This window comes from Malus domestica, chromosome 10 (genome assembly GCF_042453785.1).
Source record: "Malus domestica chromosome 10, GDT2T_hap1".
NCBI classification, from domain to species: domain Eukaryota; kingdom Viridiplantae; phylum Streptophyta; class Magnoliopsida; order Rosales; family Rosaceae; genus Malus; species Malus domestica.
The window spans coordinates 5597585-5704355 of NC_091670.1; the positions used below are offsets into that span (position 1 = coordinate 5597585).

General features: G+C 38.6%; 6 protein-coding genes and 2 long non-coding RNA genes across 14 annotated transcripts; 5 read left to right on the top strand and 3 right to left on the bottom strand.

Annotated features, from left to right (window-relative positions):
• Positions 1–7028: 7028 nt before the first annotated feature.
• Positions 7029–7493, bottom strand: LOC103429806 (uncharacterized). The gene has a single exon (XM_008367936.2). It carries the CDS (start codon positions 7491–7493, stop codon positions 7029–7031), a length of 465 nt encoding a protein of 154 aa, XP_008366158.2.
• A 25032-nt stretch (positions 7494–32525) lies between these two features.
• LOC139188514 (uncharacterized) lies at positions 32526–32966 on the top strand. The gene has a single exon (XM_070806100.1). It carries the CDS (start codon positions 32526–32528, stop codon positions 32964–32966), a length of 441 nt encoding a protein of 146 aa, XP_070662201.1.
• A 6277-nt stretch (positions 32967–39243) lies between these two features.
• LOC103429795 (somatic embryogenesis receptor kinase 2) lies at positions 39244–55153 on the top strand. 3 transcript variants are annotated; one of them, XM_008367927.4, is made up of 12 exons: positions 39322–39866; positions 40688–40820; positions 40922–40993; positions 42694–42837; positions 43341–43412; positions 43514–43585; positions 43666–43778; positions 44323–44454; positions 44530–44871; positions 45079–45473; positions 54235–54583; positions 54917–55153. In XM_008367927.4, the coding sequence occupies exons 1-11, from the start codon at positions 39776–39778 to the stop codon at positions 54547–54549; spliced, it is 1881 nt and encodes a 626-aa protein (XP_008366149.3). In that variant the 5' UTR covers positions 39322–39775; the 3' UTR covers positions 54550–54583; positions 54917–55153. The 3 variants fall into 3 exon arrangements, with proteins under 3 accessions (XP_008366148.3, XP_008366149.3, XP_008366150.3); XM_008367928.4 differs by lacking the exon at positions 54917–55153 and adding an exon at positions 54749–54803; XM_008367926.4 differs by lacking the exon at positions 54917–55153 and having other exon boundaries at positions 39244–39866; positions 54235–54803.
• A 1950-nt stretch (positions 55154–57103) lies between these two features.
• On the bottom strand, positions 57104–58147 carry LOC103429793 (ATP synthase subunit delta, chloroplastic-like). The gene has a single exon (XM_008367925.4). The coding sequence runs from the start codon at positions 57961–57963 to the stop codon at positions 57205–57207; it is 759 nt and encodes a 252-aa protein (XP_008366147.3). The 5' UTR covers positions 57964–58147; the 3' UTR covers positions 57104–57204.
• Positions 58148–58701: 554 nt separating this feature from the next.
• LOC103447017 (uncharacterized) lies at positions 58702–66403 on the bottom strand. 2 transcript variants are annotated; one of them, XR_011572075.1, is made up of 7 exons: positions 66057–66403; positions 65615–65747; positions 65344–65447; positions 62568–62739; positions 62291–62431; positions 60793–62191; positions 58702–58769 (listed from the first exon to the last, which is right to left on the bottom strand). XR_011572075.1 is itself a non-coding variant. In XM_008386189.4 (6 exons), exons 1-6 carry the CDS (start codon positions 66104–66106, stop codon positions 60998–61000), a joined length of 1794 nt encoding a protein of 597 aa, XP_008384411.2. In that variant the 5' UTR covers positions 66107–66403; the 3' UTR covers positions 60739–60997. The 2 variants fall into 2 exon arrangements, 1 of the variants encoding a protein (XP_008384411.2); XM_008386189.4 differs by lacking the exon at positions 58702–58769 and having other exon boundaries at positions 60739–62191.
• Positions 66404–68318: 1915 nt separating this feature from the next.
• LOC103447016 (protein HIRA-like) lies at positions 68319–77118 on the top strand. 4 transcript variants are annotated; one of them, XM_070806591.1, is made up of 11 exons: positions 68319–68458; positions 69491–69620; positions 71197–71472; positions 71808–72059; positions 72137–72537; positions 72674–73649; positions 74323–74533; positions 74745–74985; positions 75091–75213; positions 76014–76131; positions 76235–77118. In XM_070806591.1, the coding sequence occupies exons 2-11, from the start codon at positions 69513–69515 to the stop codon at positions 76625–76627; spliced, it is 3099 nt and encodes a 1032-aa protein (XP_070662692.1). In that variant the 5' UTR covers positions 68319–68458; positions 69491–69512; the 3' UTR covers positions 76628–77118. The 4 variants fall into 4 exon arrangements, with proteins under 4 accessions (XP_070662692.1, XP_070662695.1, XP_070662693.1 ...); XM_070806594.1 differs by having other exon boundaries at positions 68346–68458; positions 71805–72059; XM_070806592.1 differs by lacking the exon at positions 68319–68458 and adding an exon at positions 68536–69376.
• A 1666-nt stretch (positions 77119–78784) lies between these two features.
• On the top strand, positions 78785–79850 carry LOC139188998 (uncharacterized). The gene is made up of 2 exons (XR_011572457.1): positions 78785–79150; positions 79238–79850. It is a non-coding gene; the product is annotated as an uncharacterized lncRNA (long non-coding RNA).
• Positions 79851–80651: 801 nt separating this feature from the next.
• LOC139188860 (uncharacterized) lies at positions 80652–90703 on the top strand. The gene is made up of 2 exons (XR_011572222.1): positions 80652–81064; positions 90381–90703. It is a non-coding gene; the product is annotated as an uncharacterized lncRNA (long non-coding RNA).
• The last annotated feature ends 16068 nt before the right edge of the window (positions 90704–106771 follow it).

Sequence of the window (106771 nt, forward strand, 5' to 3'; positions counted from 1 at the left end):
CTCTTGCTTTTAACCCTGATGATATGAGATATTCTTGCTCTGGTGTAGCTTGTTTGCAGAGGTATTATCGGGGGGAAAGAAAGCTGAGTATTTCGAGAGGCTTCGTTGGGAGTGCCCTCTCAGATATGAGGAAGGGTTGAGCATTTTTGCAGGTCTGTCTATCCGTTGAGGATGGAGGTCGACATATATAGGAGTCTCCCTAACAACAAGTAGTAATGTTATTCCTTTACCCTGCTTGGTCATAGCACGGTAGTGGGAGCTGCCAGCTTCATGTGTGTCAGAGCACTTTGAAAAAGTGGTCTGTGGTATCTGGAGAGCTGATGTTGCGTGTGAAGATTACATACAAGCTTTATCTAAGGAGATCTGGCTCTCGAAGTTGAGAAAGCGGTGCCTCTTCGGTTTTCGAACAAGCAATCCTGTCGGGGATCTGGCTCTCGAGATTCAGAGAACGGTGCCTCTTCGATTTTTTAGAAAGCAATCCTGCTGGAAGTCTGGCTTTCGAGATTCGGAGAGCGGTGTCTCTTCGATTTTTGAGAAAGTAATCATGTTGGGAGTCTGGCTCTTGAGATTCGGAGGGCGGTGCCTCTTCGATTTTGGAGCAAGCAATCTTGTTGGGAGTGTTTTCTCGAATGTGAGTAAAGGTTGGGCATGTTTGCTAGTCTACCTTGCCACAGAGCACAGAGGTTGACACATAGGGACTTTCCAATTATCCAGCAGTGGTGCTGTTCCTTTACCCTTGTGGGTAATAATATGGTGGCTAGACCTTCAAAATTTATGTGTTTAAACTTTGTTAGTGCTGTTTCTTTGCTATTCTTTTACCCTTCTTGGTCATAGCGATGTAGTGGGAGCTGCAAGCTTCACGTGTCTAAACTTTGTCAGAGATCTTTGGCAAAGTTATCTGTGGTACCCATGAGCTGATGGTGCGTGTAGAAAGTGGATGATTGAACAGTAAGATTCACGTGCTTTCTACTTCACCAGAAATCTTCAACAGAATGCCCGTAGTTTCAGCAAAGCTGAGTGTGCATGTGACAGGTGCTGACAAGGCTGAAAAAAACTGGTGCCTCTTCGATTTCTGAGATCGGCCCTCGTGGTCTATGAGCAGCCCAGCTTTTGAGAAAGCAAGCGCATCTTCGATTTCTGAGATCGGCCTTCTTGGTCTTTGAGCAGCCCAGCTTTTGAGAAAGCAAACGCCTCTTCGATTTCTGAGATCGGCCCTCGTGGTCTCTGAGCAGCCCAACTTTTGAGAAAGCAAACACCTCTTCGATTTCTGGGAAGGCGCCTCTTCGATTTATTAAGCTCCGTCGGGTGCAGATTTTTATAGAGGTTGGCATTAAGTTCCAAAGCACACTTGAATCTCCACCAGTAGAAGCTTCTTTCTTGCACTTCTAAGATCTTGATTTGTCCAACCTCTTCTCTCTTCAACACCTTTGAAAATGTCGGGCCCCTCCGACTGTCGTTTTGATTTGAACCTTGTTGAAGAGGCAGCCACGCCTTCTCCAGACAACATATGGCGCACATCCTTCTTATCCCCTACTGGTCCTCTTACCGTTGGGGATTCCATGATGAAGAATGATATGACCGCTGCAGTGGTGGCCAGGAACCTTCTCACTCCCAAAGATAACAGACTACTTTCCAAACGGTCTGATGAGTTGGCTGTTAAGGATTCTTTGGCTCTGAGTGTTCAGTGTGTAGGTTCTGTGTCTAATATGGCCCAACGCCTATTTGCTCGAACCCGCCAAGTTAAATCATTGGCGGCTGAAGTGATGAGTCTCAAACAGGAGATTAGAGGGCTCAAGCATGAGAATAAACAGTTGCACCGACTCGCACATGACTATGCTACAAACATGAAGAGGAAGCTTGACCAGATAAAGGAATCTGATGGTCAGGTTTTACTTGATCATCAGCGATTTGTGGGTTTGTTCCAAAGGCATTTATTGCCTTCGTCTTCTGGGGCTGTACCGCGTAATGAAGCTCCAAATGATCAACCTTTGATGCCTCCTCCTTCTAGGGTTCTGTCCAGTAATGAGGCTCCAAATGATCCCCCTCCGGTACCTTCTCTTTCTGGGGCTCTACCGACTGCTGAGACTTCTCCTAAGCAACCTTTGTGAAGGCTCCCTCTTGTTTGTTTATTTTGACTCATGTATATGTAGGGGTGGATTTTTTTGCCAAATTGCCGTGCCAACCGAATTACCAACCGTGCCATACCGATTTTGTGCCAAATTTTTTGTGCCAATCGGTAATGGTACGGTATTGTACCGTACCGAAATTTCTTGGTACGGTATTGGTAATGGATATCATTACCACGGTATTACCTTACCGTACCGAACATATAATATAATATATAAATTATAAATTATATAATATATAATTATATAACACATATTTATAATATTCTAATAATTTGATATGATGAAAGAGGCTCAACCTCGGTTCAAGATTCCAAATAGGAAGAAGATTGCGGCCAATGGGTGGGATTTATATGTGTTGGAGAAGTCTAAGTTATTTGAAGCAATGCATAATCAAAAGGTAAGTATCACAACCGATACTTGGACATCGGTACAAAACATTAACTACATGGTAGTTACCGCTCACTTCATGGATAGTGAATGAAAGTTGCACAAGCGGATCATAAACTTCATAAAGATCACGGGTCATAAGGGAGAAGACATTGGGAAAGTTCTAGAAGTGTGTTTGAACCAATGGAGGATAGAGAAGATCTTTAGCATGGGGGAAACTTCTATTTGTTTTGGTTCGTAACTTCTATTTGGATTGTAAGCTTAATTTTCATCATGAATTTTGATGCATCATTTGAATTATTGTGTGTGTGAATTGTAAATGATGAATAATAGATGAATTTAGGCTACAATGTATGAGATAAAGGTACAATAAAAAAGTTTTGCCCTTGAATTGGGTTAAAAAAGCAAAAACAAATTTTGTTCCAAAACAAAGTGGCAATTACCATTGCCATACAATGCCAACCGAACATTTGGCAATACCGAACTTCGGTATACCGAAAGTTTGGTATGGTAATGGTAATAGATTTTACTAAACCGAAAGTTTGGTACGGTAATTGGTACAAGGGTTTTGGTACGATAACCGTACCGAACCCACCCCTATGTATATGTACATATTTGTAACTTATCGGAGATATCAATAAATAAGTTTTGCTTCATTTCAACGTATTGTGTTAAATACACCAAAACCTTCTTCACTGAGTGGGGTCGGCTATATGAATCTTAGAACGCCATTGTGCTCGGTCCTGTGTCATGTCCTCCATTAGATCCAAGTACTCTAAGTCTTTTCTTAGAGTCTCTTCTAAAGTTTTCCTAGGTCTTGCTCTACCCTTTCGGCCCTGAACCTCTGTCCCGTAGTCACATCTTCTAACCGGAGCGTCAGTAAGCCTTCTTTGCACATGTCTAAACCACCGTAACCGATTTTCTCTCAACTTTCCTACAATTTCGGCTACTCCTACTTTACCTCGGATATCCTTATTCCTAATCTTATCCTTTCTCGTGTGCCCACACATCCAACGAAGCATCCTCATCTCCGCTACACCCATTTTGTGTACGTGTTGATACTTCACCGCCCAACATTCTGTGTCATACAGCATCACCGACCTTATTGCCTTCCTATAAAATTTTCCCTTGAGCTTCAGTGGCATACGACGGTCACACAACACGCCGGATGCACTCTTCGACTTCATCCATCCAACTTGTATTCTATGGTTGTGATCTCCATCTAATTCTCCGTTCTTTTGCAAGATAGATCCTAAGTAGCGAAAACGATCGCTCTTTGGTATTTTCAGATCTTCAATCCTCACCCTTAACTCATTTTGGCCTCCATTTGCACTGAACTTGCACTCCATATATTCTGTCTTTGATCGGCTTAGGCGAAGACCTTTAGATTCCAACACTTCTCTCCAAAGGTTAAGCTTCGCATTTACCCCTTCCTGAGTTTCATCTATCAACGTTATATCGTCTGCAAAAAGCATACACTAAGGAATATCATTTTGAATATGTCCTGTTAACTCATCCATTACCAACGCAAAAAGGTAAGGATTTAAAGATAAGCCTTGATGTAATCCTATAGTTATGGGGAAGCTTTCGGTTTGTCCTTCATGAGTTCTTACGGCAGTCTTTGCTCCTTCATACATATCCTTTATAGCTTGGATATATGCTACTCGTGCTCATTTCTTCTCTAAAATCCTCCAAAGAATGTCTCTTGGGACCCTATCATACGCTTTTTCCAAATCTATAAAGACCATGTGTAAATCCTTTTTCCAATCTCTATATCTTTCCATCAATCTTCGTAAGAGATAGATTGCCTCCATGGTTGAGCGCCCTGGCATGAACCCGAATTGGTTGTCCAAAACCCATGTCTCTTGCCTCAATCTATGCTCAATGACTCTCTCCCAGAGCTTCATTGTATGACTCATTAGCTTAATACCCCTATAGTTCATGCAATTTTGTACGTCGCCCTTATTCTTGTAGATAGGCACCAAAGTGCTCTTTCGCCACTCATTTGGCATCTTCTTCGTTTTCAAAATCCTATTGAAAAGGTCAGTGAGCCATGCTATACCTGTCTCTCCCAAGACTTTCCACACTTCGATCGGTATATGGTCTGGGCCCACTGCTTTTCTATGCTTCATCTTCTTCAAAGTTACAACCACTTATTCCTTCTTGATTCGACGATAAAATGAGTAGTTTCTACACTCTTCTGAGTTACTCAACTCCCCTAAAGAAGTACTCATTTCATGTCCTTCATTGAAAAGATTATGAAAATAACCTCTCAATCTGTCTTTGACCGCGTTCTCTGTAGCAAGAACCTTTCCATCCTCATCCTTGATGCACCTCACTTGGTTTAGGTCCCTTGTCTTCTTTTCCCTTGCTCTAGCTAGTTTATAGATATCCAACTTTCCTTCCTTGGTATCTAGTTGCTTATACATATTGTCATAAGCCGCTAACTTAGCTTCTCTCACAGCTTTCTTCGCCTCTTGCTTCGCTCTTCTATACCTTTCACCATTTTCATTGGTCATGTCCTTGTATAAGGCTTTACAACATACCTTCTTAGCCTTCACCTTTATTTGTAGCTCCTCATTCCACCACCAAGATTCCTTTTGGTGTGGAGCAAAGCCCTTGGACTCTCCTAATACCTCTTTTGCTACTTTTCGGATACAACTAGCCTGGAATCCCACCTTTGGCTAGCTTCCCCCTCTCTATCCCACACACACTGGGTGATTACTTTCTTTTTGAAAATGGCTTGTTTTTCTCCTTTTAGATTCCACCATCTAGTCCTTAGGCACTTCCAAGTCGTGTTCTTTTTTCTTACTCTTTTGATATGTACATCTATCACCAACGAGCGATGTTGATTAGCCAAGCTCTCTCCCGGTATAACTTTGCAATCCTTACAAGTTATACGATCCCCTTTCCTCATTAGAAGAAAATCTATTTGTGTTTTTTATGACCCACTCTTGTAGATGATCACATGTTTTTCTCTCTTCTTAAAGAATGTGTTGGCTAAGAAGAGATCATATGCCATTGCAAAATCCAAGATAGCTTCCCCATCCTCGTTTCTCTCCCCAAAACATAAAATATCAAAATGGTCCACAAGATGGTTGAATAAGCCCATAGATATCCCCTTGAATTCTTTGCAAAAATGATGGGGATTCAACATCAACCTTTAGTTGTGATGGTGTAATTATCAACTTTCCTTGGGAACAAGCCTTGCAAGGGTTATCATTTGAGACATTAATGTGTCTGGTCACTAATGAATGTCCATTAGAGTTGGTATTGATCCTACGCATCATGGTGGATCCTGGATGACCCAGACAGTCATGCCAAAACATATAAACTTTTGAATCAATGAACTTCTGGTTCATGATAGTATGTGCCTCAATTGTCTTTATGTATGTATAATACAATCCACTTGATAAACCATGCAACTTCTCCAATATACACTTTTAGGTATTATTGGAGGTAATGCATAGATATTCCACATTTTATGCACTTTTTGTTTCAATGTGGTATCCATTTAGACATATGTCTTTAAACTCAACAAATTTCGAGTGGATCGAGTAGCGTACAACGCATTTTGTATGAACAATATTGTTCCATTTGGCAACATGATCTGGACTTTTCCTGAGCCTTCAATTACATCTGATTGCCCTGATATTGTTGTTACCTTTACTTTTGCAAGATCAAGTTCGAGAAATACTTTCGATCTCGAAGTATTGTATGCGTAGTTGCGCGGTCTGCAAGACAAAAATCTCCACCATTGCTTTTGTTTTAAGAACAACCATAATTTTTATCCATGCTCTCTGAGTAATGGAAATTACAGTTAAAAACAATTTATTCATAATGGAATACTACTTTTATTGAATTGAAAATGCAAGCATTAAATCACAAGTACGAATAACAAGAGTACATCAAACAGAAATGATTTAATCGAACCCAAACACTTCATTCCCTCTTTCAATAATGAAGTTTGAAACATCTAGGTGGGTTGTGTTCAATTGTCCAGATAAATCGAACACTGGATCAGGTATATCCATTTGTTTAGCCTAGTCGAGAAAATTGGTCTCGACACCCTTCTTCTTGAGGGAGGCTTGATACAGATCCACTAGATGTTTTGGGGTACGACAGGTACGTGCCCAGTGCCCAGTGCCAATTGCCACCACACCTATGGCAAACTCCTTCAGGATTTCTAGGAGTGTTCATATAAGATTTGCCTTTTTGGCGATTTGCATTTTTAAAGATCGGGCCTGTATTATGTCTTGGAATCTGGTTGTAAAATTGGACACCATGGTTCTTGCCCTTTCGGCCTCGCTTGTGGCCACGTCCTCGTTTGTAATTATTGCCATGAAAGGATGTGGTATTCCATTCAAGGGAAACAATATTCACTTCTAGGAATGGTGCTAATCCAGAATGCAGGGACTGATGATTCTTCATAAAAAACTCATAGTTTTGCTCAGCTACAAGGAGCACATATATCAACTGGTTGTATTGAGTAAAGCCTCACTCTCTATACTGCTACTGCAGGAGCACGTTGGAGGCATGAAAAATACTGAAAGTCTTTTCCAGCATGTCTTCCTCAGTAATGGTTTCTCCACAGAGCTTCAACTGGGGGGTAATTCTGAACATAGCAGAATTGTACTCAGCCACCATCTTAAAATCATAGATCCTTAGGTGAGCCCACTCATAATGAGCCCTCGGAAGAATCATCATTTTCTGGTGATTGTATCTATTTTTCAATGCCTTCCAGAGGGTTAGTGGATCTTTAACCGTGAGGTACTCACTCTTCAGTCCTTCATCAAGGTGGCGATGGATAAAGATCATGGCTTTCGCCCGATCTTGAGAGGATGCACTGTTATCCTCCTTAATAGTTTCTCCAAGATTTGTTGCCTCCATATAAATCTTAGCATCCATTACCCAAGTAAGGTAATTCTTCCCAGTAATATCCAAGGCAACAAAATCAAGGTTTGCCAAGTTTGCCATTTTCTTTTCTGAAAGAAAAATGAGGTGTGTAAGAACTTGCAATAATATGTATTCTTAAGGAACATATTGTTAGAACTTCTGGTTTTTACAAATTTTTCATTTTGATCTTCAAGCCAAAATGATGAGCACTCGAAACTTTAGGTTCGAGATTTACATGATAAATGAGGAGGGTGATTGTACCGCACCATTCTCATCGAAATAACATAGGATGGGCGATTATTTCGCACCACTCAAGCAGTAAAAAAATTAAATATGCAGAGCAAGGTGGGTGATTATATCACACCACCTAAAATTGCAATAAAAGTAAATAGCAGGCAAATTTAAATATGCAAGGTAAGGAGGGCGATTATACCGCTCCACCTAAAATTCGCAATAAAATTAAATCTGCAATCCAAGATGGGCGATAATACCGCACCATCTTTGATCTTAGCAAAGATAAATAAACATTGGGTTAGAAATTAGGAACTATACCAAATAAGAAATCAAAAATATAAGTAACTGTTAGGTTGAGAACTAAAAGTAGGCATGGTGCGAACAATTCTTCACGAGGGTATACCCAGCAGTTGAGGCAGAGGAAGAAGAAGAACAGTAAAATCCTTAAAGGAAACTTTTTTTTTCTTTCGGCGAAGAGCAATGAGAAAAGTTTTAGGGTTAGAGAGTCGTGCTGATAACGTGTTATAAATAGGCAAAAGTTAGAGAGATAACTTTGCTAGAGACAGGAGCGAGGCTGTAGTAAAATATTATAAAATGATTACAGATAAGAGAGAAATAGGAGGATACTTAAAATATTCGAACTTTCTTTCTTTTCTTGTTGTTCTTGTTATTGTTTAACACTCGTAATGCTCTATTTATAGAGCAACTACCTTGGAAACAAACAAATTACACTATTAATCATATGAAAAGTTTACTGTATGCATGTGGGCATACATACCCATTATTTACAATAGTCTATCACAATTGATATTGTGTAAAATTCTCTCTTACAATACAAAAACTTTTTCTCTATTTGCTTTCTCTCTCTATTCTCAAGTTGAAGTTATGTAGTAAGGTTGCGAAGTAAAGACGTTTATCTAGTAAAATAGTGGTTACAGGGATAAAGTTTTTTAGGCAAGCACACTTTCAGTACTTTTTCTCTATTTGTTTCAATAGGAGGAGTAGGAGCAGCTTCTGGATTTGCCGGTGGATAATCGGAAACTGGAGTATCTGCAACCAGGGTTGTTGTTGTTTTAGCTGGGCGGTCAGCAACTTGTTCTATCTTCTCATGCACCAAAACACTTGAAAAGAGCTCGTATTGCTACTTCAAGGAATGAGCTACAAGGATATTGGGCTTGTAAGCATCAATACAACTACTTTCATATCAATCAATATCATCTCCTCCTGTGTTGACACTATCGTTGATGATTTTTTCATTTTTGTGTTTATGATATTTTCCTTGATTTACTTTAGTTTCTTCTTACCTCTCCTCCCATTAAATAGATCGTTCATGCATGGACCTTGTCTCTTCCTTCACTATAAATTAATCTCATCATTGGACTAAAAACTAAGAAAAACAAAGAATTGAAATTGTTTTTTAATACAACGAAATTGGGGGAGGGACTTTGGGTTATAGCATACAACATTTGTCATAAATAATAAGGTATCAAATTCATCATTTATAAGAGTTCAACCTAATTAAGAGCTTTTATTAACAAGTAAAAATGAATACTAGTACTAAGGTTGTAGTACTAGGGCAAAGAATTGTCATGCATATTTCCTGCCGCACTTGATTTCAAATTCCTATTACCATAAAAAAAATTAATGAAAAGGGTTTGAAAACTTTACATTTTAACAAAAAAATCATCTTATAACTTTATTTAATGTTAAGAAAAAAAAACAAAAGAAAAATCCAATTAAAAGCGTGTGAAAAACAAGTGGGTATTCCAAATCCTAACCCCGACCCATCATTGTCTTGAACCCAGACTAGTAGGGAACTCGATATTGATAGAAAAATAAAACCAGTTGAAGAAGGATCCATTCTTTACTCTTTCCGTTTTATCTATATCATCAAATTGGTTTGCCCAAAAGGATGAAACACATGCCTTGATGCCACCAGTCCCCAGAGCAATCAGATAATCCAAAGAAGAACACTTCATACTGTGCTGGAAAAGCGGAAGGACATACCGAATCCACACATTCTGGAGGCTTCAATGCAGGAATTGATGCAGAGAGAATCAAAGTACCCATCTCATACACCAAATAATAATTAGTAAACGGATCAGCAAATTCATATGCTCTAATCCCAAATATATATACATATACATATATGTGTGCATTTATATTTGGAAGTAATCTGTCTATTTCTTCAAGCAGGGAAGAACCCTTGGCATTGAATTATGAACATACACAACTAAATCTCATGAGGTTGTACTTGCAGAGAACCATTTGCACGATTATTGGCTTATATGTTGCTCCTTACTGTGATAAAACTCATTTTATTTCTACTTTTTGTAATTCATATTATTTGATGTTTTGGAGATTAATTTGTTTGTGGAGAGACATAGTTCAAATTTAATCATTAAAACCCAATTTAACTTCAAAATTTTAGTTTTCCTTCATGACCTTTTCTCTGTGAATGTTGGTAACGTAACAGATAAAAAGGAATAAGTAAGTTGATTTTCATCTTTGCATATCTTTATGGAAACTCCGCCTGTGTAAGTTTATCTTACATTGCCGGTCCCAAGCCCGGATAAAGGAGGAGGGGGAGGGTGTCAGGTAGTCGACAGCCGGCACTCCACAGTTACGTCGAATCCTTATGACAATGAATCCGGAACGAAATCGCGCTAAAGTTAGGACGTCACCCGTAAGTGGCGCGCTGTGTGGCCCGAGCACAATGATAAGTGAGCAAGGGTCGCTGTATCTCCATCGGCACCTGGATGCAGTGTTAAATGAGCAAGGGGGCCATAGAAACTTCTTTTCAAACGACTCCACTCAAAGTTGTTTGGGAGCATATGCTCCTATCAACTTTACACAGGACACACAAAAGAAGTACTTTGATCCTATTAGACGGGGGATGGTGAAGAAGCTAGGACAGAAGGGTAGAGTTCAAGAGAGTAGAATGCGTTTAGGAACGTGGAATATAGGAACCTTAACGGGAAAATCTATGGAAGTAGTGGAAGTTATGGTGAGGAGAAGGATAAATATTATGTGCCTACAAGAAACTAAGTGGGTTGGTCTTAAGGCAAAGGATCTAGAAAACTCAGGGTTTAAGCTTTGGTATTCGGGCACAAATAGAACGAGAAACGGTGTTGGCATCATTGTGGACAAGACCTTGACACAAGATGTTGTAGATGTCAAGAGGGTAGGAGATAGAATCATGGCAATCAAGATTGTAATATGACAAGAACTCATCAATGTGATTAGTGCGTACGCACCTCAAGTAGGGTTGGATACGAGTTCGAAGGAGAAATTTTGGGAAGACCTTGGAAACTTGGTGCAAGGAATTGCTCAGACGGAGAAGTTATTTATAGGAGGAGATTTAAATGGACACGTGGGCAGGGAGACAGGCAACTATGGAGGTTTTCATGGTGGCCATGGTTTTGGGGAGAGAAATGAGGATGGGGAAGCTATCTTGGATTTTGCAATGGCATATGATCTCTTCTTAGCCAACACCTTCTTTAAGAAGAGAGAAGAACATGTGATCACCTACAAGAGTGGGTCGTCAAAAACACAAATAGATTTTCTTCTAATGAGGAAAGGGGATCGTATAACTTGTAAGGATTGCAAAGTTATACCGGGGGAGAGCTTGGCCAATCAACATCGCTTGTTGGTGATGGATGTACATATCAAAAGAGTGAGAAAAAAGAACAAGACTTGGAAGTGCCCAAGGACTAGATGGTGGAATCTAAAAGGAGAAAAACAAGTCATTTTCAAAGAGCAAGTAATCACCAAGTGTGTGTGGGATAGAGAGGGGGAAGCTAGCCAAAGGTGGGATTCCATGGCTAGCTGTATCCGAAAAGTAGCAAAAGAGGTATTAGGAGAGTCCAAGGGCTTTGCTCCACACCAAAAGGAATCTTGATGGTGGAATGAGGATGTACAAACAAAGGTGAAGGCTAAGAAGGAATGTTGTAAAGCCTTATACAAGGATAGGACCGATGAAAATGGTGAAAGGTATAGAAGAGCGAAGCAAGAGGCGAAGAAAGTTGTGAGAGAAGCTAAGTTAGCGGCTTATGACGATATGTATAAGCGACTAGATACCAAAGAAGGAGAGTTTGATATCTATAAACTAGCTAGAGCAAGGGAAAAGAAGACAAGGGACCTAAACCAAGGATGACCAAGAAAAGACAACTTTCACATGCCCCTTTGGTACTTTTGCTTATCGTCGCATGCCTTTTGGTTTATGCAATGCTCCGGCCACGTTTCAAAGGTGTATGGTAAGTATCTTTTCAGATTTTGTGGAAAAGATTATTGAGGTATTTATGGATGATTTCAGTGTGTTTGGTGATTCATTTGATAGTTGTTTGGAAAATCTCACAATAATTTTGAAACGATGTGTAGAAACTAACCTTGTGCTTAATTGGGAAAAATGTCACTTTATGGTTAGACAAGGCATAGTTGTAGGGCATATTGTTTCAGAAAGAGGAATTGAAGTGGATAAATCGAAAATAGATCTTGTACGCTACTTACCCTCTCCTACTTCGGTTCGAGAGGTTCGTTCGTTTCTTGGTCATGCAGGATTTTATAGGCGATTTATCAAGGACTTCTCCAAGATCTCAAACCCTCTTTGCTGTCTCCTCCAGAAAGATGTGGCGTTTGACTTCAACAAGGAGTGTGAGAAGGCATTCAATCACCTCAAAGAAATGCTAACTTCGGCCCCTATCATAGTTCCACCAGATTGGAGCCTTCCTTTTGAGCTTATGTGCGATGCTTCCGATTATGCATTAGGAGCTGTTTTGGGGCAAAGGAAGGAAAAGAGGCCGCATGTTATCTATTATGCCTCTCGGACTTTAAATGATGCATAATTGAATTATTCTACCACTGAAAAACAACTTCTTGTTGTTGTATTTGCTTTAGATAAATTCCGTTCTTATTTGCTTGGTACTAAAGTTATTATTTATACTGACCATGCAGCATTGAAGTATTTGTTCACCAAGAAGGAGGACAAACCACGACTCATTCGTTGGATGCTTCTTCTCCAATAGTTCGATATCGAAATCCGGGACAATAAGGGAAGTGAAAACGTGGTGGCTGACCACTTGAGCCGTATGGTGCATGAGGAGGATGCCGTGCCTATCATAGAGACATTCCCAGATGAGCAACTGATGTCCGTCAAGGTAAGTGAACCGTGGTATGCTGATTTGGTGAATTATTTGGTGTCTAAACATGTTCCTAGTGAATTACTGAAACACCAATGTGATAAATTGAAGAAAGAGGCACGGTTTTATGTGTGGGATTACCCGTATTTATGGAAATATTCCCTGACCAAGTTATACGTAGGTGTGTGCACGATTCTGAGTTTAATGTTATTCTAACCTTTTGTCACACTTATGCTTGTGGGGGACACTTTGGCACTCAAAGAACAGCACTTAAGGTGTTAGAATGTGGTTTCTATTGGCCTACCATCTTTAGGGATGCTAGAACATTTTGCATGTCTTGTGATAGATGCCAAAGAACGGGCAATATTGGTCCTAAACAACAAATGCCGCAAACCCCCATTTTTAGTGTTGAAATCTTTGATGTTTGGGGTATTGATTTTATGGGTCCCTTTCCTTCGTCACATGGGTTTCTTTATATATTGCTTGCTGTGGACTATGTGTCGAAATGGGTGGAAGCAAAAGCCACCCGAACTAATGATTCTCGAGTGGTTGCAGATTTTGTGAAAACTAACATTTTTGCAAGGTTTGGAATGCCACGAGTGCTAATCAGTGATGGAAGTTCCCATTTTTGTAATCGAACCATCGAGGCGTTGCTCAAGAAATACAATGTCACGCATAAGGTGGCCACACCTTATCATCCTCAAACGAGCGGGCAAGCCGAGGTTTCGAATAGGGAAATCAAGCAGATTCTTGAGAAGACCGTGGGGCCTACAAGGAAGGATTGGAGTTTACGCTTAAATGATGCATTGTGGGCGTATCGCACTGCCTACAAAACCCCCATTGGGATGTCACCTTTTCGGCTCATCTATGGGAAGCCATGCCATCTTCCTGTCGAGTTAGAGCATCGTGCACATTGGGCCGTCAAAACGTTCAATATGGACCTTGATGCCGCAGGTTTACATAGGAAGCTTCAATTGTGTGAGCTTGATGAAATCCGAAATGAAGCATATGAGAATGCCCGGATTTACAAGGAGAAAACGAAGGCATTCCATGACAAGATGATTCGTGCCAAGACGTTCTCTATTAGGCAGAAAGTGTTGTTGTTCAATTCTCGCCTTCGGTTGTTTCCGGGTAAGTTGCGTTCCAAATGGGTTGGTCCTTTTATTGTCACTAATGTTTTCCCTCATGGTGCAGTGCAAATCAAAAGTTCAAGGACGCAGCAAGAATTCAAAGTGAATGGGCATCGATTGAAGCCCTATTACGAGACGTTTGAGGAGCATGTCATGGAGGAGGTACCCCTCCATGCCGTGGAACCTAGTCAAGCTTAAACGGACGTACCGTCCGACTGGAAGACGTTAAAGCAAGCGCTTCTTGGGAGGCAACCCATGTGTTGAAACACGAGAAGAAGGAACTTTCACTCCAAACCCAGATTTGCGTCCCTAACCTACCTCTTTATTGCTATTACTTTGCCATTTGTGTTATGTTTGCTAGTTGTGTTAGTTGATTGTTTTTGTGTTAATCTATGTTTGAAACATTGAGGACAATGTTTGGTTTAAGTGTGGGGGGGTAAACAAGCTGTTTTTGCATGAAATTCGTGGGATTTTATCACCTATCACTTCACATGTTGTTTCTCACTGTTTTAAAGTGTTTTTAGTGTGTTTTGATGTGTTTTAGTGTTATATAACAGAAAATCCTAGAAAAATTCGAAAAAGTTTGAAAAATACCAAAAAGAGTCGTTTTTGAGTCATTTTTGTGTTTTAGGGTACCTTCCAACACAATGATGAGGATTTGGTTTTTAATTGCATAACTGTTGAAGTAAGTTACAAACATGGATGAAAGTTTGATATGCTCTTTGGTTTATGCTTAGTTGTAATTATAGTTCATGAATTCACATGTAATCAAAAGAAAAATTAGTTTTTGTAACATGCTTGAAGGAAGAAACTCAAACTAACGCTACAACCCTGAGAGACTTGAGCTTTTAACGTTCTTTGGAGAGTTAATAATCTGTGCATTTGTTGTCTTCTAAAGTCGTTGCATGATCTCATTATTCTTTGCTTGGTTACTACTTAGAAGGCGTTTCATCATTTAGTTCCAAATACTAGAACTCATGCCCGTTTCATTCAAAGCATAAAATTGATTAGCATAACACATAACAAGATGAAGTTGTTAGTGAACCAAGAGCCAAATAGCCGTACCCCATGTTCATTTGTTTTGTAGGTTTAAGCCCCGTTGAGCCTTGTTTAGCCTATGTTCTTTGTTAACCCACGTTATCCTTACCTAGCCTAGAATAGGACCACCATGCCTTTGTTCTTAAAGCATAGTGAACATGACTTAGAATGAATTCCTTTTTATTATTCTTGTGCAGAAAAACAAGTGTGGGGGAAGGGATTTATGTGTGGGAATTTGTGCCAAAAACAAGAATTGGGCACGAGAAAAGAAAAAAAATGTGAAAAGAATGAAAAAGAGGTCAAAATAAGTAAGAAAGAACTCACAAGTGTTGGTTGTTGAAGAAAGGGTCCAAAAAGTTAAATTAGACCCTAAGTATTGTGTATTTCATCCCCTTGTGTGTCTAAGTGATTTTCTGCACGCAAAAGTGAATTCTAAGTGTCAAGTTCATTACTTGTTTGCTATCGCTTTAAAAACTTTTGTTTATCCTTAACCTTTCTTTGTTAGCCAATACCCCTTAGCCCTGTTACAATCCTTAACTTCTATCTTGAGTGTTATGTATTTCAATATGTGGAGTTTGGGATTGGTTTGAGCATATGGTGTCCCTGGTTCTCGCATCTAAGTAGTAGCATTCCATTCATGAGATCATATCTATAAATGCTTAATCATTCCAGAAAAGTGCTTCTTTTGTTATAACATGTGTGAGTGTTCGTTTTCATGTTTACATCAATCTTCTCACTTATACTTAGTATAGGGAGTGTAGTTAGAAAATCTGTGTGAAAATAAGAGTGTATCCAGTAAGGAATTGAGTGGATTCTCTAAGGCATGTTACTACGTCCATAATGTTGTTTTAAACGATTAAATGTGAGCTAGTGAATGGTAACGATGATTAAGTATATGCTCAAGAGTAGGGATGACTAAAATCTGTGGGAATAATGATCTTTGGCATGTTATGTATCGTTGGAAATCCCTGAAGCAAATGTTGGAAGGTTAGGTTATGTTTTGTTTGTTTTGTTTTGCTCGAGGACTAGCAAAAGCTAAGTGTGGGGGAAATTGATAGGAGCATATTTATACGACTTAGTTAGCTTGTTTTCTTGCATTTAATTAGCTAAACTATGTTAATTATAGTGTTTAAAGTTATTTTCGTGCAATTTCAGGTTTTAGTGTCAAAGTATGCAAAAAGAAGCAATTTGGAGCATTCTAGAGCATTTTTGGGCCAAGATTGGATAGTGCAAGCATGGAGGCATAAGGATGGACGAATTTGAAAGGCTTGAATTCAGTTAGGGAGCTGCAAGGGGGCCTAAAAACCTGATTTCTAGAAGGCTACATTAGTGCCACATGTTTTTAGACCTTGTTCTTCTAGAAATCAGCCATATAAGCATTCCTTCTAGAAGGCTTTATCTATTCACACATGGTGCCTAATTTCTGCCTAATTTCTGGTACAAAACCTTATTTCTAGAAGGCTTTATCTATTCACACATGGTGCCTAATTTCGGGTACAAAACCTTTTGGTTTCAACTAAGTTCTAAACCTTTCCTAGCCCTATAAATAAGGCTTTGCAGCAAGGCACTAAGGGGGATCACTCATTCACCCAATTTTCGTCCATTCATCCAGCCACACCACTCTACACATCCTAAAATCCTAGAAACACAATTCCAGCCACTTTTACCACCTTTGCCGTAACCTTCCATCCAAGCAACCATTCAACCACCACAACCACCTTGTGCCGCCACCATTAAAGGAGAGGAGGAGTAGTGCCGTGCAGTCCAAAGGAAGGAAGAAACCTTGCACATGCAATCTGTAACTATTGGAGTGCTTGGAGTTCTTTCTTCTCTTGGTTCTGTTTTCATGTTTAATTTAACTTGCTGTTCAATTTTGTTAAACATGTGGAACTAATTTCTTTTTAGTTAGAGGTGAATTTGAAGCCATGGACATATGTTGGTTATGATTTGATTTACTCCAGTTATGAATTCATGAACTTTAGATGTGGTTTACTTTTCTGTTTTGATTAAGAACTTGTTTATGTATGTGGGTTGAGGGTCGACACTTAATTTGCATGCCTAAACTTGATGCTAGGATATAAGGGAATTTCACCTAATCGTTATGAACTTATATTCATGAGTAGTAAAGATCGCTAGTCACGATTGTGTTTAAGTAAACCCTAGGCTGGATTAACATGCGTATTCCATAGTTATGAATGCCTAGTCGATGTTTATGATTTCCGTTGAACTTAATGATCTTTGTTGAATGTCTCTATCATGCGTATTCCATAGTTAGGGACTTTGATGAGGAATAATTTGGTTGTAATGCGTATCCCATTCAATCCAATGAATCTAGGGAAATCTGAAAGTTAATTTAAGCGGACCTAATTAACTTGGAGCATTGTCATTCATCGTTTGTTGAAGTCATAACTGGGAATCAAATTATATGCATATGTTCATGTGTGGATAAGGAACCCTCTAACTAGTTTCTCATCATTCTATTTCATCACAATCTGTTTTGTTTGAAGTTTGTTTACAAGTCTCTGTTTTAAATTCAATTTCGTCAAAATCAATCCCCCATTTATTTTGAAATGTTAGAATAGTTAGAAATCAAGTTAATTTGTGTTTTTTAGTGTCTTGAGTCAAGTTATAACATATTTTCGTCCAAACTAATGTTTGTGCTCAAAACTGCCCAGAAAGTGATTTTAAGGCAGTTTTGAGTGTTTCTGTGTTGTTTTGAGTCTTTTGGTTTGTTTAAGTGTTTTAAACTCTAGTTTTGCATTCTTTGAGTCTAGTTTAGTGTTCTACATTATGTTTTTACGTTTTTGAGTCAGTTTCACATTGATTAGCATCCTTAGTTAATCCCCGGTCTAGAACGATCCCTACTTGCATCATTACTACAATTGTCATCAATAGGGTTTAATTTGTGTGTCAAGTAATTCTCACATCAAATTTTGGTATAGCATGGCTCACTGACCTTTTCAATAGGATTTTGAAAACGAAGAAGATGCCAAACGAGTGGCGAAAGAGCACCTTGGTGCCTATTTACAAGAATAAGGGCGACGTACAAAATTGCATGAACTATAAGGGTATTAAGCTAATGAGTCATACAATGAAGCTCTGGGAGAGAGTCATTGAGCATAGATTGAGGCAAGAGACACAGGTTTCGGACAACCAATTCGGGTTCATGCCAAGGCGCTCAACCATGGAGGCAATCTATCTCTTACGAAGATTGATGGAAATATATAGATATGAGAAAAAGGATTTACACATGGTCTTTATAGATTTGGAAAAAACGTATGATAGGGTCCCAAGAGACATTCTTTGGAGGATTTTAGAGAAGAAAGGAGTACGAGTAGCATATATCCAAGCTATAAAGGATATGTATGAAGGAGCAAAGACTGCCGTAAGAACTCATGAAGGACAAACCGAAAGCTTCCCCATAACTGTAGGATTACATCAAGGCTCATCCTTAAGTCCTTACCTTTTTGCGTTGGTAATGGATAAGTTAACAGGACATATTCAAGATGATATTCCTTGGTGTATGCTTTTCGCAGACGATATAGTGTTGATAGATGAAACTCAGGAAGGGGTAAATGCGAAGCTTAACCTTTGGAGAGAAGTGTTGGAATCTAAAGGTCTTCGCCTAAGCCGATCAAAGACAGAATATATGGAGTGCAAGTTCAGTACAAATGGAGGCCAAAATGAGTTAGGGGTGAGGATCGGAGATCAGGAAATACCAAAGAGCGACCGTTTTCGCTACCTAGGATCTATCTTGCAAAAGAACGGAGAATTAGATGGAGATCTCAACCATAGAATACAAGCTGGATGGATGAAGTGGAAGAATGCATCCGGCGTGTTGTGTGATCGTCGTATGCCACTGAAGCTTAAGGGAAAATTTTATAGGACGGCAATAAGGCCGGTGATGCTGTATGGTACAGAATGTTGGGCGGTGAAGCATCAACACGTACACAAAATGGGTGTAGCGGAGATGAGGTTGCTTCGTTGGATGTGTGGGCACACGAGAAAGGATAAGATTAGGAATGAGGATATCCGAGGTAAAGTAGGAGTAGCCGAAATTGAAGGAAAACTGAGAGTAAATCGGTTACGGTGGTTTGGACATGTGCAAAGGCCTACTAATGCTCCGGTTAGAAGATGCGACTACGAGACAGAGGTTCAGGGCCGAAGGGGTAGATGAAGACCTAGGAAAACTTTGGAAGAGACTCTAAGAAAAGACTTATAGTACTTGGTTCTAACGGAGGACATGGCACATGATCGAGCACAATGGCGTTCTAAGATTCATATAGCCGACCCAACTCAGTGACTTGGATTTTTCAAGTCTCCAATCGAGAAGTTTTCCCCACTCGGGAAATTAAGGGAACAATACCTCAACCTACATGCTCCACTCACAAAGCTTCAACATACAAGCTTCAACAAAAGAAAAATTCAAAGAACTTAGTGAAGAAGGCTTTGGTGTATTTAACACAATACGTTGAAATGAAACAAAGCTTATTTATTGATATCTCTAAGAAGTTACAAATATGTACATATACACGAGTCAAAATAAACAAACAAGAGGGAGCCTTCACAAAGGTTGCTTAGGAGAAGTCTCAGCAGTCGGCAGAGCCCTAGAAAGAGAAGGCACCGGAGGGGGATCATTCGGAGCCTCAGTACTGGACAGCACCCTAGAAGGAGGAGGCATCGGAGGTTGATCATTTGGAGCTTCATTACGCGGTACAGCCACAGAAGACGAAGGCAATAAATGCCTTTGGAACAAACCCACAAACCTCTGATGATCATGTAAAATCTGACCATCAGATTCCTTCATCTGGTCAAGCTTCCTCTTCATGTTTGTAGCATAGTCATGTGCGAGCCGGTGCAACTGTTTATTCTCATGCTTGAGCCCTCTAATCTCCTGTTTGAGACTCATTACTTCAGCCGCCAATGATTCAACTTGGCGGGTTCAAGCAAATAGGCGTTGAGCCATATTAGACACAGAACCTGCACACTGAACACTGAGAGCCAGAGAATCCTTAACAGCCAACTCATCAGACCGTTTAGAAAGTAGTCTGTTATCTTTGGGAGTGAGAAGGTTCCTGGCCACCACTGCAGCGGTCATATCATTCTTCATCACGGAATCCCCAACGGTAAGAGAACCAGTAAGGGATAAGAAGGATGGGCGCCATATGTTGTCTGGAGAAGGCGTGGCTGCCTCTTCAACAAGGTTCAAGTCAAAACGACGGTCGGAGGGGCCGGACATTTTCAAAGGTGTTGAAGAGAAAAGAGGTCGGACAAATCAAGATCTTAGAAATGCAAGAAGGGAGCTTCTACTGGTGAAGATTCAAGTGTGCTTTGGAACTTAATACCAGCCTCTATAAAAATCTGCACTCGATGGAGCTTCAGAAATTGAAGAGGCGCCTGCTCAGAAATCGAAAAGGCGTTTGCTTTCTCAAAAGCTGGGCTGCTCAGAGACCACGAGGGCCGATCTCAAGAATCGAAGAGACGTTTGCTTTCTCAAAAGCTGGGCTGCTCAAAGACTACGAAGGTCGATCGCAGAAATCGAAGAAGCGCTTGCTTTCTCAAAAGCTGGGCTGCTCAGAGACCACGAGGGCCGATCTCAGAAATCGAAGAGGCACCTGCTTTTTCAGCCTTGTCAGCACCTGTCAAATGTACACTCAACTTTGCGGAAATTACGGGCATTCTGTCGAAGATTTCTGGTGAAGTAGAAAGCACGTGAATGTTACTGTTCAATCATCCACTTTCCACACGCAACATCAGCTCACAGGTACCACAGATAACTTTGCCAAAAATCTCTGACAAAGTTTAGACACGTGAAGCTTGCAGCTCCCATTACATCGCTATGACCAAGAAGGGTAAAAGAATAGCAAAGAACAGCACTAACAAAGTTTAGACACATAAATTTTGAAGGTTTAGCTACCATATTATTACCCACAAGGGTAAAGGAACAGGACCACTGCTGGATAATTGCAAAGTCCCTGTGTGTCAACCTCTGTGCTCCGTGGCAAGGTAGACTAGCAAACAGGCCTAACCTTTACTCACATTCGAGAAAACACTCCCAACAAGATTGCTTGCTTCAAGATCGAAGAGGCACCGTCCTCCGAATCTCGAGAGCCAGACTCCCAACATGATTACTTTCTCAAAAAGCGACGAGACACCGCTCTCCGAATCTCGAGAGCCAGACTCCTAGCAGGATTGCTTTCTCAAAAATCGAAGAGGCATCGTTCTCCGAATCTCGAGAGACAGATCCCCGACAGGATTGCTTGTTCGAAAACCAAAGAGGCATCGCTTTCTCAACTTCGAGAGCCCCTTAGATAAAGCTTGTCTGTAATCAACTTCGAGAGCCAGATCTCCTTGGATAAAGCTTGTCTATAATCTTCACACGTAACATCAGCTTTCCAGATACCACAGACCACTTTTTCAAAGTGCTCTGACAGAGTTAAAACACGTGAAGCTGGCAGCTCCCACTACTGTGCTATGACCAAGCAGGGTAAAAGAATAGTATTACTCCTTGTTAGGGAGACTCCTATATATGTCGACCTCCATCCTCAACGGACAGGCAGACCTGCAAAAATGCTCAACCCTTGCTCATATCTGAGAGAGCACTCCCAACGAAGCCTCTCGAAATACTCGGCTTTCTTTCCCCCCGAGAATACCTCTGCAAACAAGCTACACCAGAGCAAGAATATCTCATATCATCATGGTTAAAAGCAAGAGTATCCCATATCATGCTTTTTCCCTGTCTTTTCCTTTGGCCTTGTTCTTACCTGCAAGACAAAGAGAAAGAGAGCAATCAGTCAGCACTTGGAATCAAGCTTCCAGGCCGGAACTGACTGCCTGGAACCCCATTGCTCTCGAGTACTCATCTTCAACATCTTATGCTTCCCGAGAAGATACCACATCTGCCTGAGGAACAAATAGGGCAAGTGAGAAGGATACAAGGAAGCATGTGGAGACAAGCGCAACAGAACACGTGCCGATACATCCACTACTTTGTCAACAGCAAAAGTATCCCTTATCAGTAGGGTCGAACGTACTCTAGATTTGATGGACTTGTTTTGACCCTCAAATTCTTCAATCGGCCTTATACTCTGGCGGAAACAAGAAAACCCTCCAGCCTAGTTCAAGAATAAGCCTGTGGAAAGTTACTTCTTCAAAAGCAAAAGTATCTCATATCACATTTTCTCCTTTTCTTCTCTTTATCCTTCATGCTACCTGCAAGATAAGGAGAAGGATAACAATCAGCCGAAACTCGAAATCAAACTTCTGATCTGGGACTGATTGCTTGGAGCTCTGATTGCTTACCTTGTCTGTCACCTCTTTCAGCAGATCCCCTAGCTCGGCGACTTGGGGGACTCCTACTACATGGTTTGTATCGCGCTTGACCAAGCCTGAAACTACAAGTAAGCGTCAAGTGAAATTGATACATTACCTTGTGCATCTCCACCAGTTAAAGATACCACCCATGGAGGGAGGAAGAGTACTTCCAAAGAAGATGCCACATCTACCTATGAGACAGATAAGGCAAGTGAAGACGATACCACACTTCGGTACTTAAAAGTTTCGTGATTACGAGATCATTCTTCCACAATATTTCCTAATGTCATTTGTACTAAATCATTCACTTGTACTCACTAAAGGAGAGCTTGAACCTATATACTGTGTAAACCCTTCACAATTAATGAGAACTCCTTTACTCCGTAGACGTAGCCAATCTGGGTGAACCACGTACATCTTGTGTTTGCTTTCTGTCTCTATCCATTTACATACTTATCCACACTAATGACCGGAGCAATCTAGCAAAGATCACAAACTTAATATTTAAGATGATATTCTTTGGTGTATGCTTTTCGCAAACGATATAGTGTTGATAGATGAAACGCAGGAATGGGTAAACGCGAAGCTTAACCTTTGGAGAGAAGTGTTGGAATCTAAAGGTCTTCGCCTAAGCCGATCAAAGACAAAATATATGGAGTGCAAGTTCAGTGCAAACGGAGGCCAAAATGAGTTAGGGGTGAGGATCGGAGATCAGGAAATACCAAAGAGCGACCGTTTTCGCTACCTAGGATCTATCTTGCAAAAGAACGGAGAATTTGATGGAGATCTCACCCATAGAATACAAGCTGGATGGATGAAGTGGAAGAGTGCATCCGGCGTGTTGTGTGACCATCGTAGGCCACTGAAGCTCAAGGGAAAATTTTATAGGACGGCAATAAGGCCGGCAATGCTGTATGGCATAGAATGTTGGGCGGTGAAGCATCAACACGTAGGTGTAGGGGAGATGAGGATGCTTCGTTGGATGTGTGGGCACACGAGAAAGGATAAGATTAGGAATGAGGATATCCGAGGTAAAGTAGGAGTATCCGAAATTGAAGGAAAGAGGAGAGAAAATTGGTTACGATGGTTTGGACATGTGCAAAGAAGGCCTACTGACGCTCCGGTTCGAAGATGTGACCACGAGACAGAGGTTCAGGGCCGAAGGGGTAGAGGAAGACCTAGGAAAACTTTGGAAGAGACCCTAAGAAAAGACTTAGAGTACTTGGATCTAACGGAGGACATGACACAAAACCGAGCGCAATGGCGTTCTAGGATTCATATAGCCGACCCCACTTAGTGGGAAAGGGCTTTGTTGTTGTTGTTGTTGTTGCATATCTTTATGGAACTGAAGAAGAAAATGCAGAAATCAGGTTCTTCAAAATTTAAATTAATGTTGTTTTTTGCTTTAATATGAGATGAAATTCCATAAGCACCCAAAAAATGGAAAGAAAAAACAAAATTTAATGTCGTATTTTGCATGTATATATGTTTAGTTTCAGAAATAGTGTTCTTGTTATGGTTAAGAAATAGTGTATTACCCGTATTCAATAGTATAGTATTTCTATACAATATTCATGAAACTGTGCAATAAAGGGGTGTTTGTTTTCCCTCACTAAAGTTCACTGAACTGGACTGGACTGGACTAAGGGTTAGTCCAGTCCCGTGTTTGGTAGCAGCGTTCCCTAGGTTTAATGAGACTAAGGGGGACTCACCTACACTAAAAGCTTCACTTACCGGTCCTAGGGAGACCCTCCAAAATTGGGCGGACTGCTAAGAACTTTATGCAGCTTTGCCCTTCCCATCTACTTCGTCTTCCTCACTTCGTCCCTCTACTTAGCCGCTACGCGCATCTCGGCTTCTCACCGTTCGAAGAAACCCAAACCAAATCTACTTCTTCCTCACTTCGCCCATCCGGCAAGCATCTCGATTTCTCGCCATTCGGAGAAACCCAAATCAAAGAGACCACTTGAAAATCGGTCGGTGAGTTCCATAAGGAATGAGGGTCATTGTTTGGAAGCTCTAATGCAGAACCTCCGATTCGAATTGCATAACTCCAATTCTTTGAAGCTTTGTAATAACTCCAATCCTTTGAAGCTCTGCACCATCTGTAGAGCCTTTTCAAGAAACAAAAAAGAACAAAAGAGCAAGAAAAAGTTTGAATACCCCCAATGCCTTGAAGCTTTGCACCAGTTGCGGAGCAACTTTTCCAGAAGAAAAAAAAAAGGAACAAAAAAGTAGGAAAAAGGGAAAGCATTCAAGAATTCTAGAAAAAGTAAAAGAAAAAAAATTAATTTTTATTATTATACTTCTTAGTCCGACACTGTATCAAACACTTTACTAAGTCAATCCACCTTAGTCTAGTCTAAGCCAGTCTGACTTAGTCCCTGAAGCTAGTCCAGTCTGAAATAGTCTAGTGCAACAAACACACCCTAAACTGACAGTATTTATGAAACTAGCCAAAAAATTAGACATTATTTATGAAACATGACAAAGAACTAGAGATTATATATGAAAGTGGACCAAGAACTATACATTATTTATGAAACTGGACCAAGAATGAAATACTATTTGACACGCCCTAACCCAGAATGCCCACCTGGACTCCGAATCGAGTTGTGCTAGGTGACACCCGGAGGGTGACAAAGCCATAAAGTGTAGTGATGTGGGAAATGTGAATAAATTTAAACCTAAAAGTGCCTAAATATAAGGGTTCACTAGTGAGCGGGAATGAACCCATTTCACACGTGATGTCAGAGCATTAGTAAAGTATGATAAGAATTATACCGTCGAAGGTAACTACCTATACTAAGAATTGCCAAGAATCATCGTCGACACGAAAGCTCAGCACTAAAACCTGGAGGGGCGAAAAACAAGGGTGAGTGGGCCTAAAAATAAAGTTTTGTAAAAACCTTTCCGAAAACATAATAACCCCTCGCCGTAAAACAAGTATAGTTTCCAAAATATACATACTACGTGTAGTAAGAAAATACTTACCGTAGCCTACAATATCTTAAGAATTCAATATGTCACAAAATTCGTAAATAGGCATATAACTTCTAGTAATCACAATATCTTGTAGAAATAAACATATCCATCAAGTGATCATCGACATATGCTAACACACGAGTTCATGTAGTGGTATTCTGGCATAAACGGGACTAAGTGTAATTATGATTTACGCTATAGTATTATAATCATGTGAAGACTGGCGTTATGCGCGTCATATACGAGTCCTAATTGCCTATAACAATCTAGGACAGGAATGGCACCTACAATAGATCTAGAGTGAGCGTACAGTGTGATGTGAACATACACGTGAAATATTGGCCCTGGCCCGGGTGAGTACTAATACCGGTGCAGCAAACAATGAGCAGATAAAATCAATATATAGTCATGCCACAGTGAATCGATAATTCTAGTCAACATAATATTATTTATAGCCGTAAATTAATTAAGGCATCCAGTGAGATTTATAATTATTTCCTAATTCTCATCATTACATCATTTCCTATAAACGTTAATTTAATTATGGCTATCATATGGCGAATTCTGTTGGAAGTATGCCCACAAAGCCACTCATTTGATGTAATAGCTTTTGGAATACTTAATGTATTAAACTTTATATGTTTAATGAAGGGCAAAGCTTATTGTTAATCATTATTTATTGTATCATGTGTTTAAGCAATAAGTGAATCCAAGGAATGTATTTGATCTAAGAGACAAGTGATCTAAGTGAGTTAGATTATCGAGACCATTCTCTTATGTTCATTCCTAAAACGTTCCTAGCCATAGGATTGCCAATTGGGCATTGACAATCCGTTAAGGTTAGTATGTGTTATGTTGACTCAAGCGCGAGTATGACTAGTCTCAAGTCATTTGGTGTTGGACATTAAGACAAACACATAGGTGCTCGAAAGAGTAATCGAGTACACTGAACAACGATCAAAAGAGAGTTCGAACATACATGTCATGTAAGAACTCTAAAGTTGCAATATGCGAAGTAGTCCTTTGACCTGAGGCATCATAGATGTCTAATGGTTAGGTCCTTGATCTTTGATCATGTCAAACGGCATTCCATCGGAGTGTCCACGGCATTGTTGGGGTCAAGCTATCTAGTCATGTAGGCATATGAATGCACAACAAGGGATCTCTAACCTTCCATGGTGGAAGGAGAATACTTTAAGATATGATTCTAAAGTCTTTGGCCAAAGCATATGAATATGACTTAGGAAGTTTGTTCCAAATCATATTCAAGGGAATCATATAGAGATGTATCACATTGGATAGTAGACATGAAACAAACTATCACTCAAACAATGTGATTAAGAGTATTGTATTAGAGAAGGACCGTATTGCATTGTAGTTGCAACTGGATAGGTTCTCCAACCAATTCTACTTAGCTTGGGTAACCATGACATACTGCTAGATGTCACTCATGGTTTGTGGAAGCCCTAAATGATTAGTAAACACTAATCATTAAGGGAGAATTGAAATGTGGTTTCAATTTCACAATCGATCGTTAAGAGTAACAATCGCCCACTACCTCGCTAATTGGAACCTAATGGATCGTACACCGAGTAAGGATGTATGTGAGGAAATTAAATGAAATGGATAAGCAATTAAATGGTTTAATTGAAGAATGGTCAAGATTAATTAATTAGTTAATTAATTTTACGAAAGGTTCGTATTGGGCTTTTAAGTTGGTTTTGGGCTTCGGGGCTCAAAAGCGTTTTGGTCCACAAGGCCCATTATGTTTAAGTTGTATGACAACTAAAACAAAAATGGGCAATTAGCCCAATAACAAAGGTAAGGCCGGCCATAAGGGTGAGGGTAGCAAACTTGGATTAATTACAAGTTTGCCACTCACTTGAAATGAAGTATAAAATCAACTTTATAGCTTTATTTCTACTTCGGGTTTTCTTAAAGAAATTGGGTGAAACACTTTCTCTCATTTTTCTCTAAAGAGGCCGGCCACTTAGGGGAAGGATATCTAGCAATCTCTTCTTCCCTAAGTCATCCATATTATCTTCACAAAATACATCCTTGGTGTGGAGACTTAGAGACATCAAACTTTTGGTGTTTTGGAGAACAAATCCTCAAATCCTCAAAGAATCAAAGGAGCACTAAAAGGAGGAAAATCACAAGGAATATTCAAGGAGCTTGGAGGTGACTTGAAGGCCCTCCACTTGGGTGAATCCCTTGTGTAAACAAGGATGAGCTTCAAGGGTAAAGAAACTCTAAATCTTTACTTCTCTTTAATGTTGTTAAAGAGTTTATTGGTTCACCATATACTAGGCTTTGAAAGTCATGGGTTTTATGAATTGTTTTTTAATGCATGCCTACTTTAAAGTGTTAATAGCTTGCATGAGTATTCAAATGTTCATACTTGTTCTTAGCTAGGACAAAATTTTTCCTTCAAATTCATTATTAGATGTATATATGGAAACTAAGAAAATATATGTATATATTCAAAGAAAATACCCACTCACAATTTATGTTGTCCAGTCGAACCCGCCTCGTGGGCATCGAAGATCCTTGCGATGCATTTCACCTAGAAACGAAACCATTTACATAAATATGTAACATACTAACGTAAAAACGCGTTTTCATACAAAGTACGGCTAATAACGGAATTATTTTAAAACAGTCGAATTTCTGAAAACGGACGGTGAATTCAGGTTCGGCACGTCGAGAAACCTAAGGACTGACCTCAAGTTCCTCCACGCGCCGCCACAAGGTAGCTGCATTGGCAGCCATGCGCCGTACATGCTGACCATCCTCACACGTCCACGCACGCCCACGTGCCTACGAGTATGACTATACTTGCCTTCTTCGTGAGTACCTACAATTTTGTAGGTTTTTGGTCCGACTTCCAAAGCTCCTAACGAGCTCAAATCTCAGTCATTTTCAGTGATTTAAAAACCAGAGTAAAGCTAGAAATGTGAGGAATATATCTATACCCATTTAAGGTCATGTCATGGTCAGAGTTTGTCAAAAAAAATGGTTTGAACGTGACTTGATGACCACCGTTGGTTCCTTCCAAAATTTGGGGAAATATTCCTTGACTTGTTTTATGCATTAAATCACCCCAAATCATTACTTTAAGGTTAAAAACAATATTAAGGGTTCAAAATAAGAAATGTTTGAGGTTGGGGGTAGTGCCGAGGCTCACCGTGGTGGAGCTACTGCGAGTTCGCCAAAAAATAAGCACTGGTGGTGGTTCCTAGACTCCAGGAAAAAGAAGATGAAGGAGGAATGAGAAGATCCATAGATGGTGGTGTCACTGTCCAGGTTGCTGCTGTGCAGTGAGCAGAGTTTAGAATTTCTAGGATTTGGGATGGGAAGGAGAAGGACAGGAGAGTGGGAAGTGAGGGAGCTTGGCAACTCGGTATTTGCATAGATGAGAAAAGATAGAGAGTTTGAAAGAGAGAGAGAGAGAGAGAGAAAGAGAGAGAGAGGGAGAGAGATAGTGCAACGGGAGCGAGAGAAACAGGATGGGATGACAAAAAAGAAGAGGGATATATGAGAGGGAAACACGGGAGAAAGGTGAAAGAATGGGGCGTGAGCCCCACATGGCACACAACACAAACCACAAAAAGATGAAACAGGAATAAAAATTATCTCCCATAAATGAGAAATTACTAAAACGTCCTTCACGTTCGAAGTTTTGTAAAATTTTTGTCATAACACCAAATTCGATTCCACTTGCGCCTATGCGTTCGTATCATCGCGTACTATGTAAATACGCTAAAAGAATGAGTCATACATCTCTCTAAACAATGGTCAAAGGAAGTCAAAATCCTTACCTTTAGGAGCATTTTCGTCAATTCACACTTTTAAAATTTATAAAATCGTAGAATTAGGGATGAGTTGTCACACTATTTATGAAATTGTATCAATTACTATACACTAACAAGACCCAATAACTAGGCATTATTTATGAAAGTGAACCAAGAACTAGACACTATTTATGAATATGGACCAAGAACTAGGCACTATTTATGAATCTGGACCAATAAATAGTGTAGTACTGTTCAGTTTTATAAATAGTGTAGTACTATGCAGTTTCATCAATAGTGTAGTACTGTTCAATTTCATAAATAGTATAGCATCATTTAGTTTCATAAATAGTGTAGTACCGGTCAGTTTCATAAATAGTTTTCAATTTCCTAAATAGTGTAGTATCATTAAGTTTAAAAAACAATGTAGTATTGTTCAATAAACAGTGTTCGCGCGCCAGGTTTTTTTTTTTATATTAAAATTGTGTCATTTTCATTAAAATTTAAGTTTTTTTGTCCTCTTTATTAAAATCTAAGGGTTTTTCATTAAAATTTAAGTTTTTTTCATTAAATAAAAAGTTATAGTGTTGTTTTTTGTTAAAATAAACTTAGCCCAAACCCTTTTCATGAAAGCTCAAAAAAAAAAAATACTTCTACTCCAAGCACACGCAACGAAGCAGTAGACAATCAAGTGAAATCCATCCACGAAATAATTTGATATGTGGACAACATCGTTGTAATGAGGGTCTTAAAGTAACTCAAAATCTTGCCTTTTAAAATACAATAAAACATATACTTTTAATTAACAAAAAAATAAAACAAAATTTTTATCAACAAAAATATAAAATATAAAATTTGCCTATTTAAAATCAATTACAAATTTATAAGTCAGTTGAAAGAACATTCGTGTATGCACTCAAAAATTCTATGTTGTGTGTTTGGTCTTTATGTAGAAACGGCCTTCAAGAGTTAGTTAGTGCATATTGTTCATTTTTATCTAAATCAAATCAAAAGTATATATTACCATTTGAAACTCAAATCGGGCTAAATATAACGGCATATATATACTTATAAAGCATGTGTTAGGAGGCCATAACAACTATATATGTCAACCTACTCTCAAAGAAGAAATACGAATGCTGGATGAATAGTGCTCAACTCATTGACCCAAGATTCTATACAATGTCTCCACCTATAATCACCATAACTCTATTAATTAATATGTTCGACATATTATATGGGATAAGTTGCTGCCAATAATATAATAAGTGCATGCAAAGATGGAGTGTTGGTGTCAAAATTTAGACGGAGTCTAGATTGCGTGTAACATGTATTTGTTTCGAGTGTTGTTTTTAGTTTTGGTGCCACATAATGGCTCGAGAGAAAGAGAGAATAGACGTACCACCGTTGGAAGTTGCCAACAATCGATATTTGTGTTTGAGGGTGTGTGTGTGTGTAAAAATTGCGCTTAAATCTAGCTTTATATTAAATGATTGTTTGGCTATCATTTGTCAGAGAAAATGTTCAAAGAAAAGATCTGATTATTCAATATATTTCTACTTCAGAGAAAATTGTAGATGCACTCACCAAGGGTTTTGTAATCTGTGTATGTGCATCATTGACCAATTTTAATCGAGTTACCTCAGTTGAGATAACGAAGGCAATTGATTCTCATGTGTAGATTAACTAGTCTCTAGATATCTATTGTGAGTTGTTAAGTTTAATTAAGAATTAGTTAGGATTAATTAGATTACTTTGTAATTAAGTATGCTTAGCTCAAGTATATAAACAGATCTATCATAATTGATATTGTGTAAAATTCTCTCTTTGTTGAAAACGTTGGCATTGTTATGAATGCCCACAGACACACACATTTTCAATGCCCATACAGATTGAAATTGACTTTGGGGATGCAGGAGATCATATTTTCCAAAAAGGTGCTGTAAATTTTCAATGTATAATTAATGCATCAGTATTGGAGTTGCTCTATAAATAGAGCACTCCGTATGCTTTCAAAACTACAGATAGAAAGAAAGAAAGATCAATAACACCATCTATTCCTCCGTCGTTTATTTGTTATCCTCATGTGCTATAGTTTCAGTGTGATATTTTACACCTGCTTCACTCCTGTCACTAAAAAGGTTATCCCTCTAAATTTTACATAGTTATAACATGTTATTAGCACGACTCTCTAAATATAACTATTCCTCATTTCTCTTCACCGAAAGAAATCATTTCTCTTCGCTGAAAGAAAAAATGTTTCCTTTAAGGTTTTTATTGTTCATCTTCTTCCTCTGCCTCAACTGCACGATATACCCTCGCGACGAACTATTTGGTCCATGCCTGCTTTTAGTTCTCAACTTAACAATTACATACATCTTTGATTTCTTGTTTGGTGTAGATCTTGATTACTAATCCAGTAATTATTTATGTTAATTTTACTGCAATCCAAGATGGTGTGGTACAATCGCCCGTCTTGAATTGCAAATTTAATCTTACTGCGATCCAAGATGGTGCGGTATCATCGCCTATCTTGGATTGCAAATCTAATTTTACTGCAATTTTAGGTGGAGCGGTATTATCGCCCATCCTACCCTGCATATTTAAATTTGCGTGCTGTTTAATTTCATTGCAATTTAAGGTGGTGCGGTATAATCGCCCACTTTGCTCTGGGTATTTAAATTTTTCTTGATAATTAAGTGGTACGGAATAATCGCCCATTCTATGTTATATTATTTCAATAAGAATGGTACGGTACAATCGCCCTCCTCATTCACCCTGAAAATCTCGAGCAAGAAGTTTCGAGTGCTTATCATTTTGGCTTGAAGATCAAAATAAAAAATTCGTAAGAACCATAAGTTCTAACACTATATTCCTTCAGGAATACATATTATTGCACGGTCTTACATATCTCATTTTTCTTTCAGAAAAGAAAATGGCAAACTTGGCAAAGCTTGATTATGCTGTCCTGGACATTACCGGGAAGAATTACCTTACCTAGGTACTGGATACCAAGATCCATCTGGAAGCAGGGAATCTTGGAGATACCATTAGCAAAGAGAATGGGCTCATCCTCTCAAGATCGGGTGAAGGCCATGATCTTTATTCATCTTCATCTTGATGAGGGACTAAAGAGCGAGTACTTAACGGTTGAAGATCCGTTAGCTCTCTAGAAGGCCTTGAGAAACAGATACAATCACCAAACAACGGTGATTCTTCCAAGGGCTCGCTATGAGTGGACTCACCTAAGGATCCAGGATTTCAAGTTAGTGGCAGAGTACAATTCAGCGTTGTTCAGAATTACATATAAGATGAAGCTCTGTGGGGATACTATTAATGATGAAGATTTGCTGAAAGACTTTCAGCACATTTCATGCCTCAAACGTGCTCATGCAGCAGTAGTATAGAGCGCGAGGCTTCATTGAATACAACCAGCTGATATATGTGCTCCTGGTAGCTAAACAGAACAATGAGCTCCTGATGAAAAATCATAATTCTCGACCTACTGGATCTGCACCATTCCCAGAAGTGAATGCTTATTCCCTCGAAGTGAACGCCACATCATCTGGTGGCCATAATCATAAACGAGGACGTGGCCACAAGGGAGGTCAGTGGAACAGGAAAGGCAAGAACCATGGTGGTCAGTTTCACAACCAGGTTCCAAGGCATAATTTAGGCCCAAGCTTTAAAAATGTCAATCGCCACAAAAGCAAAGCTCACATAAACAATGCTCCCAGGAACTTTGAAGGAGCCTGCCATAGGTGTGGTGGCAATGGGCATTGGGTGCGTACTTGTCGTACCCCAAAACATCTGGTGGATCTATATCAAGCCTCCTTCAAGGAGCAGGGTGTCGAGACCAATTTTCTTGACCAGGCTAAACCAATGGATATACTTGATCCAGTGTGCAACTTATCAGGGTAGTTGAACACAACTCACCTAGATGTTTCAGACTTCATTGTGGAAATGAAGAATGAAGTGTATCGGTCTGACTGAATCATTTATGTTTGATGTACTTTTATTATGCTGAACTTGTAGTTTAAAACTAGTATTTCAAATTCAATAAAAGTGGCATGTAAATTTCCTGTTATAACTTGCTTTTAACTTTGATTTCCTTACCCAGAGAGCATGGATAAAAACTATGGCCATTCTCAAAACATGAGAAATGGTGAAGATATTTGTCTTGCAAACTGCGTAACTACGCATACAATCCTTCTAGATCGAAAGTATTTCTTAAGATTGATGCTTCCAAAAGTAAGGGTAACAACAATATCAGGACCTTTAGATGTAATTGAAGGCTCAGGGAAAGCCTAGATTATGATACCAAATGGAACAATATTGTCCATACAGAATGTGTTGTACGCTACTCGATCTACTCAAAATTTGTTAAGTTTCAAAGACATACGTTTAAATGGATACCACATTGAAACAAAAAGTGCAGAAAATGTGGAGTATCTGTGCATTACCTCCAATGATACCCAAAAGCATATATTAGAGAAGTTGCATGGTTTGTCAAGTGGATTGTATTATACATACATAAAGACATTTGAATGACATACTGTCATGAACCAGAAGTTCATTGATTCAAAAGTTTACATGCTTTGGCATGACCTTTTAGGTCACCCAGGATCTACCATGATGCGTAGGATCATTACCAACTCTAATGGAGATCCATTATTGAGCAGACATATTGTTATCTTAAATGATAACCCTTGCAAGGCTTGTTCTCAAGTGAAGTTGGTAATCAGACCATCACAACTAAAGGTTGATGTTAAATCCCCATCATTTCTGCAAAGAATTCAAGGGGATATTTGTGGACCTATTCAACCATCTTGTGGACCATTTCGATATTTTATGGTTTTGGTTGATGCATTTACCAAATGGTCACATGCTTGTCTCTTGTCTACTCGAAATGTAGCTTTTGCGAGACTTCTTGCTCAAATAATTAAGTTATGAGCACAGTTCCCAGATTACCCCATTAAGTCAATCCGGCTTGATAATGCTGGTGAATTTATGTCTCAAACTTTTGATGATTATTGCATGACATTAGGCATTGATGTTGAACACCCTGTTCCCCATGTCCATACTCAAAATGGTCTAGCAGAAGCATTGATTAAGCAGTTTCAGTTAATAGCTCGCACTCTGCTCATGAAAACAAAATTACCAGTTTCTGCATGGGGACATGCCATCTTACATGCTGCAATATTGGTTCGATTGAGACCTATAGCCAACCACCAATACTCCTCAGTACAGCTAGTATTTGGGCATCAGCCAAACATTTCACATTTACGAGTTTTTGGTTGTGCTGTTTATGTGCTTATTGCACCTCCACAACACACTAAAATGGGACCTCAACGTATACTGGGTATTTATGTGGGGTTTGATTCACCATCTATCATTAGATATTTGGAACCCTTGATAGGTGATATGTTTACAGCTTGTTTTGCGAATTGTCACTTTGATGAGACAATCTTCCCATCGTTAGGGGGAGAAAAGACCGTTCCAGAAGAACGAAAAAAGCTGACATAGGTTGTTCCCACATTGTCTCATTTTGATCCATGTACCACTCAATGTGAAAATGAAGTGAAAAGGATTGTTCATCTTCAAAGCATTGCCAATCAAATGCCAGATGCATTTAATGATGCTATGAAGGTGACAAAATCACATATACCAGCTGCAAATGCACCTGCAAGGATTGATGTCCCTGTTGGACAAAATAAAGTGGCAGCGAATGATTCATCTAGTGCACGCCTGAAGTGTGGTAGACCTCCAGGTTCAAAAGATTCAGCCCCTCGAAAGAGAAAGACAAAGGCACAACTGAATCCAAATGAAATCATTCAGGAAGAGAAAATGAATGACAAATCCACAATTCATGATTATGGACTTCCAGAAAAAGAAAATGTCCTTGATGAGACACATGTCCCTGAAGAGACAGTAGTACATGAGAGCAAAGAAATCTTCATAAATTATGCATGTACTAATGAATTGTGAGATCAGAATGAAATAATCATCGACGATATGTTCGCATTCGTAGTAGCCACTGAAATCATATTAAGTGATGATATTCAGCCCCACTCTGTTGATAAATGTAAACAGAGACAAGATTGGCCTAAGTGGAAAGATGCAATCCAGGTAGAATTAAATTCCTTGGAAAGGCGAAATGTTTTTGGACCAGTAGTCCAAACCCCGCTTAGTGTAAACCTTGTGGGTTACAAATGGGTATTCACAAGGAAACGCAATGAGAAAAACGAGATTGCAAGATATAAAGCACAACTCGTTGCTCAAGGTTTGTCGGAAAGACCTGGAATTGATTATGAGGAGACATACTCTCCTGTAATGGACGCAATTACGTTCCGTTACGCAATAAGTTTAGTGGTTTCAGAAAAACTTGACATGCGACTTATGGATGTCATCACCGCGTATCTATATGGAAAATTAGATACTGACATATATATGAAAGTCCCAGAATGACTTAAGTCGCCTAAAACAACTAACAAATCACGAGGTATGCTCTCGATCAAATTAAGGCGATCATTGTATAAGCTGAAACAATCTGGACGAATGTGGTATAATCGTCTTAGTGAGTATTTGATCAAAGAAAAGTATATCAACAATGTCATTTGCCCTTGTGTGTTCATTAAGAAATCTAACTCTAGATTTGTTATAGTGACAATATACGTTGATGATATGAACCTAGTTGGAACCCCTGAAGAGCTCAATAAAACTGCTGAATATTTGAAAGGTGAATTTGAAATGAAAGACCTTGGAAAAACGAAATTTTGTCTCGGCCTGCAAATCGAGCATTGTGTTAGTGGAATTTTGGTCCACCAATCAGCTTACATTGAAAAAATCCTGAAACGATTTGGTATGGACAAGGCTTATCCACTCAGCACGCCAATGGTCGTTCGTTCTCTAGACGTTAAGAAAGATCCATTTCGTCCAAAAGAATGATGAACTGGTCCTTGGTCCAGAAGTACCATATCTGAGTACAATAGGTGCTTTATTGTATTTAGCCCAATGTATTAGACCAGATCTAGCTTTTTCAGTCAACTTGTTAGCAAGGTATAGCTCTGCTCCAACAATTCGTCATTGAAATGGTGTCAAAGATGTATTGTGATACCTTCGTGGGACAATAGACATGGGTCTCTTCTACTTAAAGAACTTCACAAATGACCAGGTCTTTATTGGATATGCAGATGCTGGTTTTTTCTCTGATCGACATAAAGCCCACTCACAAACTGGATATGTGTTCAAGAATGGAGATACATCAATCTCATGGTGCTCAACAAAGAAAACATTAGTTGCTACATCTTCAAATCATTCATAAATACTTGCTTTATATGAAGCAAGTCGTGAATGTTCTTGGTTAAGATCAATGATCCATCATATTCAGAACTCATGTGGTCTAACTTTGAAAACAAATGATCCAACTGTCATTCATGAAAATAATGCAGCCTGTATTGCCCAAATGAATGAAGGATTCATCAAGGGCAATAAAACTAAACACATATCTCTAAAGTTTTTCAGTGCACATGAGCTTCAGAAGATTAAAGTTATTGAAGTAAGACAAATCTGTTCTAATGAAAATTTGGTAGATTTGTTCACCAAATCTCTACCAAAATACACGTTTCAGAAGTTAGTGCAAAGTATCGGATTACGTCGACTTTCCAAACAACTAAATTTTGAGAATGCGAAATCAGGGGGAGATATGTATCAGGGGGAGCATCCATGATACATGCATGTTGTACTCTTTTTCCTTCGATTAGGATTTTTCCCACTGGGTTTTTTCTATCAAGGTTTTAACGAGGCAACATAAGCATACTTAACACTATATCAACAATCTAGGTAAAGTTGTACTATTTTTCCTTCGCTATGGTTTTTTTCCCACTAGGTTTTTCCAAGCAAGGTTTTAACGAGGCAACTGATGTTGGTATGTGGGCATCCAAGGGAGAGTGTTGAAAATGTTGGCATTGCTATGAATGCCCCCCCCTACACACACATTTTCAATGCCCATATAGATTGAAGTTGACTTTAGGGATGCAAGAGATCATATTTTCCAAAAGGGTGCTGTAAATTTTCAATGTATAATTAATGCATCAATATTGGAGTTGCTCTATAAATAGAGCACTCCGTATGCTTTAAAAAATACAGACAGAAAGAAAGAAAGATCAATAACATCATTTATTCTTTCGTCTTTTATTTGTTATCCTCTTATGCTATAGTTTCAGTGTGACATTTTACACCTGCTTTGCTACATTCACTAAAAAGGTTATCCCTCTAACTTTTACATATTTATAACACTCTTACAATACAAATTTTTTTTGTCTCTATTTGCTTTCTCTCTCTCTATTCTCAAGTTGTGTAGTAAGGTTGCGAAGTAAAGATGTTTATCTAGTAAAATAGTGGTTACAAGGATAAAGTTTTTGAGGCAGGCACACTTTCAGTACCATTCTTTTGAGAACCTAGATCTCGATTAGAGGTTGATCAATTAAAAAAGAAACAAGATTCTCTAGTTGGTGAGCACGAAGACAAACACCCGACTCATCTCGTTGCGAGGAGCTTTTTAGCAAGCTCTTCACTACCTTGGTAGGGAAATTAGAACAATGTCCGCTTTGATTTCAAGACTTACTTTTAATTTGAAACCCTTTTAAATTTGAATAAGGCCCGGACCAAGTGCTTCCTTATAAAACAAATTGGCTGGGACCTTCTTCTTCTTCATGAATAGTTCTTTGATCATTTGATTGGATATAGTTGATCAAATTAGAATCGGAGGTCTGAACTCGAGTTTGTGAGAGACTCAATTATCATTCCACGTCTACAAGAAGAGAATAAGTAATAAATTTAACTTAGCTCTCTTGATTTCATTAGGAACCGTTTGATAATTATTTTATTTTCAATTTTTTGCTTTTATTTTTCACTCTTTAAAAACTGAAAAAGTGAAAACGAAATGATCTCATACGTAACTTAAGATAAACGCAAACATTACATGCTAGTTGTTTTATATTTTTACAATTTCTGTGTTCATACTACTTTGACATGCACTCTTCAAAGCCAATTCAACTTTAATCATTGTATGTTTCCTTCTCTTTCTTTTTTTGCCTAATATTTGTTAAATGAAGACTTTGTTGCCACAAAAAAAAAAAAGGAAAACACTGTTACGGATAATAATTCCAATGTGCATAACAATCCAAAATCCAGAAGAAAATATATATAAAATTCAGTAGTGTCCTAATCAAATAAAATTATGCGTTGTAAAACGACTACTTGGCTCCACTATATAATCCAAGATTGGGACACCCCTTCCTTTCCCTTCCGTATTCCGTAATGCCTCTCACGAAAAAGGAATGCTGGATTTTATTTATTATTATTTTTTGAATAAGAGATATTATCGACACTAAATGAGAAGGGAAGAATTTAGTCTCACAATGAGCTAATAATAATGTAGTACAAATTCACCTTTGGCGAGAGTCGGACCTAAGATATCTCACTTGTCAGTGAAAAAGAATATCACTAAACCATAGTACTAATGTCATATCTAATGAAGAGGGCTAAGAGTCCAAAAAACCAACAAATGGCCTGATTTTTCATAAAACTCATCTCCAACCAATGATTCTGCTATATTATGTGGATCTCATCATGCCATTATTTGGCCAAATAGCCATCAAATTGGCCAAATGTAGCCCTCCCTCTTGGTTTTTTTTGTTAGGACTCAGTTCTTCAGTTGCAATAATTAATTCAAATTCAATAATTATATTTGAAAAAAAATCCAACGGTACTTTAACTAAATTACCAATAAGTTTAAAGTATAAACTTAAAAATAATAAATTATTGAGAAGAGCTATGTTTGACTCATTCGGTTGGAGATGATATATGAGTATAGGCCGATGTTGTTCATTAAAAAATCAGTTTTTGCAAAATTATAATTCTAGATAGAGTTATGTTTAGTCATTTAGGATGAAGATGGCTAAGTAGCCGAAATATTGGATTTTTAAATTTTATAAAAGTAGAATGGACAATTTTATTAAACTATTAATTAAAATAATAAAAAGTGGAGTGAAGAGGTTGGACCGAATTTGAGGTGGCCAATGGTGTGGGCCCCCACATACTCAAGCCAAGGATTTGACTGAAAAACGGGGATACCCTGCCCACGGTCACGTCCCTTTTCACGTTATGAGCGCGAAGGCGTTTTGAGTCTGCGTCCGGGCAGCGGTCTGCACCGTTCGGGCAGCTCTCTCTCTCTCTGTCCCAGCTCTTTGCACTCTCACTCCACTCTCTCTCTCTCTCTCTCTCTCCCCTCTCTCTGTGTGCGCGCACGCTCACTCAAAAAAGGCGAAATTAGAAAAAGCATTAGAAAAAAACAGAGAGGGAGAACTATTAAGAAATAAGAATCCCACGCAACTGCTCAGGGGAGGGGGGAGAGAGAGAGAGAGAGAGCAAAAGGGGAAGCTAGGCGAAAATGGTAGCAGAGAAAGCGAATGAAATGGTTGAAAATTTGTGATTTTTTAACTGGTGGGTTGCTTTTGGTGGTGAGATCTTAGGGTTTTGAAATTGGTAGTGTGGGTGAATTTTGTGATTTGGGGAAGTGGGTAATGGTGGGTTTGTTGTTAGGGTGAGATTTGTGAGGTGGGATTTTGGTAATCTGAGTGAGTTGGGAGGGGATTTCTGGGATGGTGTGTTTGGGGGTGATACACCATTTGGATCTGAGACTTGTAAAAAGCAAGTGAGAGAGAGAGATGGAGAGAAAGGTTGGGAATTCAGTTTGTCTATGGTTCATCTTGTTGGCTCATCCACTATGGATGACAATGGTGCTTGCTAATATGGAAGGTCTGTACTTGTTTGCTTTCTTCAGCTGGCTTTACTTCAGCTGATTTTCCTTTTTCTCATTCTTTTTCCTATAGAATTTGTTATCTTTTTTAGTACAGAAAATTTAACTAAAATACTTTATTTTCTTGATATTATGACTTTTTGGAAATGGGTTACTGTTAGTGGAGTTTAGTATGCTCATTTAAACTTAGTTGCATACCTTGTACTGGGACTTGAAAGCCATTTATGAATCTTGAATATTTGAGTGTTTTCTTAAGCTTTTGATATGCTTAGAGAACTATTAAATGTAATGAAGTGGAAGCTGAACTTCAATGTGACAAAGCCTTGAAGAATCGTACTATTTTACGGCTTTTATCGGTGTTTCGGTTGTTACACTTGATTTTAAGTGCCATTATTTGATTTGCTAGTTATGGCCTTATGATGTGTGATTTCTGTGTAAACCTCTATATATTTTGTAAGTGTTATATGTCAATAAGACTTTGAGGGTAGTAGTTGCCTTCCGTAGTTCTGTACCCACAGAACTTTATGATTGAAAACCTAAATTCAATCATTTGTTTCTGCTTGTGATCAATTGTGGGGATCACGTTTTGCTTTGTATGTCAAGTCCCACAAATTCCACAAACTTGTATCTTTATGGAGTATATTTACTGCTCTAAGTTCTCACGCAATCTTTTTTTTTTTTCTGCATAAAGGTTTTATATTTTTTTCTTGATATTCTAGAATGGTGTGCTCTTTACTTTGTGGTCTGATATGTTATGCCGTTCTAGTGTATTTATGGCTTATGGTGAGCAACTAATTACTTTTCTTATTTTCGCAAACAGGTGATGCCTTGCATACTCTAAGGACCAACTTGGAGGACCCCAACAATGTCCTGCAAAGTTGGGATCCTACTCTTGTGAACCCTTGTACGTGGTTTCATGTTACATGCAACAATGAAAATAGCGTCATAAGAGTGTAAGCTTTCTCGCTCCTGACATCTTTAAAGAACATGCTCTTGCATCAATCCATTTGGGAAGAATAATCTTCATGATGCTTTGTTTTATGTGTAATCTCAGTGATCTTGGAAATGCAGCCTTGTCTGGTCAACTTGTTCCACAGCTTGGCCTTCTCAAGAATTTACAATATTTGTAAGTTACTTGGGAGTTTAATTATGCACTGTTGCTTTCATACTTTTTCTAGGTATTGTTTGTCCTAGTGGAGTTATTTGTTGTCCTGGTGGAGTTATACTCATTCCGTTTGCTTTGATACATTGTCATTTGATTTTTATGCATATGAAAGAACGTAGTTATTAGCTTAGCACATGGTGTAGCCTAGGCCATGTCAATCAGGTTGTTAGGGGCACAATATTCTCTCCATTTCGAAGATCTTTCATTTAGTTACTTCACTGGCAATACTAATACATGGAATTGGGGACATAGTTGTCAAATTGGTTGGAAAACATGATGTGCAAATAAATTGAATTCCTGGAATAAATACACTTAGGTCATATAAACGTAAATCAAGCACTATGATGGTGAAGAACTTAGCCTGCACTTTGAATCTTTTCTAGTTTAGTTAGATATACTGGTATCTACTTAATGGAAGGACGAAAAGTTATGAGAATTTTAGAAATCTTAATGGCAAGTAGTAGGCCCTTAAACCTTGACTACGAAGGTTGGTGGTGAGTTGGGGCTTACTTTAAAGAAAAAGGTGGCACTGTGTTGTGATAGGTCTTCATTTAGATTTTTTTTTTATAAAAGAAAAGGTAAACAACATAAGGATTCCTAATTTATTGCAAATTATTCTCCTCAATTTTGAAAGTATCTTTAAAAATAACATTTAGACTTGTTGTTATACATTTTATGCCGCGGTGAAACATGATGCTTGATAGGTAGACAAACTTATGGAGGACATCTTGTTGATAGTGTAAATCAAGATGATTGCATAATGCATGGGGTAATGTAAATTGCTAACCATTTCAGAGAAAGTTGACATGTGTGGGGGAAGTAAGTGCAAGATTTTTTATCTGCCAACCGTATCTTGCCCAGTTAGCAGGATAACGTATGTAGTTGCATTCATCATTTGCAGAATCACACTTATAATCCTAATGAGCACTCGTGTTGTCTATTTTAAATGAGGTTTTTCTATGACTACTAGAACTTGTGTCTTTTATACCTGGATGAAAACTAAACCAAACCAGATAGTGACATGAACTACTAAATATATGGAAAACAAAACTAAACCAGATAGTGTCTTTGAAAGTTCTTTGTCGATACAGTTCTGGTAGCTCTCCATTTCTGAACAATGTGATGTGGCTGCATGTAGAGATCTTTCCCTCATTGGCAGTCAAGTTTATTCAGTTCACAGTATTTAAGTGTCACATGAGTATTTGTGGTAATATTCTCAAATTTTTCATCTCACATTCGTTCAGTGTTTGTGTAATTGTTAACAGGTTTTTTAGTTGCTTGTCATCCAGATCATAAATATTGTCTACCAGTAGCTGTGTTCTTTGATATTAAACTAGTTTCAGTGATAGCTAACTTGTTACAGCAGATCAAATTTGCTTTGAGATGTTCTTTGCAGTTGAGCCATGGGGGAAAGCCATATAGTAATAACATCTTTTGTATTGCCCAGACCCTGAGAATGTTGGTTTTTTTGGCAGATTGGAAATTGCTAATCAATACTATCTAGCATTGTTTTTTTTTTTTTTTTTTTTTTTTGACATAAACGCTTTGAGATCACAATCTAGATTTTTCATATCATTTGTTTGCCTGAACCATCTGATAGTATTGCACAGTTTTTCCTGAACTATCTATTAAACTTATATGTTTTTTTCCCTTTATGATAGGGAGCTCTACAGTAATAACATGAGTGGACCAATTCCTAGTGAACTGGGGAACCTAACCAGCTTGGTGAGCTTGGATCTTTATTTGAATAGTTTTTCAGGTCTAATCCCAGGCACCTTGGGCAGGCTGTCAAAACTGCGATTCCTGTGCGTATACTTATCTTTTACCTTATTTCTTTAATGCCCATGTTGTAAACATAAGTACCATGTCATGCGTGGGATTTTTGGTTAGTCATCTGAAGCCTTAGGACCTAACAAAGATAGTGAAAAAAAAACTGTGAACTGCAGTATTCTGTACATTTTTTTGGGTATAAAAGTAAAATTAGGATTTAGGGTTCCGTGAGCATAGAAACCCCCTGGGATGTTGATGGCATAAACGAGCCTAACTTCAATGTTAATGGTATAAACGAGCATAGAAAACATATATCAAATCGGGTGGTGGTATAAAATCACCATAATTATATTATACAAACAAGTGTACCACATTTCAGTTGAAAGATTAAGCGTATATAAACATTGTGCTTGTGCTGTTTTGTTAGACTAGCATAAAGTATTTATTTGTTGTCTATTAATGTTTCAAATGAGGAATATTCTTTGATTGACTGTAAATCTTACCATGTATTTTCTTCAAATCCTTTGTGCATGGATAGCCGGCTTAACAACAACAGCTTGGTGGGTCCGATTCCCATGTCTTTGACTAATATCTCTTCACTTCAAGTACTGTGAGTGCCAATCTGATCCCAGTCTCTCTCAGACATCACATCTCATGTTTAGTATTGTTCATTGCAAGATTCTATGCTCTGATATTGCTTTCAAAATGCAGGGATCTATCAAATAATCGTCTCTCAGGAGTAGTTCCAGACAATGGCTCCTTTTCTTTATTCACTCCCATAAGGTTTATTGTTAATATACAAACTTGGTTTTCTGACTCTGTTTTTTATGATTTCTGAATGACTTGTCCTCTCCCATTTGCAGTTTTGCTAACAACATGGATCTGTGTGGCCCAGTAACTGGTCGCCCCTGCCCAGGATCTCCTCCATTTTCACCTCCCCCACCTTTTGTCCCACCACCCCCAATTTCAACACCAGGTAATTGATCTTCCTGTTGTTAACTATTAAATTTCAGGGCTTTAGGTGATATGTGTAGCTTGTTTTCTTCCTGAAGCTACATAGCATGTCTTTGCCTAAAGGCACAACCTGGTCCTGGACTAGAATGTTTTAAGTTTTAACATCTATATGTAACCTGGTCATTATTGTTAATTTCACTTGCAAGGAGTTATCAGTTATGTTTATAGCAGTCGCAGTTTTATACATTACTTGAAAAGTATTTTTCATTTTCTTTTTGTTGTACAGTTTTTTTTTCTCTTGATATTTTCCCCTGGTTAAAAACGCAATTGCTGACCTGTGGGAGGCTTTATTGCATTCATCTCTGCAAAGGCAGGCATTGCATCTTTAGTTGGTAGATTTCTACATTTTACTTCTGGTCTTGTCATTTCAGGCTTCCAGAGTTTGGATCAACTGCACTATCTTTCTAAATTATAATTTTTTTAGTGAAGTATTCGCATGTAACCTTTTTATTGGGCTATGAAACTGTGTGTAGCTGGTATCTAATCTTTATTTCATCACATATCAGGAGGTAATAGTGCCACTGGGGCTATTGCTGGTGGAGTTGCCGCTGGTGCTGCTTTACTGTTTGCTGCTCCTGCAATTGCATTTGCATGGTGGCGCCGGAGGAAGCCGCAAGAATTTTTCTTTGATGTACCTGGTTAGTAATTTAACTGAAATATGAATCGCTTTCAGTTCAATAGTTTGTTTAAAAGCTTACCATCATCTCTTGCAGCGGAGGAGGATCCTGAAGTACATCTTGGGCAGCTCAAGAGGTTTTCTTTGCGAGAATTACAAGTTGCAACGGATAGTTTTAGTAACAAAAACATTCTGGGGAGAGGTGGATTTGGTAAGGTCTACAAGGGGCGCCTTGCAGATGGTTCGCTAGTCGCTGTGAAAAGACTGAAAGAAGAGCGCACCCCTGGTGGGGAGTTGCAGTTTCAAACTGAAGTAGAGATGATCAGCATGGCTGTGCATCGAAATCTTCTTCGGTTACGTGGGTTCTGTATGACACCAACTGAACGGTTACTTGTTTATCCTTACATGGCTAATGGGAGTGTTGCCTCATGTTTAAGAGGTATAGCTTCATTGCATTTTAGAACACTTTTATGATGATACTCTACTTTGGAAGTTTTCTTCGTCTCACTCAATGTGCTGTTTATTCAATTATAACTATAAAAAAAAACCCTAACACTGGTTTCCACTTTCTTATTAGTTACTTAATGCTCATTGTCTAATTATATGTTCTTTTTATATTCTTCCCTTTATTTATACATTATTCTAGAACGGCCGCCAAACCAACCACCTCTTGATTGGCCAACTCGGAAGCGAATTGCACTGGGATCTGCAAGGGGTCTTTCTTATTTGCATGATCACTGTGACCCGAAGATTATTCACCGTGATGTGAAAGCTGCAAACATTTTGCTGGATGAGGAGTTTGAGGCTGTTGTTGGAGACTTTGGTTTGGCTAAACTTATGGACTACAAAGACACCCACGTCACTACTGCTGTACGTGGCACAATTGGACATATAGCTCCAGAGTACCTGTCTACCGGGAAGTCATCTGAGAAAACTGATGTTTTCGGTTACGGTATCATGCTTCTGGAGCTTATTACTGGTCAGAGGGCTTTTGATCTTGCTCGCCTTGCAAATGATGATGATGTCATGTTGCTTGATTGGGTATGTATCTGTTCCATTGTTACTCATTTTTGTGAATTCAATTTGCTTCTGCCATTTTTGCTGTGATCCCAGCCGCGGTTGAACATTTTCTTGGGCTGTAACTGTGAACTTGCGTTGTAGCTTTTTATCCCTCGTGTAAAACCTGTAGAAACCAACAAGCTGTTTTCTTGATAATGATATCCAATCTTAGAATGGAGGTAAGTGCTATTGAGAGAGTATCAGCCTAGGTAGGGTAGGAATGCGTAATGAACTTTGCTTACGTATACTAATAAAATATGGATATTGAGACACCATAAATGTAAATTAACAAGGTGATAAGTGAGCAAGGGTCGCTGTATCTCCATCGGCACCCGGATGCAGTGTTAAATGAGCAAGGGGGCCATAGAAACTTCTTTTCGAACGACTCCACTCAAAGTTGTTTGGGAGCATATGCTCCTATCAACTTTACCCGGGACACACAAAAGAAGTACTTTGATCCTATTAGACGGGGGAGGGTGAAGAAGCTAGGACAGAAGGGTAGAGTTCAAGAGAGCAAAATGCGTTTAGGAACGTGGAATATAGGAACCTTAACGGGAAAATCTATGGAAGTAGTGGAAGTTATGGTGAGGAGAAGGATAAATATTATGTGCCTACAAGAAACTAAGTGGGTTGGTAGTAAGGCAAAGGATCTAGAAAACTCAGGGTTTAAACTTTGGTATTCGGGCACAAATAGAACGAGAAACGGTGTTGGCATCATCGTGGACAAGACCTTGGTACAAGATGTTGTAGATGTCAAGAGGGTAGGAGATAGAATCATGGCAATCAAGATTGTAATAGGACAAGAACTTATCAATGTGATTAGTGCGTACGCACCTCAAGTAGGGTTGGATACGAGTTCGAAGGAGAAATTTTGGGAAGATCTTGGAGACTTGGTGCAAGGAATTGCTCAGACGGAGAAGTTATTTATAGGAGGAGATTTAAATGGACACGTGGGCAGGGAGACAGGCAACTATGGAGGTTTTCATGGTGGCCATGGTTTTGGGGAGAGAAACGAGGATGGGGAAGCTATCTTGGATTTTGCAATGGCATATGATCTCTTCTTAGCCAACACCTTCTTTAAGAAGAGAGAAGAACATGTGATCACCTACAAGAGTGGGTCGTCAAAAACACAAATAGATTTTCTTCTAATGAGGAAAGGGGATCGTATAACTTGTAAGGATTGCAAAGTTATACCAGGAGAGAGCGTGGCTAATCAACATCGCTTGTTGGTGATGGATGTACATATCAAAAGAGTAAGACAAAAGAACAAGACTTGGAAGTGCCCAAGGACTAGATGGTGGAATCTAAAAGAAGAAAAACAAGTCATTTTCAAAGAGAAGGTAATCACCCAATGTGTGTGGGATAGAGAGGGGGAAGCTAGCCAAATGTGGGATTCCATGGCTAGTTGTATCCGAAAAGTAGCAAAAGAGGTATTAGGAGAGTCCAAGGGCTTTGCCCCACACCAAAAGGAATCTTGGTGGTGGAATGAGGAGGTACAAACAAAGGTGAAGGCTAAGAAGGAATGTTGTAAAGCCTTATACAAGGAGAGGACCGATGAAAATGGTGAAAGGTATAGAAAAGCGAAGCAAGAGGCGAAGAAAGCTGTCAGAGAAGCTAAGTTAGCGGCTTACGACGATATGTATAAACGACTAGATACCAAAGAAGGAGAGTTGGATATCTATAAACTATCTAGAGCAAGGGAAAAGAAGACAAGGGACCTAAACCAAGTGAGGTGCATCAAGGATGAGGATGGAAAGGTTCTTGCTACAGAGAACGCGGTTAAAGACAGATGGAGAGGTTATTTTCATAATCTTTTCAATGAAGGACATGAAATGAGTGCTTCTTTAGGGGAGTTGAGTAACTCAGAAGAGTGTAGAAACTACTCTTTTTATCGTCGAATCCGGAAGGAAGAAGTGGTTGTAGCTTTGAAGAAGATGAAGCATAAAAAAGCAATAGGCCCAGACGATATACCAATCGAAGTGTGGAAACTTTTGGGAGAGACAGGTATAACATGGCTCACTGACCTTTTCAATAGGATTTTGAAAACGAAGAAGATGCCAAATGAGTGGCGAACGAGCACTTTGGTGCCTATCTACAAGAATAAGGGCGACGTACAAAATTGCATGAACTATAGGGGTATTAAGCTAATGAGTCATACAATGAAGCTCTGGGAGAGAGTCATTGAGCATAGATTGAGGCAAGAGACACGGGTTTCGGACAACCAATTCGGGTTCATGCCAGGGCGCTCAACCATGGAGGCAATCTATCTCTTACGAAGATTGATGGAAAGATATAGAGATGGGAAAAAGGATTTACACATGGTCTTTATAGATTTGGAAAAAGCGTATGATAGGGTCCCAAGAGACATTCTTTGGAGGATTTTAGAGAAGAAAGGAGTACGAGTAGCATATATCCAAGCTATAAAGGATATGTATGAAGGAGCAAAGACTGCCGTAAGAACTCATGAAGGACAAACCGAAAGCTTTCCCATAACTGTAGGATTACATCAAGGCTCATCCTTAAGTCCTTACCTTTTTGCGTTGGTAATGGATGAGTTAACAAGACATATTCAAGATGATATTCCTTGGTGTATGCTTTTCGCAGACGATATAGTGTTGATAGATGAAACTCAGGAAGGGGTAAATGCAAAGCTTAACCTTTGGAGAGAAGTGTTGGAATCTAAAGGTCTTCGCTTAAGCCGATCAAAGACAGAATATATGGAGTGCAAGTTCAGTGCAAATGGAGGCCAAAACGAGTTAGGGGTGAGAATCGGAGATCAAGAAATACCAAAGAGCGACCGTTTTCGTTACCTAGGATCTATCTTGCAAAAGAACGGAGAATTAGATGGAGATCTCAACCATAGAATACAAGCTGGATGGATGAAGTGGAAGAGTGCATCCGGCGTGTTATGTGACCGCCGTATGCCACTGAAGCTTAAGGGAAAATTTTATAGGACGGCAATAAGGCCGGCGATGCTGTATGGCACAGAATGTTGGGCGGTGAAACATCAACACGTACACAAAATGGGTGTAGCGGAGATGAGGATGCTTCGTTGGATGTGTGGGCACACAAGAAAGGATAAGATTAGGAATGAGGATATCCGGGGTAAAGTAGGAGTAGCCGAAATTGAAGGAAAGATGAGAGAAAATCGGTTACGGTGGTTTGGACATGTGCAAAGAAGGCCTACTGACGCTCCGATTAGAAGATGCGACGATGGGACAGAGGTTCAGGGCCGAAGGGGTAGAGGAAGACCTAGGAAAACTTTGGAAGAGACTCTAAGAAAAGACTTAGAGTACTTGGATCTAACGAAGGACATGACACAGGATCGAGCACAATGGCGTTCTAAGATTCATATAGCCGATCCCACTCAGTGACTTGGATTTTCCAAGTCTCCAACCGAGAAGTTTTCCTCACTCGGAAAATTAAGGGAACACTACCCCAACCTACATGCTCCACTCAGAAAGCTTCAACATACAAGCTTCAACAAAAGAAAATTCAAAGAACTTAGCGAAGAAGGCTTTGGTGTATTTAACACAATACGTTGAAATGAAGGAAAGCTTATTTATTGATATCCCCGATAAGCTACAAATATGTACATATACATGAGTCAAAATAAACACACAAGAGGGAGCCTTCACAAAGGTTGCTTAGGAGAAGTCTCAGCAGTCGGTAGAGCCCCAGAAAGAGAAGGCACCGGAGGGGGATCATTTGGAGCCTCAGTACTGGACAGAACCCTAGAAGGAGGAGGCATCAGAGGTTGATCATTTGGAGCTTCATTACGCGGTACAGCCCCAGAAGACGAAGGCAATAAATGCCTTTGGAACAAACCTACAAATCTCTGATGATCAAGTAAAACCTGACCATCAGTTTCCTTCATCTGGTCAAGCTTCCTCTTCATGTTTGTAGCATAGTCATGTGCGAGCCGGTGCAACTGTTTATTCTCATGCTTGAGCCCTCTAATCTCCTGTTTGAGACTCATCACTTCAGCCGCCAATGATTCAACTTGGCGGGTTCGAGCAAATAGGCGTTGGGCCATATTAGACACAGAACCTGCACACTGAACACTGAGAGCCAGCGAATCCTTAACAGCTAACTCATCAGACCGTTTGGAAAGTAGTCTGTTATCTTTGGGAGTGAGAAGGTTCCTGGCCACCACCGCAGCGGTCATATCATTCTTCATCACGGAATCCCCAACGGTAAGAGGACCAGTAGGGGAGACGAAGGATGGGCGCCATATGTTGTCTGGAGAAGGCGGGGCTGCCTCTTCAACAAGGTTCAAGTCAAAACGACGGTCGGAGGGGCCAGACATTTTCAAAGGTGTTGAAGAGAGAAGAGGTCGGACAAATCAAGATCTTAGAAGTGCAAGAATGAAGCTTCTACTGGTGGAGATTCAAGTGTGCTTTGGAACTTAATGTCAGCCCTTATAAAAATCTGCACTCGACGGAGCTTCAGAAATCGAAGAGGCGCCTGCTCAGAAATCGAAGAGGCGTTTGCTTTCTCAAAAGCTGGGCTGCTTAGAGATCACGAGGGTTGATCTCAGAAATCTAAGAGGCGTTTGCTTTCTCAAAAGTTGGGCTGCTCAAAGACCACGAAGGCTGGTCTCAGAAATTGAAGAGGCGCTCGCTTTCTCAAAAGCTGGGCTCCCCAGAGACCACGAGGGCCGATCTCAGAAATCGAAGAGGCACCTACTTTTCCAGCCTTGTCAGCACCTGTCACGCGCACACTCAGCTTTGCGGAAATTATGGGCATTCTGTCGAAGACTTCTGGGGAAGTAGAAAACACATGAATCTTACTGTTCAATCACCCACTTCCCACACGCAACAATAGCTCATGGGTACCACAGAAAACTTTGCCAAAGTTCTCTGCCAAAGTCGAGCACGTGAAGCTTGCAGCTCCCACTACATCGCTCTGACCAAGAAGGGTAAAAGAATAGCAAAGAAACAGCACTAACAAAGTTTAGACCCATAAATTTTGAAGGTCTAGCTACCATATTATTACCCACAAGGGTAAAGGAACAGTACCACTGCTGGATAATTGGACAGTCCCTGTGTGTCAACCTCTGTGCTTCGTGGCAAGGTAGACTAGCAAACATGCCCAACCTTTACTCACATTCGAGAAAACACTCCCAATAAGATTGCTTGCTCCAAAATCGAAGAGGCACCGTCCTCCGAATCTCGAGAGCCAGACTCCCAACATGACTACTTTCTTAAAAATCGAAGAGAGGGTAAAGGAACAGTACCATTGCTGGATAATTGGAAAGTCCCTGTGTGTCAACCTCTGTGCTTCGTGGCAAGGTAGACTAGCAAACATGCCCAACCTTTACTCACATTCGAGAAAACACTCCCAACAAGATTGCTTGCTCCAAAATCGAAGAGGCACCGCCCTCCGAATCTCGAGAGCCAGACTCCCAACATGATTACTTTCTAAAAAATCGAAGAGACACTGCTCCCCGAATCTTCGAGAGCCAGACCCCCAGCGTGACTGCTTTCTCAAAAATCGATGAGGCATCGTTCTTCGAATCAATCGAAGAGGCGCTCGCTTTCTCAAAAGCTGGGCTGCTCAGAGACCACGAGGGCCGATCTCAGAAATCGAAGAGGCACCTACTTTTCTAGCCTTGTCAGCACCTGTCACACGCACACTCAGCTTTGCAGAAATTATGGGCATTCTGTCGAAGACTTCTAGTGAAGTAGAAAGCACATGAATCTTACTGTTCAATCACCCACTTCCCACACGCAACAATAGCTCATGGGTACCACAGATAACTTTGCCAAAGTTCTCTGCCAAAGTTGAGCACGTGAAGCTTGCAGCTCCCACTACATCGCTCTGACCAAGAAAGGTAAAAGAATAGCAAAGAAACAACACTAACAAAGTTTAGACACATAAATTTTGAAGGTCTAGCTACCATATTATTACCCACAAGGGTAAAGGAACAGTACCACTGCTGGATAATTGGAAACTCCCTGTGTGTCAACCTCTGTGCTTCGTGGCAAGGTAGACTAGCAAACATGCCCAACCTTTACTCACATTCGAGAAAACACTCTCAACAAGATTGCTTGCTCCAAAATCGAAGAGGCACCGTCCTCCGAATCTCGAGAGCCAGACTCCCAACATGACTACTTTCTCAAAATCGAAGAGAGGGTAAAGGAACAGTACCATTGCTGGATAATTGGAAAGTCCCTGTGTATCAACCTTTGTGCTTCGTGGCAAGGTAGACTAGCAAACATGCCCAACCTTTACTCACATTCGAGACAACACTCCCAACAAGATTACTTGCTCCAAAATCGAAGAGGCACCGCCCTCCGAATCTCGAGAGCCAGACTCCCAACATGATTACTTCCTCAAAAATCGAAGAGACACTGCTCTCCGAATCTCGAGAGCCAGACCCCCAGCATGATTGCTTTCTCAAAAATCGAAGAGGCATCGTTCTCCGAATCTCGAGAGCCAGATACCACAGACCACTTTTTCAAAGTGCTCTGACAGAGTTAAAACATGTGAAACTGACAGCTCCCACTACCGTGCTATGACCAAGCAGGGTAAAGGAATAGCATTACTACTTGTTAGGGAGACTCCTATATATGTCAACCTCCATCCCCAACGGACAGGCAGACCTGCAAAAATGCTCAACCCTTCATCATATCTGAGAGGGCACTCCCAACGAAGCCTTTCGAAATATTCAGCTTTCTTTCCCCCCGATAATACCTCTGCAAACAAGCTATACTAGAGCAAGAATATCTCATATCATCAGGGTTAAAAGCAAGAGTATCCCATATCATGCTTTTTCCCTGTCTTTTCCTTTGGCCTTGTTTTTACCTGCAAGACAAGGAGAAAGAGAGCAATCAGTCAGCACTTGGAATCAAGCTTCCAGCCAAGAACTGACTGCCTGGAACCCCTTACCTGATTACTTACCTGGCATTGCTCTCGAGTACTCATCTTCAACATCTTATGTTTCCAGGGAAGATTCTGCATCTGCTTGAGGAACAGATAGGGCAAGTGCGAAGGATACAAGAAAGCATGTGGAGACAAGCGTAACAGCACACGTGCCGATACATCCATTACTCTGTCAAAAGCAAAAGTATCCCATATCAGCAGGGTGGAACGTACTCTAGATTTGATGGACTTGTTTTGACCCTCAAATTCTTCAGTCGGCCTTATACTCTGGAGGAAACCAGAAAACCCTCCAGCTCAGTTCAAGAATAAGCCTGTGGAAAGTTACTTCTTCAAAAGCAAAAGTATCTCATATCATCTCTTCTCATTTTTCTTCTCTTTATCCTTCATGCTGCTGCAAGATGGGGAGAAGGTGAACAATCAGTCGGAGCTCTGATTGCTTACCTTGTCTGTCACCTCTTTCAGCAGACCCCCTAGCTCGGCGACTTGGGGGACTCCTACTACATGGTTTGTATCGCGCTTGACCAAGCCTGAAACTACAAGTAAGCTTCAAGTGAAATTGATACATTACCTTGTGCATCTCCACCAGTTAAAGATACCACCCCTGGATGGAGGAAGAGTACTTCCAGAGAAGATGCCACATCTACCTATGAGACAGATAAGGCAAGTCAAGACGACTCCACACTCCGATACTTAGAAGTTTCGTGATTACGAGATCATTCTCCCACAATATTTCTTAATGTCATTTGTACTAAATCATTCACTTGTACTCACTAAAGGAGAGCTTGAACCTATGTACTTGTGTAAACCCTTCACAATTAATAAGAACTCTTCTATTCCGTGGACGTAGCCAATATGGGTGAACCACGTACATCTTGTGTTTGCTTTCCTATCTCTATCCATTTATATACTTATCCACACTAATGACCGGAGCAATCTAGCGAAGATCACAAAAAGCGACCGTTTTCGCTACCTAGGATCTATCTTGCAAGAGAACGGAGAATTAGATGGAGATCTCAACCATAGAATACGAGCTGGATGGATGAAGTGTTAGAATGCATCCGGCGTGTTGTGTGACCGTTGTAGGCCACTGAAGCTCAAGGGAAAATTTTATAGGACGGCAATAAGGCCAGCGATGTTGTATGGCACAGAATGTTGGGCGGTGAAGCATCAACACGTACACAAAATGGGTGTAGCGGAGATGAGGATGCTTCGTGGGATGTGTGGGCACACGAGAAAGGATAAGATTGGGAATGAGGATATCCGAGGTAAAGTAGGAGTAGCCGAAATTGTAGGAAAGATGAGAGAAAATCGGCTCCGGTGATTTGGACATGTGCAAAGAAGGCCGAATGACGCTCCGGTTCGAAGATGTGACTACGGGACAGAGGTTCAGGGCCGAAGGGGTAGAGGAAGACCTAGGAAAACTTTGGAAGAGACTCTAAGAAAAGACTTAGAGTACTTGGATCTAACGGAGGACATGACACAAAACCGAGCGCAATGGCGTTCTAGGATTCATATAGCCGACCCCACTTAGTGGGAAAAGGCTTTGTTGTTGTTGTTGTTGTTGTCTCAAGAAACTCTCGAGAGTTGCAGTCTGCCGAGTTTTCTGTATATTCGTTCCCTAAATTCAATACCCAGTGTCATATTTGGTATATGTTGAGTCAGATAACAAAAGATTTGTATTTGCTCTCTGGTGTCATATTTTTACCCATTCATGTGCATGCCTTGCACAACTCGTCTCCTCTTTTGATTAAAAAGAGGAATTATCAACAATCTCGTGTGTGGGGTTTCTCTGCAATCCTAACAGAGTAAAATACGAAATTTCTACAACATCTAACCGAGCTGAGTGTTTTTCCAGGTGAAAGGACTACTGAAGGAGAAAAAGCTAGAAATGCTGGTTGATCCTGATCTCCAGAGTAATTATGTAGAAGCTGAGGTAGAGCAGCTAATTCAAGTTGCACTGCTCTGCACACAAGGCTCCCCAATGGACCGGCCTAAGATGTCAGAAGTTGTAAGGATGCTTGAAGGTGATGGCTTGGCCGAAAGATGGGATGAGTGGCAAAAGGTCGAAGTGCTTCGCCAAGAAGTGGAGTTAGCTCCTCACCCGAATTCTGACTGGATTGTTGACTCAACAGAAAATTTGCATGCAGTTGAGTTATCCGGTCCAAGGTAACCTTGGCGTGGTAGACGCGGAAAAAAGATGGGAGGTGAGGAACTATTTTCTACTTAATTTTTTAACCTACAATTTTCGTTTCCTTTCTGAACGACGATATCCTGATTAATGTATCTTATAAGTCCATTCTGCATTTTATTCATTACACTTGTGCATATGAGTTGCTTTAGTATGATGCAATTTGTATCATCTGCTGCAGTGTGACAAAGCCCTCCATTTTTTATATAAGAAAGCTGTGGCAGTCTTAATCTTTATGCTCCCCATGCTCATTTGCGGTCCAGTCGTTTTTGTAACTTATCCGTTTATACGCGGGCAGTCTCATCTCGGAATGAGTTAATTTACTGGTTTGCTCGTTCATGTCATGTAGGCCATATTCTGAAGAACAACTTACATGAAATAACTTACATGGAACGGGTTTAGCCGTCCTGTGGCATCTTTATCCAATAATGTATCGTCATGTGGAGAGAAATTTGCACGGGGTAATGCATTATTGGACGAGGGGTGTCACGTGACAGTGAACGTGGGGCGGCAAAGAATTGTACTTCAACTTTTAAGCTTTTGCGGGAAGTGGTGGTATAAATACATCACAAGAGTTTCTGCGTTATTAGTACAGAACCGGCTTTGGGACTCTGTAGTGGCCGACTGGCCATAGCGTATGGGCTGACCATCCATTAACGGTGACCCACAAATTTTTATGAATGTTTTTTTTATAGAGATGGACCTGGTACATGAATTTTCGCCCTAATTTACAATTAGTTTATGAATTAAAAATTCATTAATCGAGGTTTAGGAGTATAATAGAAGTGCACTAGTGAAGAGGTGGCACGTGTAAGAAAATAATACGTGTTATTTGAAAAAGTGAAAAGATGCAAATGCAACTCCCCTTTGAACGTTGAAACAAATGAAAATTAGAAATTGATTCAATTAAAAAACCGCAAAATGTAATATAAAAAAATATAAAGACCTCAGAGTACACTTAAAATCGCCTCAACAAGTCAAGACTAAAACTAATTTTGGGGGATGACCACAAGAAATCTTTATTTCTCCTAGTTGGAATCCATGAAAAGCATAAACAACGGTGAAATTCTATCTTTTGTTTTTTTTCAAGTGTTCTAATTGTATAATAATATTAGACGTTTCATCCCATAATTCGGACACACTGAACAAATCTCTCCCCAATCTAAGGGTATTTTGTAAGGAAAGAGATCATCTCCGGATCTCTTCCACCAAGGCCACCGGATCAAGTTAGGGCCTATGAAATTTTATCAAACGGCTAAAAATTATTATAACTTTTAATGATCAAAACAGGTGGACCGTTAAATGAAATTTCAAAATTCCGGATCACCTTATCGATAGCTTTGATGGAAGAGATCCAAGGAGGATCTCTTTCCATTTTGTAAATGAGGGGTGGGCTCAAATCAGCCCCCAGGCACATGAATAATTACTTTGGTGGAGACCAGGACTTGATGGTACGGTGAAAAGATGATGGAGAACATCGCAGAACACGGCTTTCCGTGCACCCGAAAATTAATGCACATAATTTGTTGCCCCGTCGGCATCCAAGGGCTGAAGACTTCCAATCTATCTTCGAAAGGTTATTGTCTTAAATTTGTACGCCGTGGTATTTAATTAGCCCTCTATGATTGGAGACCGAAAACATTAATCCGCGACTCTTCTGAAAAAAACAATTATGTTTTTTAGGATATAATTAGATACTTATTAGTGAATACATTTTAATTTTGTTGAATTATAAATTAACACATATTTTATTGTTCTAAAAAACAATGAACATATCATTAATTTTTTTGGGCATTAAAAGAAGGAAACACGTAGCATTTTATTTAGACCCAATCAGAAAGTGGACCAAATCAAAAAGTAAATACATGGAATACTCTCTAATGAGTACCAAGTAATATCCTATTTTTTTATGGCTAAAATTAGAGAACTTTAATGAAAAACTCTCGGTACTGTTCACTTTAACGAAAAACTATATTTTTACACTAAAAATCAATCTTGGTACTATTCACTTTACACTTTATTCTTTAATTATCGTTAAAACTCAAAGTTTTCAAACCATTTTCATTAATTTGCCTCTAAAATTATGCCCAAAGCTTTTATCAACCCTTGGAAATGGCCTAACATAAAATGCCCCTCACATGTTAGGGGGTTTTATTTACTTAGGAGATGATTTTCACACATATACATATACTTTTACGCTTTTCGCATATTCTATTTATTATTTTTAATAATGAGCCTCAAATTGAATAAATCAGATGAAAGTAACGGTCTATATTAAAGGTTAAAGAGGATACTTTTACTTAACTAAATCACTAATCCGTAATAAATGGTGTGTTTTTATTCACCACTTTCAAATATAATACTGCTCATCACTCTACTTATTACCACTTAATGAGTTTAACGTTTAAAAATTATATGTGAATATAACGCAAATAAGTAAAATGGCGAGCAAAATTATTCCCCGTAATAAATAGTCAATTACTCACTTGTTTCAAAAATGACGTGGCAGCAAAAAGGCCTTCAAAATTGCCTCAAATTCACGTAAAAACTCCCCATACATACATATATATACTCAAACGTACGGTTTTACACATTACAGTGGTTAAACCATAATCAAAATCAAGAGCAAATTTGGAGTTATAAATTGAGCTTAATGTCACCCAAATCAAGCTCCGCCGCAATCTCCTCCAGCTGCTTCTTCACGCTCAAGTCAATAAGCTTCGACCCCGACTGCCCGTACCTCACCGTGAACCCCGCCACCAGGCTCGGATCAATCTCCGTCTTGATCCTCACGTTCTGCGCCCCCGTCAGCTTCTGCACCTGCTTCGCTATCTGCGCCAAGTGCTGCGACTCCAGCTTCACCACCGAGCTCACGATCGCCAGCTCCGTGTCCGTTATCTTGTTGTACACCACCTCGAACTCCTTCACGATGTCCTTTATCAGGTCGATCCGCTTCGCGTCCACCAGGATGTTGAGGAAGTTGATCGTGTGCGGCTGCAGCGCCGACGACTTGGCGATGTCGTCCAGCACCTGCCGCTTCTTCTCCAGGCCGATTGTGGGGTTGATGAAGAAGTCGAACACCGACGGCTCGCCGAAGAACTTCTCGATCTTTTCCACGTCGCCGCTGGTGGCTTCGAGGGTGTTGTTCGAGTTCGCCACGTCGGCTAGCGCGGAGGCGTAGCTGGCGGCGGCAGAGGCGTTCATGCGGGCGCCGAGGGATCCGGAGCCGTTGCGGCGGGCGGTGAGGGCTGAGGAGGAGAGTTTGAGGTGGAGGGGGGAGAAGGTGGAGGAGAAGGAGAAGGAGAGAGTGGTGGTCCGCGGGGTGAGGGCGGAGGAGAGTGGTGGGGATGGGGTTTTGGATTGGAGAGAGATTATGGTGTGTTGGAGGGCGGCCATTGGTGGAGATTGGGTGGCTCTCTCTCTCTCTCTCTCTCTTTTTCTGATGATTTGTTAGAGAGAGATTGTGGAAGTGGAAAGAAGTGGGTTGGAGTCGGACCTTTTGGAGATGATATGAGGGATGGATGGACGGTTGGGATGGTGGAGAAGGAGAGGGATTGACGGTTGATATTTGAATGAGCTTTTATCATGAATTTGGAGTTCATAGCCACTTATATCTTTACGGGATAAATGATTTGACGCGTGGCTGACCTTTATAGGCCAGCCAATATTTTCTATATTTTGTAGGAGAAACTCTTCCTCATTAACAAGTTAAATTTAAGAGTAAATTATAGCAATAGTCCTTCAACTTTAATCAAATTGGAGCAATGATCCCTCAACTAAAAATTCATTATCATTGGTTCCTCAACTTATCAAAATGTGTAGCTATAGTCATTTTCATCAATTTCGTTAAAATAAGTTATGTTGGAATAACCATTTATATAATTAGCGTCCCTCAACTCATCAAAGTGTGTAATTATGATCATTTTCGTCAACTACGTCAAAATTTTTGTCAAAACGAGTTATGTTGGAATGACCATTGCTACAATTCGGTTAAAGTTAAGGAACCATTTCTCTAGTTAAATTAAAGTTGATGGACCAATGGTAATGGATTTTTAGTTGATGGACCAATGGTAATGGATTTTTAGTTGATGGACCATAGCTGCACGTTTTGATGAGTTGAGTGACCAATGGTAATGGATTTTTAGTTGAGGGACCATTGCTTCAATTGAGTTAAAGTTAATGGATCATAGCTATAATTTACTCTAAATTTAATTGCTAGTTGTCCAATAAAAAAAAATTTAATTTCTAGTTGTTCGGAAGTGTTTTTAAAATAATCAAATCCACATTTAGATTACTTAAAATGTTAAAAGTGTTTTAATACAAAAAGTTAGAAGTGTTTTTAAACAGTTTTACAGAAAAAGCACTTACCATGTGTTTCTTTCATGAGTCATTTCTAGTGTTTATCAAAGCATCACTTGAATTTTTATTAAAATATTGATGTGCTTTTACTAGAAGCTAAAGTGCTTTTGGGCATAAGTGTTTGTTAGAGAAGTATTTTTAAGGCTAAATAGCCAAAATGGTCCTTGAGATTTGCATAACTCATCACTTTGGTCCCTAACATTTCAAATCAATAAAAGTGATCCCTGATATTGTCCACCATCCATCATTTTGGTCATTCCGTTAAAAACTCCATTAAGTGTCCTGGAAGTTTGGGCAATTTTCAAAGCTTCGTAACTCAATTGTTTCTTAACCAAATTCGACCCATAATATATCAAAATGAAGATAGGAAAGTGTAAAATACGATTATACCTATTTGGAAGCCCAATGGTTTTTGGAGATTGTTAGAAAATAGCCTCAAAGTTGACTGGTTCGAGGGAAAACTTGACAACTCATTAAAAACTGAGTAAACTTTAAACGTTAATAACTTCTTCAATACTCAACGAAATCAAGTGATTAAAAAAAAATCATACTTCTCGACGAGAAAAAGAGAATGGTACCTTTTGTGATGGCTAACTCGCCGTGGTTTGGCAGGAAAACGGCTCAAAAGTGGCTGTCTTGGTCTCGAGTTAGCCACTTTCGAGCCTTTTTTCAACCAACCCAAGACGATTTAGCTGTCTAAAAATATACCATTCTCTTCGTCTCGTTGATACGTATGATTTTCATTTTTGAATCACTTGATTTCGTTGAGTATTGAAGAAGTTATGAACGTTTAAAGTTTACCCAGTTTCCGGCGAGTTTTCAAGTTTTCCCTCGGACCAGTCAAATTTGAGGCTATTTTTTTGCCATATCCGGCAACCATTAGGCTTCCAAATAGGTATAATCTTATTCTACACTTTTCTATCTTCATTTTGATATATTATGGGTTGAATTTGGTTAAGAAACGATTAAGTTACGAAGCTTTGAAAATTGCCCAAACTTCCGGCCAAGAGCTTCAGGACACTTAACGGAGTTTTTAACGGAATGACCAAAATGATGGATGGTGGACAATCTCAGGGACCACTTTTATTGATTTGAAATGTTATGGACCAAAGTGATGAGTTATGCAAATCTCAATGACCATTTTGGCTATTTAGCCAATGTACCATGCGTTGTGTGATATTCTAATTAGCCATTTTGTCAATGTACCATGCATTGTGATATTCTAATTTCTATCTAATCTTTTTTTTATCCACTTGATAACTATATTCTTTTTTAGGAAAAAGAGAAATGAAGAAGGGTGGTAGGAATGAAGGGAAGCAACAAAGAAGAATGAATGAAAACAAAATCACGAAGTGAAAAGAACTTCAATATAATTTTTAGGTTTTTGGTCTTTTGGGTTTCTTTTGTGTGCATTTCCACTTTGTCATGTCTCTCATTCTCGAATGTACTTCTTTCTTTCTACAACAAGAATAAAAGGTGAAAATAAAAGACGAAATAATTATCAAACGAGACCTTAATAAAAACTTTTGCATTCGTTTTCCTGCTACTCATCATGTTTTTTTTAAATAGTTTAAATCTTAATAGGTATATGTGCAAAGATAAATCTAACAAAATTAGTAAATTTAAAAGCCGCTCGTGTATGCAAATATGAGTTGGGAGTAGTTGACGAACCCAATACATATCGTCTTAAGTTCATAATCACAATTATATTTTGGTAAATTGTTTGCCACTGTTTTGCACTCAAGTTCAAATTTTCCCCGTCAAAGTATAGAGTAAATAACATTTCATGAACTATATATATGTGTGTAATCATTTCGAGCAGCAAACCAAGTGGTACATTGCTATCCCAATTGTCACCAAGACTACATACCATGAATTCTTGACCATGAACACCTCCACAGAATCAAAAACTCAAAACTCACCCAATAAACTTACACAAACAATACTCTACAAATAACTCTGAAAACACCCTATAACAAAAGTTCGAGTGATAGTACAAACCATATCCCCTGACCAGCAAGATCTGACAAAGAAAGATTGAGTCGACGAATCAAACAGAAACTACTCAACCTCAGCGTCCTTGGGAAGGGAACGGATTATCTGTAGCAGACTGAGCATGAGATCCGACATTTGAATTTTGTGATGTAAATAAGTTTGGGTACGAGAAGTATGGGTCATCATCCATTGAAGACAATCTCTGAGGCTGATGACGAACAGGCTCGTGTTCATAAGCATGATCTTTGGGAAGCGGGGAATCAAAACTGGCATTAAGAGGTTCCATAATGATGGACGAAGCATTTGATATCTCGGATCCCTGGCCATATAAATAGATTTGATGGGGTACCGGAGAATTCATAACACCATCAGAACCACCACTGGGGATATGATGATCGAAGTCTGGTTTTTCTCTAGCATCCGACTGATTAGGAACGTCTTCATGAAATGGGTTTTCACTTTCAGACCTATTTTCAGAGGCTTCTTCGCTGTTTTTCTTGGTAATCTCGTTGATTTTAACCTGTGCAAGACTAGCTGCTGAGGGAGCAGCTGTCGCTGCACGTTCTGCAGAGTCCGCAGCAGCTTGAGTAGCCGACTGATCAGGAATGTCTACATGAAAAGGGTTTTCACTTTCAGACCAATTTTTAGGGACTACTTCGCTGTTTTTCTTGGTAATCTCGTTGATTCTGACCTGTGCAAGACTAGCTGCTGAGCGAGCAGCTGTCGCTGCACGTTCTGCAGAGTCCGCAGCAGCCTGAGCAGCAGCTAACACATCCTGCAAATCGACATTAACCTCGCTTCTTGTTCTTGATAGAGAGGGTGGTGGATTGCTTTGTCTTGTAGGAAATGACACAGAAGAAAGTGAAGGGGCAGAAATAAATGGCAAAAACTGCTTATCTTCCACACCGCCAACCGAGAGATGAGACTGTTCCTGATTGTTAGCTACTGATCTTTCTTCCATCACTTCTCCGGAGTCAAAGGATGACTCTTCAGATTGATTTTCAATGGACCCACATTTTTTTGACAAGTCTTGATCAATTTCAGGGTGTGGATGGGTTGGTAAAGGAGGAGGCATCATTGGTGCTGAGGCTGGATTTGTACTTGGTCCTAGTGATTGCTTAGGAACTTCAGGAAAGTCTAATGAGTCCAAACTGTCATCAGAATCAGACGGTTCTTTCTGGGCTTGATCCGGGGCATATTGCAATGTTTCATCATGTTTTTCTTGGGGAAGGGGCAATTTAGACCCACTTACAAACTGTGTTGGACCACTCTGACAATGAGAGGACAGATTTAAGCAGACATAGGTAAAAAGGAAATAGGGTAAAAGAACAAACGAAAAATGAAACCAAGCAGGGGCATATATGCTTACCAACAAATCTTCGTGCGGTTTGTAAATTTCAGCTTCAGATGCAGCAGGATCCCAATCCAGGCCATGCTCTTCAGCAATTTCTTTAAGAAGCTTCAGTTTTTTCTCAGGTGAGGGAGGACGAACAGATAGCAGTTCTATCAACTGCATCAAAATTGAGTGTCACAAACAGATCATAGGAGCCTAAATATCATGAACAACACCCTTGCAGTTTTAGTTGACTAAGATGAATATCATGGGAGAAAAAGGGAGTACACAACAAAAAGAAAGTTCATAAAACCTGGCGATTGACACCACAATCCGGTATAAGCTCTGTTGCAGCTGCTACAAATTCTTTCCCATATTTGGCAGCAAATAGCATTTGAACTTGCAGCAACTCCGGCAGATCAGCACACCTTGGCGCAGCAAAACACACACTGGATATTGCTTCTTTCAAGTCTATAGGGCATTCCCTGTATCAAACAAAAAGTTATAACCAATTTTTTTAAGATTAGGTGAATTTTAAAATGTAAATAATTACAAAACTTGCTAACTTTTTGTGTCAAGACTTCAACAAACTTTAATGCCAAAAAAGTAAATCAAGTATCAGAGACAACACTTTGAGAATGAGATAGTGGAAAGATGAGAAAATCAACCATATGAACCTAGTTAAGGTACACATACTAACCAAGATAACAAGCTAAGTGATGCTAGAAGTGCATGTGTCGCAGGCTACCTTGTAAAGTAACATGGTGGGTTATATGGAAGTGCCATGTGAGTTAATGGAATTCCCTGGGATACATGAGGGTTGGGGTTATCTAATGCATGGTATGCCATCTAAATCACCACAACAGTTCGCAAGTCTTAGTACGGTTAGAAATTTCATAATGGGTTCATTAGATCCTCCATCAAGGAACAAGGACAGAGTAAATGTGAAACTCAAACAAACTTCCCATAACTGATACTATTGTACTCCCTATTCCAAAAACACAACAATAAACCACCGGATATAAAGCAGACAGTGCTCCCCGCTAGCATTTGGTGGGTTTAGTGACTGAATTGCAATCCCTGAATGACAAACTCTGTTTGGTTTGTAGAATATATCGGTAAAAGATGGTATTAAATATTTTATTTGTAACAATTTGGGAAGAAAAGTACGAGCCTAAACAAATGTCCAGCGCTTAGCTAAAGTGCTCGTATTCCACAAGAAGAAAACCCAATCACTAGTTCTCAAATTTTCTTTTTCCTCTCTCTTCTCTCCCATGCTATTTCTAGAAGCCAACTTAAGTATATATATGAAACTAGAAAGCCAGAACAAGGTTAAAGAGAGAAGGGCCGTTAGCAGCATGTTTTCTATGGAACTGCAAATTCATGCATATCTATTTTACGGGATAACAAACAAGTCAATTAAACGATTAAAATTAAAAAAATTGTTTGACTTTGGACCTTTAACTAACATGTAATATGATTGATTAGACTTGCAAAAGAAAATATGATCATTGCACTTTCAAATTATTTCAAAAAGCTTTTGTGATCTAACCTAAAATGCAGGCAGCCAAATTTCTGCATACCATGAGAAAAAACACAGGCTAGTATACAAGCTTAGTCAGACACTAACCACAGCAACATCTGATTAAGTAATAAAATGATGTATTCCTGACTTAACAAATGCTATGAGAAACCATATCATCATATCCAAAGTCCCACGTCCTCGTATGTAAGAATTTATGTAGCTATGCAATTGAAGTCTCTTCTTCTCATCTATAATTTTCTCTTAACAATTTTATCTCTGCACCATGTACATTTCAAAATGATGTGTGTGTTTGTGATTGTGTGCTTTTGTCTTAGTCTAAAGAGGTTGGTTCTGTTAACAGTTAACACCCACTTGGAATGTAGGGGCTGTTTACCCTCTTCGCTATAACATGTGGTTTATAAGGCTCTTCTCCAAGATTTAAGTTTGTCTGGTGTTTCCGTGAAGAAAAACTAGTCACATCAATCTAATGCAAAGTTACAACTAACAAGTCACAGAGCTTTATTTGGTCTTGTAAGGAAACTTGAAAAGAGAAAAGAAAAGAAGTTATTCAGAAAATATAGTTAGGTTTCAAAATCAAAGATACATGGGCATTCTTTTCTAATTTAGATTATCCTAAGGTAATAGCATATAAGAATAAAACTCCAATAAAACTCTTTGATAAAATATGGGTGGGGAAACAGGTATGGTAGGGGGAGCAAAGGGATTTTTGCTGAAGTTAAAATCTTTCACACTTATAGCCAAGGTCCTGAGCCAAATCCCTCAAATATTTAAAAAAAAAAAATCCTTTGATTTGATTTGATTAATTGATTAAGTGTCATTTTATTCTTTATTCTAGCAACAATGGTTTTTTTTTTTAATGCCAACCCTGTCCCCGCAAGGAAAAAGAACAATGAGTACAATATGGACCGAGGATTATTAACAATAAATTCCAATCTTTTTCTTTTTTAAATCATACTGGTGCATAATTTCCGTAATGCATGCCTGTTACTAAATCCATGAGACGCACATTAGATCAACCCAGATTTTTCACTAACACATAACTGAATTGCTTGCCAGTTTATAAGGGATTACAACATATCAACTGCTTTTTAAGAATGAGATTCTACAAAGAAAGTGAAAGCATGCATCGATCAAAAACTAAATCTTCCCTCTTTATACAATCCACAACGGTCATTCTTTCACCATACTAAAAGATATGTATAGATATTTTCCAAATTTGCAAACATTGACTTAAATTTGATTTGGTGAAACCAAGTTAATCAATCTATTGGTGCATAATTAGCCATTCAACAAGATAGCAGGCATAAGAGCATGCTTTATAATCCCTCCCAAAAATCATCTGAGTTTTTTTCATTAAGAATATATACAGTACTGAAAATGTTCCCTGCGTAGAGAGAATATGAGATATGACATCATTTCAGCTTACGGTTCTGCCCACAAGAATATAAGCTCACACAAATGTTAAACCAGAAGGTTGGGTTGTAATAAAATTTCTTAAAAAAATCAGAAATAGAAATTGCATGCTAAGTTACTGGAGAATAACCTTTGTGATTCAATAATTGGAAGGCGGACAGCAATAAGCTCGCAAAATAGCTCAAGGATCTCATGAGCTGCCATCATATTCTCTTCTCTAATTATATGCTCCACCTGAAATATAAATATCAACAACCCCATTACAAAATGACCATTATAAAAACCCTCACCAAACTTTTTCTTCATACTCTACTTTCTAATAGGAGTACCCAACTCATATATAATTCATAAATAGCAACATCTCTTGGTATCGAAAATATATGGAAAAAAAGATGTATTACCCGAATTCTAGCAGTAGCCTCTTGGCCAGTCTCAAGAAGCTTGGCAATGTCGCGGCGCATCTGTTTAATCTGAATTTCTCTCCTGTTCCTCAACAATTTTATCCGCGGAGTTGTCAATTTCAGCAGGGTTTTGCTGCACATACAAATACACACTTACATAAAATCACCCAAAACCGAAAAAATCAAAAACTCAAAAGTTGCATTGCACATCCACAGAACGCAAATAATTCCAAACCCACGTCCCCGAAATTCTCAGTGGATCATATTACAACGGGTTTTCTAAAAAAATAAAATTTTTGTAAAATCTCACACTTCCAGACAAACAGAGGTACCAAATCGATCCAAGTTTTCGATCGCAATAAAAATTTAGACGAAACTAAAACGAAAAAAAGGACGCAAAAACTGAGAGAGAGAGAGAGAGAGAGAGATGAGTGATGGGTACCATTTGACCGCTTTGAAGCCCTTGTTGAAGAAGGAATCGAGCATCGACATGGCCGATGAAAATCCAAATCCTTAATTCCCAAATCAAAGGTTCAATCTTTTCTCTGCGTCTTCGATTTTGTTGATGTCGCAGAAGCGGAGGGAATTGGGGGAAGATAGAACAATGATTAGTAGCTGAGGAGAGGACTAACCGCTACGTAAAAGTGACACACAGGGTGTTTGGCTACGGACCGTACGCGTGGTTTACAAGTTTGCTTAATGGACAATGACTCCCTTCCTGCGCGTACGGCCTTTTTTGCGCGGGTGGTCTCTGCTGTGCCGTTGTTTCTTAATTGTGGGGCCAAACACCGCCTTCTTTCTTTCTTTCTTTCTTTTTTAATTTATTATTATGAGAATGAGAACGGCTGAGAAATTAAACATTATGAATCAATCTAAAGTAAAAAATAGAGGGACTTATACAAATAAATGTCTTACATTTAAATGATTTTTGGGGTTGGGTAGCACTTGCGATTAGTGGAACTATGTATGTCACGCGTAGCACACCATAATGTAAAAAGGACATTTCGTACACACAAGGCGCGTGTAGAAAGGCTAGTTATTATTAAAAGGAGAACAGTGTAACCAGCCCTTTGAGATGAAGAAGTTTTCTCCACTTTTAAGAGCAAACTAAAGGAGTCACTTAGTACTACGGTCTAATAACATTTATCTTTACTTGTAAGTGAGAGATTTTAGGTTCGATTCTTGTAAAAAACGAATTTGAACCACATTATTATTAGCACATTATGAAGCTAAGTCCACCATTTCTCCATCTTCCTTTAGTGTAAATAATATCGTTTGTCCAAAAAAAAAAAAAGAGCAAACCAAAGTAAATGAGGCACTCCAAAATGAAATATCTTAATAAACATTCTCCTAGTTAGATAACAAATTAGAAGCACCAGAAATTAAGTTTCAAAAATGGCGGATCATAAAAGCTTTATTCCAACAATGTAACCTCTTTGAGCCAAGGTCCCCTTCTGATTTAGGGAGACAACCAAGCCACCTTACCTGAAGAACGCTCTAAACAAGTACTAGACCCTTCTTCAACATCCCTAAAAGGCATTCTTTGGGGATGATTAGATGTGAGCACCAATAAACTTGAAGGCTAGAAAGCACAATTTCGGTGAGTTGCAACCTCCCAACTAAGGTATTAAATATCAATGATATCAGAAATATCGGTAGTTCAAAAACACAGAAATTTCGATAGGAATATCGGGATATTATCGATATCGATAAAAATTGAATAAAAACCACGGAAATTGTAAGAAAAACTCAATTATCTATTATTTTATCACAAAAATTAGAAGGAAATGCATTGCATGATATATATAATTGATTTAAGTTGATTATATAGCGAGCTGACAAACATTGTGAGTGTAGAAAATATGTAGTAATTAATGAAAGAAGTTTAAACACACCATAATCATTTATATATAATGAATTAGTACAATATTTTACACTTTATACATTGCATGGTAAGATACATGAGTGACTTAGCAAGGTTTAAAATATCGATAATATCGGAAATATCGGTAGTCCAAAAAAATATCTGTAGTCTAAAAACACGGAAATTTCGATGGAAATATCGGGATATTATGAATATTTTAGACCATGCTCCCAACACATGAGAGAACAATATTCTTGAAGAAAGATAAGGTTCCACTATAAAATCAATTGACAATTACGAGGAGTAACCCAATACTCTTAACAATTCTCATAGCTTTTAACCCTTGCTTTAGTCTTGTCATTTAAATAAGAATAATGAAAGAGCTTGAGTTTGAAAGTGATGATCGACCGATCACAGAGCTCAAAGAAATAGATCGACAAGGATCCTAATATAAAATTAAACAAGAATAGTATTATTTAAACACTTATTTACCTTCCATGTACATTTATTAATTTTTAGGAAAACTAATGAAAAGGGCTTGAAAACTTTGAGTTTTAATGATAAGGACAAAATAAAGGGTAAATTGAATAGTACCAGGATTGACTTTTTAGTGTAAAAATATGGTTTTTCGTTAAAGTGAACAGTACCATGTGCTTTTCGTTAAAATTCCCTTAATTTTTTACCATTGATTTTTTCCAATTCATTCTATTTAAAGTAAAAAAAATGACAGAAATCCAAAACTTTGGTTTCCACTAGTTCAGCTCATTGTAATAGGACGTTTAAAAGGTTTTAAAATACCAGAAATACCCTTAATGGTTTTTGAAATTCACCTCGTCTTACCCCCCCGTGTTTCTGTGATGAACATCTGCTCCCTCGTCTGCAAAGCCTTCACTAAAACGTCCACTCTCACAACGATCTCTCAATCTCTCTTCAATCTCTCTCAACGCGCTCAAAGAAAGGGCCACTTCTTCGACACAAAGGTAAGCAAGCAATCTCTCCAAAACGTTCGATTCGAGGGTTTCAATGGTGCTCCTCATTTCGTTTGTTTTGATGCCAGACTCAAATTCCCACGCTAGGGTTTCCAAACGGGTTCGAAATTTGCTTTTTTTAGGGTTCTTGCGGATTCTGGGTACCATGCTTCGTGGGTATTTTATGCTTATTGGCCTGTGATCAACCTTTGATGGCGTTCTTCGTTTCCTCGGTTTTGAATTTAGATTCAATGCTCCAACACTGGGATTTTATTTCTTTCTGGAATTTGAAATCTGATGATTTCCTTGTTATTAATTAAGCTTCTTTGTGGTTTCCTCAAGTTTTTTTTTTTTTCCAATTAAATTCGTGTTAAGCTTCTTGTTGCGTTTAGAATCGTCTGCATTAGGCGAAATTAGTAGAAGGGGATCTACTAAGGTTAATTACTTTGACAAACCTACTCCAATTGTATATTAATTTTTGAATCTTGCATGATGGTTTTTTTTTTTTTTTTGTACTCTGTTATATGCTTGTGATCAGAAAGCATATAAGTAAATAACTACGATGTTAACCATTTTTTCTTATGCAAATAAAAAGTAATTGACCCGAAAAATCATTCTTATGATGCAAAAACTTCATCGTGGCTTGCAATTTTCGTAGAGTAGTGATCCCTTGGTTTTCTCTCCTGACTCCTCTAGCCCAAACAATAGGTTTTGGTTTATTATACTTCATTATCGTCGAGTTTTCCTGCTCCAAACCACTAAATCTTGCATAACCTTCTGGCTTGGTGCCATGGCAAGGCAACAAGTTAAATCCTTCCTTGAGCGAGATCTTGTTTCTTTGTCTCAGCTGGCCCTTTGTGAGGCACTTTATTCTGGCCTATGTTGTTTTAAAAACCATGAATTTGCATACCTGTTTTGAATGATTTCAAGGTAGGAGGTGCTTTTTTTTTTCCTTTTACTGGCTTATATTTTTGGTTCGTTAACTCAAATGTGGCTTTTGTTGCTCCAATAGTTTGGGCTCATCAGGTGGTATTGTTTTGTTAGGTTCTGGAAATAAGTAGCAGAGATGATTTCAGAGAAGCCCAGTTGGATTAGACATGAGGGAATGCAAATTTTCTCCATTGACGTTCAACCTGGTGGACTTAGGCTTGCCACTGGTGGGGGTGATCACAAGGTACAATTCCTCTCCTCCTTCTACTCTGTTTTCTTGTTTAGGAAATGTAGAAAATTAAAAAAAAATCATTGTTTATTGTTTCTCCAACCTGTACTCCTTTAGGAACTTTACAAATTTTCTTGTTAAATGATATTTCATTTACATTATTGTTGTGTTTTAGTTGGGAAAGTACTAAACAGATAGTACATTCGAGTTTCCAGAGACTCTTGACCTCAGAATGCATTTGATGGGAGTAGTTTGTTCAAATTTTCAATAACAGTGTCTTCCTTGCTGGTGGAAAATTTGGTGGAAATAAGTTGTAACTTATGTCTAATGATGTGTTTGGTTTGTGTTTTTAGAAGGGATTTGAGTTCTTATTAGGAATTTTGTTTTGTGTTAATGAAAAATAGAAATCGAAATAGGGTGGATTCCAAATTCCTCAGAATCAATGATAGATAAATCTATTTTTTTATGTTAGAGTACGTTTGATGAAAACAAATTAAACTTTGTAGTCAAATATAAATCCACCATTTTAAATCTACGTAGAAAAATGCTGAATAGCTTTTAAATCCAGACACTAAGGATATTATATTTTTGGTTTAGAGCATAACTTGTTTGTAAGGTTGCATGTATTTCCGGTGTGTGATAGTGAAAGTTTAAGCAGATATTTATTGAATATATTTTATTTTTCATTTTAGTGTTTTCATTTATGTTTCTTGTAAGAGGTCGCACTTGGTGCGATGGCAAGTGCCTTCGCCCATGAGCGGTAGGTCTCGGGTTCGAGACTTGGGAGCAGCCTCTCCATAAATGGGGGTAAGGCTAGCCGACATTCACCTCTCCCAGACCCTGCGTAAAGCGGGAGCCTTGTGCACTGGGTACGACCTTTTTTATTTATGTTTCTTGTCTACTAGAATGGAACCCTTATTGTGTTTTTTATATTTTATCATTTTTTAACTATGGTTTACGTATTTCAAAAATGGTTATTGAAGTACTTCTTGTGCTATCTGTACATGACTAGTTTTTATTAATTCGCAATTGACATTTAAATGCAATAGATGAAAAACATTGATAGTTAGAGGTAGCATCTCACATATGGCATAACTCATCTCCTCAAAGTCTGAATCTGGTGTGGCAAGGGTCCACCATAGTTTGAAAGTAATGTCTCCACTTTAGGTGTACTCCCTGCTACTTGCATTCTTTAAGACCATGAAGCCATTTTCTACGTGCGTTCTGGACCTGAAGTAAATCATGTCATTGTATTTGTGCTATCATATTCTAGTACTAGAATTCATTGCAAACACATTTGGATGAAAAATCAGAAAAACAATTAAGTGCAAATGATCACTACTGGCGTCACTAATAGTGGGAGCATTCTGTGCATACATTCAAATTTTCCCATAAAACTATGTTTTATAATTCATTATTGCACATGGTGTTTGAACAGCCACATAATCTCATTGACGGTATATCTTGTGTTAGACACATCTGGTCAGTCACATTTATATTTATTTATATTCAGACTTGTTGCATCAACTTACATGATATCATTTGTTATACCATGGAAGCGATTTATTCCTCCCCACTTTACCACGTACAGGTGCGGGTATGGAATATGAAATCCCTTGGCAGGGATTTGGATAATGAAGAATCAGCCCAGAGGCTACTTGCAACTCTCCGTGATCACTTTGGTTCTGTGAATTGTGTTAGGTGGGCTAAACATGGTCGGTTTCTTGCATCAGGATCTGATGACCAAGTGATTCTAATTCATGAGAGAAAGCCTGGTTCAGGAACCACTGAGTTTGGCAGTGGAGAGCCACCTGACCTTGAAAATTGGAAAGTTTCAATGACTTTGAGAGGGCATACTGCAGATGTGGTAATGACGTTGCTTTCACTATTTGGGAGTCACCACCTAAATAAATTCTTTCATCTTATAATTTATTGAAATGGAGTATGTTTTGCTTCATGAATATGATCCATCTTTTGTTTTCAAAATTCAAGTCATCTTGCTTTTGGTGGATTATCTTGAGCTACAGTGAATTGGGTCTTTGAAGTTAGATCTATGATTACAGCTGCCCTTCCCAAAGAAAAAAACATGGATAGTTTAGTTGTGTTTTATTTCAATTTTCCCAAATGAATGCTATGAAATTTTTTTATAGTTCCTGATGGGTGTTGTCTTTCTGAGGTGTTGTTTTTCCATGCTTAAAGTAGGTGGATCTTAATTGGTCTCCAGATGACTTGATGTTGGCCAGTGGAAGTTTAGATAACACTATACACATCTGGAACATGAGCAATGGTATTTGCACTGCTGTTCTGAGGGGTCACTCTAGCCTGGTTAAAGGAGTTACTTGGGATCCAATTGGCTCCTTCATAGCAAGTCAATCAGATGATAAGACTGTAATTATTTGGCGAACAAGTGACTGGAGCCTTGCTCACAGGACAGACGGCCATTGGCAAAAATCAGTATGTTAATCGTGTCAATGAAGTTTATCATTATACAAGTTCCAACATCTTTTTCTGACATGCCTGTGTTTCTTCAGCTTGGATCCACCTTTTTCAGGCGGCTGGGATGGTCCCCTTGTGGCCACTTCATTACTACCACTCACGGATTCCAGAAACCAAGGCATTCTGCACCTGTTCTAGAGAGAGGGGAATGGTCTGCTACATTTGACTTCTTAGGACATAATGCCCCTGTGATCGTAGTGAAGTTTAACCATTCAATGTATAGGAGGAATATTTCCAATGCTCAGGAAAAAGCTGCACCCATCGGGTGGACTAATGGGGCTTCAAAGACAGGAGGAAAAGAGAAAGAACCACAACCTTATAATGTCATTGCTATTGGGAGTCAGGACAAGACTATAACAGTATGGACTACTGCAAGTCCCCGACCTCTCTTTGTAGCAAAGCATTTCTTTACTCAAAGTGTTGTGGATTTATCCTGGTATGGTTTCCATTTTACGATAAATATCTACCATTTAGTATTTTTCATATTCTATATCATTTTTAATTTAGCTTTTTATTCATTTTATGTGGTTATTCTTTTATGTAATGTGTTTATGTTTTTCTCATTGAAATAGGAGCCCTGATGGCTATTCACTTTTTGCATGTTCTTTGGATGGTTCGGTGGCAACTTTCCATTTTGATGTTAAAGAACTTGGCAACCGTTTAAGTGATGCTGAACTGGATGAATTGAAGAGAAACCGTTATGGAGATGTTAGAGGTCGCCAAGCAAATTTAGCAGAAAGCCCAGCTCAGTTATTGTTTGAAGCAGCATCTGCTAAGCAAGCCTCAAGCAAAAAAATGGTTCTGGAAGTTCAGCAAAACGAGACAGTTGGAAAACCTTCTACTGAAGCAACGGTTGCAACAATAACTTCTGCAGACAGCTTAAATAAGGTTTCAATAGCTGCCAGAATTTCAAGTCCTGTGAAGCAGAGGGAATATAGACGCCCTGATGGTAGAAAGAGGATTATTCCAGAAGCAGTTGGGGTGCCTCTGCAGCAGGAAAATATATCTGCTGGGGTTCAAACCCAGGCACTTGACTTCCCTTCTGAATGTTCTGATAAAAACAATGATGAGAATGGGTTAATTGCTGCTGATAGTGGCATCAAAGAAAGTTCTGTTAGGGGAGTAATTGGCAGAAGCACTGAAATAAAGGAAGGACATGGGGTTACTGCTAGAGCTATGATTACCAAGAGCCTTGTTATTGAGAAGGTTCCTGCTTCCACAGGTGGAGATGAAAGCATAGCTGTGGAACAGTCAGGTAATTTGAAGGCGTCTAGTTCAGCAGGTTCTTCATGTTCCACTCTTTCAATTAGGGTGTTTGATAGGAAAGAAGGGGAAGACAATGTACCAATATGCTTGGAAGCTCGACCTAGGGAACACGCTGCAAACGACATCGTTGGCTTGGGAAATACATTTATCATGAAAGAAACAGAAATTACTTGCGCAAGAGGGTTACAGACTCTTTGGTCAGATAGGATATCTGGGAAAGTCACTGTTTTAGCTGGAAATGCAAACTTCTGGGCTGTTGGGTGTGAAGATGGATGCATACAGGTGAGAATCGATATTGCTTTTGCACTTGTATACATTCAAGTTTTCTCCTTTTCTTTGTTTTTTATCCCAAGTGTTATTAATAGATTTATTTCACATTAAGTTCAAAACTCTGCATAATATATTTCAATTTGTTTCCTTGGCGGTTGCACTCCTCAGATCCGATCTAAAGTTTAGCATAATTGTCACAAAAATGTTTCTTTCGACATCGACTTAGTCACACATTATGACAAACATCTTCTTGGTACTAGAATTCTGAAGCCAACTTGTTCTTTCTAATCAACTTTTCTATTGAATTACCCTTGAAGCAATAGCATTCTATTTCCTTTGCAGCATTTTATTTTTAAGTGATTGTACTTGAGAAAGATGCTAATGTACCGTAGGCTCAGATCTTAGCATTCTTTTTATTAAGGTACTTGTGAAAATCCATTAAAAAAAGGGAGGTAGGTTTTGCACAATTGGTTGGCTTAAGCTCTTGGTTGGACATACGGTTCATTCAAGGGGGAGGAATACCCAAAGTCCTAATTCTCAAAAGCAAGTTCAATCTCCCTAACTATTCTGACAAGCATTATGCCATTTATGTTCATTATAGATTTAGACACAAATATTACCACCAAGCTTGGTATAAGTGGTTGAATTTGTTTAACTCATGGAAAATTTTGGTTGCCTTGAGTAGGTTTACACAACTTGCGGGAGACGTGCTATGCCAACTATGATGGTAGGATCTGCAGCAATATTTATAGATTGTGACGAGCGCTGGAAATTATTTTTGGTCACAAGAAAAGGATCCTTTTATGTATGGGATCTATTCAAGCAGAATTGTCTCCTCCATGACTCATTGGCATCTCTGGTCGCTTCAAACCCAAACCCATCTGCAAAAGATGCAGGTACCACATTGCACTTGTCTTTTCAACCCTTGAAGTGTCTTTTTGGATCTCTGTTTGGCGGATAGCCATAGCCTATGTCTTGTCAGCATGAGGTCTAGATGTGCTTAACATCATGACCACTGTGGCTGTTGGTATTGTTTTCTCCTTTTATTTCTGATCTTTTTTTTTATATAATCTCGTATTTCTGATTCTTTTTATACATGCATTCCAGGCGTGATCAAAGTTATATCAGCAAAGCTATCAAGATCTGGTTCTCCTCTTGTTGTTCTTGCCACTCGCCATGCCTTCCTCTTTGACATGGGCCTGATGTGTTGGCTTAGGGTTGCAGATGACTGCTTTCCTGGGTCAAATTTTGCAAGCTCCTGGCATTCAGGTTCAACTCCGGGTGGTGAGCTGGCTGCTTTGCAGATTGATGTTAGGAAGTATGTGGCCAGAAAGCCAGGTTGGAGCAGGTTTGTACTGAAAACTAGGGAATTTTGAGATTATGATATGTGCTGACCTGCACACTGCAGTTTAGTATCCTGCTTTTGGAATTGATTTATTTTATTTTCTTGTAGGGTGACAGACGATGGGGTGCAGACACGTGCTCACTTGGAGGCTCAGTTGGCTTCCTCGCTAGCTTTAAAGTCAGCCAAAGACTATTGCCAATGCCTTCTATCATATATTCGCTTCCTTGCAAGGTATTTTTTTTCTTTCTTTTGTGCATATATAATTGAATATAGGAAGACCTATATGTCCTTGTCCTCCTGCTGCTGCTCTTTTGTGCTATTTGCACATACATTTCTACTAATTTTGAGAAACTCTTTCATTATTATAATGTTCCTTGGTGGTTCTTCTCTTCAACTTCTACTGGTATGCTCTGCTTCTGCATTTTTTTATTGTTGGTGGCATCATCTTTTACCCAAGCCCGGATAAAGGAGGAGGGGAAGGGCGTCAGGTAGTCGACAGCCGGCACTCCTAGTTTACGTCGAATCCTTATGAAAATGAATCCAAAACGAAATGCAATGGCGTTCTAGGATTCACATAGCCGACCCCACTTAGTGGGAAAAGGCTTTGTTGCTGTTGTTGTTGTTGGTGGCATCATCTTTTACCCTTAAAACAGCAAAAAACATGAGGTGTGAATTTGGTTGTGCAAATTTGACTCTTAAAGTATGTTAAAATTGAATACTTCTTAGACACTCTCGCAAAATGGGGTGTATATGTTTGGTTGTCAATGTTGTCAGCAAGTGTAAAATTTAGAGATGTATTTATGTCTGTGCAGTGGATGTTGTTGCTTGTGGGCTCTGAATGTCTGTTCGTAAGATGTGATGCCAACATAATTTGTGTGTGTGTGTGTGTATGTGTGTGTGTCTGTTGATGTTTAACAATTTTAAACTTTTGATGCATAATAACTTCAGTTTCTGCAGCAATACTCACATATATATATATATATATATATATATATATATATATTATGACTTTATGATTTCACTGATTTCAGAGAAGCAGATGAGTCTCGTTTACGAGAAGTGTGTGAGAGTTTCCTTGGACCTCCAACTGGGATGGTGGACGATACAACTTTAGATTTAAACAACTCGGCATGGGATCCTTGTGTGCTTGTAAGGCTGTCCATACAGTTCTTTGGGTGTCTTGCTATTTTTCAACCCATTTCCCCCCTGCTGTTCATATACATGTTTTTCACTTGTGTTTTTGCTTTTGCAGGGAATGAGGAAACATAAACTTTTACGAGAAGATATCCTTCCGGCAATGGCTTCAAATAGAAAAGTACAGAGATTGCTTAATGAATTCATGGATCTCATTTCCGAATATGAAAGCGCTGAAACAAATATAGAGAAAAAGATTCAAACTTCGCTGACAGCACATCCACCAGCAGCTGATGAAATGGACTCTGCTCCTTCCAGGACAAACGAAATGGACATTGTCCCTGCAGCAACAGAGAAAAAGAAGTCTGTTCCTGCTTCAACTGACCAAAAGGAGTCTTCCCAGTTAGCAACAGATACAGAAAATTCTGCTCCAGTAGCCGAAGACAAAGTTAATTCAGATCCGCCAATGATCAGTCAAGTTAGTGTTGCTGCACAAGATGCAGGTTCTTGAGTTTTGCATCTCAGAAATGCAAGAAATAGCGTGTTAACTTGTAGTTGAACCGGAGTCCTCTTGATGATGGCCTATGTATATGTTTCGTGGATCACCTTCCTAGACTGGAGTCCATTTTGCCGATCACCTTTCTTCTCGGGGAAAAGCTAACTACGGCAGCGAGCATATCATAAGCTGTGTTAAAGACAATGTTTGGTGATCTGTTGATGGTTTCGTCTCAGACGCATTTAGACAAAAAAAGGACTTTCCAAATGTAGTGTACCATATGTAGCCGGCTTGGCGGGTCTTGCTTGTACATTATTCGGCGTTAACGGAATTAAGGTCGCTTAATATTTTGTAGTTGTAGACTTCTGGTGTTCTACTAGGCGTGCCTGCCATAAGGCGCTGATGAACACCTCTCTGTGTACTGTGTGTAATTTATTGGTATATTTTTTTCCTTAAATTATTCATAAATTTTACTCGTCTAATGAATTAAACTTTATTCTTTCCAACACTGTTCGGAAGTAGGCTGTAAAAATGGTGATGCCTTGTGGTTTCGGGTTTTGAATGGTCAGTATTTGAACAAAATCACAATTCAATCAAATACTCTGCTTCGATGACAATCTGTTGCAAGATATTATCTATGAAAACCACCATTACGTGACACAAAAAAAGTCACAAGATGCACACGGTTACAATCACAGGGAGCAAACACAAACGCCAATAACCGCAGTTGTTGTCTGTCTTTGGATATCATAAATTAGTAATTTTAAATTTTAAATGAAATAAATTTCTTCCACATTTTTCTCCTATACCTCTCACTTCTATAATTTTCTTCGATTGCTGGTATCATATTATATATATGTATGTATTAGTAATTTTAAATGGAGGTCCACTTTTAATCTAGTAAGGCAATTAATTAGTTAGATATTTATTTTTTCAAACAAATTTATATTGGAAATAAATCTTTGAACTTTCTAATTATAATTTCATCCACCTAATCTTGTTGTCAATTTTCGGTGTCCACTCTAGATAATTATTGGCTAGTTTCCAAGTGACGAAGCCAGCATAACTCGATTTGGAATTCTAGTAGACAATTTGGGTCGGGATGTGTCACTTCATCTCACAAATAATGTGAATCTTGATGCAATAACCAGAGCACCATAACAGATCGACTAACAGTGATGGCAAGAGAAGAGAAAAAAAAAAGAAAAAAAAAAAGGAAGGCAAGGGAACAAATCAATCACAATATTGAGGAGAGAGAATGTAAGTGATAATTAAAAAGTTTTAAAATTTTAATTTTCTATGTATATTTGTTTAGAAAATTAACTAAATGCCATGTCAAACTAGATCTCAACCATTAAAAGTATAAATATAATGGTTTAAGATTTATGTCAAAAATACAGTGTTACGTATCCATCCATATTTTAAATATGTATTTATTTTTTACAAAAACAAATTCCAAGTCCTAATAAGCTCCTCCCAATAAAATGCTAAAACCCTAACCGAAAATGATCAACACCAGCCCCTGACGAACCTTCGAAAACCCTAAACCTTCAAAGTTCACCCCACACTATAACGGACCTTTTAAAATTATAAAAGAAATAAACTTGAGAACAAGTTAGAAATCTGCCCTATCTTTTATTTAGTAACTGGTCACCTTGCAATAAAGTTTGTGACTTATTTTATAATATTTAATTAAACCTGTATTTTTTCTTAAAGTCGAAGTCGAAGTCAAACTCAATATTTAATCTGAATTTATTTTTTGTTTAAGGCTGTGTCGATTAAGAGAGCTGTCTAGCTTTTAAATTTTTGTACATTTTACTATATGACCTAATATTGTAATTTTATTTTTAATACATTAATATTTTTACACTAGAAATTTTTACCCGATATTATAATTTTAGACATACACTTTAGTATCTATATATTTAAATTAATGGTACAAGTTTTAAATTTTGTGCTTTTGAAATCATCACTTGTGAACACTACAAAATCTGAGACTTTATGTTAAAATTGGATAACTTGCCGAGACATGTGATACTTCGAAATTGAAAGGATGGCCGTGGATCATGTGAAGTGCAACAGATGTACCCTCCTGCCACATGCCACATTTAAAACCATTCCCTCCTAATTTCCATTTAATATTTTACCCCCTATATAAGTTTATATATATATATTTAGCCCCATCGGTATCCCTTATCATGCACCTTCTTCTTCTTACTCTCTCTCTGTTTAGCTTTTCTTAAGTCTTCCTTTGTAATGAAATCTCTTTTCAGGGTTTGCCTTTAGTAGTCCGACATTTTAAACAATCTTTATCGTTTGATTTCTTAGAATCAATCTTTACCGTTTATTTTACGTGCTACTAAGTAGTTCCTCATTTTTGTGTAGTTAATTTCAATCACTTCAAGAATTACAGGTTACAAACAAATATGAAGAAGAACTTGTCCGTTGGAGTTGCAGCTCACACAAGTTTCCTCCTGGTTTTCTTCATGCTAATTACGATAGGCAGAAGCCTACATGTTAGGCCTCCTCACGTCCCTCGTACGTATTATCCATATCTCATTAATTAATATTGGTTACATATATATATATATAATCACTCTTAATTTGTCTTCCTTGATACTTCAGCAAACCTTCAAAGAGAAGTCGGAGCCGGTGACAGAGACAACCTATACCGAAGCGAGGAAGGAGGAACGGAAGGAGCGAGGAAGGACCTACATGGAAGCGGGTCGAGGTTGCCGGACTGTTCACATGCGTGCGGACCGTGCTTTCCATGTAAAAGAGTGATGGTGAGCTTCAAGTGCTCCATTTCAGAGTCATGCCCAATTGTTTACAGGTGCATGTGTAAAGGGAAGTACTACCATGTTCCCTTTCCCTCTAACTAGTATTCATCATCAGATCACCACATTGCGACGGCCTCTGCTAGTTATACGCATGCATGCATGGGGATTCGTCGCTAGGAACACAATGTGTCAACTTGTGACCCCAACTTTTTCGGGGCCGCCCTGCTCGCCCTATGCCACAATGGGCCTTAGGAGGATGCATGTTAACTTGTGCGAGTGGATTTTTCTTAATTATGTACGATTAATTTGTTTAGGATTTAATTGCAGTTCAGAATTTTCAGATGAGCAGAAGAAAAATGTATTAATTGTAGGGGAAAGTTAATTTGTATCTCATCACGAGTTTCTTGTTTTTCTTTTTTTCCCTAGCCAATTATTATATTTGAATTTTTTGCCCTCTATCTCTTTGATTTATAGTTTATACCCGTCAATGTTCCGGCAGTGATGCCATTAATTGTTGTAACTATCTGTAATGAACCGTTAAACGCCTCTTGGGTAATAGTCAATCCAATCCACCCAAATATAATTTGAATAGCCTAGGCAATTCGTATTAAAATATTATTTAATTATTTAAAAAAAAAGAATTTTATTTTTAATTTCAGATAGGTTTTTTAACTAATCTTGTCACGCCACGTGTTATGATCCGAAAGTACAATTTTTAGATATATTTTCGAGTAGATTTTTAACCAATTACATAGTGCCACGTGCCATGATTCTGTAACAATTATATGGATATATTTCCGATAAGATTTTGAACCAACCACATCACGTCACGTGTCACTATCTGTTTAGAATCCTTGAGAATATATATTCGATAAGATTTTTAACCAATTCACGTCGTGCCACATGTGTAATACCCTGAAAAATTTAAAATATATGATTATGTAGAAATTGTTTATCGGAAAGTGAAATAATGAAAATGTCCCTCGTTGATTAAACATAATTTTACGAGGATATATTTTATTCTCGTATATTTTATTGTATTTCTTGGCATATTTGGATAGAACTCGATCTCATGAACGCGTAGGCGCAAACTGTTCATGAAACGGAGTTATAATGAAGAAGTTATAAACGAGCAAAGTTAGGGGTGAAATGGTCAGTTAACCATAATCTGGATTTCTCCAGAAAATTGTGAGGTGCCACATGTGTGGTAGTGGCTGGGAGAGAAATGGGCACTACCCAATTAGAAAGAAAGGAAAAAAAAAAATAAAAAGAGAAAGGGAAGCCCAGCTTTTCCGTCGCCATGCACCCGTGCATCAACCCCGGTGGTTTCCGCCATTCTTTCCGTCGATTCATCACCATCCATCACCTACAACCCCTTCCTCAACCTTCTCTCTCTTCCATTTCACCCAAAATTAGAAGGAATTTAAGGGTAATTTGGTGATGAACCGACGATGGGTGTTCCGAAGCCTCGACGGCAATCCACCCATTTCGGAAGGGATTTCCGTCAACCATCACCACCCTCAGGTGTCAATGGAGTCTAGGAACAAAGCCCAATCAACATTGGGGGCGGCGGAGTGACGGAATGGATGAATCGAAGTGCACCCTTTTAGGGTTTTTCGGCGGATCTTGGTGATTTCAAGCCACTTCCCGGCCAAACTAGGCTTCGGCCCAGGTATGAAAATTTCTCCTCTCACTGAGATATACTTGTTTGTAAAATTTGAGAATTTTTGGAAATAGTTGAAATTTTCCAGCAAGTTGGGGCGACGGACCGCCACCCCTAGCGGTGCGTGCCCAGAGAGTCGTCAATGCTATTTTTAGGCTAAATTAGATTCCTTGAATTCAGTTGTGGTATCCGTATGACGTAGGTTGATCGTTTGAACCTAAATTCACTACGATACGTTACTAGGTCATTATATGAACCGATGATCTGACTGTTGGATCGTCACCAAACTTTGAGGCATTATAATAAGTAATATTTGAGGACCTTAGGAACTTATAGATTGTGAATCTGACGTACGGATCTTCCCAAATTGGATTTGTAAATTTGTAAAATAAAACGTCGATCGCCACTTGATTTCGTGATTGGCGGAGTTCTGACCGTCGGATCATAATGAAATTTTAGTATGTTGTTCTAGAAGCATAATGTGAATTACGAATGGCTTGATCCCTTCGTTTAGGGTACGTAGGCAATCTAACCAGGATGTTAGATGCAACCATAAATTAAACAAAAAATGATTATTTTTTTAGTGTGATTAATTAGAATTATAATTAACCATTATTTTTATTGTGGCCTACCTATGTGTTTGGCTTCCGAATTAGAAATTTTGGGTCATTACAACATGGCATTATTTACAACCTCATCCTTTTTTTTTTCATATAAACCTTTCATCCATCCTAAAATCATACACCAAAGTCAAAATAGCTCATAATCTTTCTTCCACAGCTTGCATTTCGAACACCTCATCTTCACCATCCTCGAGGTTGAACAATTCTTCATCTTCCTCAAACAACTCTTTCTCTTGCTCATTGATTTCTAATAATCTCCTAGAAGAAGATACTATAAGAACTCGAGATTTATAAACCATGAAGAAAGATTATGAGTTATTTTAATTTTGGTGTATGACTTTAGGATGGATGAAGGGTTTATATGGGAAAAAAAAGAGATGAGATTGTAAATAATGTCATGGGGCACGACGTGAATTGGTTAAAAATCTTATCGAAATATATTCTCAAGGATTCTAAACAGATATTGACATGTGGCGCAATGGGATTGGTTCAAATCTTATCGAAAATCTATCCATATAATTCTTGCAGAATCATGACACGTGGCACTACGGAATTGGTTAAAAATCTACTCAAAAATCTATCCCGAAAATTGTACTTTCGGATCATGGTACGTGGCATGACACGATTGGTTAAAAACATATCCGAAATTAAAAATAAAATTATTTTTATCATTTTATTTACAAAATTAAATAATATTTTAATACAAATTGCTTAGGCTATTCAAGTTAGGGGTGGACATGCACTAGGGCAATTAGTGTCCTTTGCAGGTAGTTACTATTCATTTGGGTGAATTGAATTGACTATTATCCCGGAGACATTTAACTGCTCATTACAGGTAGTTACAACAATTAATGGCATCACTGCCGGGACATTGATGGGCATAAACCATCAAACACAAATATAGAAGGGAAAAAATTCAAATATAATAATTGGCTAGGGGAAAAAAAAGAGCAAGAAACTCGTGATGATATACAGATTAACTTTCCCCTACAATTAATACAACATTTTTCTTTTGCTCATCTGAAAATTATGAACTACAATTAAATCCTAAACAAATTAATCGTACATAATTAAGAAAAATCCACTCGCACATGTTAATATGCATCCTCCTAATGCCTGTTGTGGAATAAGGCAAGCAGGACGACTACTAGGGCCCCAAAAAAGTTGGGGTCACAAGTTAACACATTTTGTTCCTAGAGATGAATCCCCATGCATGCATGAGTATAACTAGCAGAGGCTATTGCAAATGACGACTACTAGTTGGAGGGAACATGGTAGTACTTCCCTTTACATATGTACCTGTAACCAATTGGGCATGACTCTGAAACGGAGCACAGGATTACTCATTGGTATATTGCCATGTTTTAGGCACAGAGATTAAGTTTAATGGGATTAAACGGGCCTGGCTTCAACTAACTTCGTTTCTAGAAGTTCTTAGAGATTTGCTCGCTCGTCCTCGTCTTGCTCAATCATCCTCGTCCTACTCCTTCATCCTCGTCCTACTCGTCCTCGCCCTGCTCCTTATCTAGTAAATTCCAAATCCAACGATCTATTTCTTCAATTTTGTTTTGCAAATAGAGAAATTATTATTGTGTTTTTGATTGATTTCGTTGTTTTGGGTTTGAATCTCTGAAAATTTTGAATTTTTAGCTCAAAGATTGTGATAAACTTTTATTAAGCTTGCTGCATTTCATAGAAGGGAAAGCGAGGAGTAGCAGCAGAAGCAGCAGCGACGGTGGTAGTAACCCTAATAGGTAGAGCATTTCTCTTTAGCCCACTTTATCTCGAATTCAGACCCTGATCTTACACTAACCCTCATCCTACGTTGATGTTAGTGAAAAGATTATTCACAACATATAGGCGCTAGCTTCCAACTTGAGTTTCGCCGAGAAAGTGGAACCAAGCAACCCATGATATTGCTAAATACTTTTTTGAAGAACAAGATGTTTCTCAATGATTGTTATATAAATGTAAAAGTTAGAGAGATAACCTTTATAGTGAGTGGACTGAAGCAAAGGTAAAATATCACACTGTAATTAAAACACAAGGAGATGACAAATTAAAGAGGGAGGAATGGATGATATTATTGATCTGTTTGTTTTCTAACTGTTTTTCCGTGCATTTGTTGTAGTTGGAGTGCTCTATTTATAGAGCAGCTCCATACACACAATTTCTTACAATTTGAAAACTTACATCGCATATTTTGACAAACACATATTTTGTTTCCATAGTCTATGTCAACATTTATGAACATTGACAATAACAATGCCATTGTTGAATATCATCATGCATACACTTTGAATCATCTTCCAAGATCTGTATGGGCATTCACTTCTCACCAGTATTTTCAACACTCCCCCTTGGATGCCCACATATCAACATCAGTTGCCTCGTTAAAACCTTGCTTGGAAAAACCCAGTGGGAAAAAACCATAGCAAAGGAAAAAGAGTACAACTTTACCTGGATTGTTGATATAGTGTTTAGTATGCTTATGTTGCCTCGTTAAAACCCTGATAGGAAAAACCCAGTGGGAAAAATCCTAATCGAAGGAAAAAGAGTACAACAAGCATGTATCATGGATGCTCCCCCTGAGATGTATCTCCCCCTGATTTCGCACTCTCCAAACTTAGTTGTTTGGTAAGTCGACGTAATCCGATACTTTGCACTAACTTCTGAAACGTGCATTTTGGTAGAGACTTGGTGAACAAGTCTGCCAGATTTTCATTAGAACGGATTTGTCTGACTTCAATAACTTTAGCCTTCTGAAGCTCATGTGCACTGAAAAACTTTGGAGATATGTGTTTAGTTTTATCGCCCTTGATGAATCCTTCCTTCATTTGGGCAACACAGGCTGCATTATCTTCATGAATGACAATTGGATTATCTGTATTCAAAGTTAGACCACATTAATTCCGAATATGATGGATCATTGATCTTAACCAAGAACATTCACGACCTGCTTCATGTAAAGCAAGTATTTCTGAATGATTTGAAGATGTAGCAACCAATGTTTACTTTGTTGAGCGCCATGAGATCGCTGTATCTCCATTCTTGAACACATATCCAGTTTGTGAGCAGGCTTTATGCGGATCAGAGAGGAAACCAGCATCTGCATAATCAACAAGGACCTGGTTATTTGTGGAGTTCTTTGAGTAGAAGAGACCCATGTCTATTGTCCCACGAAGGTATCGCAATACATCTTTGACACCCTTCCAATGACGGATTGTTGGAGCAGAACTATACCTAGCCAACAAGTTGACTGAAAAAGCTATATCTGGTCTAGTACATTGTGCTAAATACAACAAAGCACCTACTGCACTCAGATATGGTACTTCTGGACCAAGGACCATTTCATCCTCTTCTTTTGGACGGAATGGATCTCTCTTAATGTCCAGAGAATGAACGACCATTGGTGTGCTGAGTGGATAAGCTTTATCCATGCCAAATTGCTTCAGAATTTTTTTTAATGTAAGCTGATTGGTGGACCAAAATTCCACTAGCACAATGCTCGATCTGCAGGCCGACACAATATTTTGTTTTCCCAAGGTCTTTCATTTCAAATTCGCTTTTCAGATATTCAGCAGTTTTATGGAGCTCTTTAGGAGTTCCAACTAGGTTCATATCATCTACATATACTGCCACTATAGCAAATCCAAAGTTGGATTTCTTAATGAACACACAAGGGCAAATGACATTGTTGATATATCCTTCTTTGATCAAATACTCACTGAGACGATTATACCACATTCGTCCAGATTGTTTCAGCCCATACAATGATCGCCTTAATTTGATCGAGAGCATACCTTGTGGTTTGTTACTTGTTTCAGGCAACTTAAGTCCTTCTGGGACTTTCATGTATATGTCAGTATCTAATTCTCCATATAGATACGCAGTGATGACATCCATAAGTCGCATGTCAAGCTTTTCTGAAACCACTAAACTTATTAAGTAACAGAACGTAATTGCGTCCATTACAGGAGAGTATGTCTCCTCATAATCAATTCCAGGTTTTTGTGAAAAGCCTTGTGCAACGAGTCGTGCTTTGTATCTAGCAATCTCGTTTTTTTCATTGCGTTTCCTTGTGAATACCCATTTGTAACCCACGGGGTTTACATCAGGCGAGGTTTGGACTACTGGTCCAAAAACACTTCGCCTTTCCAAGGAACTTAATTCTGCCTGGATTGCATCTTTCCACTTTGGCCAATCTTGTCTCTGTTTGCACTCATCAACAGAGTGGGGCTCAATATCATCACTTAATATGATTTCAGTGGCTACTACGAATGCAAACATATCGTCAATGATTATTTCATTCTGATCCCACAATTCATTAGTACATGCATAATTTATAGAGATTTCTTTGCTTTCATGCACTTCTGTCTCTTCAGGGACATATGTCTCATCAAGGACATTTTCTTTTTCCGGAAGTCCAGAATCATGAATTGTGGATTTGTCATTCATTCTTTCTTCCTGAATGATTTCATTTGGATTCAGTTGTGCCCTTGTCTTTCTCTTTCGAGGGGCTGAATCTTTTGAACCTGGTGGTCTACCACGCTTCAGGCGTGCACCAGATGAATCATTCGCTGCCATTTTATTTTGTCCAACAGGGACATCAATTCTAGCAGGTGCATTTGCAGCTGGTATATGCGATTTTGTCACTTTCATAGCATCATTAAATGCATTTGGCATTTGATTGGCAATGCTTTGAAGATGAACGATCCTCTTTACTTCATTTTCACATTGAATGCTTTGAAGATCAAAATGAGACAAGGTGGGAACAACCCATGTCAGTTCTTTTCGTTCTTCTGGAACGGTCTTTTCTCCCCCTAACGATGGGAAGACTGTCTCATTAAAATGACAATCAGCAAAACGAGTTGTAAACATATCACCTGTCAAGGGTTCCAAATATCTAATGATAGATGGTGAATCAAAACCCACATAAATTCCCAGTCTACGCTGAGGTCCCATTTTAGTGCGTTGCGCGGGTGCAATAGGCACATAAACAGCACAACCAAAAACTCGTAAATGTGAAATGTTTGGCTGATGTCCAAACACGAGTTGTATTGAGGAGTATTGGTAGTTGGCTATAGGTCTCAATCGAACCAATGATGCAGCATGTAGGATGGCATGTCCCTATGCAGAAGCTGGTAATTTGGTTTTCATAAGCAGAGTGCGGGCTATTAACTGAAGCTGCTTGATCAATGCTTCTGCTAAACCATTTTGAGTATGGATATGAGGAACATGGTGTTCAACATCAATGCCCAATGTCATGCAGTAATCATCAAAGGTTTGAGACGTAAATTCACCAGCGTTATTAAGTCGGATTGACTTAATGGGATAATCTGGGAACTGTGCTCGTAACTTAGTTATCTGAGCAAGAAGTCTCACAAAAGCTACATTCCGAGTAGACAAGAGACAAACATGTGACCATCTGGTGGATGCATCAACCAAAACCATAAAATATCGAAATGGTCCACAAGATGGTTGAATAGGTCCACAAATATCCCCTTGAATTCTTTGCAGAAATGATGGGGATTCAGCATCAACCTTTAGTTGTGATGGTCTTATTACCAACTTTCCTTGAGAATAAGCCTTGCAAGGGTTATCATTTGAGATAGCAATGTCTCTGCTCAATAATGGATGTCTATTAGAGTTGGTAATGATCCTACGCATCATGGTGGATCCTGGATGACCTAGACGGTCATACCAAAGCATGTAAACCTTTGAATCAATGAACTTCTGGTTCATGACAGTATGTGATTCAACTGTCCTTATGTATGTATAATATAATCCACTCGAAAAACCACGCAACTTCTCCAATATACGCTTCTGGGTATCATTGGAGGTAATGCATAGATACTCCACATTTTCTGCACTTTTCGTTTCAATGTGGTATCCATTTAGACGTATGTCTTTGAAACTCAACAAATTTCGAGTAGATCGAGTAGCATACAATGCATTTTGTATGGACAATATTGTTCCATTTGGTAACATAATCTGAGCTTTCCCTGAGCCTTCAATTACATCTGAAGGTCCTGATATTGTTGTTACCCCTACTCTTGTAAGCATTAAGTTTGAGAAATACTTTCGATCACGAAGTATTGTATGTGTGGTTGCACTGTCTGCAAGACATATATCTCCGCCATTTCTCATGTTCTGAGAATAACCACAGTTTTTATCCATGCTTTCTGAGTAAATGGAATCACAGTTAACAAACAATTTATAACAGGAAATTTACATGCCACTTTTATTGAATCTGAAAAACTAGTTTTAGACAACAAGTTCAGCATAATAAAAGTACATCAAACATAAACGATTTAGTCAGACCGATCTTCATTCCCCCTTTCCATAACGAAGTCTGAAACATCGAGGTGAGTTGCGTCAAATTGCCCTGATAAATTAAACACTGGATCAGGTATATCCATTGGTTTAGCCTGGTCGAGAAAATTGGTCTCGACACCCTTCTCCTTGAGGGAGGCTTGATACAACTCCACCAGATGTTTTAGGGTACGACAAGTTCGCGCCCAATGCCCATTGCCACCACACCTATGGCAGGCCCCTTCAGAGTTCCTGGGAGCATGGGTCATGTGAGCTTTGCCTTTGTGACGATTCACATTTTTGAAGCTCGGGCCAGAATTATGCCTCGGAACTTGGTTGTGAAACTGACCATCATGGTTCTTGCCTTTCCTATTCCATCGACCTCGTTTGTGGCCACGTCCTCGTTTATGATAATCACCACCAGATGATGTGGCGTTCACTTCGAGGGAAGTAGCATTCACTTATGGGAATGATGCAGATCCAGTAGGTCGGGAATTATGGTTTTTCATCAGGAGCTCATTGTTCTGTTCAGCTACCAGGAGCACAGATATCAGCTGGTTGTATTCCGTGTAGCCTCGCGCTCTATACTGCTGCTGCAGGAGCACGTTATTGGCATGAAATGTGCTATAAGTCTTTTCCAGCAACATTTCCTCAGTAATGGTATCCCCACAAAGCTTCATCTGAGAGGTAATCCTGAACAACGCATAATTGTACTCCGCCACTGATTTGAAATCCTGAATTCTCAGGTGAGACCACTCATAGCAAGCTTTTGGAAGAATCACCGTTGTCTGGTGATTGTATCTGCTTCTCAAGGCCTCCCAGAGAGCTAACGAATCTTCAACCGTTAAGTACTCACTCTTTAGTGCCTCATCAAGATGGCGGCGAATAAAGATCATGGCCTTCGCCCGATCTTGAGAGGATGAGCTGCTTTCTTCCCTGGTGGTATCTCCAAGATTCCCTGCTTCCAGATGGATCTTGGTATCAAGTACCCAGGTAAGGTAATTCTTCCCGGTAATGTCCAGGGCAGCATATTCAAGCTTCGCCAAGTTCGCCATTTTCTTTTCTGAAAGAAAATGAGATGTGTAAGAACTTGCAATAATATGTATTCCTAGAGGAATGTAATGTTAGAACTTCTGGTTCTTACAAATTTTTCATTTTGATCTTCAGGCCAAAATGATAAGCACTCGAAACTTCTGGCTCGAGATTTTCAGGGTGAATGAGGAGGGCGATTGTACCGCACCATTCTCATTGAAAGAATGTAACATGGAATGGGCGATTAGTCCGCACCACTCAAGTAGCAAGAAAATTGAAATACGCAGAGCAGGGTGGGCGATTATACCGCACCACCTAAAATTGCAATGAAATTAAACAACAGGTAAATGTAAATTTGCATAGCAAGGTGGGCGATTATACCGCTCCACCTGAAATTTACAGTAAAAATAGATCTACAGTCCAAGATCGGCGATGATACCGCACCATCTTGGATCGCAGTAAGATGAAATTTGCAGTTCAAGATGGGCGATTGTACCGCACCATCTTGGATTGCAGTAAAAATAAATACTGGGTTAGTAATCAATATCCAAACCAAACAAGTAATCAAAGATGTATGTAACCGCTAGTTGGAGAACTACGAGCAGGCATGGAGCAAACAGTTCGTTGCGAAGGTATACCGCGCAGTTGAGGCAGAGGAAGAAGATGAACAGGAAAAACCTTAGAGGAAACATTTTTTTTTCGTTCGGCGGAGAGAAATGAGAGAATGATTTCTTTTGGTGAATGTAAATGAGACATGGTTATATTTAGAGACTCGTGCTGATAACGTGTTATATAAATGTAAAAGTTAGAGAGATAACCTTTATAGTGAGTGGACCGAAGCAGAGGTAAAATATCACACTGTAATTAAAACACAAGGAGATGGCAAATTAAAGAGGGAGGAATGGATGATATTATTGATCTGTTTGTTTTCTAACTGTTTTTCCGTGCATTTGTTGTAGTTGGAGCGCTCTATTTATAGAGCAGCTCCATACACACAATTTCTTACAATTTGAAAACTTACATCGCATATTTTGACAAACACATATTTTGTTTCCATAGTCTATGTCAACATTTATGAACATTGACAATAACAATGCCATTGTTGAATATCATCCTGCACACTTTGAATCATCTTCCAAGATCTGTATGGGCATTCACTTCTCACCAGTATTTTCAACAATGATGACATTTTAAATATTCTAACTGTTGACGTTAAAGTATTTGTTCGATAAATTAGTAACAAATCTTGGGAAAAAAAAATAGTGTGATAATTAATTATTGTCACCACATGCCACGTATAAATGTTTCGCTTCACGTTGGTCATAGCAATGGATAATTTGGTAATTGTACTGCAGTATAGAAGATGACATTAAACACGTTGTCTACCATGGCCAACTTCCACGACAACCTTCGGGCCCTGCAAATCTTTACAAAAACAAAGGAAGCTCCTCCAAGAATATAGGATATTTTAAAGGCAGGGCCGGCCCAGGCCCAGTGCAGGAGGGGCGACCGTCTAGGGCCCAAAAAAATTAGGGGCACCAAAATTATTAGGACGGTATATTTATATATGTTTTTATAAGAGTATAAATTTATAAAATTTGATTCAAAGACACAGAAATTTAACTAGAAGTGGTGGTTTGTCATTTGAAAATAATAAGGAGGTCTTGGGTTCAAAACACCATGTGTGCTTATTTACTTTCCTTTTTTTTACAAATTTCTTTTTATAAGAGTATAAATTTAGAAAATTTGGTTAAAGGATCAAGAAGTTTAATTAGAAACATTGATTTTTGTTGTTTCAAATTAACAAGAGGTCCTAAGTTCGAAATGCTATGTGCATGTTTATTCTTTTCAATTTTTACAAATTTTTGTTTGGTTGGTAATTTATTTTTAGTTATTATCTAGTAGCTATGTGGGTTGTTATTTTTAAATATTCGTTTTAATTTAAGTCTAATCTTCAACAAAGAATAATATGTAGAGCAAATTTGCAAATTATATGACGTGTCATCAAAATGTTTAATTTAGTGCCCATTCATTAATAATACATATCAATTAAAGACTCGAAAACATCATTATTTTTTAGTCCCATATTGACAAGGTTAGTAAATAAGAAAAAAACACCTCACGATTTATTCAAAAACACATTCAAAGTTCAAATGGAAAACAAAACTCATCATCTATCTAATTGTAAGCCCGAAGTTTTTTGTTTCCCTCTCTCAATACAAAATAAATTAGTCTTTCTGTGTTTCTAAATTATTGAGTTTGAAGTGTTTTTCTAAGTATAATTTTTTCGATGTCTTATGTGTGAAAATAAATAATTTTCTTACATAAAGTTAGGGCACTTTTTTTTACTTTGCCCCGGGCCTCAAAAATCTCTGGACCAGCCCTGTTTAAAGGAAAAAACAGATACGACAAATAGTCACTTTTTGCTAATAAAATTTTCTTAAAAATTGATCTCTGTGGTCTTCAACATCTTATGTTTTTAACACAATTAACATAATAATATTATGAAAAATTGTACTAAAAACATGAAGTCTCACTTTGAAAGAGTCTCATTACCATCCAACTTTGGTTTTTTGCCCTAGTAATCAACAATTTTCGGATTTTTTACCCTCCAATTTCCTATTTTAATATAAAAATCCATCCTCAGAACATAATAAGGCAATTGAGCAATAACAATGTCGTTGCAATTCCTGGGTACATGTCGTATTTTAATTTACGAAAAATCAAATTTAGTTTCAACTTGAAAAAAAAATGTGTGCACGTAAATATATATCACATATTTTTTAAATTAACTTATATGCGCTAAATTTTTTAAGAGGATTTAACGCTTGAATTCAAACCACGTAAAAAGCACTAAATTTGCTATACGTATGTTGTATGTTAAAGGGACTCCCCACATTAAAGTTTCTAAAATCATGTCGTCTAGTTCCATCAAATATTTTGTTTGTTTGCCGATGAGGTACACGTGTTAGGCCTACAATCCCAATGAGACGACACTACGTGAATATTGCCCTCTTAGGAACCGGATCCCCTCCGGATCCAAGGAACTGAGCCCAAGGATCAAATGATCCAGACCATTGAAATTTGATCCAACGGCTATAATTATTATAATTTTTAAAGGGTCCACTGTTTGTACGTAACCGTTAGATCAAATTTCAATAATCCGGAACATTTGATGAGTGGGCTCAATTCCTTTAGGTCCGAAGTGGATCCGGTTCCGCCCTCTCAAAGCACAAAATGTTGATTGAATCAATTTTAATGTTAAAAATTGTGTGACTTAAAACAAAGGGAAATTCTCATTTTTCTACTCAAGTTTTCCAATTTTCAGCTTTTATACCTAAATATTTTTTGTATTACTTTTATACCAAAATATTGATTTTTCTACCAACTTCATACATTCTTTAGTCTATCCGTTAGCTAATCACTTGATAGCAGCTCATGTCACAACATGACACCAAAATAAAAATTGGTAGTGAATTCGACTAATAAAACTTAAGTGCAAACGCATCCTTAATTGTGAAGCTATTTTGATTAATATATAAAGAGATTGTTATTTGCACTTTTAAAAGGTCATTGTGCACTCATATCTTTTTCAATTTTCTCAATAAGGATGAGCGCAAACTGATTTTTTTTTTTTAAATGGCAATGGAAGCCCATGTAATATAATTTGACAAAAAATAGTGTGTAGTTTTTTTATGCCTGTTTGTACCATATTTAGAGCCTCCATATTTAAACCTCGTATAAATACTCGAGGGACTCAAGTGCAATTATGTAATAAATGAAAGGGCAAATATGTAATAAGTGAGGAGCCCTTATTCTATAAATGGACTCCTTACTCTCCTCATTAGAAGAGGTCAAGGTTTAGGCCATGGGAAGAGAGAAAACATCTCAGAGAGGGCAAACACAGAAAATAGGCTAGAGAACACACTGTCTCTAGCCTTCTTGTATATTCACCATTCAGAGTGAAACAATATCAACATCAATGTGGACATAGCCCAAACATTAGGGTGAACCACGATACATCTTGTGTTCTTTACTTTCTTGTAGATTCATGGTCGGATTTACGTTGGTCTAAGATCCTCCGGATTTTGTGCATCAACATTTGGCGTCGTTTGTGAGAAACGACACGAAAAGCTATGTTGGTTCTCTTTCATTTTTCCATCTCACCACCGTGAAAACTTCACAACCTCCAACGTGAATCTGCAGAAACCAAGAACCCAAAACTTTTCCAGAAAACCCACAGAGCCACCTCTTCTCACTCAGTCTCTCTTTGTAATTGCAAGACAGAATCCACCCAACCCATGGAGCCACCTTCTCATCCTCCTCATTTCTCTGCCACTTCGTTTGCCTCCACCCAAAACCTCTCTCCCCTCCTCACTTGGAACTCTAACTTCTGCAGTTGCTGCTACTATTTCCTCTCTATAAAAACCCTACAAATGAGTAGTTGAATCCCATCTCACCAACTCAGCAGTGGGCTGGTGGTGTCGGGCTCACCCGAGCAGCAACTAAAAGAGCGTCAACCGATAATGGTGTCGCGCGTCGTCTCGTACACTGGCGGTCATATGAAAAAATCTGGAGAGCTAGGCAAAATGTTCGACAGCCAAATTACCAATCATCCTCTTTCTGCTCCATGTAACATACCTCCTCCTATTTCCAAGCTTTAAGGCTCATGCCCTTCTTCCTCCTTCTAACACAACAACGGATCTGTTCGATTGAGACCCAACTTCGGTCAGATTTCTAAGAAATCCTCATGCCCCTTGACTCCACATGCTCTCCGCCGTTCCAAAGAAACCCATCGGGCTATACAACCCGTCGTTTGTTAAGGACTCATGTAGTGTCGGCTTCGTCGCCGAATTGTCCAGCAAGGTCAGCCGCCAAACGATTACGGATGCAATTGAAATGTTGGAGCGGATGACGCACAGAGGAGCGTGTGGGTGCAAAACGAATACTGGTGATGGAGCTTGGATTCTCGTCGGTTTTCCTCATGACTTCCAAATCGAAAGTAAAAGACAAACCCAAGAGCAAAAATTCGCTCTTTTTTTTGCAGTATTTGAATTTTGGAGAGGAGATGGGGGCGTACAGAGCTGACGACAATTACAATTACTTGTTCAAGATAGTGTTGATCGGCGACTCGGGCATCGAAAAATCGAACCTTTTGGTGCTGTTCACGAAGAACAAGTTCAGCCTCGAATCCAAGTCCACCATTGGCGTCGAGTTCGCCACCAGAAGCATTCGGGTCGATGATAAGGTCGTCAAGTCCCAGATTTGGGACACCGCCAGCCAGGAAAGCCATGGGAGAAGGGTAACTTTTTAGTTGGCTGAGTTGAATCTTACTGGTAGACGGTATGGACGATATGAATGTGTTTGCTGTAAAGCAGGCATGCAAATCTGCAAAAGAGCATGCTCTGAAAAATGGACCCATTATTCTTGAAAGGGACATTTACAGGTACCATGGTCACTTTATGTCTGATCACACGTGATGAGATTTCTGGCATAAGGCAGCCACCCACGGTTTCATGTATGCAAGTGGAGTTACAACCAGCAATGCAGCAGAAAAAGAAAAATACTTGTGTTGAGTGCAGGAAGTTTTACCAAAAGCTATAGACCACCAAATTCAAAAGAAAGAGATAAAAAACTGCCTCCATGTGAAGGTTTCCTCCAACAGCTGGACCGCTGAGGTTGATGTGAAGGGAGAAATCTCGTTGTTGCCAAGTCCCAACAGTTTTTCTGAATGATGTGATTTACTTTTCTTATCTTTTGGAGACATCTGTATAACCCCACCAGAGGGTAATCATAAATAAAGAAAGAAGACAGCATGCCAAAAAAAAGAAGGCAAAATATCGGCAAGCCTAAAATAGTGGGCTGGAATGTTATGTGGAGGGCGAAGGCCCATATGCCCAAAAGAGCCATGCCCTATGGTTTCAAACTCCAACTTTCATCCCTCCACTTAAGGTTCACCCTCTATTATCACCAACCAGGTGATCAAAAGTACATCCAGTACTCCAAAATTATTCGGCAGCCTACTGCTATTATCACCAACTAGGTGATCAAAAGTACGTCCAGTACTCCAAAATTATTCAGCAGCCTGCTGTTATTATCACCAACCAGGTGATTAAAAGTACAACCCATCCTCCAAAAAATCATACATGAGCATCACTCATGACAATCACCATCATACATGAGCATCACTCATGTCAATCATACATAAACATTCATGAGCAGCACTCGTGTCAATTATACATAAACATTCATGAGCATCACTCATGTCAACATTCATAAGCATCACTCATGTCAACATCCATGAACATCACTCATGTCAATCAACATAAACATTCATGAGCATCACTCATGTCAATCAGCTTCGAAAGCTTCATTTACAGAGCTCCAGCTTCGAAAGCTTCATTTACATAGCTCCAGCTTCGAAGCTTCATTTACAGAGCTCTAGCTTCGAAAGCTTCATTTACAGAGCTCCAGCTTCAAAAGCTTCATTTACAGAGCTCCAGCTTCGAGATCTCCAACTTCGAAAGCTTCATTTACAGAGCTCCAGCTTCGAAAGTATTCGTATGCAAAAGGGTCATCATGCACTCATATACTATACATGGAGGAGTGCACATGATTTTTAAGTGAAAATAATACTCTCACTTTTTTAGAATCAATAATTATATATACATATGAGCGCTCAAACACTAACTAGCTAGAATTTTAATACGGCGCTAACCATTATCTATGTTAAGTCCAAATAATAACTTAATTGGCTAAATGTTTTCCTATCTCAGTGAGTTTTTCCAGGGTTGATCTTTTAACGATAACCTAAAAAACAATCGGTTTAAAGTATGAGATTGCTTTGTGGAACGGGCCTAGATAAACATAATTAGAGTCATATTAACTTAAGAACCAATTAACACTCGTTATACATTTGAGAATGAGCATAAAATTGTAATTTTATGTTTTGTAATTACATTCATGGGCAAGTAATACTTTTTACATGTGTTTGAACTTCTCGTGTATGGAACACGAGATACACATTTTGTGACAATCCGTCCCAAATCTTACGTTTTTACAAGATTTAAAAGTGTGATTTTAGGAAAATGCCTTTAGAGGCGAGGGTTTGGACATCCGTTGACCAATGTATAGCGATGTGTATGAATTAATACTTAGCGTTTTCTTGAAGTACTTTTGTTTAGTCACCATTTATATATTTTATACATTTTTATAATGATATATTTTGTTTATCATTTAGTGAAAAAAAAATAGTGGAAGAAGAAGAGGAAGAAGAAGAGGAGATGGGGAGAGAGAACAAAGGGAAGGGTTTCTCCCCATTCAAAGGGGAGGAAGAGAGAGACTGCCAAATCAGAAGCAGAAGCGATGAGGGAAAGGAAGGAGAGTAGAGAGCGGGGGAAAAATGGGGGAAACGGGTTCCCAACCCGTGACCCGTGTACAGCACCAGATTTCTCACGAAATTGGACCAAGAAACCATTCCCAATCATCCCCTAGTCCTTTCCTCTTCCATTCCCAATCAAATTTTATAGGATTTGTGCTTGAATTCGAGTAGAACGAAACTATGGGTTACGAGGATGCCATGACAAAATCAGACGATCTTGAAGGTAATCCAGCAAATTGCTACCACCACTAGACTCCTCTAGAACCCAGGAACAAAGCCCAATAAGTGGTGGAGGCGTCGGAACACATTTGGAGGTCGAATCGAAGCACACCCAATTCTAGGGTTCCGACGGGTTTTGATGAAATTGGAGCCTTTCCAAGCCAAATTGGCCTTGGTCACATGTATGAAAGTTTCTCTACTCTTTGAGATCTTCATTTCTGTAAATTTTGAGAATTTTTAGAAATAGTTGAATTTTCTGGCGAGCCAGGGCGGCAGACCGCCACTCGCAGCGGCTGGTGCGGCGGCGCATGGCCAGAGGGTCGTCGATGTTATTCTTAGGCTAATTAGATGCCTTGAATTCAGTTTTGAGAATTGAATGATGCAGATTGATTGTTAGAACCAGAATTCTCTATGATACGTTAATAGGCCATTATATGAATCTACGATCCGATTGTTGGATTGTCATCAAACTTTAATAGGTTATTATTCATAATATTTGAGGAATATAGGAACTTATGGATTGGGAATCTGACGTACGGATCTTCTCAAATTGGATTTGTAAGTTCGTAAAATAAAATGTTAACCGCCACTTGGTTTTGGCAATTGGCGGAGATTCGACCGTTGGATCGTTCCAAAAGTATGTTATTCTAGAAGCATAATGTGGATCCTTGGAAGTTACGGATCAGAGATCTGATTGTAGATCTTCTAGACCGAATTACGTAGACTCATGTGCGATGTAAGTTATGTATTATATCAACGGGAATTCTAAGATATGGTTTGATAATTGGTCATAGGCGCTGATCGTTTGTGACGCCTCGATATTTATGCTAGGAAGTTGTAGCGCAGACTCCAGGTGAGTGGATCTTTCCTTGCTTATCATATTTTTTCGTGATTGAAAATTCTATAAATGCTTTTAAATAAAACTAAGAAATTTATGCCATGACATATATATATATATATATATATTTCGAGACAATAGTCTAGTTTGGGAAATTGAGTAGTTTGAGGGACATTGCTGGAAAGATTATAAGATTTGACCCTATGTTTTAGTGGTTAAATGTCGATCATAAATCATTGCGTGAATAATCAAGAAATTGAAGTAAGGAAAGGGAATTAATTGATAGTTAATTTAACTAGTGTTTAATTAGGCTTATCATCGATGATTACTCTCGAAAGTAAATAGTCTGGGAATGAGGCATTGCAGTTATGCTCTAGACCATTTGTTTATATGTTTATATATCTAGAAATATTATGATATAGTTGAAGTTCAGACTTACATCCTAGTATATCCATATGTATATTCCTTGTACATAATTATTATGAATGTGTGCAAAGGTGAACGCAAGACACCCAAGTAAGTTCAGGTAAGTATACAGTATTAGTTGAATTGATGAGGTTATGGTATGATTACATCTATGTTTTAAGCAATTCCGACATTGTCGTACATGTTCCAATAGTAGGCAACTCCGGCATTGTCGTACAGGTTGCTTATGAGTCGTACATGTTGTATTAGATGCATTTAAAGTTCATAAACCTGCACCCCGGGTGATTGTGAATTACCAGAGATGTAGCACAGGCTTGTATATATATAATGTCACCTCCCGTACCATATGCTCACTTTGGATCCAATTTAGGTGCACAGTCTTGTCGAACAGACCACTATAGGTGGTTCCGACTCGTAGGTAACTAGCGATTTATCGCCCATCTATCATGAAAGAGTAGTGTTGAGCATAATTATATTACACCCAGTCTTGTTGTACACAAGGTATTAAATATTGATGATATCGAAAATATCGATAGTCCAAAAACACGGAAATTTCGATGAAAATATCGGGATATTATCGATATCGATAAAAATTGAATAAAAACCACGGAAATTGTAAGAAAAACTTAGAAAGTTTTATTGAAACTTTGCAGTATGTTTATTTAGTCAATTGTCTATTATTTTATCATACAAAATTGGAAGAAAATGCATTGCATGATAGATATAACTTATTTAAGTTGATTATATAGTGAGCTGGCAAACATTGTGAGTGTAGAAAATATGTAGTAATTAATGAAAGAAGTTTAAACACACCATAATCATTTATATATAATGAATTAGTACAATATTTTACACTTTTATACATTGCATGGTAAGATACATGAGTGACTTAGCAAGGTCTAAAATATCGATGATATCGGAAATATCGGTAGTCCAAAAACTCAGAAAATTTGATGGAAATATCGCGATATTATGGATATTTTAGACCATGGTCGTACATACCCTTTTTAGTGGTTCCGACTTGTGTGCAGTGTAGTGTCGTACAGGTCACTAAAGGTGACTCCGGCTTATGTGCTAGCAATGATTGATGAGCTATGATTTTAGTCGTACAGGTCACTAACGGTGACTCCAACTTATATGCTAGCCATGAAGTGACTCTGACTTACATGCTAGCCATGATTGATAAGATATGTGATAAGATATGAATATGTCGTGTAAGTCACTAGAGGTGACTCCGACTTACATGCTAACCATGATTGATGAGATACGTGATGGGTTAGCATATGTGATGAATACGTGATGAGCTAACATATGTGATGAATACGTGATGAGCTAGCAGACGTGATGAATATGCGATAAGTTAGTATATGTGATGAATATATGATGAACTAGTATATGTGATGAGATGGGGGCAAGTCGTACAGGTCACCATAGGTGACTCCGACTTGCGTACTAGTATGAGTTTTTAATCACATGATTAATTGATATTATTAATGAGATGTTGTGTTATGGTATATTTATGATTTTTCTGGAAATTTTTGAGGTGTTGTAGATGGGGACTATAATGTTTTATATGGTTCTATTAAAATATTACTTGCAGGGCTACTCACCTTTGTCTTGTCTTCACCCTCCAGATCTTATTAGCTGAGCTTTTTTATTGTCGAAGATTCGTGGCGATTCTTAGTATTGGAGATTATTTTGAGGTTACAATTCCCAATTTACTCTTCTGTACTTACTTATGCTCTAACATCACGTGTGCGGTGAGTTTATTCCCGCTCACCAATGCACTATGGTATTTAGGCACTCTTAGGTTTAAATTTATTCATAATTGTTCCACATCATCACACTTTATGGCTTCGTCACCTTCCAGGTGTCGGCCAGCACAGCTCGATTCGAAGTCCTAGTGGACATTCCGGGTCGGGGTGTGTCAGTTTGGTATCAGAGCATAAGTTTGGTAGTATTGCATTCATCACACACGTGATGTGAGCATTCTCGGTTCCCGAGTTTAATGTTTGAATCTTACCACCTCGTCGAATACGGAAAATATGCTAGTTGTTTCTAAATTTTGAGCAAAAAAAAAAAATTGATGATTTGTCAATCGTTAGAGGATCATTGTGACGTGTGTCTCTAGATTATAATCAATGAACTTATCTACCAAGGAAAGGTGTGGATTTTGAGACTAGTTGCCTAATGTGGAGTTAACGTATCATTATTGGTGTATCGTCAGAAATTTATGAGTTAATCTCATTATTATTGTTAACCGTCATTATTAAACCTGTTGAGAATAGAAATAAAAAATAGTTTTAATTCCTTGACAGTATCTAGGAGAATACCACCATTTCATTTTTTGTACTACATTAGTTTATTTGAATCTTTTTGCTCAAATCCTATTTCAAATGGGGCTCTATGCAACAACTTTTTGGAACTTGAAAATTTCTTGTGAAACTTGTTGAATTCATTGTAGTCTTACCAATGTATAAAACCATTTGGAAGGAACTATTTTATCTATGATTTAAAGTTAACGATTATCATTTTGCTTGGAAATCGAATGACAATTCTTTATGGAAAACGTGTCTAAAATCTTTATCAATCTTAGAACTTCTTAAATACACTTACTTTTGGAAAGGATTGAGTTTTGATAGTGTCAGTAGAAGAATTTAATCAATAGCTATGAGTGCGCTATAGGGTATCTTTTCGGTTGTATGAGAATGACATATTTACTCTCGAATACTTTCAGTTTGTCCGGTTCTGTTTCAGTTGGAAAATACAAGTATCGATATGGAATTATCTTTAACCTATCGAGAAATGGTTTGAATGATTATAATCATTTGTCATATGAAGGGAGTTGGGAAGTACCATTATACAACTTTCAGTATGAAATATTTTGTATGTATTGAGAATGTGAAAACCAATAATTATGATGTTGAACAAATGCTATGCTCATGCGTTGTTCAATTGGTGGTTGCTTTACTTGAGTGGAAAACAGTATTCTTCCAGCCTTAAAACTTAAAGTATTGGCAAGGGTTTATTTTCTAAAAATAGGCATTGAAATCTCAACAAACAAGACATTGGTGAAAACAACTAAGATATAAGGTGGGATGTTGCTAATTTTACCCGTGGGACATGATCAAAGGTGGAACTAAAACAGAAAAAATAAAATAAAAATTTGAGATTCCACGTGAGATGATGGAAGAGAATTTTCAATCGAGGTGTCTCGCCTTAGGTTAGAGCGGAAGGATGTTGAGGAAAGAAGGTCCAAACAAACTGAATAACCACAGTTTCTTTTGTTTACTTTGGAGGATGATGGCATTATGAGAAAGTGGCTTCTAGATCCTTATACAAGTTCAGGTAATCAGAAACCCATCAAGATTATCATCTTCGTGTATTTATACTACATTGTGTTACGTGTTTCACTTCTTATCAAATAATTTTATTATTATTCTTCCGCCGTTAATATTGATCCTTTTGAGATTGGAAATTTCAGCTAGTTTTAATTTCTTGGTACTATTGTTAGAATATCACCTAATAGAATTCTTGCAAAGTCTATTTTTATTAAGATTCAGGAAATGTCTCTTGTGGCAATGTGGTGCTAATGTGAGAACACTCGGCGGAATAACATTTTGGGAAATTACTTTTGGTCTCTGGTAGTTTAATACGTTTGTGATGTTGCCATTCGATCATCAAGAACCTTGTTAGCTCATTCTTAAATTTTACCTTGTTACTTTTGGCCTAAATCAACAACAGAGTTGTTTAGTCTTTCGGCATAATTCATTGGTTGTTTGACCCTTTGATATTCTAGTCTGCCCCTGTTAGGTTTATACCCCTAGTTTCACCTCCTGGTATTAAAGGTAATTGGGTTGATTTAGAGTCACCAGCCTATTTCCCATATCATTTTTTATAGGGACATACTGTCCAGGAGGACCACTTAGATATGAAAATTTTATATTTAGTCCAGATATCTCATATTCTAGATTTCATGAACTTGTTTTGACCCTCAATTTCTTGAGTGTTCTTTTAACCTTCTCGCCATGATTTTTTCACTCAATTAGTGAGGAATTCATAATAGATCGATTTGGTGGGCGCGTGCGCCGGTGATCAAAACCCCATGAGTGAACAGAAACCTTTCTAGACAAGTGCGACAGTTATTTATCTATTTGAAAGAGGAATTTGGACTTACGAATCTGTTGAGCCTTTTGGGTATGTTGGTCACTTCAGTTTCCTGAAAATAACACCATAGGGCCATGAAAGCGGTATTTTGGGTGTCGATTATTTTTGAGGAAAATCATCTTTCCATCTATTATATAGCATTATCATACCTATAAAGAGAAGGAAGGTTTGAGCTTGAAAGCATGAAAGAAGAATAATTACTTTCCGATCGCGACATAATGACATTCTTTGTTATGCTACCGCTCTAGCTTGATTTTTTTTTCCATGTATGTAGGTATATATTGTTTCCTATCTTATGGAGTACATTACGTTTAGCTAATGATTTTAAATTTCGGGGACGAAATTCTTTACGGTGGGTAGATTGTGACAACCCGTCCCAAATCTTACGTTTTTACAAAATTTAAAAGTGTGATTTTACGAAAATGCCTTTAGAGGCGAGGGTCTGGACATTCGTTGACCAACCTATAGCGAGGTGTATGAATTAATACTTAGCGTTTTCTTGAAGTACTTTTGTTTAGTCGCTATTTATATATTTTATACATTTTTATGATGATATATTTTGTTTATCATTTAGTGAAAAAAAAATAGTGGAAGAAGAAGAGGAAGAAGAGGAGGAGACGGGGAGAGAGAACAAAGGGAAGGGCTGCTGCCCAATCAGAGGGGAGGAAGAGAGAGATTGTCCAATCAGAAGCAAAAGCGAGGAGGGAAAGGAGGGAGAGTGGAGAGCGGGGAAAAAAGGGGGGAAACGGGTTCCCAACCCGTGACCCGTGTACACCCAATCCAATTCTACATATTTTCCTGTGGTTTTCCACCGGATTTCTCACAAAATTGGACCAAGAAACCATTCTTAATCATCCCCTAGTCATTTCCTCTTCCATTCCCAATCAAATTTTATAGGATTTGAGCTTGAATTCGAGTAGAACGAAACTGTGGGTTCTGAGGATGCCATGACAAAATCCGACGATCGTGAAGGTAATCCGGAAAATTTCTACCACCACTAGACTCCCCTAGAACCCAGGAACAAAGCCCAATCAGTGGTGGAGGTGTCGGAACACGTTTGGAGGTCGAATCGAAGTACACCCAATTCTAGGGTTCCGACGGGTCTTGATGAAATTGGAGCCTTTCCAGGCCAAATTGGCCTTGGTCACAGGTCTAAAAGTTGCTCTACTCTTTGAGATCTTCATTTCTGTAAATTTTGACAATTTTTAGAAATAGTTAAATTTTTTGGCGATTCAGGACAGCCGACTGCCACCCGCGGCGGCTGGTGCGGCGGCGCATGGCCATAGGGTTGTCGATGTTATTCTTAGGCTAATTAGATGCCTTGAATTCAGTTTTGAGAATTGAATGACATAGATTGATCGTTAGAACCAAAATTGTCTAAGATACGTTAATAGGCCATTATATGAATCGACGATTCGACCGTTGGATCGTCATCAAACTTTAATAGATTATTATTCATAATATTTGAGGAATATAGGAACTTACAGATTGGGAATCTGACCTATGGATCTTCTTGAATTGGATTTGTAAGTTCGTAAAATAAAATATTAACCGCCACTTGGTTTTGGCAATTGGCGGAGATCCGACCGTTGGATCGTTCCGAAACTTTAGTATGTTATTCTAGAAGTATAATGTGTATCCTTGGAAGTTACGGATCAGAGATCTGATTGCAGATCTTCTAGACCGAATTATGTAGACTCATGTGAGATGTAAGTTATGTATTATATCAACGAGAATTCTGAGATATGGTTTGATAATTGGTCATAGACGCCGATCGTTTGTGACACCTCGATGTTTGTGCTAGGAAGTTGTAACACGGACTCCAGATGAGTGGATCTTTCCTTGCTTATCATATTTTTTCGTGATTGAAAATTCTATAAATGCTTTTAAATAAAACTGAGAAATTTATGCCATGACTATATATATATATATATACATATATATGTTATAAAATACTATGAGATGGTTGAGTTTAGATTTCCTCATGATGTATCCATATGCATATTACCATAAACTACGAATGGCTTGATCCCTGCTTAGGGTACGTAGTCAGTCTAACGAGACGTTAGATGCAGCCATATAATAAATGAGAACTGATAATCGAGACAATAGTCTAGTTTGGGAAATTGATGAGTTTGAGGGACATTGCTGGAAAGATTATAAGATTTGACCCTATGTTTTAGTGGTTAAATGTCGATCATAAATCATTGCGTGAATAATCAAGAAATTGAAGTAAGGAAAGGGAATTAATTTTATGTTTTGTAATTACATTCATGGGCACATAATACTTTTTACATGTGTTTGAACTTCTCATGTATGGAACACGAGATACATGTTTGCCCTCTTGGGTATGAATTTCACATGCTTGAGTTACATTTCTTTATAGCTAGGCTATTCCCATTACAAAAGTCTAAGATTTAATAAGGGTGTTATTTGATACATGGTCATTGTGCACTCATATCTTCTTCAATTTTCTAATTAAGGATGAGCGCAGACTGATTTTTTTTTTTTTTAAATGGCAATGGAAGCCCATGTAATATAATTTGACAAAAAATAGTGTGTAGTTTTTTTATGCCTATATAGCAATTATTTCTCTATCTTCAAAAGGGAGCTGTAAGTATTGGTATGCAAAAGGGTCATCATGCACTCATTTACTATACATGGAGGAGTGCACATGATTTTTAAGTAGAAATAATAGTCTCACTTTTTGAGAATCAATAATTATATATACACTATGGTTAGTGATTTGATTGAGCCCAACTCCAGGTCATGGAAGAGTGAAGTCATCCTGCAAGGCTTCAGTTCGGAGGATACAAAACACATACTTAGCATCCCCTTAAGTAAATTTGGCTGCTGTGATAGACTTGTGTGGCACCACACCGTCGACAGAAGCTCCTCGGTTAAAACCGGTTACGGGGTTGCTGTTAGTTTACTGGAGAACGGAGCTTTGGGAAAAAAAGGGCGAGGAGTCCCTAGCATGCACCATAACACCAATCAGGTTTGGAAAGGTATTTGGAACCTTCAAGTTCCTAACAAAATCAAGTTCTTCATATGGAGATGCTGTAATAATGCCCTTGCTGTTCGTCACAATCTAAAAAGACGACATATGCGGATCGACAATGTCTGCGGGGTATGCAACTTGGTTGACGAATCTGAAAATCACCTATTTTTTAGATGTGGCCTCAGCCACCGCCTCTGGTTTTGTTCCCCACTACATCTCAACTCCATTGAATTGATCGGTGCTGATTTTTTAGATAGCTGGAATATCTTCTGCACTAGTATTAAAGATAGAGAGGACGCAGAGGCTATCATGCAAGAATTTGCGTTTGGGCTTTGGCGGATATGGAAAAACAGAAATGATGTGGTGTTCAAAGGGTCACACTGCCAACCAAATGAAATCCTAACTGTTTGGAGGAAAAACATCGGTGAGTACAGGGAAGCTATGAATCATGGTTCTCTGGATGAGGGTGCAGTACGGCCCCTAAAATCTCCTCCTCCGATGCTTGCTCTCTGGGAAAAGCCGCAGTTTGGAACTTTCAAGCTCAATACCGACGCGTCCTGGTGCAATGCGTCCTTCAGAGCTGGAGCGGGATGGGTTATCAGAGATTTCGCTAGCATTCTCCATGCGGCGGGAGGCTCGGGCACCAACACTTTCCACTGCGCGGCTGCTGCAGAGGCACATGCTATCCGTACATGTTTGCAATATTGTACTGAATACGGATTTGAGAATGTCTTTGTGGAAGCAGATGCAAAAACTGTCATTCTGATGATCAATAAGGGGACTGCCCCTAACTGTAGCTTTGAATGCATTCTTGGCGATATTAAGGTACTAGCCCGAAGACTAACGTCTGTGACGTTTGGCTTTGTGCCTAGGGAGCGAAATCGTGCCGCTCACTCTGTGGCTAAGTTTGTCTTTAAGGAAGGCAAGGACTTTGTCTGGGACCATGTTGGCCCTGAATTTCTGTTTAATGTTCTTGCGCAGGATGTAAACATTTCCATTCGTATTTAATATATCTCTATCTTTGGTTAAAGAAAAAAAAAATTATATATACATATGAGCGCTCAAACACTAACTAGCTAGAATTTTAATACGGCGCTAACCATTATCTATGTTAGGTCCAAATAATAACTTAATTGGCTAAATGTTTTCCTATCTCAGTGAGTTTTTCCATGGTTGATCTTTTAACGATAACCTAAAAAACAATCGGTTTAAAGTATGAGATTGCTTTGTGGAACTGGCCTAGATAAACATAATTAGAGTCATATTAAGTTAAGAACCAATTAACACTCATTATAAATTTGAGAATGAGCATAAAATTGTAATTTTATGTTTTGTAATTACATACATGGGCACGTAATACTTTTTACATGTGTTTGAACTTCTCGTGTATGGAACATGAGATACACGCTTGCCCTCTTGGGTATGAATTTCACATGCTTGAGTTACATTTCTTTATAGCTAGGCTATTCCCATTACAAAAGTCCAAGATTTAATAAGGGTGTTATTTGATACATGGTCATAAGTTAAACAAAAGGCTATTGTAATTACCATTTCTCAGCATTTGCAAAATATATTACCCTTCGCGTTTTTAAGGTACGGGCCGCACTTTGCGGACCTGATATGAAGACTGAATTATGTTCGTTTGATCAAATCAGAGCGGTTGAAAATAAAGCCATCAAAATGAGGTTTAGTGTGAAACCGGGTCATAAATCAC

Excerpts from the sequence above, each read along its gene's own strand:
- LOC103429806 (XM_008367936.2), bottom strand. The coding sequence starts at position 7,493 with ATGGCAAACTTGGCAAACCTTGATTTTGTTGCCTTGGATATTACTGGG.
- LOC139188514 (XM_070806100.1), top strand. The coding sequence starts at position 32,526 with ATGAAAAATCATAATTCTCGACCTACTGGATCTGCACCATTCCCAGAA.
- LOC103429795 (XM_008367926.4), top strand. The coding sequence starts at position 39,776 with ATGGAGAGAAAGGTTGGGAATTCAGTTTGTCTATGGTTCATCTTGTTG. Across the intron at positions 39,867-40,687 it reads GGTGCTTGCTAATATGGAAG|GTGATGCCTTGCATACTCTA; the intron begins GTCTGTACTTGT and ends TTTCGCAAACAG. Across the intron at positions 43,413-43,513 it reads ATCTCTTCACTTCAAGTACT|GGATCTATCAAATAATCGTC; the intron begins GTGAGTGCCAAT and ends TTCAAAATGCAG.
- LOC103429793 (XM_008367925.4), bottom strand. The coding sequence starts at position 57,963 with ATGGCCGCCCTCCAACACACCATAATCTCTCTCCAATCCAAAACCCCA.
- LOC103447017 (XM_008386189.4), bottom strand. The coding sequence starts at position 66,106 with ATGTCGATGCTCGATTCCTTCTTCAACAAGGGCTTCAAAGCGGTCAAA. Across the intron at positions 65,448-65,614 it reads AGGCTACTGCTAGAATTCGG|GTGGAGCATATAATTAGAGA; the intron begins GTAATACATCTT and ends TTTATATTTCAG. Across the intron at positions 62,192-62,290 it reads AACCGCACGAAGATTTGTTG|AGTGGTCCAACACAGTTTGT; the intron begins GTAAGCATATAT and ends TCTCATTGTCAG.
- LOC103447016 (XM_070806591.1), top strand. The coding sequence starts at position 69,513 with ATGATTTCAGAGAAGCCCAGTTGGATTAGACATGAGGGAATGCAAATT. Across the intron at positions 74,534-74,744 it reads CCCATCTGCAAAAGATGCAG|GCGTGATCAAAGTTATATCA; the intron begins GTACCACATTGC and ends CATGCATTCCAG. Across the intron at positions 76,132-76,234 it reads CATGGGATCCTTGTGTGCTT|GGAATGAGGAAACATAAACT; the intron begins GTAAGGCTGTCC and ends TTGCTTTTGCAG.